Here is a 144,179-nt window from a genome sequence, read left to right as displayed (position 1 = left end):
ACGAGATTCGCTGTCCTGAAAATATTAAGCTGCTTATTAAGAATTTGTTTTTTGTGAAGGAAAGATTCGGATGGCTGCTTGTCTTTTCACTGAAGGAATGCATTGGCGCAAGCAAGACTCGTACAAGTTGATTAGCAACTGCAATGCAATTCCAAAATAGATTGAGTCAGTGCAGCTGGGGTAAATCTCCCCAATGAACGCAGCGTAGCTGGTATACAATTAGGAGCTTCCCTTGAAATGCCACCGGAGTGCAAGACAAGCAAAAAACTTTATATATATATATATATATATATATATATATATATATATATATATATATATATATATATATATATATATATATATATATATATATATATATATATATATATATATATATATATATATGTATACATATATATATGTATAGCTTCTAAAAACTGTTTATTGCTGACGTTTCGATCGGAGACCGATCTTCATCAGACGAAATTTAGTAGACTCTGGCGCGTTTTTATGCCATCTTCCAGCCGAGAGAGAGTGAGAGAAAAAGAAAAAAAGAAAGCAAGAGAAAGAGAAAAAGAAAAATCTACATATACCAGTGGCCCAACTACCCATCATGCACTGATAAGCAGCCGAGCGGCCACGTGTGCGTTCTACGCATAGCACGTGCATTAAAAAAAAAAGAAAAATAGAGATAAAAAGAGAAAAAAAAGAGGAAAAAAAACGCACCTGGCCCAGTGGCAATACCACCCATTATACACTGATAAGTAGTCAAACGACCACGTTTGCGTGCTATAAATGGCAGGTGCACTTAGTAAAAAAAAAAACAAGAAAACGAGTGGTAAACAATATACAATCATGGCAAGTTTTTTGGTCCAGGGGGCTAAATTAAGCAAATTCCAGTGATGAAAAGTTTGACTCCTCAGGTTCACCTCTCATCAGCTTTCCCGGTAGCTTGTAAAGAATACCACAGTACATTCCTTGCGATCATTGTCGCTGTCGCATTCCACCTGTTCTCCCCTCCATAGTTGCTCTTGAAGCCTGGTTAGGAGGGCTACGTCAGAACGATGTGATAAATTTAAAAAAAGAAAAATGGAAAAAAGGGGAAAAAGGAAAAAAAAGAGAATAACAGCAAACAAGGGCTACGCGTGTCAAAGCTCTGCACGTGCAGGATAGGCACATGCCAGGTAGTTACGATCTCCGGTATGTGGCTCGAGAATATTAAATATATACTGGAGGTTGTTTTTCAAGTTTTTACCTCGGGGCTTGAATGTGTCATTTTACTTCGTTTAGTGGTCCACCTTTCTCGGAATGCGCGTGCCCATGCCGCACGCCCGAACACGTGCTCCGGGCGAAATCAGAAGAGAAGAAAAATGATAATTAAGGAAACCAAAAAAGAGAGAAAAAGAAGAAGAAGAAGGAAAGAAAAAGATAACTAAAACGTTTGGTTGGGATAAATATTATCCTGAATCTTCCAGAGCGCGAATTCAAGAAAGTATGCCTCGAGTGTTAGTTAGAGCAGCTTTAAATGTAATAAATTTATAAATCATGTATGATTCGCGCTGTTCACGTTCCCTTGTGCTCGAGAAACCGCTTTGTAAGAGTGTGACCTTGATGGAATCAAATGGGTGGTTTCCGCAGTTAATATGCTGAGACAGAGGCAGATCCGGAAGTGAATGAACATGTGAACGGTGGTTATTGAAGCGGTTGCGAAAGGCTGTGTCAGTCTGTCCTATGCATTGAATACCGCATCTTCCGCACTCGAGAAGGTATATTAGATTGCAGCTGTCACAGTTAAGGTTTGAATTAATGAAGTACTTGAAATCAGATTGTGTGCTTTCAGCAACGTTGGTTACCTGTATCTGTTGGCACACCTTGCAGCGGGCTTTGCCACATGGTTGACATCCAGTTATACACGTTTTATCGGTTTTTGACCACACAAGATAATCTTTAATGTGTTTGGGGCGTCTATATACCACTCGTGGAGGGGAAGGGAAAGCTTTTGATAGCCGTTCACTCTGTTGTAAGATGTTAAAGTGTTTCTTCAGAACTTTGTTTACGTTAGGGGGGTTGCTACAAAATGTTAAAACTAAGTTCTTTCGTCCCTCTTTTTGAATTCTTTCTGCTGGTCAAGTAGCTGCTGGCGATCTAGGTTTGCCGCTTTGTGTATGGCGCCGTTGACTATGGAAGGAGGATAATATTGTTTTGAAAGTACCTTGCGCAAGTTCTCTGTGTTGGCCTCAAAGTCTTCGGGATGGGAGCAGATTCTTCTGAATCGGTGAGCCTGGGAGTACGGGATGGATGTCTTGCAGTGACGAGGGTGACAGCTATCGAAATGAAGGCATTGCTGCCTGTCTGTAAGCTTTTTGTAAACGTTAGTAGCAAATGACCTGCCTTTTACTGTTACGTGGACGTCTAGAAAATTTATTTCGGTTGTTGAGTACGAATAAGTGAACGTTATGTCTGGATGAACTTTGTTAAACGATTCTATAAAATTAAGCTGTCCTGTGTGTCTGTCCAAATGATAAAAATATCATCGAAGAAGCGTCGGTAGAGAAGTGGCTGAATTTTTTGGGTTGATAGAAACTTAGTTTCAAGATCATTCATAAAGATGTTTGCGTAGTTAGGTGCCATGCGAGTCCCCATAGCCGTGCCATTAATTTGTAAGTAGTATTGGTTAGAAAACTTGAAGCTGCTGAGCTGGAGAACCAACTTAGCAAGGATTTCAATGACTGTTGGGTTTGGTGAGTCGTCAGATTTATGTGAACTATAGGCTTGTACTAGTGCTTTGACGCCGTCACTGTGTGGAATATTGGTGTAAAGGGAAGTAAAATCAAGAGTTACAAGAAAGGCATCCTTAGGGACAATGAGATCTTTGATCGTCCTAATGAAATGGTTGGTATCACGAAGGTAGGAGGGGTGTCTAGGAGGTATGTTCTTAATAAGGGAGTCTAAGTAACTTGATATTGGTTCGGTGAGGGTACCTCTTCCTGAAATTATTGGTCGGTCGGGGTTTCCTTTTTTGTGTATTTTCGGGAGCATATAGAACCGTCCTGGTTTGGCACGTGCTACAGTAAGTGCCCTAGATAGATGAGGATTTATTAAATTAGATCTATTAGATTAGGATCTTTATAAATATATATATATATATATATATATATATATATATATATATATATATATATATATATGCTTATATAAGGGTGTTCTACACTTGCCGCTATGGATACAGATGGCGCTGACTGACACTCCCACGTTTAAATTCACATATAAACCCAATAAAGTGGCTGGGGGGGGGTAGAGCTGCTATGATGGCTCAGTGGTTAGAGCATCGAACGCGTTATTCGAAGGTCGTAGGTTCAATTCCTGCTCACGGCAAGTTATTTTTCACCCACTTTTCTTTCTCCTTATTTAGATTACATTGGTTATAATAACTTCCGCTATACAATCCTTGACATTATTGTCTGTTAGATCTCATTATTATTGTGTCAAAACACGGAAAAACGATTATACACTTCTTTCCCGTATATATATATATATATATATATATTGTCACGCTCTTTGAACGTCATTTCTCTGGACCCGATGTATTCTATGCACGAAAGAAATGACGAAACTTTCACGAAAGCGTCTTCACGAAACGAACATTTTCAGCTGGTAGCACAGTCTTCGTCAGAGTAAAGCTGGTTCACCAGCTGAAAACGTTATAAAGACGCTTTCGTGAAGCTTCGTAGACTTTTCCTTGCACACACACACACACACACACACACACACACGCGCGCGCGCGCACACACACACACATATATATATATATATATATATATATATATATATATATATGAAGGCCAGACTCTAGGCCGAAACGTCGAAATAAACCACGTTGTGACCACTCACGGAGGATCTACTAGACTATATATATGTATATATATATATATATACATATATGTGTGTGTGTGTGTGTGTTTGCGCGTGACGATACATCTCGTGGATGCATTTCCTGCGGTGCGTTAATTTTATACGTATTCTCTCACTATCAACCTTTTTATGAACTCAATTGCTTCATTAGAACAGTAGTCCTCGCAGACGTGATCTTGACGTAAGCCGAAGGCCACGTTTTAAATGCGAATGTATCACTAAGTTAGCCTATGTCAGGCATCTGGCGTTGTCCGCGCGCCGGCAGGTGTTGTCTTTGCGCTCTAACACACTTTCTCATAGCAACAGCTGCGGATGCGCGGGGTTATCCTTGGCCCTGGCAACCTCAGCATCTAGTGAGAGAGAGTGCAGGAGAGGGTGGCTGCAGTGCTTTGCCACTCCTCTCAACGTTCGCTCTTTCTCCTCTCTACCGTCTGCTCGCGCCTCAATATCGAGCATTCGCTGAATGGGTGCCTCTAAAGAACATCCGGAAATGTGTGCTCGAGACACCACTGTGAAACGCTACCACGAAGCCGAGAATGCTGGCACCCTACTCTCCTATTCTCTAGCTCCTCTATCTCGACCGTTCACTGGCTGGGCGCTTCTGAGGGTGATGGCAGACGTCGCTGAAAGCGAATGTCTGATGGCAAGGGTACCCTCTCTCGGCGCAAGAAATGCATTCGTATCTCATTACAATTTTTTTCGGGAAGGGGGGATGGGGCATTTTTTGTACTTTTTGAGGACCAAGCTTCTTACGCCTTGGGTCATACGTCCTATGTTTGTAGTAGTAACACCTCTCGTTTAATTCTTAGAATATCCGCTGGATGGCGCTATTGTATAGAATGAATATACAATGAAAAGATGTGAGATTTCGGTCCTTGAAGTGTTCACTAGATGGAGGGTTGAATGAACAGACAGACAGACGGATGGACGCACGCGCGGACGGACGGGCAGATGGACGCACTGGCAAATGCATGCACGAACAGATGCACAAACGGACGAACGCGCGCGCGGATGAAGACATGGACGGACGTACGGATGAACGCATGGACGGTTCGCTCCACTAATTCTCCTTTACTGCGTGAATATGCTGTGATTTTTCTGTGAGCCTTGTGGCACACATGTCAGAGCCTCGTTATAAAGGGTACGCTCATAGCATCCATACATCCATCCATTGTTTGAGTGAGTGAGTGAGTGAGTGAGTGAGTGCAACATCAATGCACCTCAATTCGAGTGGTTGCTGAAACCAGTATATCGCAATCAATATTGCATCAGGCCAACGAATCGGTAAATGGTGGCTGAAGAATCACCTACTTACCCACTAATTTGGTCTGTTATATACAACTGTTCGCATTTGAATTTGAAGGATACAATGACGGTGAATAACGAACGCATGATAGATGGTGCCAAAAGGTGATAATAAATAGATGGCACAGCGCTGTGATTTACCCACCTGCCTAATCACATTTGGTTCGGAGCTTTTGTGCACTAGCCCGCAACTTTTATTACGTTACCCAAGTTGCCCCAATCGGCAAGCACCACCATACAACACCATAGTATGTGGCTCCACACCAAAGCCCGACAATAAACTCATTCAGATTCAAGCAGTTATGTTCGCAAGCAAGTAAAAAAACGCAAATACTGTTTGGAATGTGTTGCATAGATCACCAAATTTGCTTCGTTTTTACATAGAGCTTCTGGACTAAGCACTGAAAATTGTGTGCCACTATCGGTGAAAAACATTTTCTCTTTTTTGGCAGCAACGGTTCCTGTAAGAAGCTCTGGCCAGACCTTGACTTATATACGGACGCAAGCAAACGTGCATGACGTCTGGTCAGCCCGGGAATCTCTCAACCGTACAGCATTGAGTCTAGGTAATGCTGGCAACAATATACCATTGTTGTGTTTTAATCAGCAGCAGCGCGCTTATGGCGTTTGTTTTAACGTCTACCTTTGCAACGAAGAGAAGAGAGTGAGCGTCCCAGCCATCACCACACACGTCTGCACATGCCTGGCTGGCCACTCGTGCCACAGTCGGTGCTTACGGCGGACTCGCAGAGGGCCGTGACCTGAGACAAATGTGCCTGGCTCGTATGCGTGTGAATGCGTGATAAGTGGCTGACCGTATGTAATTATCGCCACAATCTGTTTATTCGCGCATTCGTTGACTATACAATGGTATAGTTTTCTACTTCGCATGCCATCCTCGTCGTTGTCAGCCTGATGTACGTGATTACGCTGATAATGTTAGAAGTCAGTAAACTTTTACATTGTAGGAAACCGTAAAATAGTGAAATATTGAATAATGCTGCAGCTCTAACATTTCTTCGATAGGATGGTTCTGCTGAATTTCATTTTTTTCTTCGTGATTTTAGTGAATGTTCAAGTAACCCCTTGTACAATGTGAGAATGCGTATTAGAGGCTGATATTTGCATCGTTACGTTCTGCTTAGCAGCGATATCACAACCCCAACTAATTGATCAGAGCAGATATGCGAACTTGAATCTCCACGTTAAAGTGATCTTTTTGAGACACCACTTTTTGAAACATATATGCAAAGTCACCGTGCTTTATTCGCAACCGGCACGAAGAATGCAAAAGTTCACCATAGCCGACGGTGTTATTGGAGCTGAAACATTCTTCCTTACATGTCATGAGAAATTAAAACCGGGCATATCTGGACGGAAAATAAAAAGAAAACAAAAAGAAGCGCCTGAGGGTAAGCTCCATCACGACGCGGATTTCCGACGATGTTAGTCGACTTGGAATATCTTGCGCTAAACGCCCGGTTTGAGTCTTGACACCACTGTTCATCAAAGAAATCGCTGTCAGGATAATGGGGTGAATTACCTCGAACAGACCCTTCTGATTCTTCTGCATATTATCCTCTATTAGTGGCAATTTTATTGTGGTAAATACGAGTGACAACTGAATGCTTTGCCTTTCGACAGGTTTCACGTAATTCGAGCTGAAACACTTTCTCTATAAGCCTCGCCTTTCTCCAGTTTTTTTTTGTTAAAACGCTTTCTGACCAGCTACATTACCGGCAAGCATTACCAAAGTTGATTTTTCTACTGAGCTCCTTCCCCAAAGTGGCTTTGGCAAGGAATGTCATTCGTGCAATAAACTAAATTGCAGATTGTTTTTTTATTTTATTCGCAAATTACGCTTGCCTTCAAGGGCAAACAAGAGGGCAGAATAATCAGCTCATAATTCTTTGTTTTGTTTCTTTAAAATTGTGTTTTTTGCATGCGAAGCAATTTTTTTGCGTACTAAAAGGACATTTGGTATCTATCTATCTATCTATCTATCTATCTATCTATCTATCTATCTATCTATCTATCTATCTATCTATCTATCTATTTATCTATCTATCTATCTATCTATCTATCTATCTATATATCTATCTATCCTCTAACCGACTATGACTTCTAGCTCTCCAGGTTATTTCCACAATTGTATCGATACGAAATTTCGCATACAATAACATGACCGTATGACGAGCATAAGTGACTAGTCATAACATGAAAATCATGACATGTATGTGATGAATGTCATGATTTACATTTCATGATCTTGCTGCTTTTGCGGTGGTTTCATTCACATGACATATTGCAAAACTGCTATGCTATGACATCACTGCATGGCGAACATGAGGGACAGACTCTAACGTGTATATCATGGTATGTATGTCGCCTATGGCACTCTCACGGTCATTTTTCTAGCGTCACATATACCTAATTTGGTATTACAGTACGTGAATAGATGACGAAGGTATGTGACTGGTGCAAACATGATAACAATGAGATGCGTGCTATGTAAGAACATGACTACATTCCACGCTTATGATCCACTCGCGACCGTTTCGAAAGCTTCACATACCAAATTTCGTGTTGCATGATACAAATGGACAACTAAGGTAAATGACTTGTCCAAACACGATAGCCCTCACATGCGTGTCATGTGAAACATGCCCATGTGAAACATGGCTTCGCTCATAGTGCACTCAAGGTCATTCCGCTAGCTTCACTTATACAAATTCAGTGTTAAGTTACGTCAATGAATGACGAAAGTATGTGCTGCTGCAAACGTGATAATTATGACATGCGTGTCATGTAAGCACATGGTAACCTACAATGCTCATGATGTGCTCATGGTCACTTCGCTAGCTTCACATTCACTAAATTTGGTATAACATGATGTGACTGGACGACGTCCAAATATGAGTCATCACTTGCGTCTCATGTAAAACATGACTACATGTTATGCTCACAGTGGGCTCACGGCCGTTTCGCTAGGTCCACATGTACCGAATTTCGTATCACGTGACGTGAATTGATGACAACGATAAATAGCACGTCCAACACGATGATCACAACATGCGTGTGATGTAAAACATGACTACACGCTACCCTCATAGTACGGTCGCGGTCATTTCACTAGCTTCACATATGCAAACGTTAGTCTTACATGACGTCAATGGATGACGAAAGTATATCACTGGTGCAAACATGATAACAATAGACATGCGCGTCATGTAAGTATATTACAACATACCACGCTCATGATGCGCTCGCGGCCGAGTCACTAGCTTCAGATATAGCAAATTTTGTATTACAGAACGTGAATGAACGGTGTCAAAACACGACAATCATGACATGCGTGTCATGCAAAACATGACTACATGCTACACTCATAGCACGCTCGCAGCCGTTTTGCTAGCTCCACATGTACCAAATTTGGTATTACATGACGTGAATGATCGACGAAGATAAATCACTCATCCAAACATGATAATCATGGCATGCGTGCCATGTAAAGCATGACTACAAGCTGCGCTCATATACCAAATTTGGTATCACGGGACGTGAATAGACGATGAAGGTAAATGGCACGTCAAAACAAGATCTTGACATGGAAACAATGTACGTCATAGTTTACGTCCACCTCACGTTAAAGAACCCCAGGTGGCGAAAATTTCTGAAGCTCTCCACTACAGCGTCTCTTATAACCTTATCATAATTTTGGAACGTTAAAACCCACACATCAGTTTACGTTCACCTCGTAAGATTATGCTAATTTAATGTAACATATCAACCTTCCTCATTCGTGCTTCACATTTTATCGATTTCCCTCCAGGGTGCGTTGTGAATGACACGTCAAAACATAATCTTGACATGGAAACCTTGTACGTCATAGTTTACGTCCACCGCACGTTAAAGAACCCCTGGTGGCGAAAATTTCTGAAGCCCTCCGCTATGGCGTCTCTCATATTCTTATGATAATTTTCGGACGTTAAACCCCACATATCAGTTTACGTCCACCTCGTAAGGTTGTGCTAATTTAATGTAACATATCAACATTCCTCGTTCGCGCTTCGCGTTTCATCGATTTCCCTCCAGGGTGCAGTACTCAGTCCACTCTTTTTCAACATCACCATGATACATATAACAAGATATTGCCGTGAGTAGTGCACATCGCAATTTATGCCGATGATATCTGTATCATGAGTGTTCAAGTTCGCGTTTTGTTCCCAAACAACGCCTTGAAAAAGTTTTATGGAACCTCTCCACGTATTTTGCTCCCTGGGGTATGCACTTTTCCTCAGAAAAAGGCACAGCCATCGCTTTCACGAGAAAAAAAATGACCACAGTTTCCCGAGTGGGAACACTGGTTATCATGCGGAGCATATATGTTGAACTGCGATAAATGCGGTTTGTAATTTGCGACATGCGTCTGTGTTATGAGTGAACGCGAGTGAACATGAGTGAACACGCACGCACGTATGCTGCGAAATATGATGTTTATTGATGAGACGCTTTGAGTATTTTGAGCAAGATGGCTTTATGGTGCGTAAAGTGAAGGGTGAGTGGGTCTGGTTGCAGCGGTCGAAGGTCGAAATTTGCAAAGACGTGGTCAATGAACGTCCCGCGAACCGTGGTCGGATGATGTTTGCCGTCGTGTGTTGCTCGTGTCAGCGACTGCCGCGACTCCATGTAGTCGACCACACAATCGTCCTTGATGAAGTCGACGTTGAAGTCGCCAACTATCACGAAGGGTCGTTGCTGCGGTCATTGTTTCAGGTATTCTTCCACGACTTCGTCGACGTACTTCTCCACGGTGGCACGCGATAGGTTGGGCGTGAGGTACATCGTCATGACGTCGACTCCGCAGACGCTAGCGACGCAGTGCTCACCGTTGGCGCGTCGTTGAGCGCCGGGCCGCAGTTGGAGGCCTTCGACGGAGTCGACGTCGTCACTCGTTACGTAAATTGCCACGCCGCCCGCAGGTCGTTGGAACCCGTGCGTGCACGTGGCCGGAGCGTATCTCGCAACGTCGACGTCATCGGTGGCGTTCCACGTCTCGGTGAAGCAAAGCACGTCCACTCTGCGGAGTACGGGGTCTCGCACGACGTCAACGGTGTGAGCGCCCAGCGACCTGGTGTTGAGCAGTGCCAGGATGAAGTGGGACTCTAGTCAACGTCTTCAAGCGCGCGAAAATATCGTTAGGTGACGGTGTCCACCCTGTGTTTCTGCAAACGTTCAAACTCGTCGGCCATGTTCTTGTCTAAGTTTTCGCACGCGTGATGAAGGTGGTATATGGTATATGGTAGAAAAGGCGTACTCTTCGGCGTACTCGTCAAAGAAGAGCGAGATGGGAACCTTGTTCTCACCCACAGCAACGTGTAAGCTGTAGGTGTTGTCCACAAGCCTGCGAGCGTCTTCGTCGCTCACCTCTTCGCCGGCTTCTGCGTCTTCGGCACCGCGGCTGGTGCACGCTCCCATGTCGTCGTACACCAGCGTGTGGCTGAAGGCGTTCAGGGCAATGGCCGCCTGCACAGGTTCGTTCAAGCGCTGATTTCGGGTAGAGCTTTGATTTCATCTTCGTCGTAAGTTGCGGCGGCGTCGTCATCGTCTAAACGTTCGAGTCGGCTCCAGTCTATGCGAACGTTGATGTGTCTGTACAGCGGGGTGTTTTCCAAGTGTTTGAGCCAAGCGTGGATGTTCCTGCTCTTGACCAACCCTCGATTGTACGTGGCCTTGCTCACCAGTTCCCGCTTGACGGGGACGTCGATGGCAGCGTCGTCTAGAATGTTGCAAGACAGACATCTAATGACGGCTGGAACTTCAATGGGGACGCTCACTACCTGGCCCTTGATTCCGTACTGTCCATTGCCGTGAGTCAAGCGTCGTATACTTATAAACGGGAGTCGAGGAGCGATGAGCCATTCTTCGACAGCATTAAACTCGGGCAGATGCTCCGGTCGGGGCGGGTAGCGGTAGCCGTAACTCACGCTGAGCGATCGAATTCTACCGCCAATTAACGACTGCTTGCACGTGGCAGACGAGACGTAGTCGGCAAATTCTTCGGCGTCGCTTCCAAATACATCGCAAAGAACCTACAGCGTTTTGGAAGAATGCAGTTCATTCTGAATGTTGCCGATCCACGTCAAGTTGTCGAACCAAAGTCGATCACACACCTTGCAGCTGTGGCCGAAGCTTCGGTCGAGGAAGTCGCTCTTGAAGCGATCGTTGGGCGTGGCGTACTGCTTGGCTCGCCACGCTGCTATCGCGGCGCGCTCGCGGGCGGCATCGAGATCGGCCTTGTGGCGTCGACGCTTGCACGCGGCTTCACCGTACGGATTCTCTTGCCGATGCTTACGCCTCGCAGTGGGTTTCCGTTCTCGAAGCTGGGAATCTTCCGCTCGACGTTGACGTATCGCAGCTGCTTCGCGTTGGGGATCATCCACTCGACGCTGAGGTCTCGCAGCTACTTCACGTTCTCGGAGCTAGGGATCTTCCGCTCGACGCCGACGTTTGCGTTCCGCATCGCGAGCTTTTCTCAGCGCGGCCTTGTCCACGGACGAAGTGTCTTCAGAATTGCTTGTGGTTCTGCCAACACATTGGCTGACGCTATTGGAAGGGACGTCAGTATGTGTGTTTGCGGATTCGTTAGCATGCAATTTCACCAGCGACATCGGACGTGGAGTGACCGCACAAACCAACCGACGAAGGGCGGTGCGCCCCGACACTCGGTTATTTATAGCGAGCGCCGGCCCCCACCTGCGCATGCGCGCGTTAGCATACAGCTGGCGCACGTAAAACTAAAGGTCGCGCGGCGCACGGAGGGGAGAAGCGAGCGCAGCGCGCGCTGTGTTGAGAGAAGGAAGGGATGCACGGATGGCTGGCGGAGGAGGAGGGGAGACTGCGGACGGTGACGGCGCATGACTAGCCCTTAGTATAACATGCTCCGCATGTTAAAAAAAGACCAAGTATCCGCTTCTCCTCGGTGGCCGGCTGCTGACCTACGTACGGTCTCAGCAATTTCTTGGGATAATCATCGACAGAATTATTTTCTGGTCTTCTCAGATGAAAACACTTCGAGCGAAATTAGCTGCAGCATCACAATTATTCAAATTCACGGCGGGAACGAGATTGGCATGTAAGTGTCGCTCAGTGGTCCTGCTTGAGAAACCGCATATCGAAGGAACCTTGCGTTGTTGCCTATGATTTCGTCATATTGTCACGTAATACAACAGGGGGAACACACACAATGATTTATTGAGGGCGAACTTGTGCCCAGAAAAGTAGCTATGTCACAAAGAAGAGTCTGCTAAAAGCGTTCCGCCTACGTGTCCCTTTCTGAAAAACTACTCCGTCAGTCTTCCCGGCTCGTGCTCGTGCACCAGAGGCATGCGCTGCTCTGCCCAAGATCCGTGAGCATGCGCGAGGCACATTAGACGCTTACATAGCGTCTTGTTGGTGTCGAGGCACTTTAGACGCCTACATAGCGTCCAGTTGGTCCTTTTCGTAAAATAATTAGTAGGAGCAATCTCTGTTGCATTACTCCCCCTCCGAAATGCGCATCGTCTCGATGCGTGAATCCGGAAGGTTAATAGTCGAGAGGATAGATGTTTCATTCTCTTTCGTGGTATGGCTTCATGCTGGCAACGTGGACGACCTCCGCATGGTTTTGCCGTTTCGAGCGCTCTTGTCCGTCAGGGATTACTTCATAAGTTAGGTCACTTAGCCGGTGAAGGACCTATTATGAACCAAAGTACCGACCAAGTACCGCAATATGACCTCTATGTCACCTCTACAGGACAAAGATTATCTTATTGGCTACAACGAAGGACATCATCAATGACAGCAGAAATGCATGGCATTAAAGAAGCAGTCCCACACATCCTGCTTCAATAGCCAAACAAATGGACGATCTTTATCGACTACAAGGGAGCTCCACAAATTCTGTTCAGCTTCTTAAAAAAAATTATTACACAATTTCATTCGATATAGCGTACTTACACAACTTGGCTATTGCCGCTGGTCACGCTACCACATTTCAATGGATACCGGCTCATTGTGGTATACTGCCCAATAAAAAGCAGATGAAGCGGCCCGCACAGTACTTGTAAAGCAAAATTACAGGTGAACCTATTGCACTAAATCTAATGCTTCCCAGCTGGCTAAAAGGCTTGCTTAGGAAAACAGGAGAGGCTCTGGAACCTCCTGACGCATCATAATGCTTTCCTCCGCTCTATCGACCCACATTTACGAACTAAACTCTCATCCGGAATCCCTCGACATCTGGAAACTCCCTACCATCGTCTCCGGCTGAAAAGTACTTATGGAAACAACTTACATTACCACTTCGGTCAAGTAGAAATTTCATATTGCAGTAACTGTGGCTGCATAGAAACTGTACAACTTATCTTGTTTGAGTGCTGAGCGTATGCCGATGAGCGTGGGCTCTATGAACACTGCATGCATCTGTTAATAAAAAAAAATAATCGATTATTGTGTCTTGGGCGCTTTCCCCAGCTTCATGCAACAGAGGCATGCGATGAAACGTTATTCACGTATTTAGACAATATCAGTCAGCTAGACAAACTGCAGTGGCACCTTGAAAATTCGTAATAAGTCATTTTGTCAGCACGTGTGCCTGGACAAGACACAAAAAAAATGTCTGTATTTTTGCCTATTTTCTTTCAGTTTTAATTTTTAATATTTATTCTTTCTCTCTTCTTATCCCCAATCCCCTTCCCCACGCAGAGTAGCAAGACAGCGATATACAGACACCGGCTAAATTCTCTGCTTTTCAATCGAGAGCTCTATCTCTCTCTCATTGATTTCCACTGTGCGTGGGATCTGCCAATTGTTTTAATTTTCTAATCCTCAACTCTGATAATACTATAAACTGTGTGCTCTTTCGCAGCGAATAAGGCGCTAAAGCTATGTGTGATGGCTTACCTTTACCTTGGATCAAAGCTACGTTTTATACATACCATACGGTGACTTTGGATGAGTACAATGATTGAGAAGAAACAAAAAGAAGGATTTCGCCTTCAAATCATCCTAAGCGAATGCATATGCGACCTTGAAGTTTGAATGTAATCCATAGAAGAACGGATGATTACTTGGGGAGATCATGAATCATTCAGACTACTGCGTATTTGTACAATGTAGAAGAGTAAGCAGTCGCGTGCAGACAAGCCAAGCACTCGAAATTTTCTTGAGAACAAAGTGTGGAAGATTCAGACCAGTGTGCTTAGGAAAAAAGAGTTGAATGATTTAAGGGCTCTGTACTCTACTATGGAAGAGCAGAAAGCCATCCCGCCAGGACTATCCATGTGTTTAGAGATATGTATTCTCCAAAGCAGTTCACATTACTAACATTGAGACAAAACATCGCGACGGAACACATCATGCACAGACACATCAAAATGTGTTACACAACAATATGTTCAAGAGTGTAAATTACATGGCAAGAGAAAAACGCAAATGAAACGTAAATATGTATACGTTACGTATTTAAAAGGCAGTAAGAGGGTATTTTTGCAATTACTAAACAAATGTCAGCCGAACAAAGCCAGGCACGCCAAAAACACCTTCATGCTTCTGTCACAAATGAACACAAGAGATAAGCTCCAGTGCCGCATGAATTCCTTCTAGACGACAAAGAACAGCTCCTCCGACAGAACTGATAAAAGCTCTGTGTGCAGTCGCTCCAAGATCGGGAAGAGGGAGCGAAGGCGACGCCCTGCTGCAACTACCTCGCAGCGATTGCGCCAAAGACAGTAAGCACGAACAACAGTGAGGAGACGGGCGAAGCGGCCTCAATAACAACGTACAGAAGGAAACGAAGCAATTGACTTCGAGGCCACGCAATCCAGCGTGCACGGTCCTCCAGAAAACACGAGCAATGATGCACTGCCTCAAAAAATGCTGATTTCTTTCCCCAAAGGAGCAGTTCAAGCATGTTGGTTATTGGGCCATTCTCCACTTTTCGAGGTGGTCAAAGGTAGGAAGAACACACCAGCCCAGCTGCCACCTGATGTCCCGGAGCTGGCCAGCAGAAATGATGCCGTCAGGGTGCTCCGAGACACACGACTAGACAGAGTACGGCGGGCCGGAGAAACTAACGGGAGCAACGAAGCCGCTGTTGTGTCATCTATAGGATTGTACAACATATTTACCCCAGGACAGGTAGACTGGATGTGACGAAAAAATGCTACACATGTTGCATAATATGAAGGAAGTGTTAAGGATGATAAGCCCCTGCTAAGATGAATATTGGGCAGTACACACCAAAGGTGAGTGCCTAGAAAATAAAAATGGCAGCCTATCCACGGGGTGAATGATGTAGAGTGGGGCGAAGCACCCGTCCGTCCATTCGTTCTTGCATGGATGAAATATGAAGGAAGTCTGTCCATGCATTCATCTGTGTGACCATCCGTGCGTCCATCCGCCCGTGCGCGCGTGCGTCTTTTCGTCCGTCCGAACGTTCATCCACGCGTCCCTCCCTGCGTTCATCCATGCATCCACCCTTGCGTCCGTGCAGCCATCCGTGCGTCCGTCTATGCATTTGTCTGTGTGTCAGTTCGTCCATCTAGTCAACACTCCAAGTACCACCATCTCGCATCTTTTCATCATATATTCCGCTTATGGAAGCACCGCCATCCCGCGGACATTCTTAGGACTAAACGTGAGGTGGCACACGCACACTTTCTTACGGCTTGCGCTTCTTGTCTACTTCCCACTTTTCACCACCTCGAGTTCGTGGTATATAATAGTTCACTGTATTCATGGAAATGCGACCCAACGCTCGCTAAACCTTTCTAAAACCAAGGAGGTTACGCCCAGCGAGTATAACCTAGCAACCCTTTTTTGTCAGATAGTGCTCAATTTACATGCCAATGGCTGCTAATGGGGAATGAGAGACAGGAGAATTCGGCTTTTAGTTAACGCACACACTGAGAATCTTTAGGGGCGAAGCTTCTTAGAGCGGCACCCGTTCGTCCCTCGTAGTCGTAGTCAGAGTGTGTAATAAGTGTTACATTTTTACCTGCAAGGGGGTGCCGGTGGGAGATTTCTCCTGTGCTTTGTTGAACAATAAAAAGTTCGCGGCGTGCGAGGTAACTAAAAGCCTAATGCTCCTGTCTCTCATTCCCCATTAGCAGCCATTGGCATGTTCCAGTAGGAAACGTTAGTAGAAGTAGAAGTGTTAAAAGCCGGCTTCTCCTGTCTCTCATTCCCAGTAGCAGCCATTGTTTACCTCAAAGGTAGTGCCTGGTGAGGTTTCTCCTGTGCCTGATTGAACAATAAAAAAAATTTGTTCAAAACGCCGTTGATTGATGAAATAAACAAACGAAAGACGGCAGATGTTTTCTAAAAGCAAAACGAAAAGACGCCAGATGTTTCTAAAGCAAAACAAAAAAAAGACGACAGCTGCTTAACGAAAGAAACGAGGTGTTTTCTAAAGTAATGGTTTTATATTCAAAACCCTATCTATACATGTTTGTAGTTGCCGACGCTCGTTGCCGTGGGTGTGGGCTCGTATGGATAAGGATGCCGAAAGGTGGGCGCTCAGGGCAGCGGCGGCGCTCGCTCGCAGAAAGGACCCTGAAGAGAGAGCCCGCGAGCGAGAAGCGCACCGGGAAGCTGCGCGACGTCGCCGCCAAGATCCTGCTGTACAGGAACAAGAAGTCACATCAGCAAGGCAGCGTCGGCAAGATCCCGCCATACGTGAACAAGAAGCTGAAGCGGCACGTCAGCGTCGGCAAGGTACTTCTGTACGGGAACGAGAGGCCACATAAGCAAGGCAACGTCGGCAAGATCCTGCTGTACGGGAACAAGAAGCCACATCAGCAAGGAAGCGCCGGCAAGATCCCGCCGTGCGTGAACAAGAAGCTGTAGTGGCACGTTAGCGTCGGCAAGATCCTGCTGTACGGGAACAAGAAGCCACATCAGCAAGGCAGCGTCGGCAAGTTCCCGCCGTACGTGAACAACAAGCTGCAGGGGCATGTCAGCGTCGGCAAGATCTTGCTGTACGGGAACAAGAAGCCACATCAGCAAGGCAGCGTCGGCAAGATCCCGCCGTACGTGAACAAGAAGCTGCAACGGCACGTCAGCGTCGGCAAGATACTTCCGTACGAGAACGAGAGGCCACGTAACCAAGGCAGCGTCCGTAATATCCTGCTGTACGGGAACAAGAAGCCACATCAACAAGGCAGCGTCGGTAAGATCCCGCCGTACGTCAACAAGAAGCTGCATCAGCACGTTAGCGTCGGCAACATCCTGCTGTACGGGAACAAGAAGCCACATCAGCAAGGCAGCGTCGGCAAGATCTCGCCGTACGTGAACAAGAAGCTGCAGCGGCACGTCAGCGTCGGTAAGATCCTGCTGTACGGGAACAAGAAGCCACATCAGCAAGGCAGCCTCGGCAAGATCCCGCCATAGGTGAACAAGAAGCTGCAGTGGCACGTCAGCGTCGGCAAGATCCTGCTGTACGGGAACAAGAAGCCACATCAGCAAGGCAGCGTCGGCAAGTTCCCGCCGTACGTGAACAAGAAGCTGGAGTCGCACGTCAGCGTCGGCAAGACCCTTCCGTACGGGAAAGAGAGGCCGAGGCAGCACGTCAACGTCACGAAGCAGGTCTTGAAAACGTTCGACAACGGGAAGCGGCGAGGAAGCGCGCATATTGCCAGGAGAATTAACAAAAGAAAATTTCATGGTATTACTTCCAGGAGCTTCGCTCAATCTCGTCATCATTAACCTCATGGAACTGCCGTCATTTTTTTATTGTTAAACAACGCACAGGAATACTTTTTTGCAGACTAGTTGGTTCATACTTGAAAAATTAAATTGTTGCACAATTTTGAAAGAAAACAAGCTTCATAATTGTGCAGCAATTCAATTTTTCAACGCACAGTAAAAATCTCCCACCGGCACCACCTTGCAAGTCAAAGCGTAAGGCATGTTACGTACTACGACGAGGGATAAATGGGTGCCGCTGTACGGAGCCTCGCCCCTAATATGCGAGAGTTCGCGCGGGGTATTTCTCTCCTTGTACGAGGAGTAACAGGAAGCGCAGGACCAGTAGCCGGCAGCGTAAGGGCACCGAAGGGAAAGCAAAGCCTCCCAGGGAACGCTGCTGTCCTAACGCCGCACGAGAGACCAACTCAGTGCCACCGGGCCAAATGAAAGAAGACAAAGCAGACTGCAATGATCTCACGATGCGTAAAGGCGCTTGCTTCACGTGAGAAAGCTACCAAATGTGACCGCAGAATATAGTCTGCGCAAGGTACCTCCGCTGAAGAAGCGAGAAGTCGAAATCCCGTGCGTCTGGAATTTTTTTCTTTATTCAGAACGCTTAATGAAACGGAGTTACAAATCTCATCGTGGTTGTATAGAATACCTAAAATGTAAAGTGACGGTGCTGGTTAAAGAGGGGAAGCGGGACTAAGTCTGAAGTGTGGAGAGGCGATGAAGAAATACCGGGATTAGGAGAAGTTCAGCGGGGCAACTAAAATGTCGCCATACTGAAAGAATTACCGACGCTGGGTGAATTGAATTCAAATGAATATTTATTTCAGGCATGTAAAATAATAACATAGTTGCGGAGAAAGGAAAAAAAGCCACTCAGTTGCGGCTTGACGAAGCACGCCTCCCCCCGTACACATCGATAGAGTGGTATAAACTGTTTAGAAAAAGCACACTCATAAAAAACTCAAGGAATAGATGAAAGAAGCTAGCAAAACATGGTGCACGATAAAAAAGAGCAGTGATGCGAATACACTATATTTCAGGTTACATTGAAAAAAGTTGTGGTCACAAAAAAGAACTTGAAACGGCAGGTAATGCAAACAATATTTAAACATGTTTCGAGGAGAGTTGAAAAAAGATTTCGCTTCTGCAGGTGTGATAATAACCAAGCTTGTTAAGCAGAGAAGGCTTTGTATGCCTTAAGGCTTGCAAGCTATAATTACTGCGTGGGTGAGGCACCGGTCAATATTCGTGGTGCCTCGTAGGGTAATAAATATTATTGTTGCGGAGACTAGCGACTTCACATAAAAAGAAAACTCCATCTACAAACTGTGATTAGCAGACCTGTGAAAGACGATGCTCGCACATGTTCGATAAGTGCACGATATGATATGCTGCAAACAATGGTCCAGAGTGAGTCCTGTAAGCAACATCGGCAATCGGTCTAAGCGCATTTTCCTGCATTTTCCTTCAATTTCCTACTACATTTTCCTGTTTAGTTTTCTTATACTAGTCTGTGTTAAACTTCCTCATGTATCAACACACAAGCTTTTGACTGTGATTCGAACAGTGCATTGCAATGTACAATGTAAGCTTTGTTTTTTTCTGGCAAAAAACACCGGAAGTTTCTCAATACGCCAACCGTACAAGCTTATTTCGAATATGTTCAATGTGAGCATCGAATTCATTAAAATAGACTCGAAGTGTCCTAACGGTGTTAGTAATTTCTATGCCATTTCTTCCTAAGGAAAGCGAAGCACTTACAGAAACAGCTTGATTTCTCGCTTCGAAAAATGTAGCATTGGTTTCATTGGAGCTGATAGGAATAAAAACTTTAAAAGATCATGACTGCAACTTATTTAGGACAATATTAGACTGGCTCACTAAATCATCTGCATTTGTACCCTATAGAAGTAAGCTAGTGTCGTCTGCATACATAATATACTAAACACTAGTGTCAAATTCTATTTGTGAAAGTGAAAAGCTATCCTCATCTGAAAGGTACAGGGTTTTATCATCAGCAAAAGTTATGACTTTCGCGACATTACTGCCCGGAAGCCCAAGACCCCGGACATGTGAATGAATGTGCACTTCTATGGCAAACAAAAATGGTTCAAGGCTGAGGAAAAATAGAACAGGAGACAGTGGACATTCCGGATGGACCCCACATGTTATAGAAAAAGCAGCACTCTCCCAACCATCTATAACTGGTTTGCTTTTCACACCAGAGTAGGTATTTCTAATAAAATCTACAAACAAAAAAGGACAACTGAAGGCAGTGAGCACGTTACTTATATACGTGTGCTCTAGTAGCTCATATGATTTCTCTCTTTCCAAAAACACAAGAAGACCGCGCGCAGATCGCGACAGAGTGTAGGCTATGATATCCCGGCTGAAAAAGCATGCTTGCACAAGCTTCGTATTTCTCGTCCAGGCATTGATCAAGCCTGGTGAAGACCCACAAGAATGTCCAACGGAGCCCTCAAACGTGGAACGATCACCATCAGGAATATTTTACGAATTTTAAGGAGCGTAACAAGTCTCCAATCTTCAGGATTAACAGAGAAAGCGTAAGCTTTTGGGATAAGTACAATGAGATAATCTCAAAAACTTGATGGAAAGACACCATTCTCGAAACATCACCGGACAACCACGTTTAAAGCAGTATACAAAGCCAATATAAAAATGTCAAGTAAAATTGAACTAAAAAATGGCAGCATAACCACGGAGTGAATGATGGATAGTGGGGCGAAGCATCCGTCCGTCCATTCGTTCTTGCTTCCGTCCAACCATGCGTGCGTCTGGGTGGCCGCCCGTGCGTCCATCCGCCCGTCCATGCGTGCGTCTGTTCGTGCGTCCGCACGTTCATCTGTGCGTCCGTCCCTGCCTTCGTCCATGCATCCCCTCCTGCGTTTGTCCATGCGTCCATCCGTTCGTGCAGCCATCCGTGGATCTGTACATGCATCTGTCTGTGTGTCCGTTCGTCCACCTATTTAACACTCCATGTACCACCATCTCGCATCTTTTCATCATAAATTCCTCATATAGAAGCACCGCTATCCAGCGGACATTGGAAGGACTGAACGAGAGCAGGCACACGCACACTTTCTTACGCCTTGCGCTTCGTGTCTACTTCCCACCTTTAACCACCTCGAGTTCATGATATATACTAGTTCTTTGTATTCATGGCACTGCCTTCCTCCTTTTAAAAGAAGAGGTCATGAGTTGCGTACCCAGGGGAGGCGAACATTTGGTCTTGGCCCTCGACCTCAAAGGGGCCTTTGATAATGTTTCGCACGAGGCCATTCTCTCTGAACTCAACACAATCGGCTGCGGAAAGCGTACATTTAACTACATTAAATCCTTCCTCTCTGGGCGGACAGCAACTATTGGGATAGGCGACACGAGGTCGGTGCCGTTCTCGATGCCAAATAAAGGCACACCGCAAGGGGCAGTCATCTCCCCCTTGCTCTTTAACATAGCTATGCGCAGACTTGCTCACGAGCTCGAAGCAATCCCGCACCTTGGATATACATTGTATGCGGACGACATCACACTCTGGGCTACGAAGGGTTCACTGGCGCTGAAAGAGCAGACCCTCCAGGCTGCTGCGACAGCTGTGGCAGAGTTCGCAAGAAATAGTGGGCTGAGCTGTGCGCCTGAAAAATCTGAACTCATAAGAATACACAGTAAGTATTACAAAAGTAACGGTGCCATAAACTTACAGGTAGACGGCCATGCCATAGCCGAGGTTACTCAGGCCCGTATACTTGGCTTCTGGGTCCAAAGCAATGGCAAAGCCAGTCACACGATAACCACCTTAAAGACTACGGTTAAACAGATAGCTAGAATGATCCGTCGCATCACTTATCATAAAAAAGGCATGAAAGAAAAGGATACTCTCCGGCTTGTCCAGGCCTTAGTTTTGAGCAGAGTGACGTATGGCCTACCGTACCACTCACTCGACAGAAGTGAGGAGAGCCAGGTGGATGTGCTCATTAGAAGCGCTTTTAAGGCAGCACTTGGTCTACCCACCAGCACACCGACCGAGCGGCTCCTAGCTCTCGGTATACATAACACTTATGCTGAGCTCAGTGCCGCAGTCCTCATGTCTCAGAGGAATCGTCTAAGTGAAACTTCAGCAGGCAGGGCGATACTCACTAGAATAGGAATTTCGCCCCACCCACAGCACATTGATGAGGAGCTGGTCGACGTAGCCCAAGAGGTCCGCAGGCGAATCTCAATCGCACCGGTGCCCAAAAATATGCATCACGACTTTCACGCTGAGCGACGTACTGCGAGGGTAAACTGGCTTCGAAAGCAATTCGGCTCAGCTTCAAATGTCGCGTACGTCGATGCGGCCAGTTTCGATTGGCAGAGACACATAATTACTGTTGTCGACAACAACATGACGCTGCTAACGAGTGCCTCCGTACGCACGACCTCGGCTACAAAGGCGGAGACGATGGCCATAGCCTTAGCCTTAAGGTTTCAGGAGCGTAGGGGGGAGCCATCAGTTATTTTATCCGACTCCCAGGAAGCCTGCCGGCTCTTTTTAAGGGGCCGCCTTCCAGCAATGGGGCTGAGGTTGCTAGGATCCAAACTCACTCACCACCATCGCTTGATCTGGTGCCCGGGACACGCAGGTCTCGAAGGCAATGAAAGGGCGGACGCTCTAGCTCGTGCGTTTTGTAACCGAGCGGAGAATCCATCTCTTTCATTGACCATGCCAATTTTACCTAGGGAGATTCTAGCTCACCAGCGCTTCACGCGTCAAAAATGTGGAACACCTCACAGATCCCTTAATGGGGAAGAGGCCACTGACCTTAGAAAAATTCAAACGGATGTATTTCCGCACCTACTGAAGTTACACGCGATACATCCAACTCTTTACCCGGCTGTATGTCCGTGGTGCGGCGGAAGACCGACTCTCTACCACATATCGTGGGGGTGCGATCGTAAACCAAGTGACATAACCAATTTTCTCGGCGAACCTTTAACACCTAGTATGGAGCAGTGGGAGGCACACCTCGCTAGCTCGGACCCAGGAGTGCAGCTCGCACTACTGGATCAAGTCCGGCGGGCGGCTAAGGCCAGTGGAGCCCTGGACGTAGGGCCCCAACCATAAAGGCTCTAAAACGCCCCTCTCCCTTTCCCCTTCAATAAAGTTTTACTCTCATGGCACTGCGGCCAAACACTCGCTAAACCTTTCTAAAACTTTGGAGGTTACGCCCAGCGAGTATAACATAGCAACTCTTTCTTGTCTTCTGTGCGTTGTTGAACAATAAAATATTCGCAGCATGTGCGCTAGTTAAAAGTCAAATTCTCCTGTCTCTTCTTCCCCCTTAGCAGCCATTGTCATGTACATTGAGCACTATCTTTTATTGTTCAACAACGCACAGAAGAAATCGCTAAGCGGCACCACCTTGGAGGTCAAAATGTTAGTCTTGTTACGCACTACTATAACGGCTACGAGGGTCAAACGGGTGCTGCTATGAGGAGCTTCACGGCCGCGTTCCGCCCGCATGCATCGCATAGCGTCGATTACCAGGTACGTGAGATCTGCCAAACGTTCAGGAACGAAGCTCCATTTAGCAGCACCCGTTCGTCCCTCATAGCCGTTGTAGTAGTGTGTAACAAGTATAACATTTTGACCTGCAGGAAGCTGCTGGTGAGAGATTTCTTCTGTGCGTTGTTGAACAGTAAAAGATAGTGCTCAATGTACATGCCAATGGCTGCTAAGGGGGAAGAAGAGGCAGGAGAATTCGGCTTTTAGTTAACGCACATGCTGCGAATTTTTTATTGTTCAACAACGCACCGAAGACAAGAAAGGGTTGCTACGTTATACTCGCTTGGAGTAACCTCCTTGGTTTTAGAAAGGTTCAGCGAGCGTTGGGCCGCATAGCCATGAATACAGTGAACTAGTATATACCACGAACTCGAGGTGGTTAAAGGTGGGAAGTAAACCAGAAGCGCAAGCCGTAAGAAGGTGTGCATGTGCCACCTCCCGTTTAGTCCTTGAAATGTCCGCCGGATGGCGGTGCTTCTATATGGAGAATATATGATGAGAAGATGCGAGATGGTGGTACTTGGAGTGCTGAATAGATGGACGAACAGACACACAGACAGATGCATGAATGGACGCATGAACGGACGCAGGCGCGCATGCATGGACGAACGCAGGGACGGACCGTCCGACCAATCGTTCTTGCTTCCGTTCGTCCTTGCGTCCGTCTGTGTGGCCGTTTATGCGTCTATTCGTCCGTCCTTGCGTCCATCCATGCATGTGTCTGTGTGTCCGTTCGTCCATCTAGTCAACACTCCAAGTACCATCATCTCGCATCTTTTCACCATATATTATTCATATATAAACCCCCATCCAGCGGACATTAAAAGGACTGAACTAGAGGAGGCACACGCACACTTTCTTACGGCTTGCACTTCGTGCGTACTTTCCACCTTTAACCACCTCGAGTTCATGGTATATACTAGTTCACTGTATTCATGGCACTGCGGCACAGCGCTCGCTAAACCTTTCTAAAAGCTAGAAGGTTACGCCCAGCGAGTATAATGTAGCAACCCTTTCTTGTCTTCTGTGCGTTGTTCAACAATAAATAATTCGCAGCGTGCGCGTTAACTAAAAGCTGAATTCTCCGGTCCCTCATTTCCCCTTAGCAGCCAGTGGCATGTACATTGAGCACTATTTTTTATTGTTCAACGACGCACAGAAGAAATCTCTCACCGACACCACCTTGGAGGTCAAAATGTTATACTTGTTACACACTACTGCAACGGCGACGAGGGAGGAACGGTTGCCGCTATAAAAAGCTTCGCCCCTAAAACCGTCTAACTCAGAGGGGATCCCCCATTTCATTGAAGTAGTGCCGCCTTTGCCTTTTCAGGTGATGGAGGGAGGGGCAGCGAGTCAGCAGCTTGTTGAGGAACGTGGGGCAAACCTCGAAGCATAGGCGGTATTGTATCACAGTTTGTTCACATGGCCGAACACGACTTCGCTTCAACATGCGGCAAAAAAAAGAGAACCGTCACGCGGAAGCGGCTGCGCAGGTGGTGTTTGCTTAGTCATAGAGACAGGTGATTACAACTGCCCGAAAAACGATTGCTTCGCATAGCGGAGCACCTCAGGATGTGTGCAGAGATTGTTCTGGGTTGTGCCTAAAATGCCACACGGCCACCGCCAGAGACGTGGCAGCAGTCGAGTGCTCGAAGCATTCATGGAGCTCGTGCTGCCAACTTCGCATCAAGGGAGACGGTGTTTCGGCACGCAAGGCGATGCGCAACTTCGCTGCAGTATCGGCCAGCTCTTCAGAAACGGAATGTCGAAGTGAAGTGAAATGAACTTTATTTGGTCCTGGAGAACTGGTCAGACGTTTCCTCAAGAGGTGTCCGCCGCAGTTGCTGGCCGCGTCCACGCCGGGACTGGAGGACCGTGGCCCTCCACTCATTCGCAGTCCTCCTGGACTGCCACGTATTGAACTGATAGTTTGGGGCTTTCAAGAACCCTCTCCCAGTCTTCTTCTGTTCTGAACTTTGCGCCATGTAACGCCGGGCACTGCCAGAGCATGTGAGAGAGTGTGCAGTTATGTGCCTCACAACTATGGCACCCTGGAGTTATGCCATCAGCAAAGTGGCTGAATGTGCTACGAGATGGGAATGAACCTGCCTGTAGCATCCGAAGAACCGACGACTGTGGCCGAGTGAGCTTGGAATGTGGAAGCGGATACCGCCGCCTAGACAACTGATAATGGGACGTCACTTCGTTAAAGGTGGCAAGTGGATCTTCAAAGTTATCCGCGAACCCATCTCCGTACCCGCCCGGACCGCCGCGGCACGTGATTTCTCGCGCACGGTTATGGGCAAGTTTGTTGGCGTTAAGAAGAGTCGGATGCACCTCTGAGCCCATGTGGGCCGGAAACCAGGTGATTGTGTAATGGCCAACTACACCCCTGGAATTTAGGATAGCGGACGTCGAAGCGAAAGTAGTACAAGTGCCGCTGCGTTTTAAGCGCGTCCCAATCAAATGAACCAGACGCAGCGAGGGAGACGCGTATTGCACGAGACAAATCTGATTGAGAGCACACATCCTGAGGGACGCGAACATCAATGCGTCACGATTTTCCCGAAAAAAAATAGATTTTCAAGTTGAACGGAATCGAGTGATGGTCAGAGAAGTACACAGGAGAAGGTGGGATGGGCAGAACTCGTAAATCAGTGACGAACACGCATGAAACACATGGAAACGTACGCCCAGTCTAGCCTGCTGGAGAAAAGTCCACGTTGCCTTGCCTAAACAAAGTAATTACCATGTACGACATTGTGCGCATCCTGTAATGAAATGTGCTGGACAAAACGTCACAGCTCCCGTGAATTCTAAGCAGACCAACGACAGCCAGGACCTTGCACATCGCTTTGCGTATTTAACACACAATTGAAATCGCCTAATAAAATAACATGACAACCTTCGAGAAAAAAAAGAAATCCAGGTTTTCAAAGTAATTATTAGAATGTACAGCTTGCGCTGGCTTATACACACGCTATACTTTTATTCTAACAGAAAAGTAAATGCAGCCTAAGGCCAGAACCCTACGCGAGCCATCATAAAAAAACACAGTTAACTCCAATAAAGCCCAGTTGAATATAATAATTCCTACAGTCATATTTAGAGATGGGCTGAAAAATTATAACAATGTAGGTTGAACTTTGATTGGAAAGCCAGCACGTATAATAGCGAAAGTAAACTAGTTTCTTGCAGACACAAGTCATCACAATTCGCAACACGGACTGCACTTATCATCTCGGTCTGCTTTGCCGTACGATGAAAACCTTGAATTTTTGGATGAAATAATGTTCAATAAAGTATCCATTATGATTAGAAAAGACTAAGCTGGAATATTGACGATTCACAGTAGTAAAAGAAGCGGGATCTGGTGCCCCGCGATTGGCTCAGTCACTTCATGCGACCAGGCAACCCACCGGAAGCACGGGGCTTGCAGGGCTGCGTTGAAGTCCGAGGGGGACTCCTGTCTTTGCTGGGAGCCTCCGAGTCGCCGCTGGATACTTAGTGGCACTTGGTGCCGGGGCTCGTTCGATAAGACGCTACAAACACGTATATACTGTGTCTCGGATGATAATAGAAAAGATGGAACTGACGTAACCACAGATAATCAACGCCCCAAATCAGATCGTGAACCGTAAACTAATAACACAGCCAATGAACAAGCTCATTGTGTGTTTAGAAAAATTGGGTAACGAGTTAGAGTCCTGCGTACTCTACTATGGGAGAACGTAAAGCCGTTCCGTAGGCCTTAAACTTGATGAGGCCATGTAAGATAGTAAAAGAGCGTGTGTTAGGAGAAAAAATCACAGCATATTCAAGGACTGCATAAGGATGAGTGGGGCGAAGCATTCGTAAGTCCGTCTGCGCTGCCGTCCGTCCGTGTATCCGTCCGTCTGTGCACCCATCCGTCTGTCTGTGCGGCCATCTGTCCTTCCGTCCGTGTGTCTGTTAATCCGTACGTCCATCTAGTGAACACTCCAAGTACCGCCATTTCGCATCTTTTCGTCATATATTCATCCTACATAAATACCGCTATCCAGCGGACATTCCAAGGACTAAATGAGAGGCGGTACGGCTTAACTAGAGGAGCGGCACGCGCGCACTTTTTTACGGCCTGCGCTTCGTGTGTAGTTCTCACCTTTCACCACCGTCATGGCACTCCGGCCCAATCCTCGCTAAACCTTGCTAAAACCAAGAAGGCTACGCCTAGCGAGCTTAACCTGGCAACCCTTTGTGGTCACATAGTGCTCAAAGTGCGTCCTTCTGATACTGGTTTTTTTAGTAAGCATCAATTCAAGGCAAAATTCATTGAACAATAAGTCACCGGTAGTTGTCTCTATAATTTATTTATACAGAAACAACTATCTTTTTCATTTGTGATTAACGGGCGCGGGTTTCCTACTCAATTCGAATGAGTGCGTGCGTGCCACTCCTCTAGTCTGGTTGTGGAGATGGCTACTTACTATCGCTACTATTACGACGCATTACTGCTGCTACTAAACACATCGCGGACGCACGAGCCTCGGCTCAAAGGAGCTTCGCGCCTAGCCGTGGTTGACAACTTAAAATTCTAGGTGCTCTAATATGGGAGAGCATGAAGCCGACGTGGTGGCCTCACACTTGAGAAGCCCGAGCTGACAAGAATTATGGCGTGAACGAGTTCACGGCGTTGGTTTGTTTAGAAAAAGTTGTTAACGATTCAGAGTACTTGGTACTCTATTATGGGAGAGCATAAAGCCGTCTTGCTTACCACTGTTCCAGGTCTAGACCCACTTCTGATGAAGGCAAATGTAGAGGTACACCTAAATGTAGTGACTGTGACAAGCCTCCTCGCTCGACCTAGTCATAATGCAAAGTTCTGCTGCCTATCACAATAGCTTTATTCATGAGCAAGGCAACGAGAATGGCGCAAAATTGAAATTTGTTTTTCATTTCATCTTTCAAGAAAACGACTCGAAAGTAATAAAATGTCAGTAAAAGTGCTATTTAAGTGTTGTTATGAGTTTCTCACCAACTAAAGTAAAGGTTTAATCACAAAGTGCACTAACATCAAGCAATCAATTCATGAATGCATAACAGTTGTGCATACATGCGGGGTGTCCGTGCGTCCAAGTTATACGTATAGGCAGACCACTTAAACCTAAAATATATTGCCGTACAGTTCGCTTGCCATACGTTTCTAATAATTCTTGTGGCGTCAACCCCAACGGCATGCTTGTCTATGAGGCAGGCCGCTTATAGCCTACATTTCCCGTCATTCATTCGCCACAAGCCAATATTCGTCATCATTTAGCAAACAGACACCAGCGTAAGCTTCATTTATGCTTTATAGCCTAGCGTGTATAATACCATTCTTTTTGTTGAAACTGTTCTATACTGCTTTTGTTGTGCAGTAAGGTCGTTTTGTCATATGATACCAAACTCAAAATACCGTGCATTTTTATGTACAGGAGCATGTTACTTTGCGAACACACTGGCATTTTGGCGAGAAATGGCTCTATATAACTTACATGAGGCAAATAACAAAACAGACAAATGTTATCCACCATTCAGAAGGAAGTTGTTTTCGCTTCTTGACTTCGTTTTCTTTTTGTTTTTTAATATTTCGTTTTATTATTTTTCCTATTACTTTATGCACTTAGTTTTCTCTTTCTTACCCACTGGTAATCATTTATATCCACATGCGTATGTGATTTCTCGCACTTCACAAGGAAAGTTTTTTTTTTCTTCGGAAGAGCTTTATTGCATGGTGAAGTCCATCCTCCAACTTACATGCTGCTTCCGAATCACACCAGCTGTTTGCAAGAAGTTCATCCCCGATGGGCATGTTTTAGAACTTTCCATAGCATAAGTGACCATCAGTGGTAACAATAGAAGGTACTGTGACACATGCATTAAAGCTGATAACTTTCACCGGTGATCATATACCGGTGACGGCCGATGACTGTCAACAGTGGCATCGATGTACAGCCTGTATTCATTTCACTCTGTCTATACATTTACTTGGGCCCATGTTACCCAATAAAGTGCGTCGTATTTCACAGCTCAGCTTTCGCCATCTGCTTTGCCACAATCGTGTGAGCATATGTTGTACTTTCTCACTTCCGTCATTATAGGGCCGCGTGATGAAAATGTAGAGGTCGACTTTCTCCAGCTGAGAAAAACTTTTCAGTATTTTATCCATGAGGAAAAGTATAAAGCAGCAGTCAACTGCTATTCAAAAGTTTGCTGCTCTAAACTTCAAGCCCAGGTGCAAGACAGTTGATGGTATAGTACTGTAAACTTGAGCTGAGCACGTCATGCTCAGGCAGTTACGATAACTAAGGTACATTAATGAGAAACCAAAATATGATGGTGATTCACATAATATTCACATTATGTCACATAACAATACGTCACATTTCAGCCGCTATAAACTAAAAACTATGGATCATCTCTTCGAAGGGAACCTTACTAGGATGCAAAGCCGCAGCTGTGCGAACGGCTTTGACCTGGTTGAAACGAACGTCGACTCGGGTGCTGGAAGGACGGTTTGAAGCAAAACTCGGTGTTGTGTTTGCTTGAGTAAACGTTTCTTTGAAACGCAAAGACACGGGCAACGGAACGCGCTGAAGACGCGTGCGGTTGGCATTCTTGTCTCACGTCTTGTCGGTGTTACACTTGTGTCGTCGGTATTTTCGAATGAGTTCGGCTTTCCTGGCTCAGTGTTGACGTAGCAAGGTTGGTGTTGACGTAGCTATTCATGAATGCGATCGGCTTCCCTAATTTGAAAAATTGTGTTACTGCACAAACTTGAAGGAAAACAAGGGAGACAGGAAAGAGCGCAGTTTTTTTTAATTCACACAACGTAGACCTGCCGGGCCAATCCCGGCCTGCCCATCATTGAACAAGCAATTGTGGAGTGGTGGGGCCAGTTTCTATCCATTCGTTTACAGCGCCAGAAAAACAGTATTTGTCTCTCGTTACCACCTCTGTGCCTGCAATGTCTCTGACAGTTTTTTTTCTTTTTTCTGCCGTGGGAATCAAACGCGAGGCTTTATATAAAGCCTTGTCCAAAGAACCAAAAAGCTATCACCGTTACAAGCGAGTATGCGCCACATAAATAGGCTAAATCCCACTAATCGTCATTGCCCCTTTAAAATTGAAGAAGGTGACACTTCGCTCAACAAGAAATAGCTGTCATGTGATGGTGGTGAGCTGAAGATCACATGTACGCACGAGAGAACACTAAATGGCGACAAGACCCCGAAGCTATAGAAGGTTTAGGCGAAAGACGAGAAAGAGATCAAACAGGGAAACGCAAGAAAGCTTCATCTGGTACTTGTAACCGGTTTGCTACCCAAAGAGAGGGAGAAACAGACAAACAAACAAACAAACACACACACACACACACACACACACGCACGCACGCACACAGCCCCTACGCGGTGGTCTAGTGGCTAAGGTTGTCGGATGCTGACCCGCAGGTCGCGGGATCGAATCTCGGTTGCGGCGGGTGCATTTTCGATAGAGGCGAAAATGCTGTAGGCCCGTGTGCTCAAATTTGGGCACACGTTCCGAAGCCTTACAGTACGGCGTCTCTCATAATCATTTGGTGGCTTTGGGACGTAAACCCCACATATCAATCAACACATACACACACACACACGCAGGGCGTTCGATCAAAGCTGTTCTGAGAGATTACTTGAGCAGGCAGTGGAATACTGCTTGCACAGCCATGTTTTGAGATGCAAGACGACGTTCGCTTAGATGTAGGGAGGTTGCGGACGCGTGGTTTAAGTAAGAGTTATGCGTTGTGTCTCTCGACGCATGTGGTGTGTCTGTGATGGCTTAGCTTTCAACCACTCCACATTGGGAATAAACTCAGAAAGAACCTATATCAAAAAGTAGCTACATTACAGCAATGACATAAAAGCAAGTCTTCAGAATCGTTCAATTCCACTGCTCCAAGCCTTGAGTGGCTTAGTGGAAGTTTCGCCATTTTTTTCAAACCCGAAATTGTTCTATTTGAAGATTCACCGCGGCTCCGCTGACGTATTTCTATCGTGGATATGACGTTTGAAATGAATACTGAAATTGACAGATCCCACGTACAGTGCGAATCCATGATAGGCGAAGCACGAATGAGGAAGGCAGATATTTCACTTTAAAATCAGCAGAACGTTACCAAGTGGACGTCGTGCATGACTTCCATGTCTTGATTATCATGGTTGCACGTGCCATTCACCTTCGCCGTCTATTCACGTGAGATGATACCAAATTTGGTATATGTGGAGCTAGCAAAATTGCCGCGAGCACGCCATGAGTGCAGCATGTAGTCATGTTTTCCGTGGCATACATATCATGATTATCATGTTTGCACGTGTAATTTATCTTTGTCGTCCATTCACGTCACCCTATACCAAATTTGGTACGTGTGAATTTAAACGAAATGACTGCAAGCACATCATGAGCGTAGCAACTGGCAATCTTGTAAAAAAGACACGAATCTCATTATTATCATGTTTGCACGAGCCACATACCTGCGTCATCCATTCACGTCTTATGTTTCGAAATTTGGTATATGCGAAGCTAGCGAAACGGCCGCGAGTGCATCATGGGTGTGGCATATAGTCATGTTCTTATATGACACGCATGTCATGATTTCTACGTTTCCCCGCCGTGGTGGTCTAGTGGCTAAGGTTCTCGGCTGCTGACCCCCCGGTCGCGGGATCGAATCCCGGCTGTGGCGGCTGCATTTCTGATGGAGGTGGAAATGATGTAGGCCCGTGTGCTCAGATTTGGGTGCACGTTAATGAACCCCAGGTGGTTGAAATTTCCGGAGGCCTCCTCTACGGCGTCTCTCATAATCATATGGTGGTTTTGGGACCTTAAACCGCACATATCAATCATGATTTCTACGTTAGGGTCTGTCACTTATATTCATTATGCAGTCATGTCATACCATACCAGTTTTGCAACATGTCATGTGAACAAAACCACCGCATGAGCAGCAAGACCATTAAATGTAAATCATAATATTCAAGAAGTACACCTCGTAATTTTTATGTCAGGCCTAGTCAATTATGCTACTCATACAGTCATGTTATGTCATACCATTTTTGTATCGATACCATTATCATAACGGCCAGGAGAGCGAAAAGTCGCAGACGGCTAGATAGATAGATAGATAGATAGATAGATAGATAGATAGATAGATAGATAGATAGACAGATAGATAGATAGATAGATAGATAGATAGATAGATAGATAGATAGATAGATAGGCAGATAGATAGATAGATAGATAGATAGATAGATAGATAGATAGATAGATAGATAGATAGATACGCGCAAAGTTGTCGAAGTTCGCAAAGAAGTGCATCGCATTTATTAGATTGCAATAAAACCAAAACAAACGAAAATGTCATGGGGCGTCGAACCAGCAACTTTTCAATCCTCAGCGCGTGGCGCTAGTCACTAGACCACGTCCCATGCACTGTCAAGAGCGCTAGTGGCAAGCTATTTATACATAGTATTGATGGTTCTTAGATCCCCGCAACTTCAGCGTCGTTTCACCAGCCATAGCGAGATGGCACGATGATCTCTCGATCTCGCCTAGGGTAAGGTCCCTAGATAAAACAAGATGCTATAGGGAACTTAGTGTATGGTGGAGTTGGCCGCGGCGCCGCTCACGTTTCGGCGAATGCCGCCTGCACGAAGCGTGGCCTCTCCTACACGTGCTTATTAAACTCGCGTTTCGAGAAAGCACGAAGGTCGCTTCGCTCGCGGCCGCGCTTATAAAAGAGCCCGCTGCGCACTCATGAAAAATTTAGAATTGGGAGAGTTGTTCGGGTTCCCACGTGTGAACAAAATCGTTCATTTCGTGCGTCTTCCTTCCTGGTTAAACAGCGGGCTTTAAATCTCGAGCTGTGACGGCTGCTTCTCCGCGCTTGTTCTGTGTATGCTCCTTTCGTGCCTGAATTCAGCTGGAGGTTTGCGCTTGAAGTTTCTAGTTGCTTGCCGTCATTTGCGTGGGTTTGCAATTTGTTGCTTTAGCACTCATTTCCTGACCCTTGTGTTGAAATAATGCAGAATAAACGCTCAAGTATACCTCTGATAAGACGCATTGAACTTTCGTGGTATACCAATTACTAAAGAGAGAGTTCATCCACGTTTTTAGTGATTGTAACAACAATGTCCAAAAGTATGGTACAAAGTACTTGAGTTAGCTGGCACCCGTAAAATGGCAAATTAAAAAAAGATAACCGAAGGTTGACTCAATGACACTGACCGCATTTTGAAAACTTGCCTTGCATCTTAACTTGAGGCCTTGCGTGAAGGCAACGCCTCATAAAACGGTAATAGCTCTGTTAAACGGGTTTGATTGAGCGTGGCACGTTCATAAGAGCATACGGTTCCCCCTGAAGGAATGGCCACCTTTGGCACAGCCCTTTCATTTGAGAAAGTGGTTCTACCCTAGAAAACGTTTGAAAGTAACGCCGCACCACTGGGACTGATGTATTTGATTTAATAATGTCATAAACTTGGCACACATATCTTGAATATTTTACTGCTTATGTGTCTTGAATCTGGAATACTTTACTGCTTATGAATATTTTACCGCCTAGAAGGGGAGGGGGGGGGGCTGTGGCGTAGGGATTACAGCATTTAGATTCGGTTATAGAAGACAAAGGTTGAAACCCTGTCGTTGAAACACTGTTAAGGTCTCTATTTATCCTGAGCTGGTTAAGAAAGCACTGGCGTAGGGCCTTTTACTCCTTTTTCTTTCCCTGTCATCAATTGCGTGCTTCTGTAGGCTTACTATGCGGTACATAGCCTGTCTAAAGCATGAAGAAAAAAACAAAGCCTATTTGTATTAAAGACAATGTTTACACAATGTCGGCTTTGAAAGATTCCCAGGTTTTAATGATTTATACTTGGCATTTTCTTTAGAGGTCCAACAAAAACCAATATTACCACGCTCGTTTCTAGTTTCAATTCCGGTGTATTCGGTTCGCACCAAAACTGTCAGCAATGCCCGGTGCAGACCACACCTCAGTGTTCGAGATGTTTCACCATCGCAAGAGAACATTTTGTTGAAATCACGCGGAAAACGTTAACAGTCACGCTTATTCCAAACCTTGCGAGGCCACCAGTAAGACGGCTGGAAAGTTTCATGCGGTATATATAACAGATGGTTCTTCTCAACGATGACAAGTTTATGACGCCTGACGCTCAGCTCGTCACGATATCAGTGCAGAGCATGCATTGCTTGCTGTAAAATGACTTCCCTTTTCCCGGCCAAAACCGTTAGGTCAAACGAGGAGCCACTTTGAAAAGCCGACTGCTGCCCTTATTTCCGCCACGACCCCTCGACAAACGCATACGCACTCTACCCACAGACTCTTCTAACGAAACTTTACAAACAATGTATTCCATCATAATTAGTATAGTGCAATAGGGCACGCAAGAAGCTTTGATAACAGGAGACTTTTAACCAGTGAATAGTGTTTCGTAAGAGTTCAAAGTTTTCTGCATCCCTAAGCTCTATTGAATCTTAACAACCAAGTATTTACTAAACAACGTTTTGCTTAAAGCAACGATGGTTTTGGCTCTATGTAATAAAAAAAAGACAGAAAACTTTAGACACTCAAATGGGACACAAGGTCTTTTTTCAGATTTTTTGTACCGAAAGTAGACCCTCGCATAGCATTCTTATATCAAAATTATACTTTTTTTTCTGGTGGCAATGAAGGGTCACCCCTCTCGTTACAAACGTGGTCGGGTTCCTATTGAACAAATACGGTATTAACAAGTTAACAGCGGCTTCCTCCACGGTTTCGAAAAACAGGTTGATGCCGCACAACTGCGATATCTTAAAGGTCTCTAGTACTTTTTAATGGTACCTACAAAAATCTTTCATTCCAATTTGATTGTTCACTGTATACCTTCATTTGGCTGACGGAACATTTAGAGGGGTAGGGAATGCATAAATCACCAAGAAAGTTGTGTCTCAACTAGCCTCGCTTTTTCATGTGACTATATGGCAACAGACGTAAGAGAACAAATGAGGCTTTCGTACCCGCAAACGCACAATTTGCTCTAAAGCGAGCCGTAAAGTGCAAGTCATTCGCATGCGGGAATGTAACCTAGCCATGGCAATAAAAGCAGAAAGAACATCATTCTCCTTTGAACCCGCCGTGCGCTCCACCGCAGGTAGTTTATACACGCTGACTGGACACGAGCCCTCAGGAGCTTCGGGTAGTTTATGGCCTCGTTAGGCCCCGCACACTGGAACCCAAGAGGACAAGACTGCAGCCAAAGGAATAACTGAGTAGGGTGCGTCGTGTAGTAAACGCGGCTTTATAGAGAGTTGCGATTGCGTGTATAACCTTGTGGTTACGGCAGTTCACTTGGAATATTGCACAGGATGGGCACTATAACAGCCCTAATAATGTATACAAGGAGGCCGTAGCAGTTCATAATGAATTCTTTACTGGTTCCTCTAGCACGCTGTCAGTGCCAACTCGCGAATTCGAAGGACTCCTTCGGAAGTAACTTATAATCTGCACTTAGAAACCTTAATGGGCGGCACTATTGGAACATTATGCCTTTGAAGCTATTCAGCCAATCAAATGAGCAAGTAAGCTTTAGTTTGCCTTTGTCGGCTAAACTACCTGCTTTTCAATAAAGAGCTCTCTCTCTCTTTTGCTTGTTCTGACTTTGTTAGATAATGTATGTACGGCTATTTGTAGTCGATAGGTTCAAAACCTTAGCTTAGGGTTTAAAATTGTGGACAGGGTCTTGTTGATCGAACAGTACTGCCAGGTTTCTTTTTCGTTTTTTTTCTTCCAAAGCTTTTGTTTTTTTTATGTAGGCATGTTGCATTTGCTCGTACTCTTCCGCATACCATGTCATACTTGAATTCGTCCTGTTGGCTGCCTAATATTTTGGTTCTAGTTCGCAGGCCAATACACGGGATAACCCAGGTGTTATCATCATAAATAATGCAACTTGCTTTTTTGCTGAAAAGCGTTGGTAATAATGATAAGATAGATACCGACGTGTTATTATATTCTTCGAACTCGGCCAAACAAGACGCTCAGCATCAATTGGAGCTTTGTTTTGCCGTTTTTTTTTACCAGGCAGTAGTTTTCCATCTGACACGGTCGTAAACTAATCAGCGCAAGTTTTCTGCTAAGAAGTGTCTTCCTTTTTTCTGTTTAGGTACAAGAGCGGGGAGAACGAACATCTCCGCGTTGGCCTACTCCGATTCTCGATCGAAAAAATTGTGAATAACACGAATTTGTGCACTCGTCGCTTCTAAAGAAGAAACATCTTCTCCGTCTTCTCAAACATCTGAAACCCTGAAAGCTTTGAAGCATGCCACTGGCCATGACGTTCCAGCTACTCCAGAAAACTGGTGTTTATTTGCTCAAGAAGAAGCGGAGTGCGTAGTTTTTCGAGAGTTTTAAGTCTCAAAGCACACAGTGACACTCTCATCAATATAGATCGGCAAATGGAAGAGCGTACACGCAACACAAGCAATCAAAAAGCTTTTGGGGGAGCTCCGCCATGATATCGTTTGTTCTCCTTTTGTTACCGCTTCATCTTGAGCTGTTCCTCCCCATTGGTAACGTAAATGAGCGTTTAGATTATCTGGTTCCCCCCATGAATTAAATAGCCTCTACAGTATTTCATCGTGTTTTTTTACTGAGGCTCAGAACACCTAAGTCGGTCGATGAAAATTGATATAAGCCAAGTGCGAGCCCCATTTCGCACAACGTGCCGTTTGCCGTATACAGACAGGCCCGGTCAGGTTGGACTGAAAGCGTTTGCGCGTAATAATGTTCACGCACCGGCACTCTTCAGCCGGTACGGGATTACAGTACTTTACAGGCAGTCAACAGCCCTCCTAGCTCATACATATGCAGTCTAATGTGGAAACGAAGGGCACTTTTTTGCGGCGAGTGTACCGTGAAGGTATGCAACAGCGGCATCTGGCCAGCACTTACCTACGGACGAAGCAGCAACCTGGAGGCTTACAAAAAGGACTCAGCTTAAATTGAGGATGACGCAGCGAGTGGTGGAAAGGAAAATGATAGGTGTGACCTTACGAGACGAAAAGACAGCTGAGTGCGTCAGGGAACAAACTGGGGTCAAGGACACCATAGTTTAAATCAAGAAGAAATGTACAGGACCACGCACGCAACACATAGGGTGCCCCGCCGCGGTGGTCTAGTGGCTAAGGTACTCGGCTGCTGACCCGCAGGGCGCGGGTTTGAAACCCGGCTGCGGCGGCTGCATTTCCGATGGAGGCGGAAATGTTGTAGGCCTGTGTGCTCAGATTTGGGTGCACGTTAAAGAACCCCAGGTGGTCTAAATTTCCGGAGCCCTCCACTACGGCGTCTCTCATAATCATATAGTGGTTTTAGGACGTTAAACCCCACATATCAATCAATCAACACATAGGCAGGATAACCACTGGTCATCGAAGGTAACTGGCGGGATTCCCAAAGAAGGCAAACGCACGAAGGGGAGACAGAAAGCTAGGTTGACCGATGATATTAAAGAAATAATTCGCAGGTATAACGTGGCAGCATAAAGCGCAAGAGCGGGTTGATTGGCAGATCAAAGGAGAGGCCTTTGCCCCGCAGCAGGCTGATAATGATGACTATCTAACCAGAACGTAAAGTGCAATCGCGTGCAACGCACAGATCAGAATCACTTTCATTCAAATGCACTCACGCCCACAAGGAAGTGAAATTCACAAGCCCAACAAACGAAGTGCTCCTTGTAGGCAGCAGACGCTGCACGGCACTTCGGTTCTCTCCCTTCCATCGTTTCACCCTAAATGACGTCACACACACAATGCTTCCAATAGAATGGGGAAACCAGGGGGAAGAGAAGGGGTAACAAATAAAGTTAGTGTGTAATTAATTCGAGCGTTTTTACAGCTTTACATTTGGAAGAAATGACGGAAGTGTCCGAAGAAACGTACAAAGCGAATTTTCTCGAGATCCATCAACGTTTCCGGAATTTCTGGAGGTGGCCTCTCACTATTAACTCACGTATCATGGCTTCAAAAACCTGTCAAAATATGAATCAAACAAAAGTAGTATGTGAGATGTCTGTAGTGTGCACATCATGATATCACAGGGAAGAGAAGGAGATGTACGATGCATGCCGCAGAAAGGAGTGACTGTTCTATGCACATGGATTTGGACTCCGTTCTAGCTATACTTAACGATTATGTGACTTTTACTGTAGAGGAGCGTTTTTCTATGCTGGTGAATATTGGTGAAGGACAAACACTTATATACTCGGTTTACATGTGTAGTACTGCAGTTAGAACGACAGAATAGAACAAGATGATAAGATTGTGAAACTACCTACACGTTCCACGCAACTCCCAGTAAAAATCTGAATCTTGCGACAGCCAATTGTATAGGGCTATCAACAAGGTCTTGGTGAACCCAGGGAATCTCACCTTGCACTTTTATACTTTTTATTGTGTGTATCGAAGCTAGGTTCTGAGCTTATAACCTTCACAATATTGTCGGTGGGGGGGGGGGGGTAGCTTTCGTGGCAGCCTTTGTTCCCAATGCAATGCAGAAAAATGACAGCGGTTAAACTGAAGAAAATTAACATCTTCATAGAGGCACAGTAACGTAATGGCTTCAGAAAGAGGTACCACTAGCCTGTCCTTTTTATAGGTTATATATTCAATACAGGCACTAAAGCTTGAAGAACCCGGTCATATTCACTGCCATCAAGTTGCAATAACACAGGTTCACGTAGTGCTCTGACGTAATTCGGCAATTTCTTTTCAAACCTCTCACTCTGTGGCGTGTACGGGCTTTCGAGCTTTAGTGCACAGGAATTGGCGACCTGAATGTGTACACTTGTGTATGAAGGCAAATCCAAGAACAATAAAAAATATTTACTCGTAAAACACTAGTAGACACTAAAAGCTATTGGACTTCAGAATATCAACTACAGGCCACTATACGGCGTTCAAAATAACTCCTTACAGTCGAAATGTGGGAACCACCTGCTTCAACTTAAGTGCTGATGGTCAAGACCTGAACAATCTTCATGATACCAATGGCAATATAAACAGCTACATGAAGACAGAGGGCTCGTACACTTGTAACACGCAGTGATACAGGAACGTTGTAATATCCTGAGGGATAGAACGTTATAAATACGATAGTCTTTCTTGGGGACCTTCGACGCGAAAACTTTGGTCAGTCTGTCTGCCTGTCTGCCTGTCCAACTGTCTGTTTGTCCACCCTTAACGACATCGGGCACTTTAAACAGCACCAGAGCATGCCACAAACGGCCGACCCCATCCGCAGAGCAAACCAATGTTTCTCAATCTTTAGAGTTTATACTTATGCGATTGTCAATTCAAAAGCAATTATCGTGCGTATCTAAGGCATCATAACAACACGTATATATTCTATATGCGCGTCTTTTACTAGAAAAGACATACAAAAGTTATTCTAAAGTCCGTAGCGTTTAGCACGTGGCGCTGACCATGCAACGCTTGCACGAAAAAGAAAGTGTTTCAAACGCTTCGCTAAGACGACACGGTAGTGGCACCTACCTGTCGCCTTGCGATCTACACCTTATGAACTCTGAGACGGGCATGCGTGCCAGTGTCAGAGCCACGCGTTTCGTTTTCCAAGATAACTGCCAGATAGCGCTCATGTCTTCCGTGTGACGTGACTTGGTGCGCTCGTTCGCCCCCGCTGAATGCTCGAGGCATTCTAATACACCACCTCCCCATACCAATCACCGATTTTCTTGCGCAGAACGTCAAATAAACACTTTGTTCAATCTGTGAACACGCAAGAATATCGTCTTTCGACGACTTTTGCAGATTAACCTGAATGTATGGGGTAAATTTTTTTTTGCAGTCATTCCAATTACGAGTTTTCCAGATTGGGGGTACTATTAACAATGAAATTCACCAACGTGAAATTCACTTAGCTCACCCTTTCCAGTTGCACTGGCCGGCTTTTTTCTGTGTTAGGAAACTTGCACGACTATACCGAACGAAACGCCTCTTCATGGGTTCACGTAGCTGGTTTTTATTGAACTTCAGTAAAGTAAGGAGCAGAATAAGCACCGAAGGAACCGCCGGATAAGAGAGCGTTGTGTGGTGTTTGTTTTAGCATTAGCAGCATGTATATCAATCACACAATGATCCATTTTCTCCGATTGTGGCGCATGTCAGTGGAATATGTGTAAACGTTCACCCTTTCGTTCTTATGAATGGAACGTTGCAATTGAACGCTGTGTGTGCGTCGCACTTCCTTCCGGTCTTTTTTTACGCTGTGTCCCCATCCACATCTGTTACGATAAACGTTCACTCTATTAAAAAATAGCGACTCTCAGAAAACTGTGAAGAGAGTCGACAATATTCAAATAGATTGAACGCAAACATTTATAGAGAGTAATATGTATGCTAAATGTACGCTTCCCGAAAACAAAGTCACATGGTTAATGAAGGGATTTCATATGGCAATTTGAAGGTGAAAAGCATCTTGTTCTTTTGCTTCTTTGCCGTCTTATTATCTTAATATTCCATTGTGCTTCGCCCCATTGAAGCTTTCTGCCTTCAACGAGCCTTCGCCGTGAGTCCAGGATCAGAGTTGTTATAACTTTCTGTACCTGACCTCGTTTTACGCGCTATTTTCATGGGTATTTAAGTTTCATGGAGTATTTAAGGCCATCAGCTGAAAAAGTAAAAGTAGTTCTTTTCTTTTGAAGGTGTAAGCATGCTTCAATTCTACAACGAAGGCCTCAGAACTTCTTATTCTGACAACTGCCTGTATAACCTATAGGTGGCTGAGCAATACGCCGAACAGTAAATTGCCGCAAACGTTGTCTATTGTTTCGCTAAATCAGTAAAGAAAACACATACAACGCTGTTTGTGTAGTCATTCTGTGTCGATGAGTGATGATGCATCAAGCCCTCACACCGAGGGTGTTGGAGGCGGAAGAGATGTCAAAGAGGGCGATTGCAGTCTGAGACATCAAGATGATTGATAGTTCCTCACTTGGCTAGGCGTCTAAGAAGTGGACAAGTGAGAACTTGGCGAGCTATGACAGATGGTCGCTTGGAGCATAAAGCAAAAAAAAAGAAGAAAGAATGACGTCACGACAAGTGAGAACTTGGTGAGCTATGACAGATGGCTGCTTGGAGCATAAAGTAAAAAAAAAAGAAAGAACGACGCCACGGGTCTTCCACAGCGCTACTCCCCAACACTATGTATATAGCCCCGCACACTGCGGATGCGTTTTAGTAGCCATTGCTTTATGGACACCCCTAGCTTATTCAAGATGAAAGTTGTCATTAGTAAGTTTAATACATTCGTGGAAATGTTGACAAAGTTGTGACTTTAAAAAGCGAACATATGAACTAAGCAATCAAGCATTATTCTGTTCCACATCTCTTTATTTTTACTCGTCTCTCTTGGAAACTCATAATGGGTCAGAAATTATCAATTAAAGCGCCAATTCTTCAACGCCCTACATAGGACAATAACTATATGTCTGCTAACGAATAGCGTTGAGTATATTATTCTCCAAAATCATGCTTTTCAGCCGGCAGATATAGCCGAACACACATTTGTGAAAGCATTAGAAAATCTCAGAGGTTCAAAATGAACCCGGACGCAACATCCACTCAGACGCACTTAAAATGCTATAGTGTTTTTCTTTGTTGGCACGTAAAAGCAGGACCGCATCTTTGTTTTGTTTTTGCTTAGTAGCAAAGTTCCAGCGGCACCTTGGCTTATTCCACATCGGCTGATTAGCCGAGGTGGCGTATCGACTGAGTTCATGGCAATACAATAACAGCAGTTCACAAAGAAAAGCCGCGTAAATTAAAGAGTTGCAAGCTCTGGCCTTTTTTACAAAAACGCACACCTTTCAAAACTTGCAGATGTTAGAGCGGCCGTCTGCGCTTGTTCGCTCTGACCAAACCTAGGGAAGGGCCATTTCTTGGTTTTTTTATGTAAATAGAATATCAGATCACATCGTTTAATTAAACATAGAGCATTTTAAACAAGGCAGTACTCCCAGCAAGGGAGAACTCTGCTTTCAGGCTGAGATGTTTCGCTAGCCCTGATTGTGTATAGCCGCTAATGCATAAAGAGATTTATCTGCATAAGTTATGCTCCAGGATACTCTAGATGCACTGGCAATGTAGCACTTAGCTTTAACTACGCCTTGACAAAAACATAGTTCTTGCCTTTCTATACACTCCGGGCCCTTAATCCAATACCTCTGCACTGCGCTCCATAATTAGTCTCAATGCTTACGAGGTCCACCACTATATACATCTGTCCAAAAAAATATACCTGAGATTATGCGGAAAAATTCGCACTTAAATAGAAGGGTTGGCACTTAAATGATAACGCGTCTCGGCACCTTGTAATGTGCGGCAACAAGCACAAGAAGTCCGGGGAAATTCAGGCGCACAAAAGCCTCTCCGGCTCTGCTATTATGGTAATGATAACAGCACACAAGGTAGCAGCCATTCCTTAAGCACATCTCGAGGATGTGATTTAAATAATGTGATACTTAAGCTAACTGCCCAGCATTTGCAACACGAAAGCCGACGATCGCCGCCTTATAGGCTGTATTACGCTGCCGGTGAGTGCATGGTGACCACTTTATTGGTCCTCATGCCTGCACACTGTGTGAACTTTTTATTGTGGGTCATGATGCACCAGCTAAGATGTTTCATCGATCACTGGTGGTGCCGAAAGTACGGGTCTTCATCAAGGAGAATTAAAGGAAAATTGTAATTCTCCTTGGTCATCATGCAAGCTGAGTGCAATGAGGAGCGTTGGGCCTTTTCAGAAATTGGCGCGCGCCCCCTAGGCTGGCCGCAAAGCATTAAGGGGAAGCCGGAGCGCCGACGGAATGTCGTCTGCTCGCGGAAACGTTGGCTCACCTCGTTTCCCACAGCGCGCGGGCATACGAACGCATCCTTGCGGGAATAACACACATGATAAGCCTGCTTCATTCTGCACTCCTAGAATAGGCACGACGGAAAACAGCATAAAGTCAGCAAATTTATTAGAGACCCGGGAAAATGCTAACGTACCCGCGAAAGAGCCCAATAAATTGAAAACATTACCCGGCTTTCGCGGCGAGCCCGTTTGCTTCGTTCGCCATTTTTTCCATGTAGCGGAAGCTTTTCTCTTTTGTTCTATTTTCAGCATGACCGTACAGCTTTACTATTAGTATTTCATGTTGAACGCTATGACTCGCAATATGCTTCCACGCGATACGCGGTGCAACGCCATGGCACTTCGCGCATGATAATCAATGTCAAAATTCGACCCCTATAAATAGGTTCGTGCCCCACTATGCTGGTGGAGTAGAATTCTAATTACCTAATTCAAATGTTGTGCCTGAGAAACTTTGCACTTAGGACGCCGAGAGTAAAGTAAATACCAGCTACCAACACGCCCATAGAGCCGACATCAAGTGAGTACTGTCGTGTGCAGAGACTACGTAACTCCAGCGCAGTGTCGCACTTCATAAAGCGAGAATATTCTGCAGATTTGTCTTCGCAGTATTTTTGTGAAACAGTGTAAAACACGCTGTTTCTATGTCGTTATTGTTACGAGCTTAAAAACTTGCGACCTGACTGCGCAAAGGGTAACAATGGGAAGAAATATATAACGGAATCGGCGTTAGTGCGCACAATTTACACAATAATCTATTTTACTGCTTGAGCTCCCGTGTTCCCCTAATTCATTACAGTTTATGATTATACCAGTTTAGTATTTTGTCATTTCCATGCAGATGACTGTCCAAGCCGCAGAAAACATGCAGCCGTTCCTGTCCCCTTTGCCGAAATTGCCATGAACAGAACATCTGAAGGACTCACCTCAGACACATTCAGAAGCAAAAATTCCGCAGAATAGAGCATTCTCATGGTGCTAATAAGCACTCAGTGCCTAAGCCCAGTATGTTTTAGCCAAAAAAAAAAACGTTTAAAAGTACTGGTTCATAAGGCTGATAACTTGATACTGTGACTTTAAAAGCAATGGTGGAAGCCTCTTTCAGTGTGGGAAATGTATAGAATACCGCAGCAGTGCTTACATCAGTTGACAACGTTACCTGGTTGCCAGTATCGCTTTTCGTATCCGTAATAAGGAAACTACCACTAGCAATTCTTGCCTTCACACAGAGAACCCCTCCCCCCCTCCAAAAAAAAAACCGGGGTGAGCGAAGCCACAATAGATGAGGCCTCTAGATTTATGGTGAATAACAAGCGGATACAATTGAAGATAACCAAGTAGTAAACAGCAAACTAAACACCAAGTAAGACTGCAATAAAAGCTTGCAGTGGTTTTATAGATTTACTCAATACGACTTGTTGTTTTTTTTCATTCAGTCAGTTTATTGGTACTTCTCCTACCAATCCGAAGGTTTTCTGCACGTAAAGTGGCTTTGCACTGGTTCTATGAGCAGAGGCATTCCAAACATTAGCTACCTCACCTGGTTTTTCTTGGTCTCCGTGATTGCTGGACCAATCACACAAGCAGTGCAAAGCGGCGATGTCATGTGATGACGTGATCACTAAATCATCATGATGACTTTACCCATTGTGTGTAAGGTCCAGAACGTTACAGAATGTGTAAAGTGTAGGACCGTACACATTCTGTGATCCGTGATGTCACGATGGCGTCCTATGCTGACGTGACGACGCGATAATTTTCGCGTCGGTCTAGTTGACGCCACCACCACGGGATGCCATGGCCACCAACGAAAAAGTTTTATTTTCAGGTGATAACTGTAGGTGCCTCATCAAACGTTAAGCTTAACTGTTTGCGTGTCGTATCGACGACGTCGAGTTATTCGAAAAATCATCACGTGGTGACGACAAAATATATGGCTTCAGTCATTTACAAAAATTGTCACACCGTTAAAGGATCATGTGACTTCACGTAATCATGTCATCGCGTAATATCCGAGATTGGTCAAGGTGGTGTGATCCTGGAGGCAATGCAAAACCTCATTATGTGCAGCATTTCTTCAAAAGATGGTGTTGATGGTGGTGGGCATGGGCCTCGGTAGGGGCCTTGGGAGGGGGTGCAAAATGGGCACTTACCCTACTCAAGAAACGCCAGCACTTGCCCACTCCCAAGCTACACCAGTGCTTTCCCCCAGCCGCGATATAAGATGATGTCGCACTCAAGGTATCAACCATGAGTGCGAAACCTGCTGGCACTTATGGACTGGCGGAATAGACTCTGCACATCGGCTGACAATAAAACCGAGATGGTATTCACCTCGATGTCCTCTTAGGTGAATGCGCAAGGGATCATGTGATTCCTTAATGAGGAATCTAACGGTGTCGCCTCTATAACTTCGCGTATTACGTGGTATGTTTCAACGGTAAAACCCCGGCTCTGTAATCACAGTGAATGAGAACTGAAATGTCTGGGCAAAGGTCATGCTTAGCTACAGCATCACGAAAATTCAAGTCCTTAGTAGCACTCAGCAATGAAACAAAACGTACGATGTCTTTCGCGTCTTATGACACCCACGAACAGAGCAGGTTTGTCCGCCACTTTTCATCTTGTTCGGCATGTTTTGTGATAAATCTGGCTACTTGTGGCGAGCACTACAACCTAGTTGACGAGCATGGAAATCGCAGCACTAAGAAGTAGCCATTTCTTCACAAGAGCAACACCTTATGCCAGCCAAAACCACTCACGGCATGCGATAAAAGCAGACAAAAGCGGGAAAGCGTCGTCAGCTCTGCCCGCGCGGAGCTCCGCTTTCCCACAATGCTCCAGCCCTGATCCACGAGGGGAAGGCGCGGTGGTGCAATTTCTGGAAAGGTCCATTGTACGTCGTTGGGTCAGGTAGAAGCTACATGTCTTGCGAGATTTACCCGCTTCATAGATAATCTTCATTGGTATTGACTGACATGCGGTATCTTCACGTTTTCATCTGAGCTGCCTATGAGACGCGTGATATGAGCAGTTGTGCAGGTTTTACGATGCAAGGAACAGTCTGACGTAGTAAACCATTCCCGATAGCTAGACACTAGGTCGAAAGGTGCGAAGGTGTCATAAAAAATAAGAACGAAAATGGAGACATTTTAGAACAGGCGGCGTCAAGTTTTCAAGAAACAGCAGAGCTGCGTGGCCTCCCTTCTTTCTGCAGTTAGTGCTGCCCTACGTTATGCCCCTCTTTTATTTCATTACTTTCCTTTTTTTACATAGGTCTGGCTCTTTGTATTTCTAACTTTTTCTGTTTCTGTGTTTCTCCCATCCGCTTTATTTCAATTACTTGCTCTTTCTCTTTCTTTCGTTGAGACCGCCCCGGTGTATCAGCGACTAAGGTACTCGGCTGCTGACACGGTGTGCTGGTAGAGCCCATTGTCTTCCAAGTACCGAGTCAACCTATGGAGTACCGCATGCTCGGCAACCTTGCCCACGCAGGGCGTGATAGAAATGGGGTGCATATTGTGCAAGTTGGGTGGCCTCCCCGGCTTGGGAATCAGAACGCGTTGTGTGCGACCTTCCACGGGTGCGGAACGTCGCCGCTTTTCCATGCCTTGTTGATGACTTCAGTGAGGTAGTCGATTGACGGGTCCTCCAGGTTGCACAGGGCCTTATTAGTTATGCCTTTGGAGCCCATGGCAGACCTTCTATTGAGCTCGTGGAGCACCTACCGAACCTCTTTGTGGCATATATCGCCGTCCAGTTCAGTGTTGGCCACTCCCGAGTGCTTGGAGTACGTTGTTGCGGGGTTCGAGCCGACAGGAAGGTACTTTTGCAGAAGCTGCTTCAAAAACTCCTCTTCTGCAGAGGACTGCTTGGCTTCGTGCATGGCTCGTGCTAGTACGTTCCGCTGGTTAGTTTGGGTGTTAGTCTCGTCGAGCAGGTGCTTGAGAAGGTTTCATGTCTTGCCATTACGCATCTGGCTGTCTACCGAGTTGCACACCTTGTCCCACCGCTGCTTGGACAGGACGCGGCAGTGCTCCTCGATGGTCTTGTGAAGGCAGGAGATCAACTTGCGCAACCTGTAATTGAGGCACTGGCCTTTCCAGCGGGCGAAAAGCGACTGCTTGGCCTCGACCAAATTGGCAAGGTGGCTGTCCATTTTTCCAACCCGATTGCCAGTACTAATCTTCTTAGTGCTACTTATGACGTCCTCTCTGACTTGACTAATCCACTGCTCGAGGTATGGCCTTGTTGCAGGGAGGAGTCAGTCGTTGCGGACTTTGCGAAATTGGTCCTAGTATGTCCAGGAAAACTCCCGTGCCCTGTTGCGGATCACTGAAAACTGCGTCACCAGGACGTAATGGTCGCTACTCAAGTGAATGTTCGAGTTCGCCCACTGTACATCGGGGAGATTCTTGACGAAGGTCAAGTCAGGAGTTGAGTCTCTGCAGGATGAGCCGCCCAACCGGGTGGGAAAGGCGTTGTTAATAATTAGAGTCAGGTCCAAGTCAGTCGCGTTCTGCCACAGTTCCGGGCCTTTGCTGGTATTGTACAGGTAGCCTAAAGTGTGGTGCGGTGCATTAAAATCGCGCGCCACAACCAGGGGGTTGAGACCCACCAGGTTGACGTCCTTCCTTATCAGGGCGCTGAAGTGCTGTCGTCCATCCTTAGGGCTACTGTACACGTTGAGAAAAGAATGCTGCTTCGGTCCGAGCAGCGCTGCATAATCTCGGTCATGGCATATTTGGCGTTGCTGATGGCCATTTTGAGGTCGTGAGAGATGTGTGTGAGCTTTTTACTGACCAACGTGCAGACGACCCAGCCATCAGAATACCGTGAGACGGGCTGGTAATCAGTCAGTGTGACACTTGGGCTCAATGTTTCCTGAAGCAGAATGACATGCAGTTTTTCGCTAGAGCTTCGGGTGTACTGCTGCAACAACGCCTTTTTACTGTGGAAGCCCCTGCAGTTCCATTGTCAAGTAGGAATCGTCTCACTTGGCTTGACCATCTTGATGCTTTTGTGGGCTAGTGCTGCCCTCAGATTGGCTAAGAATAGCGTGGACGATGGGGCCCGTTGCACCGGGCTGGGGTAGTACGACAGCGGTTGAGGTGAGAGCGGGTGCCACTACGCTTTCGAGAAAGGACTTTACCTTGGACGCTTGGTCATGTTGCGCGACCAGGCTGACCTGCAGTTGGGCAAAGCTCTTCCAGAGCTTATTGATGCTTTCATTGAACGCGGACAGCATGTCTCGAAGCTCAGACTTGACTCGATTTGCTACACCATCCTGTTCGTAGGCGACGTCCCTCCTCTTGGGAGCGCTTTGACCCTCACTGCTGCTCTCGCTGGCTTCAATGCTGTGCATCTCCTTGGGTAGTGGCGTCCTCGCAGCGTTCTCGCGTTTCAGCTGGGCGATCTCGCGCGTACTGTCTGCGTGCTCTGGGAGTGATACCGACGTTACCTCAGCTGGCCCTCCTCGGACCATGTCAGCATATCTTATAGAGCCTGACTTCTTGCTTCTCGCTGGCACACCGTAAGGCTGCTGCTGACACCTGGTAAACCTGCATCGAAATCTTCGTACGTCGTGCGCATTCGTCGCACGACATACGGGATCCGGAGTCTTTGCCTTCAGTCCTTGTAAGCTGTGAGGTGTTGCCCATCGCACAGCCTGCACATTGGGGTACACTTGTGCTGTGAGGGAGGATTGGTAGCCCTGCATCCCCGACATACGACGTCGCCTGGACTTGCACACACCTCAGAACGGTGAACGAGCCGATCTCAAGCGTAGCAAATGTCTATTTTCTTGCAATAAAGCGAACATTGCACAACGGTGTGGTCATAGCGTGCAAAGCTTGGGACTCTATGACCGTCGAACGTGACGATTACCGTGCTGGTGCTGGCAATGCACTTGGCTGCCAGGGAGAGCGGATTTCTTTCGTTTACAACCTTGTTGTCAATATCATTTGGGCCGTCGACGAGTGGAATACCTCGGATCACGCCCTTGCACGTGGAATAAGGGGCAGCCTCGTAGGCACTGACCTCGTATGTTCTGCCCATGACGACAGTCTGCCGAACTTTGGCGTATTGGTTGGCAGTTTTCCTTCTAGGTGTGTTGACAACCACAATATTCTGCTGTACGTTGGGGCATAGCGTATCGCCTCGCAGACCTTCGGCGCAGATGCTTGCGCGGCCGCCAGGATTTCATCAGCCGCCACGGTGCGGCCGTTATAGACAATATTGAGGCCCCTGCGGGGCTGAATCACGATCTTGGTATCCTCCCTAGGGAGCTGGGACATCCGGGCAGCACAGATGATCCTAGCCCTAATGTTAGTGCCATTGTTTCAGCCTCGTGGGCCTCGGTTATTGTCAACTTCCACTCGTTGAGAGTAGCAGCGTTCGGATCAGCACCTGCCGGGCGCATGCCAGCTCTTTTGGCGCCTGCAGACTGCCAACCGCGCTTTTCTGTCACACCTTCGGGGTTATGTCCTCCCCCCCCCCAACCTGATATTTCATTCTTCTCGAAATAAGCCCTGAGAAGAGCGAAAATGGCACCCCAGAATGGCGACACGGCTGGCGTCACACCAGCATGGGCTTACCTCGTTAGTCTTAGCCCAAGCGGCTGCCGGCTCTGCTGGAAAAAAAATGTTCCAAAACGTGAGAATAGCCCGCTTACACGGCCGGTTTTTGCATAAAAATAGTCCTGGAACATTCACTGACGCGACACAAACAAAGCTGAACGCGCACTCCGAAAATTTCCTTGAAGATCATTGTAGGAAGCAGGAACCGATCAAAGGCAAGGGCCAAATCAACAAATGGGTATGTGACACAGACATTCGTGTGACCTGTTCAAAAACTGTCATCACCAGTACCGGGTATGTCCCACATAAATTGGTTATATTCCACCTATCAATGCTCCTCTACTAGATGCCCGCCGCGTCACTCGTTTTTCCATTGCAGTGGTGGTTCCCTCAGTTTATTTAGTTCGCCAGAAGTCTGTGAGTTGCCTTACCCACTTCCGGCGACAGCGGAAATGGGGGGCGTCTGCAAGCATGGTGCTGTTCGGTGATGCTACTAATACCTCCTAGAAGGTAACAAGTGTGATGGCAATCATAGGCAGCACCACGCTGCCTTCGTTGGAGCCGTTTGCCACACGCAGCGCTCGTTGCCTTGCCTTTTCGCGTAGAAAAAAATACAGAGACGGTGTGGAAGCGTGTTTGAGGACCCACGCGGCAGTCATTGAGTAAAGGAGTTCTTTCACTAACAAACAAAACAGGAAGATGGCAGCAGCTAACCCAAGAAATGGCCGCCAAATGATGGGTGCGAGGTGAAGACTCCGACTATACGTACAACAAGAAAGTACTAGGGAACGGAAAAGACAGCGGCGGCTGCGAGAAGGTCCCAATGAGACGGAAGCCACGCCAACGACGACATGCCCGTGTCGTATGCACGACTATCTGTGGTATAGCTCGAAACTTTTTGCGCCGATAATTAACGCAGAAAGACCCTAGCATTACCTATAGGACTAGCAAGCTACGGCCTACAAGCCACCTATGGATAACGGGCATCACTTCGCTTAGGCCCATAGCAAACACCACAGAAGCTACCATATCACTTCAGAATCGTCCTGCTTCGCCGTTAAAAAGCTTGCGTGGTGTGACAGGTCCCGTTAAGTAGGGAGGCGATCGCCGGGCTAATTCCAAGGGCCGAAGTATCGGCCCCCCGAACCACACCACGAAAGCGTGGACAATTTAGAAGTGGTCCTATTTGGCGCGCCAGCGGACGCCGGCTGTGGCCCTAAGAACAAGTCAGAGCCGAGAGTTCATAAACAAAACAAAATTATATTCTCGATAATGGCAGATCAAAAACAATACACAAGTATGATTTGTGGGGTTTAACGAATACACAAGTATGCACACTCCACAATAGTTGAGTACAATATGTCACCAATCCAACAACGTACTACACAGTACAATCAGCCACACTCGAAACAATGGACACAGACAACAATATGCACTACAATGCAGTCGCATGCATTGAAAAACCAAAACACTTAAAGACTAAAGAGATAGAAAACCTATTCAGTCGAAAGTTCTTGGAACAAAAGTCTGGATGATACTCTTCCGAGAATCACTCACTCAAAGTCCAGCGTTGTTGTCGTTCCGCTGCCCCCGAAGTTTCTCTTCCAGGAAACCTCGACTTTCCCGAAGTTTCTCTTCTAGGAAACCTCGCGTCTTCACTTGGCCATTCTCCAAGCTTCAACCTTTTTCGCCGGAAACACGTCGGCTTCACACACGCAGCTGTTGCCACACGTGTTCGCTCGATAGTGTTAGACACACGCTCTTGCCTGTAGCTCCAGCCTTCACCCATCAGGTGGAAATCCTCTTCTTCTCCTGCTTTGTCACTACGGACAAAACCTTCGCCGACTACACGGCGGAATACCCTACGCACTCTGGCGCTAACTTCCGTCTTCTCCTAATCTCCCGTCTCGGCTGCTCGATTAAATACCTTCCGCGCGAGATTCTAGAAAGTTCTCATCATTTCGTCGGCGTGATACGCAGCTTAGGCTGGGGAGAGGGCGAGATGGTTCGAAGGCCGTCCGGGACGGATGACGCAACCCGGCATCACCACGCCCCTTTTCATGAAGAATCTTCCAGGGCCTGCTCAGCCGCCGATGTGGGGTGAGGAGCTTCGTCGGTGAACCTACGCTTTCGAGGGGAGAGGGACGCGTGCCCGGGGAGTCTTTGGATGCTTGTTTTCTTTCTTTTTTTTATCATTGACCTCGCGGCGTCACTCCGCCGTTTCCTCGCGAGAATTTGGCGGTGCGCGCTTTTTTGAGCGCTCGTTTTGTGACACGCGGCTTAGTGCAATCTTTGACTATTTTAAATGCCAGGCACCTGAGGCTCTCATGTCGCCATGGTGTGTCAGGCAGTGATGGTTCATAATAAACTGGTATAAAAATATTAACAACAATAACAACAACAACAACAACAACAATAATAATAATAATAATAATAATAATAATAATAATAATAATAATAATAATAATAATAATAATAATATTAATAATGTTTTGTGGGCCACAAGAGCGCCAGGTTTCACTAGTTGTCCTTTTTTGACGGATAAAACTATCCTCCGAAATTCTTTTTTCCTTAAAGGGACGAAGTGACTATAGCGACGCCGCCGCTACCACGCAACCCACGGTCATATAAACCTGCGGAGCAGCATTCCAAGCAACATGCTGCTCTCCTCTCTGTATCTCCTTCGTCTCTTTCACTCTTGTCACTGCCGGTGCACTGAGAACACCTGCTCGATTTGTTGACTTTCTGGTTGTCAGAATAAAGTAGGTGTTGTTACTGAAAAGACGCGCACATGTCCGTCTCGTACAACCTGACTCTATAAATTGGTGACCCGTAGTCCTTCGCGGCACTGCCGAAGTATTGTAGAGTCATACAGAGACGAGATGCACCTAAACATGGAAGCGACTGGCACGACTGATCATAATGTCTTCGTGATCTTCTTTCGAATACCAGTTTACTGGGACCGCAAGCTGTCGATCTGGTTCATTCAAGCTGAGTCACCATTCATGCTTTCTGGCATGCGCACGGAACAACGCAAGTACAATCTCGTTGTTTCGGCGCTGTCACCAGCTGCTAGCGAAGAAATATCTTACCTGCTTTCCGGACACCCCTCCACCACATCGTACATCACTCTCAAGGCTAATCTGCTGGAGCGAACGATGGCATCACAGCGTTCCCACATAGAGCAGTTGCTCTCGGCGGGGATATCAGGCGACCACCGGCCTAGCCAGCTTCATCGTCATATGCGTCAACTCATAAGCGGCTACACCACCACTACTGAGGAGAACTTGCGAGAACTATTTCTGCAGTGGCTTTCTGACAATGTGCAAATGGTACTAGCCACTGCATCCACATTGGGCATCAATGGTTTGGCCACCCTGGTGGACAAGGTCTTGGAGGTGGCCACGCCATCTGTGCGCAGCGTCACGCCGTCATTCAACAACGTGAGTGATGCTCCACAAACACCATCTCACCCTGTTTCTCTCATTGGCGCGCTTTGCGATCGCGTAGAACAACTGGTTTGTGCCGCGGAGCGTCATTACACCACTTCACGTCACCAAAACCACAGCCGAAACTCCCTGCATTATGGACGCGCACAACGTTCTCGGTCCCCCGAACCACCTGAGATGCTATTACCATCGCTGTTTAGGACAGGACGCGTGTAACTGCCTCCAACCTTGCTCGTGGCACGGAAACAGGATATCCGACCATTAACGGCGATGACTTATCAAGGTCAACCCAAATGTCTCCTGTTTCACGTCATGGACAAAATCACAGGCCAGCACTATCTGGTGGACACTGGGCAGAGGTCAGCATTATTCCGGTAAAAAAATCTGACCGAACAATACCCCCCCCCTATCTCCTACCTGCAAGCTGTCAAGGGTAGTAGGATCCCCGCATACTAGTCGCGGTCGATTACTCTGAACTTAGGCTTGCGCCACGTGTTTTGTTGGGTTGTTCTCGTCGCTGACGTACGCTGTGTCCTTAGTTGTGCCTACTTCTTAAACGACCATTGACTGCTGGTCGACGTGAAATGGCAACGCCTGTTGCTGATGACCATTTTGCAGGACTTTTTCGAGAATTAGCAAACATCACGCAACCGCCTGACTGGACGAAACCCGTGCAACATGATGTCCACCACCTTGTCATCAACACTGGTCCACCTGTTTTCGCTCACCCTCGGTGACTTGCTCTAGATAAGCTCAAAGTAGCCAGGGCTGAGTTTGAACACATGTTGCTACTCGGAATAATACGACCATCGTCGAGCAGCAGGGCGACTCCTCTCCATCTTGTCTCCAGAAAATCAGGTAACTGGAGACTTTGTGGAGACTACCATTCCCTGGATGCAAAAACTTTTCCCGACCGGTATCCTCTGCCTAACATTCAAGATTTCACATTAGCTATTCATGGAACTACAGTTTTTTTCTGAAATTGACTCAGCCAAAGCCTTTCACCGAATTCTTTTTGCTGCAGAAGATGTTCCAAAGACACCAATTACTACCTCATTTGGCCTTTTTGGGTGGCTGAGAACGCCATTCGGCCTCCGCAATGCTGTACAAACGTCCCAGTGGTTAATTGACACGGTTATCTGTCGTTTGTGTTCGCCTACGTCGACGACCTGTTGGTGGCAAGCTCGTCCCACGAGGAGCACTTGCAACATCTCCGTCAACTTGCCGAATACCTGTCAGCCAACGGAATCGTTGGGAACACTGGAAAAAGTGAGTTCGGAGTGTCATCTCTTGATTTTCTAGGTCATCGCTTGGACAGCCATGAAGTTAGCCCCCTCCCTAACAAAGTGCAAGCAATCGTCGAGCTCCCCAAACATACACAAATAACCAAGCTGCGCCAGTTTCTAGGGTTTGTAAAATTCTACCGCCAATCTATTAGGACCTGTACTACACTGTTACAGCCTCTCGAGAATTGGCTCTGTTGCAAACCCTCAGAAACTGCCCTACGATAGAACACCGCTGCGGAAAAAGCTTTCAACTGCATCAAGAACGCTTTGGCTGAAACCACACTGCCGACTCATCACAATCTCAGTTACCCCTTGGCGCTCACGACGGATGCATCCTGTTCTGCACTTGGGGCCGTACTCAAGCGAAAAATTATCCCCGTATCTGCATGTTAATCTGCAAATGTCGTCGAAAGACGATAGTATTTTGTGCGGAGAGAGTCAACAAAACATTTATTCGATGTTCTGCGAAAGAAAATCAGTTAATGGTATTCTGGAGGCCGTGCATTAGAGTGCCTCGGGCGTGCAGCGGAGGCGAACGAGCGCATACAGGCACGTCACACGTGAGACATGAGCGCCATCTGGCAGTTTTCTTGGAAAACGAAGCGCATAGCTCTTAGACGGGCGCGCACACCCGTCTCAGAGGTGATAAGGTCTAGAACGCGAAGCGACGGTAGGTGCTACCACCGTATTGTCTTAGCAAGGCGTTGGAAACACTCACCTTTTCGTGCAAGCGTTGCATGGTCAGCGCAGCGTAATACACGCTACGGTCCTTAAAATTACTTATGTACGCCTTTTCTAGTAAAAGACGCACATGCAGATTATATACGTGTTGTTGTGGTGCCCCAGACATAAACAATAGTTACTTTTTAATTGACAATCGCACAAGTATGAACGCTGACCCTTGAGCAACATTGGTGGGTGCTGCGGATAGGGTCGGCCGTTGCATGTACCCGGTGCCGTTAGGAGTGGACAAACAGATAGATGAACAAACAGACAGACCAAAATTTTTGCGTCGAAGGTCCCCAAAAAAGACTATCATCTGTAAAAGTGAACGATCAGTGGCGGCCCCTTGCCTTCTTCTCCAAGCGTATGACATCTGCCCAAAGGAACTACAGCATTTTCGGCTGTGAGTTGCTCGCAATCTATCTCGCCGTTCGCCATTTTCGACACCTACTTAAAGGCCACTCTTTTAACAATTTCACTTATCAGAAACCTCTCACCTATTCAATCGGCCAATCTGACTCAGTATACACACCGCGTGAGGTGCGGCAGCTCGCTTTCATCTCGGAGTTTTACACTGATATACGCCCTATCAGCGGAATTGACAACGCTCCAGCTGACGCTCTCAGTCGCGTGAATTCCGTCACCCGAAGTCGCTCCAAAACCTCCACCTCAACATCCTTTTCAATCAAACTTCAGGATCTCGCTGCAACCCAATCAAAAGACACCGAGCTTTAACGCTTACGCGAAGCGTCCACATCACGTCAGCTCGAACCCGTCACCTGGGAAGATGTGCCAATTATTTATGACACCTCCACAGGCACACCCTTCAAATATTTTCCGTACGAAAATATTCGACGTCTATCACAGCCTTTCTGAGTTAGTAACTACTCATCAAGTAGAATTAAAGCGGTAGTAACTGCAGCCGTTACTAACATCCTTCCCCGTTACTACCTTTCTGCTGTCCGGCTGTTGACTGTGTAATATAAGTTAAGGGGAGATACCTATTGTGACAATTTATGCGGAGAATCATCTTGACGTATCATATTCAAAAAGAAAAATGACCAAGAAGATACGCATAGATCAACAAAATTCCTTTTGCTTTATTTTAAGCAATGTGGATATATAAGCGTCGTTATGATAGTGTCGAAACGGAGAAGTACAGGTTAATGAACCATATACAAGCTCAACATGCGTTGTAATCGACAGTTACAAAAAACTCAGTAAAAAGCAAACTAACAAGACAGGTGGATGAAAATTAGGCAGACAGTCACAAGTATTTCAGAGCCCATCAATACAGCGTTTCTCCAAATAATATTGTTCTTTTCGCACGTTAATCCACAAAAACAATTATTAATTTTTACCCACTCATATAATAGCAGTGCCAAACATTCAAATGCACTGAGACTATGTTAATGAGTTCGCTACCTTGTTTTCGCCATTGTGCATAATACGTTTTTGTGACCCTTTTATAATAAATATTATTACATATAATTTTTTATAAGTAGGGCTGAATAAAGGTGTAGTGCTATGCCCCAAACACTATAACCATCAAGTATAATATATTTCTCTAGGCTGACATTTGTTATAATTGGCTTTGAAACACAAGTGCGCTTTTTGCTAAACATGAATCTTCAAACTAGGGGCTACACAGGGTGTCCCACATAGCTTGAACCAAGGTCTTGAAAGTGAAAGGCACTTAGGAGGCAAATTTAACCAATCGCATACTACTCGCACTAGCCTGTATGTACTCAGGCTATTTTGTATGTCTCCCCATACCAAATCTTTAACAATTCTTATTCACCTAATTTTAAATTATCCTCTGGAAGCCCGAATTATGAAAACTGAGATGTAGAGCTCTTTCAGAAACCACCGACTGAATTATTTCCTGTACGATACGTCTCGCACTGTTATTTTTTCAACGTTGTAAATAAAGCCCGTGAAACGTGAAAAGATGTCCTGGGATGGACCGCAAGCGCACTGCTATAGCACTGCTATAGGCTTTCTTTACAACTTGGAAAAAAAAATAACAGCCCTAGACGTATTGTACAGGAAACAATTTCGTCTGTGGTTTCTGAAAATGCTCTAGATCTCAGTGTTAATATTTTGGGTTTCCAGCTCATATTATAAAAGATAGGTAATTAGAAATTCTTACCTATTTAGTATGGGAAGAAATAAAAAATTAGCCTGAGTACCTACGGGCTACCGCGAGTATTACAAGTTTCCTTGAATTCGCCACTGAAGTGTCATAGTCAAATTCTTGGCTCAAGTTATGTGGGGCACTTTGTATACACTCCATGCCTACTTCGTACTGTAGCGTAGTGAAAAAAAAGTGAACTTGCTAGGTCAATGTATTGTTCACGTTCATCACACATGACGCAAGATTACCCAAACATGTGTAGTAATGAGAATATTACATTAATTCACCAACAATAGCAATGGAGAAAATGTGGGGAAATGAACAGGGTTACTACTTTTTTGGTTTCTACTCTTTTTCTTGAAACATTTAAAAAGTTGCTACTCATGATTGGTAACAGATATGGTTGTAAAGGTTACTAAATGCTGGTAGTCGCAGCAAAGGTAGTAACTGTTACCACCCTAGCTGTTACTATCCCCATTTATTACCAGGGTTGTAACATAAGTGGCAAATCATTACTACTCCAAGGTTAGCAAGTATTAGAGCTTTTTTTATGAGGGTAGAAATAAAAAGCTAAAATTTTGTTATGATAACTTCGTGGTAGCCATAGAACACAAAACGAACCGTTTTTATTTATTTGAATTTCTGTAGGCACTAGGAGATGCCCTACAATTTCTGGACGCCAAGGGAAACTGGTACTGTAAGATCCAACAGTTTTGGCAACTTTCCTTTTGCGTATTCACTGATTAGACAAGCGTCATCTGCTTGCAATAGATGCGACGTTTGTATTGTGAAAGAATAATTTGCCAGTGCAAGTTGAATAATTGCCCTCTTATGTTTTTTAAATATACAGTAGAGAAACTGATGAAGTTTCAAAATTACCGTTTTTAAGTGAGGCTAAAGCAAAAACTAGTTTTTCACGTGTGAGTGACATTTTATAATGTCTCTAGCACACCTAGTTTTACGTTGAAATGCTTTGGACTTGAAAAAATGCGCCAAAAATTAAAAAGTAATGGCTGGTGACAGTCCTTCGAAGTAAGGCACTCTCCTGTTGTGTTGGCAAGCCAACAAAAACTGCGCCCGGAAATATTTGCCTTTACCTTACGCTGGACAGGTATTAAAACTGCTAAATATAGCGGTGCATTCTCAAGATTTGGGGGTACTAGAGTTACTGTATATGGTACCTTTAGGTACCAGAGTTGCGCAAAGGTACGCCATCTTGGATTCCAATTTCTTGCGGAGAAGCCGCTCGCAGCCACGTGGGATCAACGCTCGCGCTTCAGAGTGCAACATTGTCCCTCAATATTGAGGGACTACAGTATTAGCGTCACTTTATTTATTTTTTCGCTTTCGTTCTACTTTTAAAGGTATGAGTAAAATTAGGTTGCTCCGTTAATGCCTAGAAGCCTTGATTTGATGCTTACGTTCTTGGTATGTGATAATAAAACAAAGTGCGTGGCTCGATGAACCAGTTAGATGGTTGGTTTATACTAGCTTTTTATTTATGACTGGTTACACTAGCTTCGCCTTCTTTCCCACTCTTTTTCTTATTTACAAGTAGGAAAATATTTTTGCACTTTTAATCGCGGAACACCGCTAGGGGGCCACGGAGTGCGGACATGTTGCGCGTCGGCTCCGCAACTTTCCTATGTTTTCGGTGGATTGTCGAATTTATCGTGGAAAACGCTTCTCACCATCGATCGGCGGCAGTTTCAAGGACTTCCCTGACACCAAGTTTTGCCAGGTGGGACCACTTTTTAGCCACTTATTGGCGCCTTTTATTCCACCACGAAAGCAAGAACGCCAAGTCCAGCGTCTCTGCGCACGACGCCATAGGCCGGCCGCTGCGGCGGTGGGGCCTGCAAGCCTAACGTGTCGCCGGACCTCCTCGGAGCTCCCACTCCCCGACGGCAGCGTACAAGGCCTTTGCCAGGGCTAAATGGATGTCGTAGAGGTAGAAAGAGAGGACATTCAGCCGGAAGATTTCGGCGAGGGAGCAGGATGGTGCAACATAAAGAGAACGAAACAGGCCGACGGCGCGTCCGAGTCAGCGCAAGACCAGAAGACGGAGACGCCGCAACAGGCGGCTGCCGCGGAGACTACAGGGATTGCCCCGGATACTGCCACAGCGGCGCAGAATAAAAAGAAGTGTGCTCGTTACTTGCAGCACCTCGCTAAGGCGAGCCGAATGCCAGAGCTACCACCCGATGACTACAGGATCATTGTGCGCCCCCGCGGCGGATTCAACGGGGCTGAATACAAGATAGATCGCATTTACTGCTGCCTTCGTAACGCGGCAGGTATCGGTAGAGAAGCGGCTAGAGAGGACAGCATCTGCCTCAACGTTAAACAGAACGTAGTGGTGCTCAGCACTCCGTCCGCGGACAGAGCCAAACGCTACGGAGCCATGAGCAAGCTTTGCATCGGGAACCGAGAGTTCGAGGCAAACGCCTATCAGGCCGCCCCGGAGAACACTTCCAAGGGCCTGATTAGGAACATTTCCAAAGACGAGAGCCCGGAGGACATCGTTAACAACCTAGTGACGCAGCGCAACCCCGGCGTGCTGCATGCCAAGCGAATGGGCACCACGGACAACATCATCGTATTGTTCGACGGTTTCCATGTTCCCAGACACGTATACTATGGACCTATGCTTGTGAGATGCTCCCTCTACAGAAAGCACATCGACGTGTGCTACGCGTGCGTGAGGCTGGGCCATCGCTCCGATGTGTGTCCCAACCCTGCCGACAAGATTTGCCGTGGCTGCGGAAGCAGTAACCCACCGTCTGACCATCGCTGCGAGCCGCGGTGTCAACTGTGTGGCAAGGATCATCTCACGGGTGACCGCGTCTGCAAGGCGAGATACAAGACTCCTTACATAGTCAAGCGTCGCCGCCTAGAGCGAAAGCGGCGTGAAGAAGAGCAAGCGGCCGCAGCGTCCGACAGCATCTACAACAGCGGCATTAGCACCGAAGGCAACGGAGGTTACTACAATCATTATCCGGCGTTTGACAGTCATTCATCCAACGCCACCCGAAGAGGACGCTCGACAAGCCGAGACGCGAGAGGCGGCGGTGGTAAATCCCGGTCCCGCTCTCGCAGCCGGACACCAAGGCCGAGAAGCATGTCGAAGACGCGCGGTGGCGCCGTTCCGGGCGCCGCAGCTGTCAACCAAGGCACCCAACAAAGTCAGCAGCATCAGACGTGGCGGCAGCCGCAACAACAAGGACCCATGGGCACATGGCAGCAGGTGAGATGGGCGGATGTAGCCGCCTTTCGCGCCGGCGGCGTTGTTTCGGCGGGACGTCCTGGCGGTCCCGCCGTCGGTGGCGGCGGTGGGAGCGAGCTCAAGCTAGCGGTAGAGCGAGCACTAGAACAACGCCTAGGACCATTACAATCGATAATTTCAGAGCTGAAACGCGAGAACGCCGCCCTTAGAGCGGCAAATTCCAAATTGAAAGGAGAGGCTCCACGAATGCAACAACCGCAGCAACAGTCGACGGCGCCGCCACCACCGACGCCTCGGTCTTCGACTCTGTCGAGACCCGAGGCGGCGGGGATGGACACGGATGACGAGAGCAGTTCGGGAGAGGGGGCAGGCGGACGCGAAGACCGCCCGTGTATCGCGAAAAAGATAGCACTAGATCCTGCCAGGCACGAATCCACACAGCGATTTGGCCGTTATGATAAGCTACAGAAACAAATCGATACTATCGAGACCAGCCTCGATGAACGTTTTGCTAAACAGGTGGCACAGATGAATGACATGTTCGATAGTGCGATAGCTAAGCTCTCTGAACAAATGACACAAATGCTCACCGCGCACACGGCGCGCATAGAAAACATTGAAGCGCGACTCCCGCCATCTGCGGGCAGACCAATTAGAACGGTGAGTAAGCCCTACGCTAGACAGCAACAGAGTCAGCAGCAGCAGAACGCGCTGCCAGACGCCGAGCTGCAGATTCAGCCGCACCCCAGTCGCCTCGACGGCGATGGGCTAAATTAAACACAAGCATCACCATGGCTAGACACGCGCACACACACTAACACTCACAAACAACAGTACACGATCTGGCAATGGAACTGCCGGGGATATAGGAAAAAGCGGGGAAATCTCGAGCAATTTATTCGAAGCCGTGAGACGAAACCGGACATTATCCTTTTGCAGGAAACAAATTATCCGGCAAAACTAGCTGGTTACAAAGCCATAAATGCAGCCGCGGCGGACAACAGGCGGAAAGAAAAACGTGCTACACAGCGCTCGGCGCGTGGTGGGACGCCGGGGGCGGCTGCGGGTCACCGAGGGCGGGGCGATCCGCTCTCGTCGTCGGCGCGACCGCGGTCGCTGCCGTCGCCCCCGTCGCCCCCGCCGCCGGTCGCCGCCGTGCTAGTTAGACGCAACATCACGGTGGCGCAGCGCGAACTTGAGTGCGTAAGGATACCGCATGTTTTTGTAGAATTAATTCCTAAGCGCGGCCGAGGCCTGTTTGTACTTAACGTCTACAGTAAACCCACGCTACAGCACCGATTTGGGGAGATGCTCCGGAGAGCAAGCACGGCCGCCAACGGCGCACCTCTGCTAGTTGCGGGTGATTTTAATGCGCCCCATGGGGCCTGGGGATACACGCGTGAAACGCTCAAGGGCAAACACCTTTGGGAAGACTCGCAAGACCAACGGCTTGAACTGATCGCGAACCCCGCCGATCCGACGCGCCGGGGTAACAGCGTGAGCGGAGACACGCTACCGGACCTCGCGTTCGTGTCGAATGTCACAGCGGCGTCTTGGCAAAACACGCAGGAGGACTTAGGGAGTGACCACTCTCTGATAGAGATTACGGTAGACACGGGCCCGAGCGTTCGTAGAACATACTCTGAAAGCACAGGCCATAAACTCAAATTAGTGCAGTGGGACGCGTTCCGCAAAAAGAGAGCAGAAGGCGGGCGGGGCGACGAGCCGATCACGGATATAGACGAGTGGACCGCGACGCTCAATCGGGACGTAGACGCGGTAACGTGCCACATCCTGCCCGAAGCGAAGCTCGAAGTAATCGACAGCAGGCTCCTACACATGTGGGAAGCAAAGCAAGCCCTACTCAAAAGGTGGAAACGCCAAAGACATAACCGGGCGTTGAGGAAACGCATAGCACGGTTAGACAGAGAAATTGAGGAACATGCGTTCCAAGTCTGTAGGTCACAATGGGAAGACCTGTGCAACGGCCTCGAACGACAGATGCGAGGGGCGAGTGCTTGGCGCCTTTTCCGGCACCTATTGGATCCGGAAGATACTCGTGCCGCTCAAGGCCATAAAACTCGGAGACTTGTGAACGATCATAAAGGCGATGACCTGCTCGGTGCAATACGTGACCGTTACTTTAAGTCGGCAGAGAGCGTCCAACACCCAGATTATGACGGCGTTGCTAATGAGCAACTAGACGCCGAATTTAGCGAAGCGGAAATTCGGGCAGTCCTTTTTGAACTAAACACCCGATCGGCGCCCGGCCTGGACCGGGTTTCGAACAAGGCTCTCTGCAACTTAGATGACGAGTCAATCTCCCGATTTGTGACTTATATCAACGAGTGCTGGCAATGCGGTTCCCTTCCTGAAGCGTGGAAAAGAGCTCGAGTTATCATGATTCCTAAACCGGGCAAGCAGGTTGCGCTTGATAATCTAAGGCCAATCTCGCTCACGTCTTGTGTAGGAAAAGTTCTGGAGCACGCAGTCCTCAAACGCGTGACTGACTTTCTCGAAGTCCGCGATGTATTTCCGCACACCATGCTAGGATTCCGCCGCAATCTCTCCGCACAAAACGCGTTGCTTCAGCTGAAGCACCACATTGTTGATGACATTACCAGCTCAACCAAGGCGATCCTTGGCCTAGATATTAAAAAGGCCTTCGACAGCGTTAAACACGAAGCAATTTTAAACAGAGTTCAAACATTAGGACTAGGACAAAATACATATAATTACATACGTGACTTTCTTGCCGGCAGACGCGTACGCGTCGTCGTTGGAGATGTGGAACTGCAAGAATTTGAGTTGGGCTCGAGGGGCACGCCACAAGGCTCCGTAATTTCGCCATTACTCTTTAATTTAGTTCTATTGGGGCTACCCGAGAAATTATTAGGCATACAAGGATTGTATCACAGTATCTACGCGGATGACATCACCCTCTGGGTTCCCGGCGGAGGTTGTGATGGTCACGTCGAGCGTACGCTCCAGGCAGGTGTAGACGAAGTTCAGGAGTACTTGCGAGGAACGGGCCTCGAATGCTCGGCAACCAAGTCGGAACTTCTAATCTACAAACCTACAAGTAGAGGTCGCAAAACCACGCGCGACGAGGAAAGGGAGTGCTACAAAATAAGCGTTCTATTGGCAGATGGCCCTCCCATTCCACACGTAGACAAAATTAGAATTCTGGGGTTACACCTGCAGGCAAACGGCCATAATGGTGAGACGGTGCGAAGACTACGTAGTTCGGTAGACGACACGATCCGACTCCTACGTCGTATCACGAACAGACGTACTGGTATGCGCGAACACTGCGCGATCCGTCTAGTGCAGGCGTACGCAATAAGCCGTATAACATACGTTGCCCCCTACCTCAAATTGCTAGGCTCAGAAAAAAACAAGATCGAATGTATAATACGAAAGGCTTTCAAGAGAGCAATTGGAGTTCCACTGAATGCGAGGACTGAAAAGTTACTAGAACTTGGACTGCACAACTCACTCGACGAGTTAATTGAGGCCCATGTCGTTTCGCAAAACGAACGCTTGTCGGGGTCTAAGACGGGTCGCCACATCCTCGAGTCACTTGGCATCCGGTACCACACTCAGCAGGGAGAAAAAGCGGATGTTCCTGCCTCGGTTCGCGACCGCCTAATTGTTCCGCCGCTTCCTAAGATTATGCACCCGACGCACCACGTCGGGCGCCGTAACCAGCGAGCTAGTGACCTTCAAAAGAAGTACGGCACTAGCGACGAAGTTGTGTACGTAGATGCCGCGAGATATGGGGACGGGAGACACGCACACGCCGCTGCGGTCGTTGACCGTGCGGGCAAATGCCTCGCGAGCGCCACGGTGACCACGGGACGTACGGAGGCGGCCGAAGAAGCCGCGATAGCCCTAGCAATCGCCACGGTGCCGAACGCTACGATCGTAATCAGCGACTCGCAAGCAGCAATCCGCGGCTTCGCGCGCGGCCGCGTCTCGCGGGAAGCGGCCCGCATCCTTAAGAGGCGCGGTGACGGTGACTCAGCGTCACGATCCTCACAACAAAATTTAACAGTCTTCCTCCTTTGGACCCCGGCACACACCGATGTCCCGCTTCCGGGCAACGAGGCGGCCCACGCCGCGGCTCGAGGTCTCACTCGCCGAGCCGCGGCACATTCCGTGGCTGCCGCCTCCGCTCCCGAGAGCGGGGCTTCTGATCTGCCGGATCGAGACACTTTGACAGACACGCAGCGACAACACAGACCACAATGGTCGTGGGGTGATCGTCTCATCACGTTCCGAGATATTACGCAACACTACAGACTGGAAAGGCGAAAGTTCCCGCCACCGCATGACAAATTAAACAGACACGATGCCGTAAGCTATCGCTTACTACAAACCCACTCTTACCCCAGCCCGGTCGTCTTACGCCACTGCTACCCGCACTTACACATTACCGATCTATGTAAAGCATGCGGGCACAGAGCAACGCTGCGCCACATGCTCTGGGAATGCGCCGATAACAATGGTCGAGAAACGGCCGCCGTTCGCGATGCGCCTATGGCGGCTGCCAATACCAGGCAACAGGAAGCCTCGAGCTCACTCGTTCCCGCCGCCGTCCCGTCTGCGGGAGCCGCGGGGGACCTTCTCCGTCGGCGACGCCGCCGCTGGGAGGCGGCGCTAAGAAGCTCGGAGCTCAACGACCAGCTCTGGGCTGTCCGGCAGGCCGAAGATGCCGCCCGAGTTCAGGGACTCAGCGCCGCCATCTGAGGCCACCAAGACCAAGCTGCTGGCCAAGTTCTAATAAAGTTTCCTCTCTCTCTCTCTTTTAATCGCTACCTAACCAGTTAGGGATGAATATTTTTTCATCGTCTTGACTCATTCGTTAACTCTGTGAGGGAGCCAGGTGTAGTTTTATCGCCTTCAACTAAATTGAGCTGGATAGCAACCGAGAGTACCCGTGCGACGCCCATATTACGCGCGGCTCTATTACGCTCGTATGCCAATCGCGGCTCACGACAGCTGATGTGAATGTTGTTCAACAGCCCTGTCATGCCCAACATCCCTTCCACGTAAGGTTTGAAAGCTGCAGTGAATCCACGTAATGCACGCGCTAGCCGCAACACCTTGCTGGTTTGAATAAGCATATTTTAACTTATTCTCCCTTTATTTGTAGTGCTATACCAGTCAGACCAATTGGGATGTATGCAGCTGACACACGCTGACCAACTCTGCAGGTATAACGTAATTACTGCGTCTGTGGGTAATACAAATTGAGCAAGTTTGCAGTGCTATGAATAGATTAAAATAAGTCGAACATTTATTCCTTCCTCAGTGAACAATAATCTTTCTCTGGCAACATCCGCCTCATCACATGGGCTGTAAGTAATACAATTTACCACAGAATGCACTTGATACCAAACCTCTCCCGACCAACATAACTACAGTACCGAAGAAGTGCGGCGAGAATAACAACAGCCGATGTCAACCAAGCTTGATCTGCCCAGAATCATCGTAGCGTTGGCTTCTCCGCAGTGCAGTTGAACCACTTATGACGACGTGATGGCGCTCGGCGAATAGGAGCACTGAACTCCTGTAGGCGGAGCGAGCGGCGCCCGGAAAACAGTGGCGCAACTCTGCTACCTAAAAGTAGCATATACAGTAACTCTAAGGGGCACCTGTACATAACGCCATCTCTCGGCAGCGGCGGAAATGTTGACCTGCAATGGCTCAATAGATATAGGTCGAAAAAAATAATGCATTTTGAAAAAAATCAGTAGTTATCATAAACTACTTCTTGTTCTATGCGGCAGTGGTCCACTAAAACATTTTGGTTAAATTCAATATCGCACAAAAAAAAAAACGTGCGGCTTCCGTAGACAATTAAACGTTGCCGGTCATATACATATGGTACCCTAAACACACAGGGAAGCCATGTGGTCTGTATTACGATACTGTGAGTTTAACTGATTATTCAAATATGCATTGCATGTCTAGAGCCAGGAGTGTTTTTTTCATTATTACCTTTTTCAGTCATGTATGTTTGTTCTTGCATCACCTGTTTTTGATTCTGTCACGGCACGCCACTGTTGTCGCCGTTGAAAAATGGCGCTGCGTGCACATGTCACCAAATCCACGTCATGTGTTTTTTGTAATGCTGAGCTTGACAAGTTAACCGTAAGTAAAGCTCCTTTGGCACTCCTCCACTGTCGTAAGCCTAGTAAATGGTGTTGCCTACTTTCGTGCTTCTTTTAATTAGCACACAAGTCACGATTCACAGAGGTGACACGATGGAAGCAAACATAGCATGAAGCCTTAGTTTCGGGAGCGCTTTATGCTATGTCTGCATAGACACTGCTGGTACACGGTACTGATTCACTTTCCTGGCCCTTTATCCCCGAGGTTTTATATTTTGGTCAGATACATTTTTCTTTGTTTTTCCAAGGGTTTGAACCTGAAAAGGCCAATGAGCCTGTGATCCAATTATTCCTGAATTATTAACAATCGTCCAATTTGGTCATTACTTCTTGGTGGTTGTGAACTGACAAAAAACGTTCTTTATTCGTGGTATACTCGCTAGAGTACCCAAACATGTAAACCTACGTCTTATTTGCTAGTGTGATACTCATTGAAACCTGACGTTAGAGACAAGAAGGCTACGTCCTCGTTCTATTCTCATGCTATAATTATCATCATGTCATACCAACTAGCCCAAACTGCCACACTCCTTGAAACCACTTCGGTATGACATTCCGAAAACGGCGCTTATCCGCCTCAGCTTGCGCACCTCGGCCTCATCCAACACATTGGTCAAGTTTCTTTATTTTTTTAGGGTCCCAGCTCCACAAGCATGTCTTCATTTGGGTGTCAATTGCAGTGGAGGTAATTGCAGAGCATTCTTTAAAAAATGAGCAGTTTTGGTTTCATTGCCAATGCACTAGACGAAGTGGTGTGTAGGGGTGTCAACTGACATTACCAGGGCCGAGAGGGCTCACCAAGTACCTTCATAATGTTGTCGGTGGTGTCGTAATTGCAATCTGGCCATTTCCTCACGTCCCTCCAACAGTGACTCTTTGCGAGTAATAATCGGAAGCGCAATGTTATGGGACAAGGGACTGGTTTTTATTCTCGCCTCTGATTCTGTTAGGGCTTACAAATATAGCGTTTTTCCGCTAGAAGCTTGAAGACCTCTCCGCGGGCCTTCGGAGCTTCGAGTGTTGGCTTATCGAAGCCAGTGTGGTGCAGCAACCACCTTCGTAAGGCTTCCACTTGTGTGTGTCCAGAAGCCCCACGTCAGAAAGCCCTTCCATTCATGCCAACTGTATGATGCGAAGACTCATCGTCACAGCTTATCCCAGGTTACCCCATACTTGCTCCTAGAAATTGTGAAAAAGAAGATGTTGCCTCGCACATACGGTGAACGCCTTTCATTCCTGGTCGTGGCTCCTTATACCAAATGGCAGGAATCTCTACCCATGCTATAACTTATACTTATGTCGAAAAAAATAAACAGTTTCGCGTGAAAGAAGAGGCACTTCTAGCGAGATCACTGTATGTAACAACTGTACACAATCTGAGTAGTCAAACTTATGGTTCCCTCCCTCTTTACGTGGGCGTATATGGGGCTTCCCTCTCTTTTCCGCGTAATGATGGCGCGCTTTCTTTTCCTGAGCCACGGCCGAGCAAAAGCGTACTGCAAGTCAGGAGTAATAGAATTTTGGGGTTGATTTTGTGGGTTCATTTGTAGCAAATTAAGTATGTGCCAATTGTCCAACAAGCAACTCTCGTTTAGTTGGTGCTGGAACATTGTACCTGCGAAATTCTTCATCAGACCCCATAACCTTTTTTCTCTACATTCACGAACATGTTGGGAAAAAGGTGAGTTCCCCTGGAGTCAAAACATGTCGAGGTAACTATGACCCATAAAATGAACAAGCCCTTGACTATTCAGAATTCTCGTCCCATCTCTCTCACTTCGTGTGCGGGTAAACGTTTTGAGCATATGGTTCTTAATGACCTCACCCTGTACCTCCAAGAAAGGAGATGCACACCTAACACAATGTTTGGTTTCAGGTCCAATCTTTCTGCCCAAGACGTCCTTCTGCGACTTAAAAAAACAGTAATCAACCAGTTAGACCTTTGCAGTAAGCGAGTTGTGTTCGCCCTTGATGCAAAAGAGGTTTTTTACAATGTTTCCCATAAGAGTGCCCTTCATCAGCTAATGTATACAACTGCAATGAAACTATATCACATGCAATTTCATCACCGACAGGACTGCAATGGTGGGCTGGCAAATAATCGCTTGGAAAAAATCACGCTGCCGTCAACAGAGAAAAAAACAAGGCTCTGTTATATCCCTAATGTTCTTAAACGTAGCCACGAGCTCACGGCCTAACCTATAAAAATAAGTAAAACGCATCAAGCACACACTTTATGTGAATGACCTCAATATCTGGACCACATGAGTATTTACGGGAACCCAAGATTATCAGCTGTAAGAAGCGGTGCAAATCACTGAGCAATACGTTGACAATGTGATCTCTAGTATGCACCAGAGAAATAGGAACTCCTGATTTACAAAAACACACGCAAGGCCGTCCACCACAGGGAATTCTGGATCCGGAAGTCACCTTTGAGGAAATAATTATGTATTGCCATAATCTCTACGCTATGCATTCTTGGCCTTTTTATTCAAAAAGATGAATACGGTGGAGTAGAGCCAGAAAGCCTACAATGAACAGTTTGAAAAGTAACGCATCTTATCAGACGAGTTGCCAGCAAACGCCATAAACTCAAAGAGAAGGACTGCATAGCTATGATTTGGGCGTTACTTAGAGGCACAATAACATACGGGAATTCACACATACAAGTAGAATGATCAGCGTAACAAAGTGAACATCCTCATCCGCAAAGCCCAAAAGGCGTACCAAATAAAAAGAATAAAACTTACAAAAACGGGACAAGTACTTTTAAACCACCCTAGCAATGCAGTTGAAAAAGAAGCTCAGCTGCCCTAGTATATACCACATAAATCAAGGTCAAAATATTCGTGTGTGAAATGCCAAGGAACATGCAGCCGGAACAAAACAAAGGAAGAAGAAATGCACGAGCACTGTTGTTACAGCAGAGGCTAGAGAGATATAGCAACAATGAGAGCGTACGATACACATATTCTGCCAATTATTGAGGAACAAACAAATATGTAACCTGCGTGGTAGATGAAAAACGCACGGAGCTCGCTGCCCCGTCACCATACACCAATGTTGCAACCACCGTGGAGGAACTGGGCATAGCAATAGCAATAAGTTCAAGTTTTAAATGCGAAGCATTTTTTAGCGAACTTTTGCGACTTTGAGCGTATCTATCTATCTATCTATCTATCTATCTATCTATCTATCTATCTATCTATCTATCTATCTATCTATCTATCTATCTATCTATCGATCTATCTATCTATCTATCTATCTATCTATCTATCTATCTATCTATCTATCTATGTATCTATCTATCTATCTATCTATCTATCTATCTATCTATCTATCTATCTATCTATCTATCTATCTATCTTCCTATCTATCTATCTATCTATCTATTTATCTATTTATCTATCTACCTATCTATCTATCTATCTATCTAATTATCTATCTAATTATCCATCCATCCATCCATCCATCCATCCATCCATCCATCTATCTATCTATCTATCTATCTATCTATCTATCTATCTATCTATCTATCTATCTATCTATCTATCTATTTAGCCGCCCACGACTTTTAGCTCTGCTGGCCGTTTCGACAATGCTATCGATACCAAAATTGATATGACATAATATGACTGCATGAACAACATATCTGAGTAGTCTTAACATAAAAATTATGACATGTATGTCATGAATGTCATGATTTACATTTCGTGGTCCTGCAGCTCTTGCAGTGGTTTCATTCACATGACATGTTGCACAATTGATATGGTATGACATGATTGCATGACGAACACAAACGACAGACCCCCACATGAAAATCATGACATGCGTGTCATGTAACAAAATGAATACATGCCACGCTCATGATGCGCTCGCGGCCGTTTCGCTTGTGTCACATATACCAAATTTGGTATTGCGGGACGTGAATGGGTGACAAAGGTATGATACTGGTACACACACGATAATCATGAGATGCGTGTCATTTGAGAACATGACTACGTGGCCACAGTTAAGGGCACAATACATTTTGAAGTGACGTGGTGATGTGCTCGCCGGTGTTCATGTCGTTGCGTCACGCCGGCATTGCCACGCCAGGCGTCGGTCCTGCCATATCCTCGCCGGCACGCACCACGCCGCGTTGCTTTGACGCATGCTCGTTTCAGCGCGTCCGGCGTCCCTCCTTCACGAAAAGAGGGAGACGCAGTGTTGTCTGGGTAATGCGTCGGCGCGAAATGCAGCATGTCGCATTTCGCGCCGGATTCCGTCCGGCCACACTGACGGACGCTGGTAGCATCAGTCGTGCCTGGTGTCAGACTGTAAAGTGCTCGCATTTTGCTAACGTAGCATCACTGTGCCCAGCGTACGCGCGCGTCAACGCTACATTGTGGTATATAAGGTCCTTGATGAAGCGCTCGTGGCCGTTTTGCTAGCTTGACATATACAAAATTTGGTGTTAGGTAACGTCAATGAATGATGAAATATATGACTGTTGCAAACATGACAATTCTGACACGCATGTCATGTAAGAACATGGCAGCATACCACGCTCATGGCGTGCTCGCGGGCGCTTCGCTAGCTCCACATATACCAACTTTAATACCACGTGACGTAAATAGATCCAAACATAATAATCACGAAACGGAAGCCATGTACGGCACCAATTACCTCCACCTCGTAACGTTGTGCTGAATATAAAGTGACATATCAACATTTCTGATTCGTGCTTCGCATACCATCGATTCCCACTGTACGTGGGATCTGCCAATTTTTTTTTCTCTCTAACAGTCGTGACGCATTCACAAGAAGCGTGTCGCAGGTTTCAAAAGAGATATATTGGCAAATCAGCCCTTGAACTCCTCATAAAGTGCAACTTCGTAGACGCGAATCTTCTCTGGACACAGGGGCACGGATCTCTTGTGGGGAACCGAGCGGCACATGCCGCAGCCTGAGAGCACATACACTGGGCTTCTCCGCAGGGATACTCGAACAGCGCAAATGCAGAGCAGTCAATACCAAAAAAATTCTCTTACGTGCTTGCGACTACAGGAAGCTTTGATGCCACTATCCACCTGCTAACAAAAGCTTGTGTAGAGAGCAAACGGTGACCTGGAGAAGGCTTCAGACAGGCACCTTTCCCCTACCACACGCAATGTACCCCGGAAACTACATCAGGAACTGTCAATGCTGCCGGACCACTGCAAACACCCGGTACCACATTGTATGGGGTTGTCAAAACAACCCGAGTGTCTCGCCCGTGGACCACCACGACGTACGAGAAAATCCAGAACACCAGTCACGGGAGGCGTTGCTGATGTCGGTTAACCATGAGGATCAGCTCCGGCTGGTGAAAAGGGCTCGGCCATCGACGGCAAGCCATGCCTACCTCTAATGAGGAAGTGGCCCACCTGTAGACGCAGAGAACACGTGCCTGGTTGCACACAAAGTATAACTTTCTCTCACGTTTCTGCTTACATTGATGATGACGAACAATAAAAGTGGATGCAAAGGCATCTTGACGTTGGTGGGGACCTACCTGAAACTTCCCAGTATTCCTGCGATGACAGCCTAATACAAAGTTTTTTTTTTTCAATTTGGTCCCCGCAAACCAATGTGATGCGATCTTGTCGTGTAGTGATATTTGGAAATCAGGATACCAGAATGCACAATTTCATAAAACAAAAATCAGCATACCAGAATGCATGATACCATAAGAATGCATAATACCATACTATTATACATGCTTTATGCTAGGATTAGGTTTTTTTTTCACGAAGAGTATCAGAATATATTTGTTCTAAAAATCAAAAAGAATATCAAGTCACAAAAGAACGCGAAAATAACGATGTATATATTCTCAAACTAAAAACTGCAATGCTCAAATTTCTACAACTTCTGTGTACTATGCGCTAGTAAAACTCATAGTGCAACAAGGGCTTGACATTTAATAGACGTTCAATTATGGACATTGCAGCAACATAATCACATATATGAGATTATTCGAACAGCATCGCGACAACGAAAGACAAGACAGATGGATCACCTGTCAGCTTAGCCATCGCCAACTTCCTTTTTTTTTGACAATGACCGCTCAAAATAAACATACAGAAATACAACCTCCAAAAAGGGTCTATAGGAAGTGTGCCAACGTGACCCACAATAACATCGCTGTTTGCCCAAGGCATCTTGTCGTCTCGCGAACCGCGTTTGACAAGTGAGAAAGTCGGACGAACAAAAAAGAAGGCAGTGAACATATTGGCTGATGCTCCACGCGACCTTCTCAGCTGCACTGGAAGAGCGAGTGGAAATTGAACGCTCCTTTTCACTTCCTGTGTATGACGGACAAGTTTCCCATTTCGGGAATCTCTTGCGGTTCGGAAGAAAACTAAGCCGACATTTGTTGTGCTTACGAATGCTACACATCATTTGACAAGCGTCGTAACACATTGCAGAAAAAGCGTCTTGATAACGTAGAAGCACTTCTTGAGGTTGAACAATATGTGCACATTTTTGAAACAATTGATGCAGTCTCGGCAGCGCATACTTTTGCGTTGTGTCGCTGCTCTGCCATTATTCGCTTGCAAATATTCGACAGGCCACCGCTTGGAATGAACTTTCTGTGGAGAATTTCATGTCACTTATGATTTCAGTTACTGTTTCATATTGTAACCGTGTTCTAAATAACCACATTCGAGCGAATCTGCATGAATTTTGGAAACACTGAGAAAATCGCATAACGTATGTCGAATTATAACATATCAAGTTTGCATAAGACTTCTGAAAGATTTATATAGGCATCCATGGCAATCACTTTCATCTTCCACAAGCCGAAAGAGCGTATCAATATAAACAGAGGCGCTTGGTCTTCTATCATACACAATGTGTTGTCAATTCAAATCTAAATGAACCAATTGTACGGGACAAAATAAAATTAGTCTCACGTTCTATAGTTGAACTTTTTTCAATCGAGGCTTGTTAAGACTTCTGTGACAGAGTCTTACGTGAAAGCCCGGCATGGGTGAGCGTAATGTACGTGTCTGTGCGCGTCACAAAAGTGTTGGCGCCCCACTGATGGATGCATGCTTGTTCGCATGCATCTATGGTTTAGCAATGATTCATGCTGTCTCGATTGAGCTCCTATTGGTGGTTACTTATTTCACATTTGGTAATTTGGTCTTTCGTTGAGGTGACTCCTCATTTCATGTCACCCAATGTTGTTCTTGCTGTAATACTAACGCATGACCGTCGCTGTTGCCTGTAGCAGCTTAACTGTTGCGCCGCTAAGCCCATAGATGAAGGCCCTAATACCCTGCATTAAGAGACGACATGGTAAGGAGGAGTCATTGCGCAATGTTTTAGAAAAAGGAAAGAAAGAAAGAAAGAAAGAAAGAACGAAAGAAAGAAAGAAAGAGAAAATTAGTATATTGTGCAAGAACACGTGAAGTCTTACTTGTCTGGATTTTACTTCTGAATCAAGTGTATATTATATTTTGTTTCTTCCTACATTACTGAAAGAATTTTTCGAGCAGTCCTCCATTGATTACCAGCACATCACGATTTTTTTCGTAAATTTTTAATGATGTTTTAACGCCAATGCTTTAAGTCAATCGTCATGCAAAACATATGTTTTCAATATTTTGACCTTAAAACACAAGCATGAAGTGGGAAGAAAGACGCACTTATCGAATAGCTGCCAGGGCTCGAAGAGAAAGAAACTTCTAGAAGTGTGCTTAGGTTATTCCTTGAAGTGAAGACGATCCGATCACTGTACTGAGAACCATAATCACTACAGTCCCATTATTGTTATTCTCAATAGTTAAAAAAACATAATCTCGGCCTGACTTCAGTGCAAATAGAAGAGTATAGCTGTCGAAAGGACTGTGCCTAAGGGCGTTGCGCAATACGCCAGATGGTTTACGTTTTCGAAAACTCGAACGCAAAATTGTACAATTCGGTAAGTTCGTGTTTGCTTTTTAGTGCATTATTTGTAAGCAGTTACCCCTATCTTGGATTGAAAGTATTGTCGACGACAGTCGATGTCGATCGCAAGGGTAGTGGAAAATCACAGCTTCGCGTGAGCACTGTTTTATGTATTTGTCTCGACGACGTGTCCCCTGGAACTCACTTTCTCTTCTTCCCGAAAAGCCAAGTTTCTCTGGATCGCCGGTGAACTGTACACCATATAATATTACGTGCACACAGAGTTCTTAAATATGCAAGGAATTACCTACATCTAGAATACGGGTGTTTTGAAGATTACGAAAGAAAATGCCCCCACCAGTTCTTCCAAGAAAATCTAGAGATTCCTTTTTCACTCGCCGATACTGTCATTGGTACTTGCTTTGTTGTCTCTATTGCTTTTCATTATGCATGATTTGTATCATGCAGCAAACGTGTTGTACGGGTCGTTTTGTTTGTCTATGGAGGCGAAAATGCTGTAGGCCCGCGTACTCTGATTTGGGTGCACATTAAAGAACCCTACATGGAGGAAATTTCCGAGGCCCTCAACTACGGTGTCTGTCATAATCACTAAACCCCATATATCAATCAACGAATTAGGGTTTTCCTAGACTGCATCTCACAAAGAAAATGAAAATTTCTTCAATTGCTCAATTTTTCCAAGTCCATAGAGTGCTGTAAGGGTACCTTGCTTATTAGTTTGCTTAGTGTTAGTTCTGCATTATTTCTCGCCTAGCGCTTCGTAAGTAGTTAGAAAAAATTCAAAAGAAAAAATAGACATATCCCACGTACAACGGGAATCGATGATATGCGAAACACGAATGAGGAAGGTTGACACGTCACTGTAAAATCAACTCAACATTAGGAGGGGGACGTAAATTATGCCGTACATCACTTCCATGTCCTGGTTATCAGGTTTCGCGTGTCATTTACATTCGTCGTCTATTCAGGTGGCGTGATACCGAATTCGGTATACGTTGAGCAAGCGAAACAGTCACAGGTGCACTATGAGCATAACATGTAGTCATGTTTTACATGACGCGGATGTCATGATTATCATGTTTGGATGTAATCTATTCACGTCACGTAATACCAAATTTGGTATATGTGAAGCTTGCAAAACAGCCGCGAGCACATAATGAGCGAAGTATGTTGTCACGTTCTTGCATGATACGCATGTAATGATTATCATGTTTGCACCAGTCATATGCCTTCGTCATCTATTGACGTCACGGAACCCAGAATTTGGTTTACCGGAAGCTAAGGAAACGACCACGAGCGCACTTTCAGCGTAGCATGTAGTTATGTTTTACATGACATGCATCTCATGATTATCATATTTGCATCAAACCTTCGTCATCCATTCACGTCCCGTAACACGAAATTTGGGATACGTTAAGCTAGGAAAACGAGCGTGATGGCAACATGAGCGTGGCGTGTAGTCAGGACTCATGACTTGCATTACGTGCATGTCATGCCATACCAGTTTTGAAATATGTCATATGAATGAACCCACTGCGAGAGCGGCAACATAATGAAGTGTAAATGATAACATTCACGATTGTCATGTTGTCAATCAACTATACTACGGCGATTCGCAACTAGATCTAGTACACAATCATTCGTTTCTAGGCGTTTCTTTTCAATCAAATTTAAGTTGGTCAATACACGTGAACAATGTAAGGATGAAGGTAGCGAAGACTATTGGCATGTTGAACCGTATACGTAACTTTTTAACAACTAACTTAAAGAAGGAATTGTATTTTTTCATAGTACATTCTCATTTTAGTTACTGCTCGTTAGTGTGGGGAACAGGAATTAAGACTGATAATGAAAAGCTTTCTTCTTTACAGAGGAAAGCAGTTAGACTACTTAATTCGGGGTATAATGTAGATGCGTCAGCTCTCATGTTAAAGTACAGAATTCCACAATACTGCCTCGTTTACAAAATAAAATTGTCGATGTACATATATAGCGAAGTATCGGGAGACGGGTTCATTTAGCCGTCGCTATTTAAGCAGGAACACCGGCCACGACCTTCGTAAAACACACATAGTTGTGGAAAGAACACGCACAAACTATGGAATGCAAACAATAGACTTCCAAATTATGAAGTTATGTAATGAGCATCCAGCAATAATTGAACTAGCACGATTGTGCACCAACTCAAAAAAATTCAAAATGAAAATTCGGTCCCTCTTTAACACTTAGGATAAATGCACTCTCAGCACGGTAGGGTGAGCTACAGTCTCTCATACTATTTGTATGTATATATTTTTGTGTATATCTATATGTTATGTGTGCTCAGCAATGATTTCTATTGTTACAATAGTGATTTCTTTTGTTCCTTTTTTATTTGTATGCATGTATTTTATGTATGTATATATGTTTATGTGTGCGCATTGCAATAATTTATATTGTTTCTATTGCTACTGTTACGCCCAGCGCGAGCAGGACCATGTCAGGGGGGCTAACCACCTCCTTTTGTCCTGACCACGGGCAATGCTTTTTTGTACTGTCCGAAAAATGAATAAATAATAATAATAATAATAAAAAAATAATATTGACTAATCACTTACACTCGACATACCACCATGTTATTCTATACCAATTTATGTATTAATTCCGTTATCAAAACGGCCAGGAGAGCGAAAAGCCGTAAGCGGCTACATAGATACATATATATGTGACGTATGAAGCGATGGTTGGAAGAAGCTGACGAAGAAGAAGTCAGAATGGAATAAACATGGCATATGAGCCAGGCCACGTCTCCCATTCATCATAGCGTCACACGATTTGACAGGATGAAGACCTGCCAGCCTCTCTATCAGTCGCTCATCATCTACGCAGTTCTCCGCATGATACCCTGAGAATACATGGACTACCGTACAAGCGCCTAGCATTACGCATCAACCAGCATCATGTCAGAAGCATCTTTTAGCCTTCCCATCCCCGAGTGTACCGGAGAAGCGGACGATGGACCCGTACAAGACTGGTTCGATCTGTTCGAGATCCACGCTACGGCTGCTTCTTGGTCGAAACGGCAGATGGTTACGAACTTCAGCGACTAAGTCACCGGTGAGGTATTTAAATTTTACCTTACCCACATATTCGAGAACGACGAGTCAATGATTGATTTGTGGGGTTTAACGTCCCAAAACCACTATATGAATATGAGAGACGCCGTAGTGGAGGGTTCCGGAAATTTTGACCACCTGGGGTTCTTTAACGTGCACCCAAATCTGAGCACACGGGCCTCGACATTTCCGCCTCCATCGGAAATGCAGAACGACGAGTCATGGCAAAAGATCAAAGAGGAGATAATTAATCGTTTTAACGACTATGGCCAAGACCTATTTATTGCCAAGCATTTGAAGACAACCACGCACTATCGTCAATTCCTTAAGCAGCCCTCAAGCATTCGAAAGCCCAACGTGAATCGACAACTGCCACAAGACGACGAGGTACATGAGTTCACTGACAGGCGACCATGCGTATTTCGGGAAAAACCCAACTATCGAGCGCGCTTCCCTTCTGCGCGAAAGTCGGCATTTGCAAAGTCGTCGCACCAACATACGACAAAAGACGTCGTTCACCCTACTAATGGCCTTCATGCCTCGCCTCGCCTCTCCTCGCGCGCGCGCACGCACACACACACACACACACACACACACACACACACACACACACACACACACACACACACACACACACACACACACACACACGCACGCACGCACGCACGCACGCACACACACACACACACACACGCACACGCACACATTATATATATATGTAGTGCCACCATCATCATTTTTCTCAATCACCGCGCCGCGCCTCTCGCGCAGCTGATGCTGACTCGAGCTGCGCGAGGATTAGAACAAGCTAGCGCACTTGGTGTGTCCGACGTGAAAAGCCATGCGGCTCCGCTTCAGGTGTGGAATAAAGTGGCGAGAGAACGACACGAACACGTTGGCCACCGTCCCGTCTTCCTCTCTCGCTACATTTGGTGACCCGGAGAACACGCCCTTCGCCGAGCGGCCCGCTGCTATGTTCCCGCCACTCTGCCCGCCAGTGCCGCCGTTCCAATTGACGTACCCCAAGGTCTGGTTCATGCAGCTCGTTGCCGTTCTTGCGTTGAATGGCGTCACGAAATAGCCGCTGATGCACGCCATTTTTCAAGACGCCCTTCCGGTAGAGTTGCGTCATCTCTCTGGCACTTCAACCTCCAGCCAGCAGCCTTACGATGACCTCTGCTCTGCGGTGCTTGCCAGCTATGGCCTCACGTACCGACCACTTCCAGGGACCCATGACTTTCAGGTTTTCCCTGCGTCGAAGCGTGCTGGACCCTCCGGCCCGAAGCTCTCATCTGACCGCAACCTAACTTCCCCGACAATGTCTCCCTCCACCTTGGGTCCGGCCACTAGCGCAGTGATTCTCGCACCCGGTCACAGATCCGACGAGGTTCTTGAAGACGCATCTTGCTAGGAAGCGCAGCCACTATAACAAAGAACACACAACTTAAGCGCTTGTGTTGTGTGTTCTTTGTTATAGTGGCTGCGCTTCCTAGCAAGATGGATCCTTACCAACTGGCCCGATACAATTGTTTCTTGAAGACGTTCCTGCTGCCGACAACCTGTCCACCACGAAGTGCGTTTTTTCGAAGTCCTTGGCCGATGGTCCTTCTAGCACGCTTGCTATCTGCACGTTTTCCACGAAAGCGATGGCACGCGGCACCGTGGCCCCACCAGACTCCATGACGACCACCTTGCCGCCCGCCTCGGAGTCTGGCACAGGTGACCTTTCGCCCATTATTGACTTCCCGACCTTGAAACTTTCGCCTTCAACAACGTCCGATAAACGAGACTTAACCTCTCGTCTGGCAACTAGCGACGCGTGTCCTGCGCCCGACTGCCCATCCGCCAAGGTTCTCGACATTTGGGCTGAATGCAACCAGTCAGCCACGGGGTTTGTGTTTTCATCGTCCTCGACCGACGACACTGCAGGCATGCTTACCACCGGCTCGTCTCGGCTGACCTCCATGGCTCACAACACGGCTGACACGTCAGGTTCTACGACGGCAACATCACCGAACGCCCTGGTGGCTACCACGACTATGGGCATTGTCACGCCCGCTTTTCACATCCCGGTTGCGGAACCTTCACCCTCCCCGATGTCCGAAGGCGACTGTCGACCAGCCTCAATGCTCTGCACGTCCCGCCAGCAACGACCACCACCGTCCTCCCAGTTACCCGCAGATGAAGTTAAAGCCACCAGCCATCAACCACGGCCAAGCTTCCAAGACGCTGGGACTATGACTGACGCGCTTGAGGACGACGTGGCCAGCCCGCTTCAGACAGGGCTCACCAGGCATACCACGCCTGCGGTGGAGCAATCTAGGGGGTGTTGGCTAGAGGCAGCCATCAAGTATGCAGACCTGCATGCCAACCCTCGTGCGCGGATTACCGGAGATCAACACGAGCACAGGTGTCCCGTCCAATACTCCGGGCGAGCCCACGCTGACTGGGTTCCACCACCACCATTCCTCGGAGCATTTGCCTCCGGACGGCAACAACCAGATGTGTGTCCACAAGATCAGCTCGTGTGTCACAACCGCGACGACGCTCATACCTCATACGTGTCTACCACCCATTAACCTACGTCGGCGACGACAACGTGCTTGGCGTCACACATTGCGGCAACTTTTTAGCCGCCCTGCTACACAGACACGAGTTGCAGTCACAGCCCTGAAGACGGCGCAAGCGCCTACTCGGCCTATCCGACGCAATGTCACACCACTAGTCGTGTACCCGACTACCCACCGTACACTTGGCGACATTGTTAGGACACGTTCCTGCGTGCATCGGCACGTCAGACGCCGCTCGACTTTGGGGTCTGTGTTGCGTCGACCCCAACGCCAAAACCCGCACAGCCGACCCTCTGCTGACGTTAGCAGCATGACCTCGCGACACACAGTCCACTCTCGTCCTGTCCGACCAGGTCATCGCGAGGCCCGCTTGTCGGCGACCACAGCGACCCGGCACTTCCTTCTTCGTCCCTTGCGATTCTCCCAGAGTCGCCCACCAGACACACTGCTTACCGATGGCCCATAAACGTTGACAACCTGGACTTGCCAAATGAACACTTTATGGATTGTCGTTCGTGTCTATAGCATTTGTTGCTCTCTTTCTTTTTTCATATGCCTTCAAATCGCGCAAAGCGCTAGGGGGGGAGCCCTGTAGTGCCACCATCACCATCATCATTTTTCTCAATCACCGCGCCGCACCTCTCGCGCAGCTGATGCTGGCTCGAGCTGCGCGAGGATTAGAACAAGCTAGCGCACTTGGTGTGTCCGACGTGGAAAGCCACGCAGCTCCGCTTCAGCTGTGGAATAAAGTGGCGAGAGAACGACACGACCACGTTTGCCACCGTCCCGTCTTCCTCTCTTGCTACATATATATATATATATATATATATATATATATATATATATATATATATATATATATATATATATATATATATATATATATATATATATATATATATATATATAGAGAGAGAGAGAGAGAGAGAGAGAGATACGCTCAAAGTCGCTGAAGATCACTGAGAAATGCTTCGCATTTCGAAAATGTAACCTATATTGCAACATCGGTACAGTACTTTATGTTTTGTAAAATATTCGACAACACAACATGCCTGTATGAGTAAAGAAAAGCGTTTTTCTCTAATCCGAATATTGAAAGACCCTCTTGGGGACTCCAATTTCTCTAATACCATTTTTTTATTTAAATGTATGTGATACACTGAATAAATTTATCAATGATTCACTTGTTATAGCCTGCCAACTACATCTGCAGAATGTGCCTGAAGTATCCATATGATTGCAACCGCAGTAAAACTTAGAAGAAACAGAACGCCGTGTGAATAGATGGACTCTTGTTCACCACTCGCTTATACTTTCTAAAGAATTACCACTTCGCCCGCATACGAACGTTATCGATTCTAATAAGTGGCCCCAAGTGACACAGGTGATTCCTGCTTTGTGAACGCAAGTACTGTGAACACGACGCACTGATGTCTTCGGGTGGCTGCGAAGGCACAACAAAGCATTGGATGCATGCTAAGTGCCCAGTGCCGCTAAGTAAGTACGCAGTTGATGTATTACCACGTTCGCTACGAAAGAGTTATCGCACAACGAAAGGAACACCATTCGTTCATCGTGTATATTAAACGCAATAATGATGCACTTGAAATATTAGTGCTTCGCCATTTTATGTGTAACTGGTCAAAAGCTTTGCTGTAAACGTAGGACCTACAAATCATTGGAGCCTTCCACATGCATGATTAATGGAGGCTGATTAACGACCCAGTGCAGGACATAAAGAGAGAATACAGCAAGACAGCCAAAATCCTACTTTGCTGTATTGAAACCTTTTCAGTGCTGATGTTTCGTTCGTTGGTTGTGCAGAGTAACAGAACTCATGGTAATTTCTGCAAATTTGAATATGAGGTAGTTATTTAATATTGTTTTTCGTGCTCTAAGCTATCTGTCTTTTTTATTTCACAGCAAGCACAGCTGTCACGTGACACCATCATGCCAACTAGTTCCTGCAAAGATCTTCCTAACATGCTTGATTAACCTTAGGGGTAGTAGTATACGACTAAAAGCAGGATGTTTTTTTTTACTCTATACTAAAAGGCATGCTACTATTCCTTTCTGGTTTACATTCACGCATGATGAGTATATAAGGTTGAGAACTGGCGAAATCTGAACGAATATGCAAAAGAAGTGACTGATATATAAATAAAAAATGGTTATACACCCTGTTAGTTCTCAAAGAGATATTTAATCCATTCTCTACTCCTCATTTCAGTGTTTTATTATGAAAGAAAAAGCTGAAGTGTACTGCTCATTAGAAATTTTCCCAACTCTGTACGGAGAAAAAAAGTCCGGGCATTGCACGTTCAGTGAACATAACAAAGCCTACATGAACGTCTAGACAACAAGGATGTGCAGCAAGTCCATGGTGAGCACACGTCACTATACAGTATCATAAAACACGATAGGCACCACAGATACGTTGTTGGCGATAAGCATGAGACACACCAGAAAGGATGCCTCTTAGGGGAAAATATGAGAAGTAGCATGTTTCGTGCAAGACGGACTATGAGCGCACCTGGTTTGCAATGTGGTTGAACGGCCGAGCATGCATATACCAACAACATCATTTTTGGAGCTCGGCGGACTCTTCCAAGGTGCATGGAGAAGCTTGGATAGCGGTCGATCACAACGAGGAGAAGCGAAAACAAGGCTCAGATGAACTTCCTGTTTTCGTCTGCACGTTTGTACTGTCGGTACCAATAAACACATAAAAGAGAGACACGACTTCTGTCTCGTGGCCTGTCGCAATCTTTCGTACAGCATTGGAATTACGTCGCGTTTCGATTAGCCTTCACCGAACTTTTCAGGGCTGAGGTAGATAGAATGAGTTGCTTCACGAAACTTTTTTTTGTTTCATTTTGGCGTTAATTAGCCCTTCAGGTCTTTTTTTCTCAGTTACTTGCAGTCCCGGCACACAGACGGTTGCTATGCGCAAGTTCTGCTTAACTGCTGCCCTCCCCTGTTAAAAATTTATGTAGGTTTTTTATACTTTGAAAGCGAGTGGGAAAATTATTTGTTTGTCTTGTTGTGTCACTCTCGCTCCTACTTCAAACGATTGAAAATGAAGCATACGCGTACATTTCTAGCTGAAGCAATGGAGAAGCGGAACCAGAGTTGTAAGTTCAGCCTATATTAGGCGTACTTGGGCTTCTATTTTCGTCAAGTCGCATCCGGAATTTTCCAGTGGCTTGTCAGCATTTTTGGCTTATTTGTACTTGTCTAGAAAATACAGTCGTTTTGGTTCATTTATCACGTCAGTTAATAACTTTCATTGGTTGCGGGAGAGAGAGAGACAGAACTTGACCTGAGTGATAGAAAGGGCAGAGAGGTCGACCTGAGTGATAGTTTGCTTTGGCCTGCCACACTGCACTGCATGAGAAGAATAGGGGAGCAAGAGACCAATGAATGACGATAGTAAATTAGGCTTGTGAGAAGATAGTCCCATCACACTGCAGCAACTCTAAAGGTGTACATCCTATCGCGTGACTTTCTGGGAGGCCTACGAGTGCTCCTAGAACCGCACCAGCTCTGATCACACCAGGACAACACAAAAACACCAGTAAATAGTCTGCTATAAAATTGTTTAACTGAGCAAATCAGTTTTTTATATTCCTGTGCCTCCATGGGACAGGGGCAAAATGCATGCCCAGTATTTCCGGTAACTCACAGGGAGAACGATTGGAACCTGCGTCACTGCAGCCCATCAAGTGGGGCACAACAAGAAGAATCGGGTGGAACCTACATCTGATGCCTCACTTTAGATGATGTGGCACGCCGAGCCTCTTTTCCGGGCCATATTTATGCAGTCACTGGGGCCGTCATTTTTGTTAGTTCCAGTGTCCTAATTCACAGTGCGCCTTACGCGCCGAAGCAAGGCATTACTGGCTCACCGGAAAATCGCTATGGGCGCTGCCAGGGTATTATATAGAGTTTTTTTAGTTTCATCGCCAGCCGCCCCATTCCACGTTCGGCCAGTGATCAGGATGTCACATAATGGAAAGTTTTCGTAGCAACGCAAAGAAGCCCTGCAATATCTATTGACAGATTATAATACGAGCCTGGATATCATGGTAGAATCAACACTCTGAAGAACAGGTTTTGCGTCGCTTAAGATCGTCCAGCTGCGAGCGGGCTCTGCAAAAAGGAGTTGTATTGCCTTCCGTATGGCAAAAAAGTTGTGCAGCAGTAGGTGTAGTCAAGAAGTAACGTTGTATAATGTACTGGCAAACGTATACAATCAAGCGAACTGTGAATATACGTTGAAAAAGAAATATGTGCTTTCGTTTATAGATAGCTGCGTATATTTTCATTGCAAAAAATTATTAGTCTTTTTTTCTTCAGCTCGTCTTTGGATTTTAGTAACCCTTTCAGTTTAATTGAAATATTTTCAAGATGGGCAAAATTTGATAATTTTCGCTTTTTCTGTGCTTCTTCGTGAATGTAACCCACTGCTCTTGGGCTACTTTGGAGTGATTATTCGCTTGGTAGCTTGGTAGGATCTGGCAACTCTGAGAAGAGTGGACATCGTAAACGAGCGCCATATGAATTTAACGTTATGTCGCGTGTTTTTCATCATTAATGAAGAAATATATTACAGGAAGACCATGCGATGAGGTTCCGTTGGTTGCGTGGCTACGGTACAATACGTAAAGCCCCTATACTTTGTAAATGTACCGCCATCTGCTATCCGCCTCACCATCTTCTCGCCAACGCATTGCGTTTTTTTTCGCTTGCGACAGTGGCGTTCCCTGTAACACACCACGAGGTTTCGAGCCAGTGTCGTGCCGGCTCTGCTACAGTGCTGCACTAGTTACAGCCGTTCCTGTACAGTCGTGACCGTGTGCCGCACCTCGCATACGGGTTTATGTAGTGATTCTTCTGCGTTGATTTTTTCAGCAAAACTGGGTGCGCTCAAAGTCCATATTACGGCGGAAGAGCTGCTGCAAGTCATGCACAAGTTGTAGCGAATCGCACGTCGTTTACGCTTCTTTTCGGAGCGTAGTGTTTCCTTGTGTATATGGCGCTGATATACATAACTGGGTTTATTGAGAACAGGTTGAAATGAAATTCAGTAAACTCGGCACGCTCAATATTGAACCGGTAAGAAATATTTGAATCACAGCTGTGGTGTCTTAAGCGACGCCGTTTGGGAAGGAATAGTTCCTGTGTGTAAAAACTATCTTAATATTTTATTACTGCAGCAATGTCGAGATTGTCCATAAAAGTGCTCGCTCAGAACTTCGTGAGGTTTCCCATGCTACCTCTTTTGTGCCTGTCCAATGACTTGTGCATGCAGTACGCCGTTCTAAGATGGTTGTCCTCTGCGGCGCAGTTTGCAACCATTGTCTTGAGGTTTTACATGTCTTCATTGGTGTTGCAGATAATGTAGGTGATAAAGGTCGTTCTTACACACGAAAACTATTTTGAATTGCTGGACGGCCAAGATGATGAAGTGTGGTGTAGAGGTCAAAAAACGCAGTCGCATCATCACTGTCGAAATAATCGATCGCCCATTTCGAGCTATGTATTCTCTGAAATTAACGCACAGTATCACCTCAAATCAATAAAAAAGTTCGACAAATCGTCATATGTATTGCAACAGAGCGTTTTTTTTTTGCAAGTGCCAGCGGTTTATTTCATAAAAAGCAAACGCGACGTGCACGCTGTAATAGACAGCGGCTGCGCTTGAGAACAACCGCAATAATAATGAAATTCGGAACATGAACCACTTTTGAAAGAAATGCTCTGCAACGCCCTGCACTTTCCATGCAGCGAACGAGCAACACAGTGGCGCTTTGGCGCATCCAACATGGCACCGAGCGGCGAAAACCGGTTCTTCGCCGCATCCACCCGAAGAGACAAGAAGCTCCGGCGGGGAGAGGAAGAAGCAGTGCAGGTCAACGGAAGGCTGTACTTTGCCGAAGGTATAGGGGCTTTAACAACACGGTTGCATCGGCAGCAAAGCTCTACCGACGGGCGCAGCGGGCGTTTGGTTTTATTTGCCACGACGCTGGCCCTTCGAGACGTAGCTGCTGACCTCGACAACGCTCGGGCAAGGTTACTCGGAGGTGCTGCATGTAGCATCTTTCGGCGGCTCTAGACGCACCCGCCGCAGTCTCCCCTTCGAAAGTTGGGCAGCAGCAATCCCCATGTGTACAGGTGATGACTTCGGGCCGACCTTGCACTAGGCCTAACTGATGAAGACGCCGTGCTACGTCACCGACGGCGACTGAAAGAAGGATTGCGGTAGCGTGGCTAACCGCGAGCCACCAAAGAGATATAGCAACAGTATCATCAGCAGCATCGGCCGCGGACCCCACACAACGAATGTTGGACTTAGGGCGATGGACGAGACAAAGTAAGAGCGTTGATCGTTGAACGTTGGCTCGGATTGACTGATCGATGCGATGATGCAAAGAGTTTCTTGAGCATGAAATCAGTTCGCATTCTATGAAAGTTATTGTTTCCTCACGCGCACCTATAGTACTGCATATTATATTGTATTTTTTATTTGTTTGTCCTTGTATTCTGTGTTTGTTAATAATTGTTGATGTCATCTTGAATATTATTCTCAGCATGTCTTTTGTCACTTCCGGGACCTGCTTCCACCATTGAGAACGGCGGCCAAGAGCTCCTCAAGTGGCCTAGAGCACCTTTTTTTCTTGCTTCCTAATATTGTATAAGAATTTTCACAATTCAAATAAAGAACGAATGAATGAATTATCATCACTTGGCAAACGAGGGTCGTAACCTCAAGCAGCAACATTTTGGCAAGTTAAAAAGGTCTGCATCGACAGAGGTGAATTCATTGCTGGTATGGATCGCCACCCGATTGCATACTGTGCAGTTCTGCGACGGCACGCAGTTAGAAAGGCAGCCGGCCAGCCAGCTGTTCGACTGAGATCTCGTGACTTCAGGCCTTCCTACTCACGTACATTGGCCGAATGGCTTGACACACGCTCACAGAAATGTGCAAAGTAAGACCCCCTGGTTTAACGTTTGCTAAGTGACGACTTCTTTTCTATGTAATCACACTTTGAAGATTCGTTTTCAGAATTTACACAGAATTTTGAGATTTTGGTTCAGTATCCCTCTAACGATATACCAAATACTTTCCTTTCTGACTCGCTGAGTCGTATAACATTCATGCTGAACTCTGTCCGTAAACTTCCAGGTTTCCACTTTCGAAGTAGAAATCTGGAAATAGATATCTTGCGGAAATTTTCTGGCACTGTGCCCTCCATTTCGCAGTGCTTGTAGATGCAATCTGCGAACATAAGCGAGTACATGCTTTTAATTTCACCTTGATTGAACAGCGTAAATTTTTTGACAAACGTTGCCATTACAAAAATTACGGCATATTCACGGGGTGAATGATGATGAATGGGCGAAGCTCCGGAGGGATTCATCGGTAAACTGTGAATCTTCCGTGCAATTCGCCCAGTCGATTATCATGTAAAGACGTGAGAAACGCTGTGTGTGTATATACACAAATCAACTTTTATTTGTTCTTAGACGATGGATGGCTTGCGATGTTCCTTGCCTCGCGCGCTCGCACATCGGGATTCTGTCTGCGAGCGCGCGCTGCTGCCGCCTTGCGCTCTCTCCGCTGTGCAGCCTTATCCATCCGGCGACTCCGAGCGCGCGCCAACAGCGAACGGATTTTATTACAACGCTCCCCCTAGCGTACGTCGCCGCACTAAATCGAACGATTGCCTTCAACCAATGACACGCGCCATATGTGACATCATTCCTATTTTATAAGATCTCGCGTCTTTCATTAACTACAAGTACCGCTTTCTAGTTTATAACATCTTGCATCTTTTCATCGTCAGCTACAAGTACCACCATCTAGTAAACACTACAAGAACTAAACGAGAGGTGGCTACATACAGGAAACGGTACCGCCATCTAGTGAACACTGCAAGAACTAAACTAGAGGTGGCTACATACACGGGACGGTACCGCCATCTAGTGAACACTGCAAGAACTAAACTAGAGGTGGCTACATACAGGCTACAGGGGACGCACAGCCCACGCCCTAAGGAGCTTCGCCCCTAAAAAAAACGCCGGCATATTCGCAGAAGAAAGTCTCGTAGAATGCACACTTGAGTTACCATATCAGAAAAGCACAAAATCAGTCGCTCGCGTTTGCTTGCTTACGGAATTTCTTCGACAGTTCCTGCAATCTTCGTGTTGTCGACATGTGATGGAGATTAAGACATGCACTCTCCCTTCTTTCGAGCAGAAAATGCCCTGGAACTTACTGTCTAAGGGGTGACGGTTGTAGTATGGCCAAACTTCTTTGCTCAATTGTGTAAACAGAACTGCAGTCGCATCTTCCGAAGTGAAGTTGTCTCTTGTGGTACCGCGTCTCATCTGTTCCGTCTGAGACACCTCGACCTGTCGCAATCTGTCTCCTCCTAACATTCTAGATGCTGTCACTCAATTCACATACGCGTTCACACACTCCAGCATACATTTGATTTGTTCTGACGCAACGGGACATAATATGAGTGTGTTGGGAAGTAAGGCACTGCACATAAGAAACAAAACAAAGAACGTCTCCTATTGTGAGAGGAAACATGTGTCTGCACTTCCTCCTAACTTGGGCCGTGGGCAATAAAAGTTTCTTTGACATCAATCCTCGAGGAGGAATTAGGCAAAGAGCGTTGCATCGATCGGCTACGTTGTGGCTTCTGCCCAAACAAAAAATATGATCCCGCAAACAGAAGAAAGAGGAGCCGTGTAGCGAGCAGCCTTGAAGAATAAAACCGGATGCTTAGACGCGGCGCGTGATACCGAAGTCGTTGTTATGCAATAATTTTTTGTATATCAAGCACCAATATCGCTTTGGCCCCTAATATTTCGCATGCGTGCAATACCAGCACTGCCTGCTTTGCTATTGCTATACCTTTATTGCTTACTCGTAATACAAATTTTTAACATAATCCTGATTTTTGCGTAATCTTTCTGAGTTAGCATTGTTGCACAACTCGATATACAAATAACTCGACTAAGGAGCGCTCTTTTTTTAAGTGATTGTGATGGGGTTCAGCCCTCACACGGAAGTGCCACTTTTTCTTGAACTTTCGACTACCTCTAGAAAAACCTCTTTAATCATGTCATTTACACCCCATGATGAATATCTGGCATCTGGATGCCGCCGTAGTCGCTAGATATGTTAATTGGCATTGCTGTTCGAGCTCTCCTCGCCACCGCTGCTCGGGTCATCCGCACGTTCACGTATGCAACCGTCCTCAGTGCCGTCCATGGCATTGGAAATCCAGGTGACAATAAACTCTTTACAATAATATCTGTGGACAACGTGCGTAACTTCTTCAAAAATTTAGAGCAGACCAGCTAAAGTGATGGTCTCCTTAATCATGACGACACAGTCGTTTGCTGCCGAGACTTTTTTTTCTTCAAAATTAGGACTTACAAGTTGGAGGAAGCGGCCCTTGGTGGACTGTTTATGGTATTCATTGATCTCGCAGTGGCTATTCATGGAGCCATGTATGGGCTCACAAGTGATGGCGGGGTTTGAAACGGTGCACGCTTTGAATTGTAATACACGTATATTTGCAGGACGGTAATATGTATTTTACGGAGGCGTTTCGGCACCTCCCTATCAGGCTAATAACGTTGTCTCGTCCTGAAAAATAAACGAACAGTGCCACGATGGACGTATACACATGAAAAACAAAAAAATAAACGGGATGGTGCATTCGCTGTTTCTTGACCTTGTGAGTGCGCATACCAAGACACAATAAGAAAGCAATTCTTTAACAAATCAGGGTGGCATTGGTCATATGTTTTACGTACACAGCCTATAACCTAACTCAAGGTCATGATGTCAACTGTATTAAAAGTGTGGCTTTAAATTAAACGCAGACCACACGAATCCTGATTTTAAGCCCATTTGTTTCCTTCCACATAGTCCCCGTGAATTAATTACCCCATATCACATTGATGAGATCTTGGTCAAACAAGAAAACGCTCTTTTGTGCTGGTGGAGTGCACGCTACATTCCAACAACCTCACAGGCTGAAGCAAATTTATACACGAAGAGGTATACAAGCCAGGGCAGCTATTACACTATTCTTCCCACGTGGAACAAGTGACGCTGTACGATAGTTGGCGGCGCGTCCACAGTTCTGTCTTCGAGGGATGATGGCACCTGTTGTAGACAGGTTCAATACTGCAGTCAAAATGCTTTCGTGTGCTACAGCAAGCCACTCTTCTATATAGTGGCTCGTCCAGCTTGGATTATTCGATATAGGACATCGGTTGCCATACAACGCTTGCTTCAATTCATAAACTACCGGCACACGTTCGTTACGTAGAAAGCCCAGCTGAATAAAAGACAAAGTGATCAATCACCCCATTTTAGTTTCGTGAAATCACGCGAAACACAGAAGCAACGATGACCATAAAATGCAATGGTCTTAGCTAAAGTTTTTAATTGAAGTGTAACCATTATATGATATCACACACTCACTGCTAACGCTGGATTAACTACGCATAGTAGTTATGTGTCGTATCGCTTGTATTGCTCTGTGGTAAAATTCAGTGTGCACAAGAATCTTATGTATCCATTGCGCTATTATCATATTAGGAATTACGTCCGTTTTGCACGCCATATGTCACCATCGTACTTTCTGCTCGCTTCACTCTTTCCAAGTATGTTGAGGCCTTCTGCGATCAGCACATTAAAACTAGTCTTTAGCCGTGTTTAACACAAACCAGGCTGTCCTTACAACATGTGAACGCTGCACTTAAGGGCTTGGATATTTACTCACGATAGCCATCTCTGTGATACCATGAAACTGGAACGAAGAAATCGCATTATCGTTTTGTTGGTCTTCCTACAAATAAGAATTTTAAGGTGCCTAAAGTAGCGCTTGTAACTGTGCATAAACGGCTCAGCTGGCACAGGTCAGCCATATTAGACTCTACGCGTGTATTTAAACTTGAATTCTTAGTTTGAAAGGGATGTATTCGATCTTTTCACCCCGAAAGCAACTGCCATTTCAACTTCGTTCATGTGGCGCTGCGCTACTTGCGTAGTGCAACGCCACATAAACGTTGGGGCCACCACACTGTTGTGTTTTTGGAGCATTCAGACACAATATACGACGTACTTCCACTTCCCACCAATCAATTGGAGGTAGCCGGCTCTGTTCAGTGCATGTTGTTTGAAATTTCTTGAGTAAGGTAATAAAATACTGCAGCAAACCACTGAGGTGCACACAAAAAACACTGCACTGGGATCATGTCATTTTCTCTTTCTTGAAATTTCTTGATCTGTCGGCAGAAAACAGAAAGACAACCTTCGAGATCGATATTTCGTACATAGAGAAAACGCCATGGTCTGCGCGAAAGGCACAGCGACAGCTAGAAGAGTGGTCTTTCAGAGCCTTTTCAAAACACTCATTGGGTAACTACTGCAAACACACTCGCTTGATTCCCACTAGGGCATTAATTACAAACTTTTGGATAGTAGGCCGGCATTCATTATGCTATTTTTTGTTATTCTTCTGAGAAGCGTAGTATCCGCTAAACACTTGCAAGGAATCTAGGGCCAATCGTTCGTGCAGTGGCTGACGACGATGAGGAATTATGACTAAAGTGGTTATGCGCCACAGTTTTTAGGGGAACAATAACAAGCTTTTGTAATGGGTTGGAGCATAAGAGGGACCACCCGTTCCACTATTCACATTGTGTGACGGCTGGTTGATCATTCGTTGTTTTAAAACACTTGAAAAGTCGCATTAACGTAATCGATTTTCTGACATCAAGCCTGCCTAAGACAAGTTTGCCAACAAGTCACAAGCACCAGCGTAGCTGAGTGGTAGAATACTGGGCTGGCACCCAGCAGACCCGCGTTTCGAGCCTGTGTGTTTGGTACTACGCTATTGTTTTTTTTTTAATTTCGCGCGATGTGGTTACGGACACCGACGGCGGCAGCGGTGGCAGTGGCTGTGGCGGCGGACAACTGCGCGTGACCCTAGTTGTGATTTCATAACAGCTTTCGCTGTAAAATGGTTCTCAGTTTATGTATTCTCCAGGCATTATTGATTAAGGGGTAGAACTGCGGGATGAGATGGGCCGTCGACCATGTAGTCTATATAAGTGCGATAGCTTTCTAAGGGCTAAATAAAATATAACTACCAGAGAGACCTCGCAAGCCCTCTCGGAGCGCGGGTACCCTGTTCCGCTGCAGCGAGCCATTCATCTGGCGAAAAAGGCCGAGGTGAGTGAAGAACGTTTTGCCTGCATTGGATTGCGCATGTTCCAGCCGCCGTTTCCTGTGCCGTATTTCGGGGACGTGGAGTAGAATGCCTGCTTGTCACCATAATAATATAGCTGTTACCGTCTTCGTTTGCCACATCGCTGCGCGTGTTATGCGGCCTGCACATAAGCTGTGCACTACTAACGTTTAAAATCATTGGGTGAGGCTCAGGCATGTGGCCATAGGACACTTTCGGGGTTGAGCCATGTCGGGGAAGAAAAACAAACAAACAAACAAAAACATGCCATGCATCTCTCTAGCACCAACGCTCCGCAGCTTAGGTCATACGCTGGCGTTAGTTGCAGACGTTTGAGACCTGCGGTAAGGCAGCTAACTGAAGGGTAGTTTTTCAACCCCGGTGCTGTGTTTGGGTACTGGATTACATGAAGTGCCCCGCCGTGGTGGTCTAGTGGCCAAGGCACTCGGCTGCTGATAAGCAGGTCGCGGGATCGAATCCGGGCTGCGACGGCTGCATTTTTGGTGAAGGCGAAAATGCTGTAGGCCCATGTGCTTAAACTAAACTTGTCCAAGGGTCAAATACAGGATACACTGAAAATGTTGATATCGGGAAGGAAGGGAGTACAAAAAAAAGTTAGGCAGATCCAACGTGCCAATCAAAATTGATGTCATGCGACGCATGTGGAGGAAGGTGACAGTAGTATAATTTTTTTTCTAGAGCAAAACCTGCCCAAAATTACCCTAAAGATAAGTAGAGTTGTTTAACGCAGATTCATATGTTGAACAGTCAAATATTGTTTACAGTAGTTGCATAACGTTGCCAGCAGCAACATCAATGTTACCAACACTAGAAGCTGTATACATGATATATAGCACTTTTGCTTGCAAGGATGATGCCACGTAGACCAACTTCACTGGATGGCGCCTTTATAGGACGGAAGTCTGAGGGTTACCCTCAGGCTTCTCTCGGAGTTTACTTAGAACCTGCCGGTGCTGGTCTACCACCGGCCTAGGAGGCGCGACAGAAGTGAAATAAAAAAATTGAAAGGGGAAAAACAGAAGTTGCATAAGTAAACTGAATTGTAGAATCAGAAATTTTAAGCGTCTAAACAGAAGTAACTAGTTCTAGAGATAGATAGAAGAGAGAGAATAAAAAACGTAGGAAGGTTGAATAAACTTATTCCAGTTTGTTAACAATGAGGGAGTAAAAGAGAGAAGGAGATGGACATTGCATAACACACACATAACGCACACACTGTGCAGGGTTTCACAGATGGTCCCAGTTGGGAGAGCCAGCCATACCAGTGCGATAACTGAATGAGTTGGTAATGGCAATGCCGACCCACGACCGACACAGAATCGTTGCGTCACTTCGCGAAGCCTTTGATGGCAGCTGTAGTTGGAATATTGCATAAAGGTTCTGTACGTTCCAAGCGGAATTCAGGGGAAGATACCAGTGCATAAGTGTGGCGCTATGCGCTATGTGGCGAAGTTCTCTTGCAGCGTCGACCATTGACAGGGGCATGAGCAGCGTGGGCGCTGCGCCGAGGTGGTGACCACTGGTCCCCTAGTTCTAGAAAGCCGACTGTAGCAGTAGCAGCCGCGCGCGGTCAGTGCAACACACACAAACACACACACACACACACACACACACACACACACACACACACACACACACACACACACACACACACACACACACGGAAGAAAACATCTGTTTAATACAATAATGAACGTTGGTACTGCGTCTTTCTCGAAGCCAACTTTCTTGGAGAGTGCAGCAATGTTTGAAGCAGCGTCGAAACAGTGATTCGCCCCAACTTTTCAGTTTGTTGTATTCAACTGCTTGCTTCCCATCACCTTCCTCATGGTGGACAGACAGACAGACAGACAGACAGACAGATAGATAGATAGGTAGATAGATATATAGATAGATAGATAGCTAGATAGAGAGATAGATAGATAGATAGATATATAGATAGATAGATAGATCCTGACTTGCTACTCCAGCTGTCTGCTGAAAACCTCTGTGTATGTGGTGACATATAATAATGAAGTGACAAATATTAAGAACATTCTTGAACACACAGATGTTTATGAACAAAAGAGGTAGTCATTTGACTTACCTCTCTAATTGATCCTCCTCCCGCCAATAGAAGTCACATTATGTGACAACGTTCTTCACTTCAGTGGCACCGATCATCACACAGAGCACGTCCATCTTTCTTTCCTCGAAGTGGACCTGCAAAAAAGTTGTTTCAATATACACTATACATGTCGGAGTCGGGAGATGCCGCTAAAGCTCCTGTACAGAGAGTGCAACCGCATCAAAAACTTGGGCGATTGCAGAAAGGTATACAGTTGATATAAAAATATTCGTGTTCCTTCTCTACAGGTGTTTAGTGTTGCTGAAAACTTTGAGGCAGAACTGCAACTACTGTCAACGGAAAATATGGTGGAACTTGGTCAGCACGCAGCCTTTGATTGAATACCTTTTCCGTGCAATAGTTCTTAAGCTGTGCTGCAGGCTGTCGGATTCAGTAAGTTGATTATTTGATTTGTGGGGTTTAACGTCCCAAAACCACCATATGAATATGAGAGACGCCGTAGTGGAGGGCTCCGGAAATTTCGACCACCTGGGGTTCTTTAACGTGCGCCCAAATCAGAGCACACGGGCCTACAGCATTTACGCCTCCATCGGAAATGCAGCCGCCGAAGCCGAGAATCGAACCCGCGACCTGCGGGTCAGCAGCCGAGAACCTTAGCCACTAGACCACCGCGGCGAGGCGGATTCAGTAAGTCATGAAGGCCATTCTTTTCACCAATTTCAATGAAAACCTGCTTGAAGTTCGATTTTGTGTGAAACCAGAATATCCACATTGTCAGTTAAAATGCAGCAGATAGCGAATTTTGGCTTTGAGATCTTCGTTTTTAAATCGTGTGATCAAAACATTGAAAAAGATTCGTACATGTTGCGAAACTTTCTTTCGAATGAGAAAGCTTGCACCCGAAGCCAAGTAGGAGCACCATTCGCACTGCATGAATACTCGACTGCTACTCGACTACAGAGTACGGGCTTGCACTGGAGGCATGCATACCTATCGATTCTTGTTCAGCGTTCATAACACCCCGCTTTCAGTTAAGCTGTGCTCACCGCATTCGATCGGCAAGGCGGGTGAATGCGTGAGGCACGCATGGTGTGACTCACTCAGATACTTAACCGCCTCCTGTTCGGATTTCTCGCATGGCTACCACGAATGTCAGTGGCAGCGACACTGTTCTCAAAACATAAGTATAGGCGCCCTTCAAAGCTCCCGCAACGCGTCATCTTGCCGTGACGTTTCTCCTCCTTAGGATGTGACGGCCACCGTATCGACTGCGAGCAGACTGGCACTCTCAGAATGCCCTAAGGCCTCCTTTTCGACTGGCCAGTGAAGTTCGGTCTCTTTTCAATGTATAAGATGCAACCTTTGCATTTCGTATTCAAATATGACGCGTACTAGTGAACTGCAAACAACAACAAAGATTCGTCAGGTAAAAAAGACGGCGTCGTAACTTAAACTTTCTGCTATAATGAAGATGGCTGCCAACATATGCCTCAAAAAGCCTCATGAATTTGCATGGTATCTAAAAACGAAGGAATTACAAACTTCGGCTAGATACACCTGCCTGTCTGGTTCTATGCTGACATGCAGTCTCGTCAAGGATTCGTCAAAGATATGAAGTGGGCGAAACTATAGAAGAAAAAAAAACTTAGGCAAACAAGGAGCAATGAAGAAAACTTCCACGTTCAAACAACAACTCAGACTTTGCCCGGAAAGATGCCATTTTGGTTCCAGGCAATAGAAAAAAAAAACGCTAAGTAATCTACACTAGGTTTATGAGGAAGTCCTGAAAAAGGGAAGACTTCTCAGCGTCTTTTCCCTATGTCAGCCACACAAAGGGCGAGTTTCTCGGGTGTCTACTGATATCCTTGCTTTATATTGGCGACATAATAATCCGCGTCTTAAAGAGACCTTAAACCTCCTTCATTAAACGCTTAACACACTAGCACGTGTTGTTGCGCTGGTTGGTTCATTCTGAACGAATACTAAGCGCGCAGTCCGCATCGACGTAAAGCAATTTTACCCAATCACTCAGCACACACGAAACATTTTAAAAAGGCAATAGCACCAATGCGCTTTGAATCTGCATTGACGCGGCCCCGTGCTCACAAACAGCATGAAAGTTTCCACCACCAGGTAGAGAGGCTGAATTCAGCCGGATACCCTTGTTTGCTTATGTTAGCGGTAGCGGAAACTCTGCTTTAGAAACTAAAGGGCAGACCGGAAACAATGCTGTCGGTGTGTAAAAGACTACAGGTCGTGCCGTATATGCGCAAACTTTCCTACAACTTAAAGAAGGTGGTGAACCGGTGAATTGTGCCTATTCTTTCTTTTTTTTAGCCCCACGGCAATCCTTGGTCTCTGTCCACGCATCGCAGCGCCGCAAATCTTGACCTTTTGTGGTAAAAGGAATGCAAAGCATTGGTAATTTTTGCGGTGTCCACTTATATTCGGTAAAGTTTATATCGGCATGAACAAATGCTGCGTTAATAAGAAGGCAGGGGAGCCTTCGCTTTCGAATAAAAATAACATCAAGCCCATTCACCTATGCGCTGTGAATCTGGCATGTCTGAGTCAGACCTCACAAAAATTCGCATGCTAGTAAGGAGCAAAAAAGCTGTCGCACGGAACCTTCGGAGGCGTATTTTATCAATGTTAAATTAGATATGTGTATTATTGACACGTCTGTTACCCTGCGTGGTTCACAAATGCAACTTTTTAATGTATTAGTTTCATGGTGTCTTCAGTGTAGTATTGTTCGCTGCCCGTCGCGGTGGTGTAGTGAATAAGGTACTCGGCTGCTGACCCGCAGGTCACGGTATTGAATCCTGGCCGTGGCAGCTGCATTTCTGATGGAGGCGGAAATGTTGTAGGCCCGTGTGCTCAGATTTGGGTGTACGTTAAAGAACCTCAGGTGGTCGAAATCTCTGGAGCCCTCCACTATGGCGTCTCTCATAATAATATGGTGGTTTTGGGACGTTAAACCCTACTGATTATTCAATCAATCGATCAATCAATTGTTCGCCTGTCTTGCACAAGCGTAACTGCGCACATGTCCGCATGCATATAAAAACAGCTTTTTTAAAAATAAGTTTGGTTGCACGTTGACGTCCTATTCTATCCGATTTCTTTTCTTCGTCCATGTCTTCATCCATGTGGTTAGCATTCCTAATATATATTCAGAACACTTTAACATTTCAAATACACGCAAGATTTGAGTTCACAATTCCGTCATCATCAACATCGTCAAATGCGGTAACGCTACGAGCTGCGGAAGCCCCAGAAATCCCAACAAAGATATATCGCAACTCTTATAGTTTCTAAAAACTGTTCATTCTTTCAGTGCTCACAAGCATGCCAGAAACGCTTGTAACCCCCTGCGAAGAACTCTAGAAATTTTTGTGGCGTTAGATTTGGGACGCAATATTTTTTAAATGAATCCATTGTATGACTATTTATAAATGTGTTCCAAGGCCCCCGTGTTCAGACCTTCCCTCTTGTATTGTGCACGAATACAAAGTCACGACTAGCACAGTGGTTGGCGCTATAGAATGGTGAGGAGCTTCTTCGATAACGAATTATGGTCTAATGTACTTTTCAGTGTCACACGTTTCCCACAATACAAACAAAAAATATATTACGTTAATTAAATTCAATACTTTTCAGATCAAACTTTTCTGCAGTCCTTTAAGAGGACTTCTTGTGGTACATGTATGCATGAGAGCTCCTTTCAGTGACGTACCAACTCTTTTGCGAGTGGGGGGGGGGGGGGCTAACCTCCTCACTCGTCCACCAATATATATATATATATATATATATATATATATATATATATATATATATATATATATATATATATATATATATATATATATATACACCAAAAAAAAACTTCCGCGTCCAAAACGATTCGTCCCACTTATCGTTTCGCAACAGTTTCAACAGAGCAGCGGTGACGATATATCTTTTTTGAAGAAAATCATTTTCCGGAAGCAGCGAATGCTTCGACCGGTCTTTTTAAAGTGTGCTCGTTCCCATTCGTAACTTCATCGACAAGTCGCAGAAGAATAAAAGCATGAACAAGTGATGCAAAATCATAGGGCCCCTGTTAAGCGCTTACCTGCTTTTAAGTACTACAGCACGACACGCAAGAGCACCGCATAGGCGACCCGAACCGTGAAGAGCCCAAAAGGCAAATCATCACAGAGGAAGTGTTTCAAAATTTCACTATGTTGTAACATTGCCTCTTAACATTTTTGTTCTCCCGTAAGAACAAAATTGAGTGATTACTGTTGTGATGGAAAACTTCACCTTACTTACTGGGTTCCCCAGCGCGCAGCAAGAGTTGCCACTATCAAAAGAAGGGGGGGGGGGGGCTCAGCCCCCCAACTTTTCTCAGTGGGGGGACTCGCGCCCCCCTTGCCCCCCCCCCGGCTGATACGTCTATGGCTTCCACCATAAATCACGCACACCGTGTTTTCTCCTTCACTCACTTCGAATTCGTGTGAGTGCATCCGTGGTAGTCTATCTTTTTGTTTACTTCAGACTGTCTCACAGTAAACTAATAGTAAATGATTCAACAAGCTTTCATTCACTAACACTAGAGAGTGCAGTATTCCTTGTCTTTAAGCTGCACTCATAGTAACAGACCTCACCTGCTTGCAACAAAACCCTTGGCAACAGATCTATCTGCGAAATGCGTTAAGAAAAAAGCGTTGCGTTCAGCCGCCATACATATCTCGGCTTCTGGAACTGCTGCAGCAGACAGGAAATGAAAGGAATCTAGAGGAAGTGGCATATTGCATGCGGCTTCTTATAGGAGACACGAGCTCAATGCAGAAGCTGTGTGCTGGTATGCAGGAATGCAGGAATAGCGAGTCTCGCCATTGAGAAAATTGGAGAGCAACTTCAAACGCGTTATAAGAATATACCTACAGTAGCCATGGCGACACTGTTTTCAAGTGCATGCTCGGATTCGCAACCGCTTGTTCCAGTCATAGTACTAAAGCAATATCAGTTTGGCAGCTACGCCAACTAGTGCTTACCTAAATGTGCCACGCTGAACGCACTGCACATTTAAGTGCCATGTGTTTACCTAAGAGCTATCAAAAGCCCATCATTTCATCGCAAAGATTGGTGCTAGACATTCCTGCGTCGGCTGGTAAGTAAGAAGTTGTGCAATTGACGGTTGTAGTATCACTGTAATAAGGAAGATTCCTAGGTGAATTATTTAGGTACTTATCTCAAGTCGCATTGGGAGAAGTCTGTTTTGAGAATAAGTGAATTTTACTGAACAAACATATCACCTGCGTGTACTAAGCATATGTATTGTATCTTCTGCAGAACGGTGTATGTACACTCGATTTACTATTCATATATTGTAAACACTAATTCATTTGTTTTTTGTTTGGTGATCGTAGTTTTTCCACTGTCATTTTTTCTTTTTTATGTGCAAGACCACCTCTATTGTTTCCGTTTTCGATGCCACAGAATCTGACCTACAGAAATTTTAAAGTGATAGCACGTTGTGCGGAAACGTTATCACATCACCAAAATCATTAGGAACAAGCCCAAATTCCTACACTAATCGACATGTTCGTAGAAGCTAGAGAATATGAAGAATAATGAAATTGTTTCACCACACCTTAATTTTGGCTTTGAGGTTCACCCTATTATTTCCAACACTTTCTTTAGCACTGAGTGACAGCGTGAACGCAGACACTCATGCACATGCATTCCTTGAAGAAAAGTTCGTGCGGTTGTAGAGCGAGACAGGGAGCAAGAATCTACCTCAGAAAGTTGAACGAACAAATTTTCAAACCATAAACTAAGCAAGACTCTCTACTGCAAAAAACAAACAAACAAAACCACTGAGAAACAAAACTTACGTTGTGGACTCTTTCTAATTATGTTTTAAACCTATATGCTGGTTCTCCCCGCCATTTAAAGATGCAGAAACACAGTGGCCGTGATTTCGCAACTCGTCCTTTTACGCTCGGCTTGCTCGTTGTGCAAGTCTTGCCTTGACCACGAAAGTAATAAAACGGACCTCTTATATAGTGCCCGTGGGGATACATTTCGACAACGTGTCGTCGTCACTGAGCAGATGGCACTGCGTGCCACCTTCACAGAGAAAGTAGTCTTCACACAAGGTGGCAGCGGTTCACTCTGGCCAAAGCCAGTACTGAGAAAACAGTGTAACGGTGTCTCCGCAGGCCGGGGTGGCTTGTTTGCCGAAAGAAGCGTTTTACAACCGCCTCGAAGCACATGCACCACCTAATTTACTAAAAACAAAACTGCCACCGCATGCCGACTTCTACGAAACGGACGGAGGAGGACTGGCAGGTAAGCCATTGTCTGGCCGAAAGACGGGCTCTTTTTTTTTTGTTTCTTGTTTCTCGGTAACTTGCAGTGGGCAGTCTCCTGCCTTTGCTTACGTTGCTCTGTCAACTACTAAAGCTTTATATTTAGAGTTTCACTCGTCAAAAGCTGTCACAAGTTTATTTATTTTATTATTTTTCTTTCCCGCTAAATTCATCCTACAAAAATGGGGTTTTATGCAACTTAAATAAACATATAAAAATGAGGTTAAGCGGAATTTAGGAAAGAAAACTATATATGTTTTGCCATTACGTATAGCATGTGTTGAGCTATTTTTGATATCGCACTGAAGTTGCATCATTAACTAAGGTACTTTACGCAAGCATACTAACAATAAAACTATAGCCGACTGCCTGCCACTGCATGCAAATCGAACATTCTATTTTTTTGTGGCAGCGTTCTTACTGCGAGGCAATTTTTTCTTGGTGTATGAAAGCACAGAAAGTATGTAATAGAACCACTCTACGTAGAAAGACAGCTACCGTACTGCGACGCTGAAAATCGCGCTCCGAATGCAACAAACGTGCCACGGATCCTCGGCTTATTGCTTATCGGGAACGACGGCGCTTCTCTACTCAGAACCGACGTCACAAATGCTAACGCGCTGTGAAGGTCATGTCGAGCACGACAGCCGCTCAATTGATTGTGGTTCGTGCGGCTGCTTTTTCGCTAGAAGCTCTGATTTAATTTGTGTGTGGAGTTTAACGTCCCAGATCCACCATATGATTATGAGAGACGCCGTAGTGAAGGACTCTGGAAATTTCAACCACCTGGGGTTCTTTCACGTGCACCCAAGTATGAGCACATGTGCCTACAGCACTTTCGCCTCCATCGAAAATGCAGCCGCCGCAGCCAGGATTTCATCCAGCGACCTGCGGGTCAGCAGCCGAGTACTTTAGCCACTAGATAACCACGCTGGAGCTTTCGCTAGAAGTAAGATTCATAGTATTTCAATACGGCAGTGCAAACACATGTATACCTTCTGATCACAGGTCGACTGTAGGATCACTGTTGTGCAGTCACTTCATTTTCGCTAAGAACATTTTCATATGATTTTTCATTGTGGTGGAATAAACTCTCTGTGGAGCTAATGCAGGAATATTATAATTCATAATGTTTACAAGTTCATGTTGGTTGTCTCGCTGAGACCTAACAGTATATAGTATTTATTTTTAATAATAATAACATTAATAATAATAATAATAATAATAATAATAATAATAATAATAATAATAATAATAATAATAATAATAATAATAATAATAATAATAATAATAATAATAATAATAATAATAATAATAATAATAATAATAAGGTGTTTAAGCTTCAAATCATGGCATAGGGAAGGGCTCCAGAAACCTCGCCCACCTCGTGTGATTCCTTGCGCAGACGTCGAACAATACACGGGCATCCGGCATTTATACTCCATCAAAATGGGACCATGGCGTTAGCGATCGAGCCCACTACCTTTGGGATAGTAGCCGGGCACCATATCGACTGCTCCAGCAAGGCGGACAACAGGGTGTCTTCTTGGCCAATAGGTTTTAGGCGGCGGCTGTAGTGCCTTTGACTTGGTACATCAGCGTAACCTAAACTCGAGCTCTTGCCTTGATGACGTCAAAAAAACACGCAGGGCACATCATATAAAAAAGAATTATGCAAAGGCATCACACATAAGCATAGCCCAATCAAATCTATACTTATCTACACGCTATCATATGACTGCCAAGTCACTACGGCGTGATAACTAATTAGCAGTCCGACGATTCTGCTCCCTCGGCTCATCAAGGGGACAGGCTAGACACGATACCCTATCAAGGACCGATACTTCCAGCCTAGTTCTAATGGTCACGCAAGAAATCATATTATCCACTTGAAACACAGCATGTAGACTGCACAACAAGCACCACCTCTACTCGTGAACTTTTTGAGTTCAGATACGTAGTGGACAACGCCGAAATGACGCCATTCTGCTTTGCAGTTTATGCCTGTACATGTCGCTCACGAATTCATTCTCGTTGGAACCAAGAAGGCTCACAAGCACTTTTGTGACAACTTTGGCAGCAAATAAAAAACACCATGTCTGCTCCAGTTGTCTTCCCTAGAACGTGCAGAAAAAATCGCTCATAGCCATTCTACCTGGCACAGCTCAAAGATCCACGATGGTGGTAACGATTTTGCAATGTCGTCCAACAGGTCATCGCAGGTGAAGGCGACGGTGGCAGTGCGCAGCTTCTGGAAGAGGTCAGAATTGCCCCGGTTGTTTTGGCGTAACGACATTGTCATGAGTGTGAGGTATCTCACTGCGCGTGCGTGATATCTCTCTCGGTCTTTGTTTTTTTGTGTGTGTCTCTGGAAAAAGCTCCTTCATGCCTTTCCCCTGCTTTAGGTAGTATACCTATCTTTCTCAAGTGGTTAACATCACAGCCTCTCTTTTCTCTCTTAACCTGCCTTACCACGGGTAAACTTACCTGGATTGTGTATTTTGACAATGCAGACGTTCCTTTCAACCACTTCTAGCCTTGTCAAATGAAGTTTTCAAGCGGTCAACAACTACAACCTATCAGAACAAGACACACAACTTGAAAAAACTATCTAATCTAAAATTTTGAAATGGCACTACAACGGCAGCTTGTGCCGCGATGAACATACCTATAGCAGAAGAAAGTTCAGGAGAAATTTGGTGACACCCTGGTACTATTCAAAATGAAATATAAAACAGGAGAACGTCAGCCACCATTGCTTCCTCGTGACCCTTACAGTGTCTAATTGGCATCCTGACGAAATTCACATCTGCTATTGTTGTTTGCCAATCACGTATTGTCAGCAACGGCTGCTGACTGAACCGAGACTAGACTCACGGAGGACAAACATCGGAGCTTACGAAGGCAATCGCAGGCGCGTTGCAGGGTTTTGAATAATGTATGGAATCAACCGTGCTGCCAGCGGTTTTATCGCGGGTGTGATAGATGCCATTTGTAATTTCGTTCGGTGTCCAGTGGACCGAGATCTGAAAGAGCATTTCGATGTCCTTACGGAGGAGAGCGTAAACTAATTAACGCTGTAGTTCGAGCCGAAATTAGATTGAAATCGTAACTCTACGACTAAAGCAATCTTTTTTAATTACTTTCGCCATCAAGCCAATCACTTTTGTACAAGTAGTTTATGTTATGGAAACGAGACGTAATCGAAGGAACTGCATTTCAATATGGCAAGCGCTTCACTTCATTCCATCTGCACTCGGTATAGTTGGAGTTCTAGGTTCTGTCTTCTCAACGAAGAGGTAATTAGAAAAGTTGGCGTATATATAGATAACTTTTTCGTCAATGATTTTTTTTTTACTTTTTGGGCATTTTTAACACTACAGAAGCATCTATTGAAGCCCCGTAATCTTTGAAATATTATAAAGAAGCCACTAAATACAAACTTGATGATTCTGACCCACTGCACTTAGCGGCTTAACATGTGTGCCTAATGGTCCGTTTGCCTATACGGCATAAGCAACTTCTGTCTCTTAGGCAGGATATGTGTGCCAGAGTCGAAGTTTCGACGAGCGGACTTCTCAACGAGTGGTCTCCACCACACACCCCAATTTGCGAATTTTTCTTCGCATACTTCCTTCTTTCTGTTAAAGCTTTTTTTTTCCTATATTCTCTGTTTCACGGACAGTAAAAGCAGGCTTTCAACGGCGTGAACGTTGAAGAAAAACGCCAGGTCTGCACGGAAGGCGCTGCACAGTCAGAGCGAAAGCTAGAAGAGCCGCCTTTCAGAGCCTTTTCTAAACACTCATTGGGTAACTGCTACAAGCGCACTTGCTTATTTATCACTACGGCATTCATAATAAAAATTATAAAGTATTAGGCCGGCATTCGCGATGTTATTTTGCGTCATTCTTTGGACAAGCGTGGTATCCACTATACTAATACGAGTAATTTTGTACCAATTGTCCATGCAGTTGCTGACGGTCGACGATGAGAAATTATGCCTGAAGTGGGTATGCACCACAGTCAATAGCTGAACAAAAACAAGCTTTTGGAATGGGTATGAGCACCGGACGACCTACTAGTCACGCTATTCGCATTGGGTGACGACTGCTTGTTCTTTCGCCGTTTTAAAACGCGTTATAAAAAGTATTACCTCGACTGATTTTTCGACATCAAGCCATTGTTGCAGAGACGTCCGATCCTGTTCTGGGGATTTGGACTTCTGGACTTGTGTGTTTGTTCACCGGACGTTTAAAAGTTTGTGGGACTGTGTGAAATTGTGCCTTCCGCATGTGTGCGTGTGAGTATAATTTTAAAATGTTTAATTGTATACATATATCTGACAACCTTTATTTCTATTATTTTGTTGTGTTAAAGAAAAAGATCATAGCATATCCACAAAGTGATGATGATGAGTGAAGCGAATCATCCGTCCGTCCATTCGTTCTTGCTTCCGTCCATCCGGGCGTCCATCTGTGCGACCTTCCGTGCGCTCATCCGTCCGTCCGTGCATCCATCCGTGCATCCGTCCATCTATACGTCCATCTGTGAGTCCATCCCTGCGTTTGCCCATGCTTTCATCCCTGCATCCGTCCGTGTGACCATCCATCCATCCATACATGCGTCCATCCGTACATCTGTCTGTATGTCCCTCCGTCAATCTACCCATCCATCTAGTGAACACTACAAGTACTGCCATCTCGCACATTTTCATCATGTATTCAGCAAATAGAAGTACCACCGTCCAAAGGACATTCCAAGGACTAAATGAGAGGTGGCACTCGCGCACTCAGTTCTTACTGCCTGCGCTTCGTGCCTATTTCCCACCTTTCACCGCTTCTAGTTTGTGGCTATATACTAGTTCACTATCTTCACGTCTCTGCGGCCTAATCCTCGTTAAACCTTGTTAAAGCAAAGAAAGTTACGTCCAGAGAGTTTAACGTGGCAACCCTTTCTGGTCAGATAGTGATCGAAGTGCGTCCTTCTGATACTAGTTTTTTTAGTAAGCATAGACTTCAAGGCAAATTTTTTTAGAGATCAGGTCAACGATACTCGTTTCTGTAAATTATTTCATCAGAAAGAACTATCTTTTTATATATGATTAACGTGCACGGGTTCCCTCCTCAATACGAAAGGGTGTGCGCGCTCCGCAACTCTAGTCCGGCCGTGAAGGTCACTACCTGCTACTACGACGACTACTACATACATCGCGGACGCACGACCTACTGGAAAGGGGGCTTCGCCCCCTCTCCCCTCTCCCCCCCCAAAAAAGCACCAGTGTGGTTCAGTGGTAGAATACTGGGCGGACACCCAGCAAACCCGGGTTCTATCCCCACTCTGTCATTGGTACTAGGCTTTAGGGACGAAGCTCATTAGGGTGTGGGTCTGTGCTTCCTCCGTTGTTGTCGTACGTAACCACCGATGGCGCATACCCGCTCTATAGCGGGTATGTGCCACAGGGAATGCGAGATGAGAGATAGCAGTACTTGGAGTGTTCACTAGATGGACGCGCGGACGGACGCATGGACGGACAGATAGACATACCAGCAGACAGATAGATGGATCAATGGACGCGCGGAGCGGGTATGTGCCACAGGGGATGCGAGATGCGAGTTGGCGGTACTTGAAGTGTTCACTAGATGGATGCACGGACGGACGGACAGACAGGCTAGAAGACGGGCAGATAGATGCACGGACGCGCTTACGTATGAACGGATGGACAGACGGATGGATGGACTCAAGAACGGACGTGCGGACAGATGGACGGACGCGTGGATGGACGCACGAATGGTTGCGCGGACGGACGGAAGCACGGATGGGCTGACGGACGCTCCACCCCACTCGTCATCATTCACTCCATGGATATGCTATGATTTTTTAAAGACGATAGCCTTTCTTGGGGACCTTCGACGCAAAAATTTTGGTTTGTTTGTCTGTACACTTGTCTGTTTGTCCTCTCTTAACCGCATCGGGTTCTTGAAACGGCTGACCCCATTCGCAGCGCCCACCATTGTTGCTTAAGGTTCAGCGTTCATACTAGGGCAATTGTCACTTAAAAAGCAATTATTGCGCATGTCTGGGGCACCATAACAAAAACAATATATTTTGCATGTGCGTATTTTACTAAATATAAGTTAAGAGGGCGATTACGAAGCTTTGCTTCAAGAATGCCCTAACGAAGTCGTGTCACCATATGGTCCAATTCGGTTTCGATCAGCAAAGGAAAAGGTTGCTGGATGCCGGCTTTTCCCAGGCTTTGCTTGTCTCCGTAGTTAAATGTATTTTGAGGGACAGCAAGAACAAAAACCGAAATGCGGCGAAATTATTTGAGCAAGGGAATCGCACAAGGGTGTTACCTTACGTGCATGCGGTTTCACATAATCTCAAAAAGATTGCTCAGCGGGCCAAAATGCGCGTGCTCTTTTCAGCGCCAAACAAGCTGGAAAGGTTGTGCAAGATTACGACGAGAAATGCAAACGATAATCGGGGGTGCAAAACTAATCACAAAATTGAGTTTGTTGAAAGCGCTGAGTGTGTTGTGTATTGCCTGCTGCGATATTTTAGTCGCTGCTACGTCGGACAAACCGGTCGTTGCTTGAATGACCGGCTGCGTGAGCATCATTACAATGTAAAAAACGGAGCAGGTGGGTTCTTAGCGATACATTGTCAAAAGTGTGGTCGTATGCCCCTGTTCGCCACGTGCGGGGTTTCGTCAAGAAATAGGAATCAGCTTACACGCGAGATAATAGAGGCAGGAGAGATTGAAAAGTTGGGTGACAGGTGTGTTATTATGCCTTCTATCACGCTGACGAAGATAGAATTTGATTTCCTCGGTGTCCGTTATGATGCGTAGTAATGTTGCGGTTACTTCTGCGCAGGGGTTGTGCTCTTCGTTGTGCCCTATAAGTAGTGTTGTGATCACAAAAATAAACTGTTGAAAGTAGCGCTATGTGTGTGTGTGTGTGGGGGGGGGGGGGGTCCTTTCTTTGTGTATTCGTATTCAGTGCGCTCTCACCCTTTTTACTCATGTCCTTCTATGACACACATCTCATGATTATCATATTTGCACCAGTCATATACCTTCGTCATCCATTGACGTTATGTAACACCAAAATTAGCATATGTGAAGCAAGCGAAACGACCACGAGTGCATTATGAGTATAATTGATTGATATGTGGGGTTTAACGTCCTGAAACCACTATATGATTATGAGAGACGCCGTAGTGGAGGACTCCGGAAATTTCGACCACCTGGGGTTCTTTAACGTGCACCAAAGTCTGCATTATGAATATAGCATGTAGTGATGTTTTACACAACACGCATGTCATGATTATCATGTTTGGACATGTGAGTTACCTTCGTCGTACGCTCGCGTCACATAATACCAAATTTGATATATGTGAAGCTAGCGAAACGGGCGTGAGTGCACCATGACCGTGGCATGTGGTAAAGTTGTTACATCACAAGGATCTCACGATTATCATGTTTGCACCAGTCACATACTTTCGTCATCCATTCACGTTTCGTAATACCACATGTGGTATACCTAAAAGGAGAGGAACGCCCACAAGTGCATCATGAGCGTGGCATGTAGTCATGCTCTTACATGACACGCATCTCATGATTATCATCTTTGCACCAGTCACATACACGCCTTCGTCATCCATCCACGTGTCGTAATACCGAACTGGATATATGTTAAGCTAGTGAGACAGCCGCAAGAGCGTCATAGCCTGGCATGTAGTAATGCTGGTACAAAACACGCAGTCATGATTTCCATGTTAGGGTCGGTCGCTAGTGTTCGCCATGCAGTAATGTCATACCATACCAGTTTGGCAACATGTCACGTGAACGAAACCACCGCAAGAGCATCAAGATCATGGAATGTAAATCATGACACTCATGAAACACATGTCAGGATTTTATTGTTATGACTACTCAGTTATGCTCATCATACTCATGTCATAGTCATGTTAAGCCATACCAATTTCGGTGTCGATACCTTTAGCGAAACGACTAGGAGAGCTAGAAGTCGCAGGTGGCTAGATAGATAGATAGATAGATAAATAGATAGATAGATAGATAGATAGATAGATAGATAGATAGATAGATAGATAGATAGATAGATAGATACGCTCAAAATTGCCGGAGTTCGCTAAGAAATTTATGCTTCGCATTTGGAAAAGATTTGCATCTGCTACGTTCATCATTGTGTAACTAATCATATTTGGCAATTATCTTTTGTCAACTCGTTTACTGGCTATTGATAGAGGGAATATTCCGTTATTTATTCAGGAGCATACTTTCGACCCGTACGCAGGCTCTTTTTTTCTTGTTTACGCAGCTGTCATTCCAAGAGTTCCTCCAAGGAATTCCAGAAAAGCTTGACCGAACCACGCAGCTGCGGATATGAACTGCCAGCTCAGATAGCCTCCCCTGGGGACCACGTGTCAGCGCAAGGTCCAGTGTGCCGTGCACGCGACACATTTATTTCCCAAGTGGCTAAGAATGATGAACTACGTACAAGAAGTTGACTCAGTCGCTGACTTGCGGGTGTTATGCAACGACAGGCTGCCTTCTTTCAATCTTTGGCTTCTGGATATGGCTGCTTGTGTTTGTCTGGAACATGTCTGTGTCACCGCGCTGGTGAAACCACTCACCCGGCCTCTCCGTTATATTGAGGCAATGTGCTTAGTAAATGTAGGTGAAGCGTTCCACTGCCTTACATTGGTTATGCTCCTTCTTTTAGTGGCTGAGATATATTGCGAGTAACGAAATACATAAACAGCGCGAGTGTTTTCACCTGGCAGCCTTAGTAACGCATCTGTCTAAATTTGCGTTCCCCACTGTAATAGCTAAATATTGCATCTGTTCTCTACCAAGTCACGCGTGGAATTAACACAGTCTGTAAATATTCTAAATATTACGTAACGTTCCAGTTGGAGATTTAGAACATTTTATGTTGCGTTTTAAAAGGAAAGTCGTCGCACGTTGGAGAGCGCTCATGCTGAAAACACAATAGGAGCGTATCTAAGAACTACTTTTTTTGTTACGCAGTATCAGTCATTATATAGAAGCAAGAAGTAAAGGTACATAGTCAATGCTCACCTTAGGTCTGAGATGTAGTCTGTTAAGTTTCAGTCACACGAGGATGTGCATTGCATTTTAGTGACGCGAATAATAAGGAACATAGCAGTTGCATATGCCCCGTATCGCAAAAAAAAACTGGGACTAGTGTCTGTACACAATAACGATGAGATGTAGCGACTACCTTTTTAAGGCCTGCATTAGAAAAAATACTTTTCTTTGTTCAGTTGTTTTTAGCAACATGCCTTCTGTGTTATGCGTACTAGGAGGCCATGGCTACTTAAACTGTTCTCACAGCCTTTACCTGCCCTCGTCATAACATGCTCTTGTTGCGGAAATAATTTCAATCCAATGAAATTCCCAATAACTTTTCTTTTATCGAATTCTTGTTAAAAAGATTGCCTTCCTCCACATTGGTTCGTTTTATACTTCTATGTAGTGAACTCTACACGTGTAATGACTACGTTCTACATTATTTTCTTACATTTCACCTGGATTTTATACGTGTTTTGCTTGTATATAAAACTTGGCGAATTAAAACTTTCCTCCACATTGACAAACATAGCTTCTAAAAAGACGAACGCATTCGGCGCCTATTTATCGTCTAATATTTTGGCATTCCGTTTGAATGTTTTTTTTTGTTTACAGAGTTCCTATAACGCCATTAACGCCATAGTGGCATTACTGCAGGGTGGTTTACACAGAAAGTTCAATCTGGTTACTAACATTTCTGTGATAGTGAGGCTTCAAACATTCTGGAAAATAAAACAAAATATATTAACTACCGCATGGAAACAAATATATTTTAATAGAATATGACACGTGGCAAACAGGTACCAAGAGTGATGTCATGGTGTCACAACAATGAAAAGAAAGCGCTGTAGTCCCTCAAGTTTACGATATCTCCGGGAGTTCGTTCCAGCCTCTAATTGCTATTTAAAAGAAGGAGTTGGTGAAAGTTGAGGTTTTGAATGCGCATTCTCGTATTTTATGTGTGTGTTGGTATCTTGTAGAACGATATGTTAGTGCTAGTAAGTATTCTAACTTCTTAGAGCAGTCTCCGAAATTTTCTTGTGGTATAACCCGTGTACGTTCCTGTTGTGAATATTTCTTCATTCAGTAGATGGTTGACTAGAACCAGAAATCCAACAAATTACGACCGAAATGAAAGGCCGCAAGGCCTAATTCAAGAGATTACAGTAGCAAGCTTAATAACCAAATAACAATACTATTGATGTTCAGAATGCAACAGGACAATGAACAAATAGACAAAGGACCAAAATTTATGTTCTTCATGATGTCCGAGCAATCAAAGCTTCCCCACTTGCCTTTATGGCCTGACCGTATGATGATCGCAAAGCACTTACGTGATGACTTCATATTTATTCTTAACTTACCACGTCACTCTCTGCGTCATGAATAGCACTTAAGCTTATTAATGACACAGTTGTTCCTTAAGAGCTAAGGCAGACAGTGAAATTCTGGTTCTTTTGATGTTGGAAAAACAATGCCTCCCATCGGCGCCCGAGACGCAGCACTCGAGGTGGTATAGCAATGCGCACGTGGGAGAAAGTAACGTACTGCCGCTATGCAAATAGCAGCGATGGACAACAGAGGAAGTAAGAACGCTGAGGAAGTAAGAGGAAATGAGAACGCTGGAAAAGATTTAGGAAGGTGGAGGAAAAACCAATATTTCGAGAATGTAGCGATTATAAAACATAGTTGTTGACATAAAAATACAAAAAGAAACAACTTGGGAACTGGACTGTCCATTGGATTACCCTACGGAATTCGGCATAGATGACGGGGCCTAACACCTTGAGCCGGGCTCAGTACACCTGGTAAAGCAACAGGGTCTCTTCTCATTCCCTCAATGCTTTTCTTTTCAATGACTCTCAGCGAATGGTCACATGTTTGTACTGTTATACGACAGTGCACTTAGTGAATCAAGAACCCGCCACAAGAACACCACTTTCGCGCATGTGCGAGGGTTCATGCTCCTCGCCCAAAGTAGAACAACAACAAAATACAAATAGAACAGCCCTAAATTTATGTCGTAGAGGCAAGGGCTAGCTCAGCCAACGGACCATAATATAAAGTGAAAGCTATACGCGTTCAGGGATTTATGGCCATAAGAAAGACTTCTCTGTAAACACGTCAACTTATTGCCAACCGGGCAGTAATCCGCCTGTCCCCTGTGCGCTGTTTGTGGAACCGTTCGCTCTTCGCACGCGGTTCTACTTACGCGCATGTTGCGCTAACTTTTGCCACGCCGGTTCCCTACGATCTCACCTGAAAGGAGTAGCATCGAAATAGCCGAATGCACTCCAGTGCGACATCTTTCATCAAAGGTGGCGACCAGGCGCCCATTTTATCGCGACGCGGGCCATGCTTTCGCGTGTAGAAAGCCTGCCCGCTTCCGAAAGCTACCTGAAGCACAGCGGACAATGAAGAAAAGTCACCGGTGATGACCCGGTGGCGCATCGCATGCCGCCTTGACTCGGCGGCGACATTTAGGCGCGCGAACAGCAAGCTGTGGGGCCACACGCCCAATTGATGCGATGGGTCATACTGCCGCGATGGGTCATACTGCCGGGGAAGGGGCCCATTCATGCGCAGGCTGAGAGTCCCGTGAGACAGTCAGAGGTGCGCCACATTGACATTTCCATCCCTACCCGTTTGTCGCTGATGAGAGGGGGGGGCAGGCTATATTGTGTTGGGCTATGAAGAAACCAGAAGAGTTCGGTAAGTTCAGGCACTCAAACACTTTGCGGGGCGCCGTGCGGACATCGCAGTGTCTAGAGTCAGGACCGATCCAGTCGTACACTTTGACAGAGTGGCACCTAAAGGTGAATGCACACAAAGGAACGGAGGAGGAATTTTGCTGCGGATGGCGCATCACGGGACGTGTGCGTCATCGAAACGTGCCATCCTCGCTTCATCCGCTCTTCTCGACTTGCGGCACGGATAAAAAGGCGTCGCCACTATTTCGACAGACAGACAGAAAGAAAAACTTTATTAGAGCAAGTGTGTTTGGACCCCCCGGAATCCCTGGACCACCGCGCGGTACCGCACCACGCCTGCAAGGCCATGCCTCTCGCCGCGAAAACATAGACTGCCCTAGTCACCGCACAAACTGCATCGCCGGGTCCCCAGACGAAAGCTGGACCTCCCAGTCCTTCCAGCCTGAGATGGAAGGCCGTCCCTGTTGGGGAGGATCAGCAGGGCAGCCGAATAGAATATGGAAAAGGGTGGCATGAGGTTCGCCGCAGAGGAAAAATTCCGCAGAAGTGCCATAGTAGTGTGACAGCAGCTGAGGGCAAGAAAGAGTGCAAGTCTTGAGACGTCTCCATAGGATTTGTTGCAAGTGTGTTAGAGAGGGATTTAGAGGAGGGTGGATCCGACGGTTCAAACGGTGTATTTGTGTGAGCTCTGCGAAAGTGTGCGGCTGCTCTTTTGAGAAGCCCAAATCGAGGCTGTCCTGAGCCCGGCGAATCAATCCTCGGGTTAATTTATCGGCAGCCTCATTTCAGGGGCTCCCTGAATAAGCCGGTAGCTACTGAAGCTCTACCATTTGCGGTAAATATTCTGTGAGGGTGTTCAACAACTGTCAGGCAGAGGAGTGTATCCTGCCCCTGGCATAGTTGTACACAGCAGCTTTTGAATCAGTGAAGACGTACTCTGCATCGGAATGTGCAAGGGCTAAGGCAATGGTGGTCTCCTCTGCCTCCTCAGCTGTAGAGCCTGAGTGAAGGCGGTGAATCAGGGGATGAGGTAGCGTAGGGTGAAGGCAACTGCCACAGCTTCCTGTGCTGTACAAGCGGCATCTACCCAGATGGCATCCTCAGCTCGTCCATGACTCTTGTGAAGGGCTTTTCTGCGAGACACGCGGCGAGCGATGTGATGCTGAGAGTGGACATCGCGAGGCAAGGATTTCACTGTTATAGAGACACGATTGTGTTTAGAAATGGCCAGGCAGGTTGGTTGATTAGCGGGTATGTTTATGTAAATGGAGGTGACAATATTGCAAGAATCTCAAGTTTCGTTCTCTACGGATAATGCCATCGCCATCTGTCATGTGGAGAAACCAATCGTTCTACCTCTCCGCATTGTGGATGAAGATGCAACCATGCCGCCACGTTCTAGTGTGGCCGTTCTTGTGAGGAGTGAATTTTTCCGTGACTGTGACGGATTAGCGGACGGAAACATCAGACTGCTACTAGAAAATGGACTGCGTGGCAAGAGGCCTGGTGAGCCTTCGTGATGGATGTGAGTATGTCCTAATAACTAACTTTGGAAATGAGCTGCTGCATGTCGCGAAGGGAACATCCGTAGCATCACTGCATGAGTACGTGCAAGTCTCAGATGTTTGCACTCTTGATAAAGCTTCAGAGACAGTGGATAATGTACTCCAATCAGTAGACATTGACCGAGAGCTCTCATCATTCAAGAGACAACAGATTGCTGACCTAATCAGAGAGTTCGCCGAGTGCTTCACCTCATCGAAAGTCGGACGTACACCCGTCGCAAAGCACCGCATCGTGGTCGAAGAACACGTAGGAGCTGTGTATCAGCGCTCGTACCGAGTAGATTAAAAATAAAGAAGCCATCAAGAACCAAGTGCAGGAAATGCTCAACGATGACGTAATCCAGCCATCCAACAGACTGTGGGCTTCACCGGTAGGGCTGGTCAAAAAGAAGGACAAAACTCTGCGATTTTGCGTTGACTACAAAAAGCTGAACCAAGTCACAAAGCGTGATGTTTACCCAGTTCCGCGGATCGATGATGCATTGAATAAGTTACGCAATGCTCACTTCTTTTTATCATTGGACTTAAAAAGTGAATATTGGCAGGTCGAGGTGAACAAACGAGATTGCAAGAAGACGGTGTTTGTGACCACAGACAGACTATACGAGTTCAAAGTGCTCCCTTTCGATTTGTGCTCTGCTCCCGCTACCTTCCAGAGGACGATGGACACTGTGCTCTCCCTACTCAAGTGGCAATCGTGTCTCGTCTTCCTCGACGATGTAGTGGTTATTTTCTTCTACCTTCGAGCAGCACATCCACCGACTGAGAACGCTACTGGATGCCGTTCGCGGGGCAGCACTGACCACCAAACCGAAAAAATATGTCACTTTGGATTTCGTCAGCTTTGGTTCCTCAGGCACATACTTAGTGCAGAAGGCGTCCGCCCGGACACGGAAAAGATTGCAGCACTTGAAAAGTTTCCGAAACTGCAAGACAAGGGTTATACGATTCCTGGGACTATGTGCCTACTGCAAACGCTTTGTTGAAAACTTTGCTAAGGTCGCTAAGCCTTTGACACGGCTAAAGAAAGAAAGTGTACCATTCTCTTGGCGGAAAGAAGAAGAAGCAGCTTTCTCAAAGTTACGACGCCGTTTGCAGCCTCCTCCAATACTTGCCCATTTTTTATGAAGAGGCCGATACAGACATACATACCGACGCGAGTAACGTTGATCTCGGTGCCATCCTCGTTCATTGGCAGAATGGAGAAAAAAAGGTCATTGCTTACGCGCGCAGCACTCTATCAAATGCTGAGTCTAATTACTCAGCGACAGAGAAAGAGTGTCTCGCAGTTATATGGGCAATCAGCGAGTTTCACCCAAACCTCTACGGGAGACCGTTTCGAGCAATCAGTGATCATCATTCATTGTGTTGGCTGGCAAATATCAAGGACCCATGAGGAAGACTTGCTAGATGGAACCTGCGTCTGCAGGAACATGACATCACTGTGGTCTACAAGTCCCGTCTCAAGCACAATGACGCGGATGGCCTGTCTCGCGCACCTGTGGCGCCTTCATCATCTGACCGAGAGCAAGACATTCTGTTTCTTGGAGTTCTGAAGGTATCGGATATGGCTCGTCTTCAGTGAATAGATTCGGAACTATGCCCACTTATCCAATACTTGGTGGGTCATCAAATTAGGGTACCACGAGTTTTAGTCCATGGATTGACATCCTATGTCCTCCAGAACGACGCCCTATACAAGCGCGACTTCGGAAACAGCGCTGAGACGTTTCTGCTTTTTGTACCATCATCACTGCGAGCAGAAATCTTAGAAGCATGTCATGACGACCCATCGGATGGCCACGTGGGTAAAAGTCGCACCTTGGCCAGAATCCACCGGAAGTATTACTGGACGAAATTAAGGGATTCGGTGCAATATTACCTCAAGTCTTGCCGGGATTGCCAAAGACGCAAAATACCACCATCGAAACCAGTGGGTCTGTTGCAACCGATAGAGCCACCAAAAAGGCCATTTCAGCAAGTGGAAATAGATTTGCTTGGTCCATTTCTTGTCTCTCCATCGGGAAAGCACTGGAAGCGCAGGAACAGACTACATGACTTAATATGCTGATACATCACCTCTCGCAAAAGAAACAGCGAACGAAGTAGCCCAGTTTTTTGTCACTCAGATTGTACTAGGCATGGCGCACCGCAGGTTGTCATTACTGACAAAGAAACAGCATTCACTGCCCATTTGATGCAGTCTGTTATGAAGCTCACGCACACCGACCATAGAAGGACCACAGCATACCATCCGCAAACAAATGGATTAACCGAAAGACTCAACAGAACTCTAGCTGACATGATCTCGATGTATGTAGAGGTTGAGTACTGGACATGAGACAGTATTTTGCCTTATGCTACATTTGCGTACAATACCGCAGTACAAGAAACGACACCCTTCATGCCATTTTAACTTGTTTATGGTCGGACGGTCACAACGACCTTAGACGTGATGTTACCTGTCAATGATACGAATGTGAGTGATCCAGACATCAGCGACTACATAGAAAGGGCAGAAGAAGCACGGCAATCGACAAGTCATGGTATCATTTTACAACAAGGCTCCGACGCAAGTGGCTATAATTTGAAGCGGAGAGACGTAGAGTACAACCCCGGAGGCAGAGTGTGGGTGTGGACGCCTGTACGCGCACCTGGCCTATCGGAAAAACTGATGCGGCGCTATTTCGGTCCTTACAAAGTACTTCACGGTTAGGCACGCTAAACTACGAAGTCATTCCTGAAGGTCAAGTGGGCTCAACCCGACGCAGGAATCGCCCAGAAATCGTACATGTAGTACGAATGAAACCATACTTCGAATAGCACTGAAAAAGACAACTGCTAAGTGTGCTAAAGCATCAGATCAATACTCCTTTACAAAACTGTTCGACGTCAGCGTACGCATCGGTACGATGCGTTTCGGGAGGGGGACTAATGCCGCATGTTGTTAGGCATCTACCGAAGTCTTGCGCCGCTTCCTGCTCTTATTAATTCTGCCAACCAACTGACAAGCCAAACGCGCCATGCAACACTGGCTGCACGTGTCACCACACCACGCGCTGGAAAAGGAAGGCTGACGGTTTATCGAAGGAGCGGCACATAGGGAAACGCGTAAAGAAGACGTTGACGAGGTTTTTCACTAGCGAGCTCAGGACAACCTTTGTGTGTTTAGTTGACGGGCGCCCGGGGTGGTCTACATCCATCCCCTCCAAGGGGGCAGCGAAAACTGATCAACAGACTTAAATTACAACTGAAATACGCTGGAGTTAGCAGAAGTAGCTCCTATCAAAACACACTTCTTCGTCTTCTTCGCCGGCCCCAGCGGCGTCAGCGGCGGCCGCCTCCAGGAAGCTGATGGGACAAGCGATTGACAGCGACAGTGAAGATACTCATGCTTACTATCTCAGCAGTGAGGAATTTTCAGATGACGGTTTCCAGCCTGTGCTGAGCCGCAAAGCGAAGAGGAGGAACATGAGGACATCCTCATCCTCAACTATTCAAACTGTAAGTGAAGCGCCAAAATCGAACACTTATACCATCCTGTTTCTGCCTGCACTTCCTACCGTCAGCATGAAACGCCTTAACAGACAGTCTGTGTCGAGGTCTCTGAAAACGCTCGTGCCAAATGAGATCACGGACATAAGACTGAACGCCAGAAAGAATATACTGGCTGTGGACGTTTTGCACGCAAGCGCGTTGGGCGTTCTGCGCAGTGTAACTGACTTGGACGGCAACCAGGTGCGCTCTCATGTTCCCTTGGGATGTGATGTAGTAACCGGCGTGATCTACGACATAGATGTGGCTATTTCCAATAATGACTTACAATTTCTTGTCAAGTCAACAACTGATACTCCAATTGTTGATGTCACCCGGCTAGGCAAGTCTCGCTGTGTGAAGATTGCGTTTAAGAGCACATCACTCCCCTCTCATGTGAAGGTGGGATACTTCAGACATGCTGTGCGGCCTTTCACTCCAAAGCCTCTCCAGTGCCATAAATGCATGAAACTTGGACATGTGAGCAGCGTCTGCGAGACTTCGGTGATATGCCACCGCTGCGCCGAGCCCCATGAAGCGGATAAGTGCGTCGCAACTGTCAAGAAATGTTCTAATTGCAATGGATCCCATGAAGCCATATCGAAGGACTGCCCGTGGATTCAGAAGGAAATTGCCATCTTGAAGGAGATGGTGCGCGACCACTCATCTCATCGAGAAGCCGCAGCTAAAGTCAGAAGGCGTCGTTGACGTCGACGTCGGTCTTCAAGGAAGCCCGCTACCTCCTCGACACGTTTGCCAGATCCCTCATCAGTACCACCTCCTTTGCCTCCCAGACCACATGCCGTGGTAAAGGCTGTAAAGGACAAAGCCAGTGAGCATACCCTAACTGCGACAGAGTGGCCTGCACTTCAAAGGGAAGCAGCATCAAGCAAACCGAAGGAGTTTCATGACGGCCAGTCCGCGATCCCCGTTCGAGATCTTTCCAACCAAGAAAGGCAAGTGACTGCAATCGTGCAATCATTAATTGCCACGATTCGCACGCTACTGAGCAGCATACAATCTCCGTCTGCTAAGAGTGCACTGCAAATACTGGATGCACTGAATCCAGTTCTTGCTAACGTCGTATAAGCACAATGGCTCAACAAAATCTCATCTTCCGCACTGAAGTTAAATGTGCGTCAATTTTTCAGTGGAATGCCAGAGGCATGAAGTCCCGTATCTCGAACTTTCGCCAATTTGTTCGGGCCAATCAATTCCTTATACTTGTCATATGTGAACCAAACGTATCAACGCCTTATAGATTGTCCGGTTATGAAGCTTTGTGTTCAGCCGCTTGCGAAGAACGAAGCAAAGTAATTGTTTACATTCGCACAGACTTGACTTATCTTTCGCACCCAATAAGTTCAAATGACGACAATCAGTACGTGTGTCTTCGTGTAAAGAAGAATGCAGTTTAGTTCACGCTTATTGGTGGATATATATCTCCGTAATCGCGATTTGACTGTGACAGATTAAAAGACATCCTAATGAGGACCGATGGGCCTTGGATCATCACCGGTGACTTCAACGCCCATCACATGCTTTGGGGGAGCACTAGGATGAATGCCAGGGACCGAAACATTGTTACATTGGCTTCCGATTACGACCTTTCCATCATGAACGATGGTACCCCCCATATCTGCGGGGTCTCACGTATGGCAGTTGCCTTGACCTTACATTGGTGTCACGGTGCTTCTCTCACAAAGTTTAATGGTTTTGCGATATTGAGACTCATGGGAGTGATCACATACCCACCTACGTGACGATCGATGGTATCATAAAAAATTTCTTCCGGTGTTGCAATTGGCACTGACTGGTCGATGTTTACATCGCGTATTGAGGACGCTTGCCAAGAAGGCCTCGCCTGCAGCCTGGAAAATACCATAGCGGAAGCTATGCAAGAGTCCAAATGTAAATTACCATTTTCGTCTAAAATAACACAGTTTGACATCGAACTGGAAAGATTACGAGCTATACGAAGGCGTGCTGAACGACGATACAGACGCACAAGATCAATTTACGATCTGAGGGAAGCAAGGCGGCTCCAGAAAAAGATTCAACGACGCATATACAAGCTGGAGAGCGAACGCTGGAAAGCATTCTGCGAATCTCTAGACCCTCATAAACCGCTGTCATATATCTGGAGAACAGTTCGCGGTCTTCGCTCCTCTCCACAACAACAGCACCCTTTTAAAGCTTTGGCACTCCATCATGGAAAAACAGAACTCGAGGTGGCTGAAGAATTTCGCACGAGAGTTGCCGGGAATATTATGAACGAGAGCATCGATGCCGTGATCGTTCCTGAGACGCGATTACCAGAAATGGACATTCTGTTCACCATGGAAGAACTGGAAGGTGCGTTAGTCGCTTCTAAGCGCATGTCATCGCCAGGTCCTGATGGTATTACTTATAGTGCGTTGGGACACCTTGGACAAAAAGCCAGAAAAGAACTAAGAACTTTTAACATGCTTCAACAATTCCTGGCTCAGCGGCAGTGTTCCCCGAGAATGGAAAATAGGTCGATTAATACCACTTTTGAAATCGGGAAAATCACCATTGGACTTGACAGCATATCGCCCTATTGCCCTCGCAAGCTGCCTCGAGAAAGTGATGGAAAGGATGGTTCTATTTCGTCTCGAGTGGTACTTGGAACGATACAACAAATACCCTTCTTGCATGGCAGGCTTTCGTCGGGGCCGCTCCTCCATCGACTGTGTCCTTGACTTATCGACATTTGTGCGACAAGAAAAAAGTCGCAAGCGCATATCAGTGGCACTCTTTCTTGACGTGAAGTGTGCATATGATAATGTAGCTCACGATGCCATCCTCACTTCTCTCGCAGAAATGGGCATTGGTGGACGAATGTTTCAATGGATAAAAGATTATATAACTGGCAGGGGTTTCTTTGTGCAAACATATGAGGGTACAACTGCTGAACATTACACCTACTGCGGAGTACCTCAGGGAGGTGTTTTAAGCCTCACATTCTTCAATGTGGCCCTCATTGGTCTGGTGAAGGTTCTGCCAAAGTCGGTGTGCCTATCCATATACGCCGATGATATTTGTCTCTGGAGTGCTGCAGTTACTCGCCCTCAGGTGCGTGCACGAATACAGTGGGCAGCAACCCTCACAACAGCCTACCTTCAGAAACAAGGCCTAACTAGATCAACTGTGAAGTGCGCGTTGATGTCGTTTACACGCAAACCATTGACGCCATACCGTGTTTACATCAATGGTCAGAGTGTTAAATATGCACGGACGCATCGTTTCCTGGGAATAATAATTGACAGAAGTCTTTCGTGGAGCCCACTTTGTGCGTACTTGAAGAAGAGACTGCTATCTACTGCGCATATAATGAAATTCATGTGCGGGAAAGCATGGGGAACTTCTGTGGCCTCCATGCTACAGCTGTACAGGGCCCGATTTCTGGGTCAATTGCGTTACAGCTTGCCGGTACTAACTAACACTTGCAAATCCAATACTCATTAATTGGAGAGTTTGCAGGGTCAGGCACTGCGTATCTGCCTAGGACTGCCCCTATGCGCTTCTACTTATGCCACAATCATGCTTGCCAAAGACCATCCGGTCAGGACATATAGAGTTGTGGATTGCCTCAGAGCGCACATTAGACATGCTAGCCGTGTCCCCGACCACCACTTGGCCCTTCTACCCTCCGGAAGACCACGAGCTACGTTTTCAGACGTCATAGCCAAGCACCTAAACAGCATTCCATCAGGTTATACGCCAGCTGCGAGAATCGCATGTCCTTTACGGTGCCTCGACCAGCCGCAAGTACGTCTAGAAATTCCGGGAATCAAAAAGAAAAGCAATCACTCCAGAATAGCATTGAAGCAAGCAACACTGCTAATATTACATGAGTTGTACTGAGACCGAACGCAGATATACTCTGATGGGTCCGTCTCGTCCAGCAGCTCATCAGGTGCCGCTGTAATTCCGGCTGCAGCAATGACAATCAAGTTTAAGTTGTCGCATATGACTACATCTACGGCATCAGAGCTTGCTGCTATAAGGGCTGCTTTACAAAATCTCGTTCAAGAACGTCCAGGAAAATGGGTCATATTCTGTGATTCGAAGGCAGCGCTTCAGAGTTTGCAGTCTGCCATGCGTAGGAGGAGTCATGACCGAATGGTACAAGAAATAAGACATTGCCATCATGAAGCTGTAGCACGAGGGCATGATATTATATATCAGTGGCTGCCTGGACATATCAGTATTACCGGAAATCAATTAGCCGATGACGCAGCCCGCTCAGCCTATGAAGGAACCCTTGTGGTCCCGATTCCTCTATCAAGGAATGATGCAGCAAGACAACTTTACCTGCTGGCTCGAGATCTGACACGTACGTTCTGGTCGTCTAGCAGCTTCCAAAGGTGTCAATTTTATGAACTGGATCCTTCGCTCAAGCTAAAGCTACCATCACAACTTTCCCGCTCCGATGTGACACTATTATGCCGCCTTTGGTTGGGTGTTGCATTTACAAAGGTGGACTCCTTTCGCATTGGTATGGCAGACACCTCTACATGCGACTTCTGCGGAGCTGAAGAGGCCATCGAACACGTCCTGTGCAGCTGCGCTTGCTACGACACACAGCGATGCCAGCTCCGGATTGTTTTGAATCAACTTGTCCCCGGACCATTTTGTGTGCAGAAGATACTAGGACCTTGGGCATCTGCCTCAGTTGCGCAGAAAGCAACTAAAGCACTGCTACTTTACCTAAAGTCAACAAACCTGAGCGACCGCCTGTAGACTGTGTGTGCTCCCCGAGTGTGCTCGTGATTGTGTGTACCTTCTAATCTCTCTGCAACCTCTTTTCTCCCCTTTATCCCTTCCGCAGTGCAGGGTAGCAAACCGGATGCGCGTCTGGTTAACCTCCCTGCCTTTCCTTGCATCTTTATCTCTCTCGCTTAGTTGATGGGCACAATTTCTCCATAAATAAATAGTTGTTTCAGCTTCCGGCGTTGTATTTGTTCGTTACAATATGGCGGCCAGTGGCACTAGCGGAAAGTCCTAAAAAATGTGCCTGAAGGTGTGCCTCAACTAGCTCAGAAAGGATATTGTGCATGGCCAGTTCAAAAAGTTTGGTTGTGCTTGTGCTACGAGGAAGGTTCAGGGCTGCCTTTGTTGCAAGGCGAATCATGGCACTCAAGCGTTCCGTTTCTGTGCTGTTCAGCTTAAGATATGAGGTTGCGTATAGAATGCGGCTAAGTGTGAAAGTATGTACAACTTTCATGTTGTCCGCTTCGTCTAAACCCTTGTGCATAGAAGATACGCGGCGTAAAAGCTGCAATATTGATTGCGTGGAAGCCTTGAGTGTTTCGAGAGTGTGGTCATTCCGTGCGGAATCCTGCAAGTAAAGGCCAAGAATTAAGAGTGTGGGCGTGAGGGCGATAACGTTTTCTTGTAATGTGATTTTGATGGTGAGTTCGCAGCTGATTTTGAGCTCATAAGAAGAGGCGCGAATTCACAAGGGGAGCATTCGATCCCAATAGATGATGCGTGAGCTGAGATGATGTCGGCTGCTAATTGAAAAGTTTGTCCTATTTGTGCGTCAAAACCATATGTAGTCCATGTCGTTATATCATCCGCGTACAAGATGTGCTTTAGGGGTGGGATAAGATTTAGTTTGTTGGCTAAGGGAAGGAGAGCAATATTAAAGAGGAAGGGGGAGAGGACCACATCTTGAGGAGTTCCGACCTCGCCAAGCGTATAGGGGGCCGTGCCCAGGTTATCAATGTGCAAGGAGGCGGTGCACCCAGAGAGAAATGCGCGGACATAGTTATAAGTTCTGGGACCCACTTGTTGTGCCTGCAGTTGCCTTAAGATGACATCGTGTCGAATTCTATCAAATGGCTTAGTGAGGTCTACCGCCAAAATATCTTTAGTATTGTGGGGAATGGTATCGTCAAGCACGTCGTGAGTAATTTGGAGCAGGGCATCCTGCGCAGAAAGATGTGCACGAAATCCCAGCATACTATGGGAAAAAGTTGATTTTTTTCCATGTACATCATCAGCTTAGCAAGGATGTTGTGCTCGAAGACCTTGTCAAGAAAGGATGTTATTGAAATGGGTCAAATATTATCGATAGTGATGGGTTTGGGAGGTTTGGGGATAAATATGATTTTCGGGTGTTTCCAGAAGGCTGGGAGGATATCAGCTTCCCAGCATTCATTAAAGTAGTTCACTGATATTTCGATCCTTCCGTTGGACTATCATCTGCTATCGATCGAGAGGATTAAGCGTCAAATCTGTCAACATTGGTAGGAATGGCGTGGCTAGGAAGCAGGCTGCCAGCAAAAAATCAACATGTTTTAGTTTTGCGGCAACGACCGAATGTGTTTCGTGTGACGGTGGAAGAGGCGAAATGTTTTTGGTGGTTTTCGGGGTGGATTGGTGGTTTTAATTCACAACGCGTGGTCTGCATGACCACTTAGGTGCGCTGCATAAGCAAAGGAGTCGAGAGTGCGCACGAGGATTCCGCGAGCATAGCTCCGGTTGTGTGCATGTGACATGTGCGCTGGAGCACCGTAATAAATGAATCATTTGACTATTCGGTCCACGGAGCAGCGAGATTTTGCCCTCGCGTTTGAGTCTAGCTTAAGCAATGCTGCGTGCCGTAGCGAATGCAGCACAAAGACTGGCATGTCTCTTCAGCCTTACCATGCAAAAGAAATGAAAGAAAACTTAAGCTGCCGCGCACCCGCTTGTGACGGTGTTCATACACAGAGTAAACATCTACGTTCCTCTTGCTATTAGGACGTCAAGTTTCATTTCGTCATAGCAAGAACAACTGCTAATGATTATGAGTCTTTTCTGGTGATGCTGAAAAACAAAGGCCGATGCTGAAACTCAGGAGATGCTCAGGCGGAACAATTGCTGGCCATGTTTCTAGATCGGTGGTCGTGGTTGCAGCACCTGCATGGTACAGGAAGTAAAGCTGAGCTATGCAACTGGAGGGTGTTTGAATGAGCTTTGCTCCAGAAGTTTCCCATTCCGAGACTCAGGTGTGTGCTTTGGATGCGCGTTTCTGCAAATCAAAGGAATCGTGTCCTTCGGTTTGAGTGGCACGCGATTACTCGATTGACATGTTCAATTAACCGGCAGCTGTTTTGGATTTGACCAGGCAATGAAATGAACTTTCTTTCATGGTGATGTTTTGAAAAATCGTGTACATCCACATGAGATGTTTTGCATGTTGAACACTTTTGAACGAACTTAGATTTCGCAGTGTACTCGAGGTGCACAGGTAATAGATAAAAATATTACTGAGCCATATATTAGAGATTTCTACATGGTGTTTGAATGTATTTACAGAAGCGATGTGTGAGCTTTACTGTGTCCGTGGAAAGCGCGCGTATATGGCCTTTTGTTTATGTTGACTCACCAACCAAAGGCTTAAAATGGGGCCTGTGTAATGTACTCGCAAGATCTGCAGTGCCCTGGTGTGTGCGGTGGAAGAAGAGAAGGACAAAGACGCTGGTGCACGTGCAAGAAAACGGCAGCGCTGTAAGCTTGGAAGTCGGAGACGAAAGAGGCTACCCATTTGCGAGAAAAGAAGGAGAGGGAAAGATGATGTTGAGTGTTCGACGAAGTGAACTTACCGGACTGGGCCTGAGGGTCGACGGCTGGGTTGCTGTCCACGCGTTCTTGCGATAAGCTTAATGTGGCTGCTGACGTCCCCTGTCTGCCACACCGCTCTTCATAAGACTCCAACTTCTTTGGTAGCCTCAGCAAGCCGCCAGTTGCCTCTAAAAGCCTGTCTGCATTTCTCGTATCGGCACCACGTCATAGCATCGTTCAAAGTGCTCGACTCCCCAACGGGTGAGCTTGTGTCGGCTTAGAAACACTCTTCGTTAAGGTGCGACACACAATAGGAACTCTCATTAGCTTCTTCGTGTTCATTTGCTTTGCTTGTGGTATACGTGTGTGTGCTCGTTCATTTTTCATGCTTTTGAAAAGTGTAGTTCTAAAGCTGCAAAGAGCCTCATCATTTTCTTACGGACGTTGTCGTTCCTGGCACAATGATGTCCGTAGCATCTAAATATTCCAAGAATCCCATCAGAGCGGTGAGACCAAAGGGAAACACTTATGTTTGTTATTTGCACAGCCACCCAGGTCGAGCTTTCTAAAATACGTCGTGCTGTAGATTTCTCACTCAAGGCGCATTTTAGTGGTAATGTTGATAAGGTTGGAAGCGTAGCGCAGATACACTTGAATCTCTTTTTGGCAAAACTGGGATTTTCAATGCTTGCATTAGAGGCTCCCAACGACTATGAAAGTTATGGCAATGCATGCGTGTTGAGCAAATTTATCAAAGGTACCGTTGGAGTCTAAAAAACGCTTAACATACAAAGCACTTTAAAAAATGGAGTACCTTTCTATTGAATATTTGCAGAATATTGCGCATCCTTAGCTAAAACGATAAGACAGCTGTGAAGCGAGAAAAAAATGAAACAAGCCGGCTATCTATCTATAAAAACTGCTTTCAGGTCTGAATGCAAGGCGCCATCTGCAACTAGTGCAACTTTCACAAAGACTGCTCTTCAATCAAATTTAGTTTGTGGGGACATCATCGGCTATATATTGTCCCGCCATTACTTATAAACGTCCGCCTTTGCATGCAGACACCCGGCTGTGTAACAAATAGCTCCCTGCATAGCTAAGAAATGCGCCACTGCATTGTCGGAAGCAGTCCTCCGCTCTATAAATAATACTCAATTACGATCGCTTTCAGACTGACGACTCGCGAGCATCGCTTGAATTTATTTTTCACAATTAAAGCTTTCCGGCACGTGTACCAAGTGAAATACGCTTCTCAGCCATACAACCGTCACATACCCAACGCAAAGTTCTTGTTGCCTACTGATGTCGGCAGACGTCACAAAGCCTATTCAAGCGAGAGTCATCTATTGCAATCTAGCATCCCTAGACGTGATAAATTTGGGCACTTGCGAAACGCTGAAAAATTGTAAGGTAAATTAGTTTCCGCGAGAACTTAACTACGGATCACTTTTAACTAGATTATGTCATTACATCTTGCTTGAACAACAGGCTGTTCAAATCGTAGCATCATAAGTAGGGAAGTATAAATTGGAGTATATTGGCATACTAAAGGACGTAGTGCTACAAAATTACGTTACAAAATCATAAATATGTGTACTCGGCCGAGCTGACTGTGCAGATTAGGTGACTCGTATTAATAAAGCGCAATATACAAGATCAAGTTAATACTACGTGGCATACCATTTCATAAGCATGGTGGCCTATTTAGTAAACGATATAAAGCGTAGTTGCCAACATAACAAAAGCCAAAAGTATAGTGTAAGCACTGTACTCCTTTTTAACGGTGTATGAATCAATGTGATCCTTCACCAAAAAATACCGCTGCAGGTGGCAGTCTTCATATTTATTTGCTTTATCGGCATGATGAATGAAACATAAACGGCAAGGAAGCAGTATAATACTTGACCACCCATCGGGCCTTGTTAAAATTACGGCCACACTACTTGCATTATATTTTGGGTTGGCTACATGTATTTGTTAGAAAAATACTTTTAAGCTTCAGTAATGTCAATAGAATAAAAAGTACTTTACAAAAATTGTCACGAACAAATCTTTTATTCAAAATCCCCGGGGCCATGTTTTGGAGTTGCTTAAAAATAGCAGAAACTATTTCCTATGCGTGCACTGTTCATGATTTCAAATGTGGTTGATAATTTATGACAGTGCATACTTTCCCTTAGGTAAAGTGGACAGTTTTATGTGTATATGGTGGGGCGCAAATATTGCTTTAAATTAAGAACGCTTGGTCGTCTTCTTACATTACTTTGGTCAGAAGTGGCCTATGAGATTAAATAACAAGGTTTCTTTTGGAAACCACGGTTTTCTTTGTCCGACAAAGAGCTATTTTCACAGTACTTTTTTCAATGTCTGCGACCACTGGGCGACAGATCGATGTGTATTTTGACGTAACCCTGCAAGCATTTTGTTGCACAAAATGTTTAATTTTTATGTTCGCTTCAGAAATCACCTGCCTTTTTAAAAAGAGCTTCTTTCTTGGCTGAACGTCAACGCCCCAGTATTTCGGCTATTTTTAACTCTCAGAAATAGACCATTTGAACCTGAGACGTAATACAAAGCCATATCAAGCTCTCAGGACAGTCAGCTCCCATTACGCGCTAACATTCATATGGAATTTTGGGGTATTGAGTACTGAAATCTTGAGTGAAGGGGTGTGTGACTGCAGCGGTCAGCTATGGCTGGAAACTAGAAAACTTTCATACACGTGTCTCACGACTCGAGGAACACTACATGGGACACGCGATAGCCACAAATTAGTGAACAGAACGATACGCAGTGATGAGTACATGACGATGTTGACGTTATGTAGTGTTATGAGTTTAGAGTTTTGTGAGGAATAGTTTGTTGTGATCAACGAATGACGCTTTGTCAACACCTTACGTGCCGATGGAGAGCGCAATATACCATGGGAATGCCTTTTATTCCCTCTAATTGGGGAGTCTTAGCGGCTCTAAGGAGAAATTTTATGAACCATTACACTGCAGAATTAAATACTGGCTAAATTCGTATAGGCTAAATCATGTGCTGTACGTGCGTCTGGTTTGATTATCTAGCCACACTGAATTTTAATGAAATAAAGCGGTGGACATCTTATAGCGGCTTCATTCGTTAAAGAACCTGTACTAAATATTCTAAAACCATCTCGCAACTTCACGTTCACACGATTCAGAAACCTTCGTCTGCACGAGAAACATACCAAATCTTCAGTGCTTGGCGAGACAAGTTCCCATAAGCTTAGAAATTCCGGCTCATGGTGCAGCAGAAGGCAATTGGAAGTTTCGTTAACAAAATTGCGATGCAGAATTCTGTTAATAATTTTTTACTTGCACAGACATTGATTCGTTCCTTTACCCTAATGTAACTGTTGTAAAGAAGCCGAAACGATCGAGCACTTCATTATGGAATGTCGAAGATACCAAAAGCTAAGGCAAATATTTCTGAAACCAGTTTTTCAAAAAAGTGGCCTTGAACTTTTTACATCGGCAATGCTTTTCCTGGGGGTGTCAGGCCTAGGGCATTGCAACAGTGTCCTTGACAATGCTGTGCTTAGTTATTCAAATGAATCAAAGAGAATGCCAAGTTCATGCTATCGCTGCGTCTAAAACATTATCTTTCATTTACTCATTTACCTTAACTATATACATTACTAGTTTATTAGTTTTATCTTTAAATAGCATTGCGTTAAAAGACACTAAACTTATTTAAAACTTGTTTGTTTCTCCATTGACTATCTTTTTCGCATATTCTCCGATCTCTTTTTGTCCTCTTACTTTCTCCTTTTTTATTAGTTCTTTATTTTCGTTTCGCAAATTCTACTGCCACACACCTCGTGGCTGATACCCCGTGGAGCGTATTGCCATTCCCCCGGGAATCGTCATCATCATCAGCAGCATGGTGGCTGTTCAGTACAGAAAAAATTCTAGGCAAGCATACTGAATACTTCTCGCGTCCACAGACCCAGTCCCTTCCTGAAGGTCGTCCCAACCTCCCGCCAGCTACCTTATGCGATGTGTAACGGTTTCATAATGGAATAATTGGAAGCGCAAACCAACGGTACACAAGAGAAGAGACAAACAAGCGCAGGAAGAAACTAGGAAGAAGAGGCCCAGTACTGTGACCTCTTCATCAAAGTCGGTGAGCCACGGGTCGAAGTTGGTATGCTGAAATCTATCCTACTGTGCAAGCTTTAAGTGATAACTACGGCAAGTACTATCCTAAATATGTTCTTCGTATTAAACTCACAAACATACGGTTCAGCAACAGGGAAGCTTATGTAGGCGTATGGGTCATTCACGTTCGCTTCTTTCGGCATTGTTCTTCAAGTGAGCTATATTCTAAAATTTGTCTAGTATTACGAATGTGTAAAATTGTGGGGTTATGGTCTCGTTATCAGCACTTAAGACACTTGTTGCTCTAATTTCGTTTCATTTTTTGCAAGACATTTTTGAGGAGTAATTCATAGACCTGAAAAAAAAGCGCCTTTTCATAATTTTACCCAAAGTTCACTTCACTTCCGCATAAAACACAGGCGATTATTTTGAATTTTGCTCGAAACAATACCTCCTTCGTGGTTTTTTTTGGTAACTACGTTTGCACTTCCAACTCCTGCTTCTACTATTGAAAAGTTCACACCTGACCATAACAACAGCAGAATTCACGACCATTGTAATGGTGTTCACTCTGTGTTTTTTTATATTCACTAAAATTTCGGAGCAGGAGTGTTTTGCTACACCGAACGCAAAGGTATAAAACCGTAGTTGGGGGTATTGACACTAGCATTATCAGTTCAATGCCGTGACCCTATAAGCGCTGAGCTGTTTGCTTTAGGTTTCTGTAGGCCGTTACCATGCCACTAAGTAGCAAGACGGCTACTTGGGATGGTTGGTAAGCAGGATTTCACAATGAAAACTGTATTTATTGTACAAAATGCTTTAAAAATGTCCCGATTAAAGTAGCGAGTTGGGCTTGTTGGTACCTAATTTTGGCAAAGTACAGTGCAGTGAGGTAGTCACCCGAACCTTTAGGTGCCAGCATCCATGACAAGCCTGTCTCGACTTGTCAAGAAACTTTATTCTGTCGTTTAATTTAACAGTAAGAGACGATATCTTTGCCTTCAGCTAAGCCGAACTTCTAACAACTTTTTGGCTCTTTCAAAATGTTGTATGCAGAAAATAACACGAAAGGGCTAAAAATTAACTAGGGCAACAATATTCTGGGTATGTGCTAAAACCGCGATTTAAATAACAGGGATGCCGTAATGAAGGGCTCCAGTAATTTAGACCATCTGGTGTGCTTTAACGTGCACTAGCATCGCCCAGACCAAAGGTTCCTAGCATTTTACCTACACTAAAACTTGACAGCCCTCGCCGGAATCAACCGCATTGCCTTCGGGTCTGTCGCCAAGCACCGCAATCTTTGTCTCAGTGAGCTGGAATCTAAAGCTTTAATTGGGCCTTATCGAGATTAAATTTTTATTGGGTCCCTTAAGCAAAGCAGAAAAAACACCGAAAGCTCGGACAGGTCATGCGTGATATACGGTGAATGACCACCTAAAAATAATTATACAAGCTAGAAGGATATGCATGCTGCGTTTAAACCTGGTTAATCCCCACAATGAAACTGTTCGGCCGAGTGAGTCTGACAGATTGGTATATTGGAATCTATTTCTTTTTATGCCATTCATATTACTTTGCTTAGTAGAAAATCACCGTTCAATGTTTCATTGGCTTAATTCATTGCCTCCTTCTCTGCAACTTTCTGTGGCTCAGCCATTGGACAAAGTCACAAATAAGGCATTGCTCAAGCTTTCTACTTATTGCTTATAAAGATCCTGTACTTCTTACGAGGAAAGAAACTTGTATAACAAAAGCCGACTGTTTCGATAGGATACGCCTGAAACTTTGCTTTTAAATACCTTGAATGAACTTATTGATTAATGGATGATTCAGATTTCAAAAACTGCGCTCAAGCTCTTCGGCTTCAATTATTTTGAGCAGGTTGAGGGCTCTACCACTACAAAAAGTGCATTTTGTCACTGGTCGGCACACCTTCTTCAATGTGCAACCGTGCGATTGGGCGAAATTTTCTTGCAGCGGTAATACCCGCACAATTATTTGTATGAGCATCAAGAAAATTGCAGAGGCGTGGTTTTCTTCGGCAGATAAAGAAGAAAAAAAACACGTAATAAATTGCGCAGTGGAAAAAAAGTGCCGCCATATCCACGAAGTGAATGATGATGAGTGGGCGAAGCTCTGGAGGAAAACCTGGTAAACCATGAATCTTCCGTACATTTTGCCCACTCGATTTTATTACAATGCTCCCCCCTAGCGTACGTCGCTGCACTAAATCGAACGATTGCCTTCCACTAATGACACCTGCCATATGAGACATCATTCCTATTTTATAACATCTCGCATCTTTCATCATCAACTACAAGTGCCGCCGTCTAGTTTATAACATCTTGCATCTTTTCATCATCAAATACAAGTACCGCCATCTAGTGAACACTGCAAGAACTAAACGAGAGGTGGCTACATACAAGGGACGCTACCGCCATCTAGTGAACACTGCAAGAACTAAACGAGAGGTGGCTACATACAGGGGACGCACAGCCCACGCCCTAAGGAGCTTCGCCCCTAAAATGTGCTTAGATTCTGACAGTGGTATTACGTTGCTCGTAATACAGCATGCGAGGCCGAATAAGTACGCACAAGCTTGCCTATTAAAACGCAGGTGGTTGTATGACGTGTTTATCCAGTGAAATAGCAGGAATGACGCAGAAACGCCATTGAGAGCATCATGTTTGCTTGCAATGTGCAGCACTTCTTTTCTTCATTTCATTCCTCACTGAATTCACGCGAAAGACACATGACCATATTTTCTGTTCTTCTTTTTGCTATGAATTTATCAAAAAAATTTTAACAAAAGCAGTTTTTGACAGCTCCCCAAATGGCAGTCAGCAGAAATTTAGAGGAGATTTTCAGGGGATAGAGTAAGGTTTAATTCCCATCAGGCGCGAGTTATCATAAACTGTCCACAAATTCTTCAGATTCACACAACATATTTCAAAGGTAGGCGACATTACACTACGAGAAACGAAACTATGTTAAATTTTGTTTAACTAAGTTTCTGCAATTATTCGCAATTCATGCATATTTGTTACAAGGCAAGTCATGCTTTTTTTTATACAAAGACAATCAAATCGATGGCTCAAAAACATGATGAGTTTTGCTTATTATTGATCTCGAGCGAAAAAAAAACAGCAATATTTTGCTTTTGAAACGAGGCATGCCCAACAACCCATCGAGCATAGTAGTGCTTCGATAATTGCGAACAGGTGGAGTAATTCACCGCCATTTGAGGTGAAGCCTAGATAAATTGATTTTGCAGAGGGTTCAATTCATCTTAAGGGAATGGACCACTAGTCCAAAGAACTAGGAGAAACCGGCGGGGCCCGCAAATGTAGATGCTGCAGCCCTAATGAATTTCTGTAACTTATAACCAAAGATTGCTTTCTAATGTATGTTCCTATTATGGTACCAGATACCCAGTGTACGGGCACAACCATGCGGCGGAGCACAAGCGGGCAATCCTAGCCCGACTACTGTGCGAAGGAGACGCAGAGAAGGACACGTGGCTGCAGTGTTAGCGCAATCTTCCCGCGCAGGCACTGTTCAAGACCCCATATGGAGCCTTGCGCAGTCTTCCCACGTTCTTCCCCTTACTACCCATCATGTGGAACCCCATCATATGGAAGAATTTCACGGTACGAACGAAACATGATGAAGCCACTTCGAATTTGCATTTCCTACATGTTTGCATTAGTTTTCTTGAACAGTCGAAACATACAAAAATAACGGTGTGAGAATGTACTGATAGAATAACGTAATTAGGACACGTTGGCATTTCGTTCCAGAACATAGCGGACAATACTAAATAGTGATATGGTAAATAGAGTTTAACACAAGCACTTAGTTCAAACAGATTTATTTACAGGGCATTGCATCCACATAAATGAGGATGCGTAACAGCCTGAGCATCTCTGTACCATACGACGTCGCATATCATGATCGGCTCAATAAAAATTAACATGATAGTGTAAGGCGATGATATTTTATTATTGCCTTTCCCACCTATTCAATCACGTCTTGCCAAGTTGGAAGACACGTGCGTGAGCACGCCTTAAGTTTATGCACACACACAAAAAACCACAAGGCCTATGCGGAAAACGCCACACTGCTACAGCAAAAGCTGCAAAAGCGCCACTTCTAGAATGCGTTGCTAACTCTTTGGTGCCTTTAATTAAAATGCGCTTGCAAGGCATGCAAAACTTCGGTTCTCTGATTGATATGTGGGGTTTTAACGTCCCAAAACCAGCATGTGAATATGAGATGCCGTAGTGAAGGGCTCCGGAAATTTGGACCACTTGGGGTTCTTTAACGTGCACCCAAATCTGAGCACACGGGCGTGCACCATTTCCGCCTCCTTTGGAAATGCAGCCACTGCAGCTGGGATTTCATCCCGCGGCCTGCGGGTCAGCAGCCGGGTACCTTAGTCACTAGCCAACGTGGCAGGGCTACTCTGTTATTATAATCTGTGGCTGATGAAAATGAAGAATTATCGCTGAACCCCTTGCAATAGATTGGAATGGGTTGGAAGCACTAAACAATGTACTCGTGATGAAATTCATATTGTGTCATGCCTTGTTGCACAATTCACATTCTGTAACGCCTGGTTGTTGTTTTACTCTCCTACCAAGTTATATTGCATATGCAAACACGCTTCTATTCCGACATAACGGTCATGTAGAGTTTTCGTTCACTAAGTTTAGAGTACCAGCACGGCTCACTGCATGAACTCTTGCGAATATTGTATCGTTTTCTCGAAACGCAAAAACTGGAGATAGATGTACCTGAGTGGATTTCCACGGTGGAGTCATTGTTATATCTGCCAAACTCTTATAACGCAGTCAGCTAAAAGGTGATGGTGTACAGTGGTGGTGTTCTGTCGTTTACACATTTTGTGTGAGCAGCTTTAAGTGTGAGGCAACAAAGGAAAAATATACCTGTATGGCACCGTGGTAGTATACTGTGCCGACCCGGAGAGGACCCAGGTTCACACACCATTCCATCTTGAATATTACTTTCTTAGTTCGTTTTTATTATTATTTCAAGAGATATTGATTACAGACACCGGTAGCGGAGATGACAGCGGACAACTACGGTACCCTTTTTGTGATCTCATAAGAGTCTTTCTTGTAAAAAAAGCGAATTTCCTTAACCAGAAGCTATCAACGACTTTGTGGGATAGGCATTGAAACGATCTCAAAGTGTTGGTTTCTAATGCCTTTATTTCAAAGTTTTCAACCTATATGATGTCGTATGCTACAGTTACGGTTTCGTAGGCTGTTAGTCATCCCTGTATATATGAACGTGACAGTCTGGAACTAAATCTGCTCGGAATTAGCACTTGTCTTCATTGGTTTCAACTCCACCCGTATATTGTGTGAAACCGAACCTGTCAGCTTACATCAGACTGTCTGGATATGAGGACTTCATGTCTTCTAACCACGGTTAGCGCAGTAAGATTGTTGTGTTCATACTGCACGACTAATGTTCATCACCCTGAACCGCCCGACGAAGAAAACCAGTACGTTTGCCTAACACTAAAAAAGAAGAAGACCACATTCACAATAATCGGAGCCTACTTACCTCCATCAAGTCGTCTAGACTGCGAGCGTTTGCGAAAAAATCTAAATTTAACTCTCGAGCACTGGGTGATAACTGGCAACTTCAATGGCCACCACTACTTATGGGGAAGCTTCAGGGTCAACACTAGAGGTATACAGTGTCTTTCGCCTCTGAATGTGAACCTAATAGATTTGTGGGGTTTAACGTCCCCAAACCACCAAATGGTTATGAGAGACGCCGTAGTAGAGGGCTCTGGAAATTTCGACCACCTGGGGCTCTTTAACGTGCACCCAAAATTGAGCACACGGTTCTAGAATCTTTCCGCCTCCATCGCTAATGCAGCCGCCGCAGCCGCGATTCGATCCCGCGACCTGCGGGTCAGCAGTCGAGTACCTTAGCCACTAAACCAACACGGCGGGGCCCTGAATGTGAACTTATCCTCGTGAGTAATGGCAGCCCTACTTATCTGCGTGGATTGGCTTATAGTATATGCCTGGACCTCACTTTTGTCTCACGCTCGTTCGCCAGCAGAGTGCACTGGTTTTCGGATTTGAAAACAAGGGGTAGTGACCACAACACAACAAAGCTGAAGATTGATGGCTTTCCAAGTCTGAAGTCTTCCAAAGCCGTCCAGTGCACCAATTGTGCAAAGTGCAAAAATACAAATTATTCATGGAAGACTATGTTGGCGGCTCACCATTCAACTTAGAGGACGCAATGAAGAGTGCCCTATAGCCCACCACTCATTCGCTTCTGGTGAGCTCATGTAGCAGTGATATGGACATTGAACTCGAGAAGCTCCGAGTGATTCGTCGTCGTGCATAATGACGTTATAGACGCACGAAGTCCTTTGATGATCTGAGAGTGGCCAGGCGCATACAAAAAAATGCAGCGTCACATAGAGAAGTTAGATAAGCGACGATGGGTATCTTTTTGCGAGTCTTTGAATCCCAAAAAGCCTCTGTTGCTAATCTGGAGAACTGTCCGGGGTCTTCGCACAACCATTACGCAGCGCTACCCATTTAAATTTCTCGCACTTCACTTACGCTGCGAAGAGATTGACGTCGCAGAATCTTTCTGTCGAAGGACGAAGAGGCCCGACTGTTCTGTATGTTCACGTGATTTCCTAATGAAGTGTGCGTTTTTAATGGAAGAACTAAAGGCTGCGCTTGCTTTGTGTAGACGTTCATCAGCGCCAAGACCTGATGGCATCACTATACCACGTTCTGTGTCACCTAGAAGAACAAGCTCGGAAGGCGCTCAATTTATATGTGGTGTTTAACGTCCCTAAACCACCATATAATTTTGAGAGACGCTGTAGTGGAGTGCTCCGGAAATTTCGACCACCTGGGGTCTTTAACGTGCACATGGGCCTACAACATCTCCGCCTCCATCGGAAATGCAGCCGCCGCAGCCTGGATTCAATCCTGCGACCTGCGGATCAGTAGCAGAGTACCTTAGCTACTACACCACTACGGCGGAGTGCGGAAGGCACTCTTGCTGCTATACAACGACTCCTGAATAACTGACATGGTTCCACAAGAATGGAAGTCAAGTCGCCTGAATACACGTCTAAAAGCCGGCAAGCCACCTCTGGACATTTTCTTTTACCGCCGCATCGCCCTGGCGAGCTGTATGGGAAATGTTATGAAACGAATGATTTTAACGCGTCTGGAATGGTACTTAGAGTTCTACGAAACATATCTGATACCATGAGCTCAGACGAGGCTGCTTTTCAATTGACAATGTAGTTGACTTGGTGACATAAGTAGAGCACCAGAACGCCTGTAAACAATTATCTGCTGCTCTGTATTTTGACGGTAATTGGGCTTACGACAATGTCACCCACGAAGTCATTCTCAGCGCATTAGAAGGAGTAGGACACGTAGGCAAGATATATAAGCTGTCACACATCACTACGTCTATGGCGGCAGAACTTTCGCCTTTGTGTGGCGTCCTAGAGTACATCACATCCCAGAGACCGAGTAAATGGGCAGTGTTTTCTGACTCGAAACCGGCCTTATACAGAGCATGTAGTCAGTCCTTCAATGAGCTTGCCACAAACAATTAGGAGGTTGTCAAGCTTCTTCACCACGTCGTAGAAACAGGCCACGAGGTCAATTTTCAGTAGCTACCTGGTCACTGTGGTATCAGTGGCAATAATTCCGCAGACAACGCGGCTCACACATACCACCAAGACGAGCACAGCCTTCCGATTCCTTTGTCAAGGACAGACGCTATAAAGCAACTTCGTCACCTGGCACGTAGTCTGTGTCTGCTGGAGTGGAACACCCCGAGCTTAAGACATGTGAGACTCTCCCAAATATACCCTCGTCTGGAACTTCGACCACCAACCAGACTTTGTCAACTTGAAGCTTCACTTCTTTGCCGCCTTCGTTCACGGTTGCCTTCCCAGAAGCATATACAACCCTCATTGGATTGACCGAGAGGGCGGAATGTGACGTCTGCGGCATCGAAGAAGACTTCGACTATATCTGCTATACCTGTTGCCCTCGATTTGCCTCTGAAAGACAGAAGCTTTCTGACGCAATGCGCAAATCAGACGACTGGCCACTCTCTATGCAGGCGCTACTGGAGCACCGTCCTCGTCTTTCGTCAGTTCAAAGAGCAGTCAAGTCTGTCTTGCGCTTTTTGAGGATTACAAGCCTATGCGAACATCATTGACTTTTATGTAGTGCCACCGTTGCATACGTGTCAGCTCATTCACTGACATTCCTTTTTTTATGTCTCCTTCTCTTTCCTTTCCACTCTCTCTCTCATATTTATACTCCCCCTTCCCATTCGCCCAGCGTAGGGTAGCAAACCGGGCATGTGCCTGGTTAACCTCTGTGCCTTGTATGTTGTTGTTCTTGTCCTGCTCCTGCTGTATATATAGCTGCAATATATAGGTGGCTTCAATTCACTACGCTGAAACCGCCATTTTCTTGACTGATAAGGGGAGACTGGAATGCAGATCCAAGGCGTTACCTGAATCGCAGCAACATTTGTTTGCAGTCTAGTTGGTGATGCATAATTCATAGGGATAGCAACACAAATGCAGCAAGACACATTTAAGATAAATAGCAGATTGCTGATTTGAACTAACATTTTATCCTCAGCGCAGAAAACATGATCGGTAGTGTTACAATAGCGTGTACCTTCAGCTGAGAAAGGTGGCTGCGCGGTGGGGTGCACGTATTCTCTTTTCTCTGAAAAAATGGAATTGGTTGGGCTTGCGTAGCCATTAGAGCAGGAGCAACAGCAAATATAGTATACGAGTGAATGTGTTGAGAAATATCGAAAAAGTTGGTTGACTGAAAGTCAAGGCGGCTGTATTATTTACCATTCACAAGTGGTGCTTCGTGAATTGGGCAAATGATCTATTGTCTGAATGTTCGCTTAACGGAACATCACAGCTTTTCGAAAGGCACGCCTCACACACACTGTACCATGAATTGAAAAAGGTTGCAACGATCGAGTCTTCACCGATTTTTGATGCTACGTATATTTTGTTTGCCCACAAGCACTACTTTGTTAGGAAACTGCCTGAAGCTCTCATGATTAAGAAGGAAAATGTCATGTGTGTTATTCACTCTTCGCTGCTTTTTTCATTGGCTGAGCATCGTATTCTTCACAGTAATCCCGTGAGATTACCTTCAGTAGGCAGTTATGGGGGATGGCTGTTGTGTATTATGTTTTACATGCGTATTGAAATCTTTATTGTTTGTTCTTTTTTTGCTTTGTTCATGGATGTTCACGTGAGGGCCTATCATTATCTGTTTTACTGTGATTTTATTGGCAACTATAATAAGCAGGCTCTTGTTTCATTAAACTTAAGTTTTTAGCCAGCGCTGCTTCCGTGTGTTCTTCTCTTTGTCCTGTTATCTACACGCCAAGTCTCTCGATAAGGATATACAAAACTACTTTCTACGCAGATACGCAGCCACTTTCTTGCTTACCTTCTCTTTACCAGCAGCCGTCTGGATTGAGTGTTCTCATTGACTTCTCCGATAACGAGGCACCCGCCATTTTGAAAAACTTTGCGAGATACCTGAACCTCAACCTACGAGACAGTGAGAGATTGGTCAGCTCCGCTTTCGCGTTGCTTGGAATCCCGCAGGAGGAGGCCGCCGAGGTTGCCATTAATTACTCCAGGGTAAGGAGCCAGAGTCGGTGAGCACTTGCGTTCACGTGGGTGATTCAGGGCGCAAAAATACCTTGTGGGGAATGTTCGAAGAGCTCGTAATTTGACGCAGTGGGTCTCACGAGGTTTAAACCAGGGAAAGTTTTTTCTCTGTGCCTGTCGCTTTTAACCTCAAAAGGATTATAGAGAAGAGGCGATGCTACTTCACGAGTGGGCCATGCTGAGAAAACCCTTTCCCTCTTCGACATTGCAGAATAATGAATCAGCACTATTTAGACAAAAAGAACCGCTGTCTCTGACTTGAAGCATGCGGTCGATCGTGCTCGGTCGAGAATACAGGGGTTATGGTGTGTGGCTTGATCACATCTGATTGCTCCGATACCGCAAGTTACATCACTTTCGATTGGTTAAGGTTATGATATTGGTGTTAAAGGAAAGTAAATGAGGGGGAGTGGATTGCCTTACTAACGCACTGCTAAACAAAATGCGCCTGCGGCAATTGCTCCTACAAGTGCTGCATAGGACACTTCAACTGTTTCCCACGCTCGGATGGCCGAAAAAACCAGTGCCACGGTTGCAGCACTTTAGCGTCGATAGCAATCAAGTCTATCTAATTAGTTCGATCCACTTGGGTGCACTCGTACGCACACAAGTGATTGTAACACAGGTAGACATTAATTAAAATATTGCTGATCTCACAGCACAAGCTACCCTGAATTATGGTGGAATGATGTGAAAGACGAACGAAAGCAAGTTGCTTGCTCTATGAGAGGAACTCTATTAGCCCCACTGCATGTATGGTTTACGCACTGGAATAATGTACATTTTGTGTGTTAGTGGAAATTGTGAGTGCCTTCTTACGACATACCTCTGAAACAACCTCTACGTAATTAATGCAAGCAAACAGGCCTGCAAATAAGCCAGCAAACACGGGCATTTCAGGCTCAACCTTATCCCCTCTAAGAGCGCGCACACACACACACACACACACACACACACACACACACACACACACACACACACACACACACACACACAGCCGATGAATCTCATTGAACGGAATACCCTTTGGCGAGTCTCTCCGCCAAGTGGAAAACCACCGTTCCCTATGTTTGTCACTGCAAACGTGACGTGCAGCGCACTACGACCACCTAAAGTTACTCGCCTGATTTCTCGTAGACGCAGAGCCTTGGACATGAAAAGTGGGTCCAGGAACTTTTGAGCGACATTGCCGTGGTCTGTCCAGTGTGGCTGTTCGCAGAACAGCTGCATTCCCTCCGTAATCGCGAGCACACCTATGTATTCTATGGTAACGACGCAACGAGTGTTCTGGACATCGGCAGGGGAGGTATCATCCGCTTTCTTTTTGGATACTCCGTATTACGGGACCTGACTATCGAAGTGCAAGTGTTCCGCCGAAGCGTCGTTAAGCGCACAGGGCACTTTTTCAAAACTGGGTGAGTTATTGTGAGCTTGTGCAGGGTTGGCTGTGCTTTAAAAGTTCTACTCACACAACAAATCTTCGCAACCTTATATTTCATTGCAGAGCACCACATGTGAGTGAATATTTGTCAAAGGCAATACTGAAACTGGGCCAGAACAGGCGAGACCAGAGTGACGCTCTAAGTCGTGCTAAGTCGCCACAACATCACGGTCGTGGCTCTTCTTCGGCCTTATAGTACAATCGGTGATGCTTTGTAAGCGGATTTATTGAGAAGGTTTTATTGATTAAGCCGACTAAATGAGGAGGACATCGCCTTCAATTTCATCATCGAATGGAAGCATACGAAAAGTGTTCGATGACGGAGTGAGCCATGGAATGAAAAATAAAATGTGTAACCACAAGTGAGCAGTATGAATAAGATGGCATTATTAAGCAGTATGGGCCAGGGTATCAACTTGTGTTAAGCCTAAATGAAGTGAGCATGCGCTACGCCTCCGGCGCTAATGCAAAATAACCGTTTTTCATCAAGAGTAACGAACTGAATTCCAATTGAAAATAAGTGCATCAGAGAGAAGCAAGAAGTTAACTTGACGGTAGTGATTAGGTAGTTTATTAGGTTAACAAGGCGGCAGTAAGTACTACAGGACCACGTGATTGCTTAAAGGTAAACGACGTTGCCGGGCAGTGGGCATGGATAATAAAGATGACGACAAATAATGGCGATGATTCAAGATTTTGCAACACACCTTTAATCAATAATCAAATAATCGCTATTCGGTATTCCTACGCTACACGTAATGAAAGTTACTGTTCCAGTATTCTGACAAAGTGAAGCGATAAATCATAATGGTATTCCTAAATATTATCACCTGCAAAAACAATGTGTTCTTGCGCAACAAAATATAAAGTGACTGTAGGGTTTAGTACGTCTCAGGAGATCTCGCTGAAATGAAGAAGCAGAAGCTCATCGAGAAATGACGAATAAATTTCATGTCTGCTTTATCAGAACTTGAGCTTGGCTGCTGCTTCTTTTTGATTTGTGTCTCACTCAGCGTTGCGTGAATTCGAAGACCTGCCAACCTTCGCAGCAAAACATCACAGTCGTTCCATGACATATAGAATGCAACACCACGTATTTGACCACACATCACTTGATGGGGAAAAGAGTACGCCTGATTTTTCTCCATCCACGCGAACAACGAACTCTCTGCCAATGCATATGCACGTGCACATAATGTATGCACCAATGCACATGCACGTGCACATATTGTATGCACATTTTGCGATATCAAGCAACAATGATTCACACAAGGCGGTGCGCCTCATGAAATCTCTCAGATTTCGGCCGAAGGTATATCTAACTGCTCACTATTCGTCGGAGCTGCCAGTATCATAATCAAGGGAGTGATCTTTGACAAAACAAACAATCAACCGATTTGTCCAAAATAATACCTGCTCGAACGCATTCAGGCGCAAGATTCAATCTGTGCTGTGGTGCTTTCTAGGTGAGTCGACTCGCGAGGTTCTTGCCCCAATGAATGTGATCAACTTTGGCTGCTCAAATTTCGCCCCTACGTATTCTCACTTCCGGTGAGCGCAAATATCATAGATAACAGAGAGATTCTTATGTCGAGGCTGTTTTTGAGCAAATCAATATAGAGTCATTATTGTACCAGTGAGAGATCTGCGCTCAGTTTCTATAGTTGTCTCTATGCTCTTCAACGCCGGAACGAACAGTCATGCCCTTATTTTAATACTGCAGTACATGAGAGTTCGCCACAGAAGTCGCAATGGGTTCTTACCAACTTCTGCACATTCTATTTTTTCTCTTCTATTGTAGTGAAACCCACGCTGAGAATGAGGCCATAACTGAAGGGAAGTTCTCCATCCCGTTTACTTCAAGCTCCAACCAACTTCCTCCCCGCTGGATGCCTGACTTGCGCACGGAGGCCTGAGAAAATCTGCGGAAGTACTTTCCTGTCATGGGCGAGCTGTCTGATTTAGGACAACAGTGGCAGAGCCATTCCAGCGGCGTTCTAATCGCTGTTTCTGGAAGCATGACGTCAGGATATTGTTGTGCCCCGCCGCGGTGGTCTAGTGGCTAAGGTACTCGGCTGCTGACCTACAACAATTCTGATGGAGGCGGAAATGTTGTTCGAAATTTTAGGAACCCTCCACTACGGCGTCTCTCATATTCCTATGGTGGTTTTGGCCCGTTAAACCCCACATATCAAATCACGATATCATTGTAAAACGTTTCATTTTGTTCCAGAATTTATCACTTTGACCCATTGTGTAAAATGGTTGCATTGCTGACACGAGACCCGGTAGTATTATGTTCTCAATGCGTAATAAATGCTTATGCGTTCACGAAAAATAAAAAAATATTTATTAAGTCCTCACCTATTCAAGGTACCTAAAGCACAGGTTACAGAGACTGCTCAAATATGTAATAATGCAAGTATTAAGGTCTAACATCCGGAAACCACCATTTGATTTTGAAAGACGCGGGGGACGGCTTCAGAAATTTCGATCACCTGGGGTTTTTTAGCCTGCACCTAAATCTGAGCAGATGGCCCTCAAGCGTTTTCGCCTCCTTCGAAAATGCGGCCGTGGTGGCCAGGGTTAGATCCCGCGACTTTACGGGTCAGCAGCCGAGTGCCTTATCCACTATACCAACGTGGCGGGTCTGCTCAAAGTATTACGCTGCAGGTAAGTCGACTTTCACTGTTGTGAAATGAAACCAGTGTAAATAATTGAACACTACAAGCTTGTGATGTTGGCCTATAAGTCAGATGGACAAACCTATTCATAATATATTGCATTACATATGCGCTACGCTTCTTGGAGCGACTTCTCATATCAGTCTTCTACACTCCGGGGAAGCAAGCTAGTGGTTTCTATCTCACAAACCTGGTGGTGTGTTTTCAAAGGACGCTGGTGCCCCTATGGACAAA

This window comes from Rhipicephalus microplus, unplaced genomic scaffold (assembly GCF_043290135.1).
Source record: "Rhipicephalus microplus isolate Deutch F79 unplaced genomic scaffold, USDA_Rmic scaffold_18, whole genome shotgun sequence".
Taxonomy (NCBI): domain Eukaryota; kingdom Metazoa; phylum Arthropoda; class Arachnida; order Ixodida; family Ixodidae; genus Rhipicephalus; species Rhipicephalus microplus.
Note: the sequence above shows the minus strand (reverse complement) of the source record.